The sequence below is a fragment of the Convolutriloba macropyga genome, chromosome 1, assembly GCF_964194025.1.
Source record: "Convolutriloba macropyga chromosome 1, txConMacr16.3, whole genome shotgun sequence".
NCBI lineage: Eukaryota > Metazoa > Xenacoelomorpha > Acoela > Convolutidae > Convolutriloba > Convolutriloba macropyga.
This window is the reverse complement of record NC_134468.1, coordinates 26,843,165-26,987,343: the sequence shown is the minus strand read 5'-3', so window position 1 is coordinate 26,987,343 and position 144,179 is coordinate 26,843,165. Positions and strand designations below refer to the sequence as shown.

At 33.9% G+C, this 144,179-nt stretch overlaps 3 protein-coding genes across 6 annotated transcripts; 2 read left to right on the top strand and 1 right to left on the bottom strand.

Annotated features, from left to right (window-relative positions):
- Positions 1–58,449: 58,449 nt before the first annotated feature.
- On the top strand, positions 58,450–60,253 carry LOC142337309 (U3 small nucleolar RNA-associated protein 14 homolog A-like). Its single transcript, XM_075386508.1, has one exon. The coding sequence runs from the start codon at positions 58,472–58,474 to the stop codon at positions 60,155–60,157; it is 1,686 nt and encodes a 561-aa protein (XP_075242623.1). The 5' UTR covers positions 58,450–58,471; the 3' UTR covers positions 60,158–60,253.
- Positions 60,254–74,697: 14,444 nt separating this feature from the next.
- On the bottom strand, positions 74,698–80,410 carry LOC142347861 (uncharacterized). Of its 3 annotated transcripts, none has more exons than XM_075399021.1 (3): positions 79,198–80,410; positions 75,183–75,962; positions 74,698–74,989 (listed from the first exon to the last, which is right to left on the bottom strand). In XM_075399021.1, exons 1-2 carry the CDS (start codon positions 79,517–79,519, stop codon positions 75,232–75,234), a joined length of 1,053 nt encoding a protein of 350 aa, XP_075255136.1. In that variant the 5' UTR covers positions 79,520–80,410; the 3' UTR covers positions 74,698–74,989; positions 75,183–75,231. The 3 variants fall into 3 exon arrangements, with proteins under 3 accessions (XP_075255136.1, XP_075255119.1, XP_075255128.1); XM_075399013.1 differs by having other exon boundaries at positions 74,699–74,992; XM_075399004.1 differs by having other exon boundaries at positions 74,698–75,962.
- A 21,209-nt stretch (positions 80,411–101,619) lies between these two features.
- Positions 101,620–123,349, top strand: LOC142337296 (eEF1A lysine and N-terminal methyltransferase-like). Of its 2 annotated transcripts, none has more exons than XM_075386495.1 (3): positions 101,620–102,746; positions 119,537–120,114; positions 122,623–123,349. In XM_075386495.1, exons 1-3 carry the CDS (start codon positions 101,652–101,654, stop codon positions 123,047–123,049), a joined length of 2,100 nt encoding a protein of 699 aa, XP_075242610.1. In that variant the 5' UTR covers positions 101,620–101,651; the 3' UTR covers positions 123,050–123,349. The 2 variants fall into 2 exon arrangements, with proteins under 2 accessions (XP_075242610.1, XP_075242601.1); XM_075386486.1 differs by having other exon boundaries at positions 122,620–123,349.
- The last annotated feature ends 20,830 nt before the right edge of the window (positions 123,350–144,179 follow it).

Below are 144,179 nucleotides of genomic sequence, written 5' to 3'. Positions count from 1 at the left end.
TCGTAGAGAATTGTGAGTGGTATCATTAAAAAGCCCGTCCAGCGTAGAATACGGAATTAAAAAGATATTTTTGATTTTTCGTGTTTTACAGGGAGTTATCGAGGTTTAAAGTTATGTGAACATTCGACTGTTTTTGTTCACATTTTCAGTAATTTTTGCTGAAATTTGGCACAATTTCGCTAATATAATTCAAAATAAGTTAAAATTTTTAACGGCAAAGTGTTGTTGTTACCGTTAGAGATAGAAGAGCGTTGCTGAATTGTTTGATTGAAGTTTTTTTTGGCTATAATTTTTAATAAAATTTTCGAAATTCAATTTTTCTTATCAAAAGTGGCACAAAATTTGCTTTTTTAGTCCACTTTGTTAAAGTTTGCCAGACTTAAGGACCTAGAAACCTTAACACGGACTCCCTAATCTCAAAAAGAGCGCTAGCTGCTATTAGGCGCCGTATGAAAGTCTTCCGAAATGAAAACTTTGCCGTTTTTTACAGATTTAATTCGATAATTATATAAAATGCATCTTTGTTTTTTAATATTTGAAGAATTCCATTCAAATATTGGTCTATTTTGCAAATAACTTAAACACTTGGTCGGCTTGCTGGGCGCGACTAAATCAGAGAGAGGTTTGATAATATCATGGGCTCTTAGAAGCAGAGACTTTTTGGTATTTATTTTGATGCTGCCTTTTTTCAAATTATTTTGCTTTTGTTTTTTTAATGTTAATTACTGACAATATTTTTTATTCACGGCTCCGTCAATGACAGCTCCAAATTACGTAAATTGGAGGCCAAATGTAGATACAGTTTGTTTTCAGAGAACCAAAGAATCTTTATGGCTTTGAGGAAGAGTTTTAGTAAAAATTTAACTGAATTCTTGTCTTCTGCCTTCAATTGTTATTCTTTTGGCAGTTTGATTTTTCAGTTTAACCATTTGAAGATCTAAATCTCTTTCTCAAGAGGTGCAAATGAACATTTTCTTTTCAGTCGGTTGTTACCTAATGTCTCTTATTTTATTGAATGTATTTGTTTTAAGGAAATTTCTGTGATTTTTTGATTTTGTCATTTTTTTATATTACTTTAGACAACATTTTGCTGATTCTCAGTAAGTACAGGTCAATGTTTCCTCCCTATAGAATAAAAACTAATTTTGTGAGCGATTGTTTTGACAGAAGGTCTTCTTACTTTTGTTACTACGAGTTTTCATACAAAATTTTCTGATTTTTGTGCAAAATTGCCCAATTTTGCTGTTGTTTCTGCATCTTTTGTAAAATGTCACATTATTCAACAATCTTACTGACAGAAGCTTGACAACAATTGAAACTGAAAATTGTTTTTGTTTTCATAACATATTGTCTGAAGGTCTGCAACACCGTTCTCTTGCAGAAATTGTTTTTTATTTTTGTCCTTTTTTTGTTGTTAATTTTTGTTGTCATATGCCAAATATTGTGTAATTAAAGATCTCAGTGAACAACTCTAGATAAACAAGTGAACTTAAATAACTGATATTGGTAAATTACTAATGGCTGTTTTGACTTTCGACATAAGTTTCTGAAAAAAATTTAAAAAAAAAGAGTAATAGTATTCTTCAACTTATACATTTTTGTTCTGGTTTGCGTTTTTTATCGTATTTTACGAGGTTGGATCATTTTTCGTAAATTAGCCTCATTATTTAGAGCTCTTTTGAATGTTTTGTTCAATCAAGCAAAATTATTTTTCGGTTGTTTAAACTCTTTAAATGATGTCTTCTGGGCATAGACAATTTGTTTCAGAAAAATTTTGTGAATTTTAGATTTTCGTGTTTCACAGGGAGTGATCCAGGTTTAAAGTTTTGTAAACATTCGACTGTTTTTGTTCACATTTTCAGTAATTTTTGCAGAAATTTGGCGAAATTTCGCTCATATAATTCAAAATAAGATAAAAATTTTTAACGGCAAAGTGTTGTTGTTACCGTTAGAGATAGAAGAGCGTTGCTGAATTGTTTGATTGAAGTTTTTTTTGGCTATAATTTTTAATAAAATTTTCGAAATTCAATTTTTCTTATCAAAAGTGGCACAAAATTTGCTTTTTTAGTCCACTTTATTAAAGTTTGCCAGACTTAGTGACCTAGAAACCTTAACACGGACTCCCTAATCTCAAAAAGAGCGCTAGTTGCAATTAGGCGCCAAATGAAAGTCTTCCGAAATTAAAACTTTGCCGTTTTTTACAGATTTAACTCGATAATTATACAAAATGCATCTTTGTTTTTCATTATTTGAAGAATTCCATTCAACAATTGGTCTAATTCGCAAATAACTTGAACACTTGGTCGGCTTGCTGGGAGCGCGAAAAAATCAGAGAGAGATTTGGTAATATCATGGGCACTTACAATCAGAGACTTTTTGGTTTTGATTTTGATGCTGCCTTTTTTCAAAATATTTTGCTTTTGTTTTTTTAATGTTAATTACTGACAATTTTTTTTATTCACGGCTCCGTAAATGACAGCTCCAAATTACGTAAATTAGAGGCAAAATGTAGATACAGTTTGTTTTCAGAGAACCAAAGAGTTTTTATGGATTTGAGGAAGAGTTTTAGTAAATTTTAATTGAATTCTTATCTTCTGCCTTCAATTGTTATTCTTTTGGCAGTCTGATTTTTCAGTTTAACCACTTGAAGATCTAAATCTCTTCCTCAAGAGGTGCAAATGAACCTTTTCTATTCATTCGGTTGTTACCTAATGTCTCTTATATTATTGAATGTATCTGGTTAACGAAATTTTTGTGATTTTTTGATTTTTGTCATTTTTTTATATTACTTTAGTCAACATTTTGCTTATTCTCAGTAAGTACAGGTCAATCTTTCCTCCTTATAGAATAAAAACTAATTTTGTGACCGATTGTTTTAACAGAAGTTCTTCCTGCTTTTGTTACTACAAATTTTTATACAAAATTTTCTGATTTTTGTGCAAAATTGCCCAATTTTGCTGTTGTTTATGTTTCTTTTGTAAAATGTCACATTATTTTACAATCTAACTGACAAAAGCTTGACAACATTTGAAACTGAAAATTGTATTTGTTTTCATAACATATGGTCTGAAGGGCTGCAACACCGTTCTCTTGCAAAATTTTTTTTATTTTTGTCCTTTATTTGTTGTCATATGCCAAATATTCTGTAATTAAAAATCTCAGTGGCCAACTCTAGATAAACAAGTGAACTTAAATAACAGATATTGGTAAATTACTAATGGCTGTTTTGACTTTCAATATAAGCTTCTGAAAAAAATTTAAAAAAAAAGAGTAATAGTATTCTTCAACTTATCCATTTTTATTCTGTTTGCGTTTTTTTTGTATTTTACAATGTTGTATCACTTTTCGTAGATTAGCCTCATTATTTAGAGCTCTTTTGAATGTTTTGTTGAATCAAACAAAATAATTTTTTTGTTGTTTAAACTATTTAAATGATGTTTTCAGGGCTTAGACAATTTGTTTCAGAAAAGTTTTGTGAATTTTAGATTTTTGTGTTTTACAGGGAGTTATCGAGGTTTAAAGTTTTGTGAACATTCGACTGTTTTTGTTCACATTTTCAGTTTTTTTTCTAAAATTTGACAAAATTTCGCTAATATAATTCAAAATATGTTAAAATTTTCAACGGCAAAGTGTTGCTGTTACCGTTAGAGATAGAAGAGCTTTGCTGAATTGTTTGATTAAAGTTTTTTTGGCTAAAATTTTTGATAAAAATTTCAAAATTCAAACTCTTTTCATCAAAAATGGCACAAATTTTGCTTTTGGTCCACTTTGTTAAAGTTTGCCAGACTTAGTGACCTAGAAACCTTAACACGGACTCCCTAATCTCAAAAAGATTGCTAGTTGCAATTAGGCGCCGTATGAAAGTCTTCCGAAATTAAAACTTTACCGTTTTTTACAGATTTAAATCAATAATTATACAAAATGCATCTTTGTTTTTCAATATTTGAAGAATTCCATTCAACAATTGGTCTAACTCGCAAATAACTTAAAGACTTGGTCGGCTTGCTGGGCGCGCAAAAAATCATAGAGAGATTTGATAATATCATGGGCTCTTAGAATCAGAGACTTTTTGGTTTTTATTTTGATGCTGCCTTTTTTCAAAATATTTTGCTTTCGTTTTTTTAATAATAATTACTGACAATATTTTTTTTTCACGGCTCCATCAATGACAACTCGAAAATATGTGAATTGGAGGCCAAAAATTAGATACAGTTTGTTTTCAGAAAATCAAAGAGTTTTATGGCTTTGAGGAAAAGTTTTAGTAAAATTTAAGTGAATTCTTGTCTGCTGCCTTCAATTGTTATTCTTTTGGCAGTTTGATTTTTCAGTTTAACCACTTGAAGATCTAAATCTCTTCTTCAAGGAGTGCAAACGAACATTTTCTATTCATTCAGTTGTTACCTAATGTCTCTTATATTATTGAATGTATTTGTTTTAAGGAAATTTCTGTGATTTTTTGATTTTGTCATTTTTTTCATATTACTTTAGTCAACATTTTGCCTATTCTCAGTAAGTACAGGTCAATCTTTCCTCCCTATAGAAAAAAAACTAGTTTTGAGACCAATTGTTTTAACAGAAGGTCTTCTTGCTTTTGTTACTACGAGTTTTCACACAAAATTTTCTCTGATTTTTGTGCAAAATTGCCCAATTTTGCTGTTGTTTTTGTTTCTTTTGTAAAATGTCACATTATTTAACAATCCAACTGACAGAAGTTTGACAACATTTGAAACTGAAGATTGTTTTTGTTTTCATAACGTATTGTCTGAAGGGCTGCGACACCGTTCTCTTGCAGAAATTGTTTTTTATTTTTGTCCTTTGTTTGTTGTTAATTTTTGTTGTCATATGCCAAATATTGTGTAATTAAAGATCTCAGTGGCCAACTCTAGATAAACAAGTGAACTAAAATAACTAATATTGGTAAATTACTAATGGCTGTTTTGACTTTCAATATAAGTTTCTAAAAAAATTTAAAAAAAAGAGTAATAATATTCCTCAACTTATCCATTTTTGTTCTGGTTTGCGTTTTTTTTGTATTTTACAATGTTGTATCATTTTTCGTAAATTAGCATTATTATTTAGAGCTCTTTTGAATGTTTTTTTGAATTAAGCAAAATAATTTTTTGGTTGTTTAAACTCTTTAAATGATGTCTTCAGGGCTTAGACAATTTGTTTCAGAAGAATTTTGTGAATTTTAGATTTTCGTGTTTTACAGGGAATTATCCAGGTTTAAAGTTTTGTAAACATTCGACTGTTTTTGTTCAAATTTTCAGTATTTTTTGCAGAAATTTGGCAAAATTTCGCTAATATAATTCAAAATAAGGTAAAAATTTTTAACGGCAAAGTGTTGTTGTTACCGTTAGAGATAGAAGAGCGTTGCTGAATTGTTTGATTGAAGTTTTTTTTTGGCTATAATTTTTAATAAAATTTTCGAAATTCAAACTTTCTCATCAAAAATGAAACAAAGTTTGCTTTTTTGGTCCACTTTATTAAAGTTTGCCAGACTTAGTGACCTAGAAACCTTAACACGGACTTCCTAATCTCAAAAAGAGCGCTAGTTGCAATTAGACGCCGTATGAAAGTCTTCCGAAGTTAAAACCTTGCCGTTTTTTACAGATTTAACTCGATAATTATACAAAATGCATCTTTGTTTTTCAATATTTGAAGAAATCCATTCAACAATTGGTCTAATTCGCAAATAACTTAAAGACTTGGTCGGCTTGCTAGGCGCGCAAAACAATCAGAGAGAGATTTGATAATATCATGGGCACTTAGAATCAGAGACTTTTTGGTTTTTATTTTGATGCCGCCTTTTTTTCAAAATATTTTGCTTTCGTTTTTTTAATGTTAATTACTGACAATGTTTTTTTTTATCACGGCTCCATCAATGACAGCTCCAAATTACGTAAATTGGAGACCAAATGTAGATACAGTTCGTTTGCAGAAAATCAAAGAGTTTTTATGGCCTTGAGGAAGAGTTTAAGTAAAATTTATATGAATTCTTGTCTTCTGCCTTCAATTGTTATTCTTTTGGCAGTTTGATTTTTCAGTTTAACCACTTGAAGATCTAAATCTCTTCCTCAAGAGGTGCAAATGAACATTTTCTATTCATTCGGTTGTTACCTAATGTCTCTTATATTATTGAATGTATTTGTTTTAAAGAAATTTCTGTGATTTTTTGATTTTGTCATTTTTTTACATTACTTTAGTCAACATTTTGCTTATTCTCAGTAAGTACAGGTCAATCTTTCCTGCTTATAGAATAAAAACTAATTTTGTGACTGATTGTTTTAACAGAAGGTCTTCCTGCTTTTGTTACTACAAATTTTTATACAAAATTTTCTGATTTTTGTGCAAAATTGCCCAATTTTGCTGTTGTTTATGTTTCTTTTGTAAAATGTCACATTATTTTACAATCCAACTGACAGAAGTTTGACAACATTTGAAACTGAAGATTGTTTTTGTTTTCATAACGTATTGTCTGAAGGGCTGCGACACCGTTCTCTTGCAGAAATTGTTTTTTATTTTTGTCCTTTGTTTGTTGTTAATTTTTGTTGTCATATGCCAAATATTGTGTAATTAAAGATCTCAGTGGCCAACTCTAGATAAACAAGTGAACTAAAATAACTAATATTGGTAAATTACTAATGGCTGTTTTGACTTTCAATATAAGTTTCTAAAAAAATTTAAAAAAAAGAGTAATAGTATTCTTCAACTTATCCATTTTTGTTCTGGTTTGCGTTTTTTTTCATATTTTACAATGTTGTATCATTTTTCGTAAATTAGCCTCATTATTTAGAGCTCTTTTGAATGTTTTGTTGAATCAAACAAAATAATTTTTTGGTTGTTTAAACTTTTTAAATGATGTCTTCAGGGCTTAGACAATTTGTTTCAGAAGAGTTTTGTGAATTTTAGATTTTCGTGTTTTACAGGGAGTTATCGAGGTTTAAAGTTTTGTGAACATTCGACTGTTTTTGTTCACATTTTCAGTTTTTTTTCTAAAATTTGGCAAAATTTCGCTAATATAATTCCAAATAAGTTAAAATTTTCAACGGCAAAGTGTTGTTGTTACCGTTAGAGATAGAAGAGCTTTGCTGAATTGTTTGATTGAAGTTTTTTTGGGTAAAATTTTTAATAAAATTTTCAAAATTCAAATTTTTTTCATCAAAAGTGGCGCAAAATTTGCTTTTTTGGTCCACTTTATTAAAGTTTGCCAGACTTAGTGACCTAGAAACCTTAACACGGACTCCCTAATCTCAAAAAGAGCGCTAGTTGCATTTAGGCGCCATATGAAAGTCTTCCGAAATTAAAACTTTGCCGTTTTTTACAGATTTAACTCGATAATTATACAAAATGCATCTTTGTTTTTATTATTTGAAGAATTCCATTCAACAATTGGTCTAATTCGCAAATAACTTGAACAATTGATCGGCTTGCTGGGAGCGCGAAAAAATCAGAGAGAGATTTGATAATATCATGGGCACTTACAATCAGAGACTTTTTGGTTTTGATTTTGATGCTGCCTTTTTTCAAATTATTTTGCTTTTGTTTTTTTAATGTTAATTACTGACAATATTTTTTATTCACGGCTCCGTAAATGACAGCTCCAAATTACGTAAATTGGAGGCAAAATGTAGATACAGTTTGTTTTCAGAGAACCAAAGAGTTTTTATGGATTTGAGGAAGAGTTTTAGTAAAATTTAACTGAATTCTTATCTTCTGCCTTCAATTGTTATTCTTTTGGCAGTTTGATTTTTCAGTTTAACCACTTGAAGATCTAAATCTCTTCCTCAAGAGGTGCAAATGAACATTTTCTATTCATTCGATTGTTACCTAATGTCTCTTATATTATTGAATGTATTTGTTTTAAGGAAATTTCTGTGATTTTTTGATTTTGTCATTTTTTTATATTTCTTTAGTCATTATTTTGCTTATTCTCAGTAAGTACAGGTCAATCTTTCCTCCTTATAGAATAAAAACTAATTTTTGTGACTGATTGTTTTAACAGAAGGTCTTCCAGCTTTTGTTACTACAAATTTTTATACAAAATTTTCTGATTTTTGTGCAAAATTGCCCAATTTTGCTGTTGTTTATGTTTCTTTTGTAAGATGTCACATTATTTTACAATCTAACTGACAAAAACATGACAACATTTGAAACTGAAAATTGTATTTGTTTTCATAACGTATGGTCTGAAGGGCTGCGATACCGTTCTCTTGCAAAAAGTGTGTCTTTTATTTTTGTTCTTTCTTTATTTGTTGTCATATGCCAAATATTCTGTAATTAAAAATCTTAGTGGCCAACTCTAGATAAACAAGTGAACTTAAATAACTGATATTGGTAAATTACTAATGGCTGTTTTGACTTTCGATAAAAGTGTCTAAAAAAAATTTAAAAAAAAAGAGTAATAGTATTCTTCAACTTATCCATTTTTGTTCTGGTTTGCGTTTTTTTCGTATTTTACAATGTTGTATCATTTTTCGTAAATTAGCCTCATTTTTTAGAGCTCTTTTGAATGTTTTGTTGAATCAAACAAAATAATTTTTTGGTTGTTTAAACTTTTTAAATGATGTCTTCAGGGCTTAGACAATTTGTTTCAGAAGAGTTTTTTGAATTTTAGATTTTCGTGTTTTACAGGGAGTTATCGAGGTTTAAAGTTTTGTGAACATTCGACTGTTTTTGATCACATTTTTAGTTTTTTTTTCTAAAATTTGGCAAAATTTCGCTAATATAATTCAAAATAAGTTAAAATTTTCAACGGCAAAGTGTTGTTGTTACCGTTAGAGATAGAAGAGCTTTGCTGAATTGTTTGATTGAAGTTTTTTTGGCTAAAATTTTTAATAAAATTTTCAAAATTCAAACATTTTTCATCAAAAGTGGCGCAAAATTTGCTTTTTCGGTCCACTTTGTTAAAGTTTGCCAGACTTAGTGACCTAGGAACCTTAACACGGACTCCCGAATCTCAAAAAGAGCGCTAGTTGCATTTAGGCGCCGTATGAAAGTCTTCCGAAGTTAAAACTTTGCCGTTTTTTACAGATTTAACTCGATAATTATACAAATTGCATCTTTGTTTTTCAATATTTGAAGAATTCCATTCAACAATTGGTCTACTTCGCATATAACTTAAAGACTTGGTCGGCTTGCTGGGCGCGCAAAACAATCAGAGAGAGATTTGATAATATCATGGGCTCTTAGAATCAGAGACTTTTTGGTTTTTATTTTGATGCTGCCTTTTTTCAAAATATTTTGCTATCGTTTTTTTAATGTTAATTACTGACCAAATTTTTTTTTCACGGCTCCATCAATGACAACTCCAAATTACGTAAATTGGAGACCAAATGTAGATACAGTTTGTTTTCAGAAAATCAAAGAGTTTTTATGGCTTTGAGGAAGAGTTTTAGTAAAATTTAAATGAATTCTTGTCTTCTGTCTTCAATTGTTATTCTTTTGGCAGTTTGATTTTTCAGTTTAACCATTTTAAGATCTAAATCTCTTCCTCATGAGGTGCAAATGAACATTTTCTATTCATTCGGTTGTTACCTAATGTCTCTTATATTATTGAAAGTATTTGTTTTAAGGAAATTTCTGTGATTTTTTGATTTTGTCATTTTTTTTATATTACTTTAGTCAACATTTTGCTTATTCTCAGTAAGTACAGGTCAATCTTTCCTCCCTATAGAAAAAAAGCTAATTTTGTGTCCAATTGTTTTAACAGAAGGTCTTCTTGTTTTTGTTACTACGAGTTTTCATACGAAATTTTCTGATTTTTGTGCAAAATTGCCCAATTTTGCTGTTGTTTTGGTTTCTTTTGTAAAATGTCACATTATTTAACAATCTGACTGACAGAAGTTTGACAACATTTGAAACTGAAGATTGTTTTTGTTTTCATAACATATTGTCTGAAGGGCTGCGACACCGTTCTCTTGCAAAATTTTTTTTTATTTTTGTCCTTTATTTGTTGTCATATGCCAAATATTGTGTAATTAAAGATCTCAGTGTCCAACTCTAGATAAACAACTGAACTTAAATAACTAATATTGGTAATTTACTAATGGCTGTTTTGACTTTCAATATAAGTTTCTAAAAAAAATTTAAAAAAAAAGATTAATAGTATTCTTCAACTTATCCATTTTTGTTCTGGTTTGCGTTTTTTTCGTATTTTACAATGTTGTATCATTTTTCGTAAATTAGCCTCATTTTTTAGAGCTCTTTTGAATGTTTTGTTGAATCAAACAAAATAATTTTTTGGTTGTTTAAACTTTTTAAATGATGTCTTCAGGGCTTAGACAATTTGTTTCAGAAGAGTTTTTTGAATTTTAGATTTTCGTGTTTTACAGGGAGTTATCGAGGTTTAAAGTTTTGTGAACATTCGACTGTTTTTGATCACATTTTTAGTTTTTTTTTCTAAAATTTGGCAAAATTTCGCTAATATAATTCAAAATAAGTTAAAATTTTCAACGGCAAAGTGTTGTTGTTACCGTTAGAGATAGAAGAGCTTTGCTGAATTGTTTGATTGAAGTTTTTTTGGCTAAAATTTTTAATAAAATTTTCAAAATTCAAACATTTTTCATCAAAAGTGGCGCAAAATTTGCTTTTTCGGTCCACTTTGTTAAAGTTTGCCAGACTTAGTGACCTAGGAACCTTAACACGGACTCCCGAATCTCAAAAAGAGCGCTAGTTGCATTTAGGCGCCGTATGAAAGTCTTCCGAAGTTAAAACTTTGCCGTTTTTTACAGATTTAACTCGATAATTATACAAATTGCATCTTTGTTTTTCAATATTTGAAGAATTCCATTCAACAATTGGTCTACTTCGCATATAACTTAAAGACTTGGTCGGCTTGCTGGGCGCGCAAAACAATCAGAGAGAGATTTGATAATATCATGGGCTCTTAGAATCAGAGACTTTTTGGTTTTTATTTTGATGCTGCCTTTTTTCAAAATATTTTGCTATCGTTTTTTTAATGTTAATTACTGACCAAATTTTTTTTTCACGGCTCCATCAATGACAACTCCAAATTACGTAAATTGGAGACCAAATGTAGATACAGTTTGTTTTCAGAAAATCAAAGAGTTTTTATGGCTTTGAGGAAGAGTTTTAGTAAAATTTAAATGAATTCTTGTCTTCTGTCTTCAATTGTTATTCTTTTGGCAGTTTGATTTTTCAGTTTAACCATTTTAAGATCTAAATCTCTTCCTCATGAGGTGCAAATGAACATTTTCTATTCATTCGGTTGTTACCTAATGTCTCTTATATTATTGAATGTATTTGTTTTAAGGAAATTTCTGTGATTTTTTGATTTTGTCATTTTTTTTATATTACTTTAGTCAACATTTTGCTTATTCTCAGTAAGTACAGGTCAATCTTTCCTCCCTATAGAAAAAAAGCTAATTTTGTGTCCAATTGTTTTAACAGAAGGTCTTCTTGTTTTTGTTACTACGAGTTTTCATACGAAATTTTCTGATTTTTGTGCAAAATTGCCCAATTTTGCTGTTGTTTTGGTTTCTTTTGTAAAATGTCACATTATTTAACAATCTGACTGACAGAAGTTTGACAACATTTGAAACTGAAGATTGTTTTTGTTTTCATAACATATTGTCTGAAGGGCTGCGACACCGTTCTCTTGCAGAAATTGTTTTTTTTTTATTTTTGTCCTTTGTTTGTTGTTAATTTTTGTTGTCATATGCCAAATATTGTGTAATTAAAGATCTCAGTGTCCAACTCTAGATAAACAACTGAACTTAAATAACTAATATTGGTAATTTACTAATGGCTGTTTTGACTTTCAATATAAGTTTCTAAAAAAAATTTAAAAAAAAAAGAGTAATAGTATTCCTCAACTTATCCATTTTTGTTCTGGTTTGCGTTTTTTTCGTGTTTTACAATGTTGTATCATTTTTCGTAAATTAGCATCATTATTTAGAGCTCTTTTGAATGTTTTGTTGAATCAAGCAAAATAATTTTTTGGTTGTTTAAACTCTTTGAATGATGTCTTCAGGGCTTAGACAATTTGTTTCAGAATAATTTTTTGAACTTTAGATTTTCGTGTCTTACAGGGAGTTATCGAGGTTTAAAGTTTTGTGAACATTCGACTGTTTTTGTTCACATTTTCAGTAATCGCGGTTAAATTTAATGGCTTCAAAAATGTGGCTTTGTAAAGTTGTTTGTGAAACTTATTATTTCAGATTGTATTTAATGTTATTTTATAGTCTTATGATTTAGTCTCATTAAAAACAGTCGCAATTGGTTTTCCAAGTGGTTGCAAGCAAAACTGCCTACTCTTTTAGTCGAAAGTTTTTGTTGGCTATGAATTTTGAAAATATTTGTTTTTCTAAAAAAAGAGATAGATTTTTTGAGATCTGCCAATTTTATTTCTGTTAAGTTGATGCTAAGCATCTCTATGTACAATTCACATCATTTATCTTTTGAAATATAATTTGCTCTCAATAACGGGTTTATTTTCCTTAAATGGTCTTTCTTCTTGGAACAACCAGTTTTCATAAAATCAGTTTTCCTGATTTTTGCAAAATTGACCCTTTTTTGTAGGTTTTTGTTTTCTTTTCACAGTATCACAATAATGAGCGTCATTTGACTTACAAATGTTGTCACCTTCAAAATGTGCAAACAGAGATTTTTATTGTTTTTGGTGGTCAGCTTAATATTAATTGATCCGAGGGACATCGTTTTCGTGCATAATTTTTCGTGCAAATTTTTTGCTTTTGGCTGTATTTGTCGTTCTTTTTGTAGTCGTATGACATATCCTGGATAATGAAAGGCCTCAGTCGCTCTCTATTGAGGTATAAAAGACTCTCTCAATGATTTCATTTGATGCGTAATGTTTCTAATCAGTTCGAATTTAATTCTTTTTTTTAAAAAAAGCTCAATGTTTTAATAAACTTTTGCCACTGTTGCCAAGTCGCATTGAGGAAAAATCACATATTTTGTTCCAAAAACTACCGGTTAGTCTTCTTAGTATAATTTTTATCTGATGCCATTTTGATTTGGTTATTACTGTTTTTCAAAAAATGGACAAGGAGTTTTGGTTGTAATTAATATTTGTAACAATTTGATTTTTATTGCCGTCCTTTCTGGTAGTCATATTATGGTAGCCACAGGTCTCATGGGCCCTCTAGAGTAGATTGTTTTTTTTAGTAGTTCGTTGAACGATATGTTGATATGTTAATTTGTTTATCTCTTCCTCATTTGGTAGACACTTAAGTGAAAAATGTAGATGAGCGGGGTCGGAACTTAATGTGCGAACGCACATTACCGAGCCTCCTTGCTGCATAAATATTAAAACACTTACTTAATAAAAACGAAAACATCTCACGTATTTTTCCAGCTTGGCATTTGTGAAACATTTGCTTTACAAGAACAAAATGGCCGTGGGAGTAACAAATTACTGTGCCAATCATTTGGGGTAATTTATTTGCACGCTTAAATGCTTTTTGCAAATATCTCGATATTTTAATACCAAATATAGTTGCAATCCTTAAATGATATTTCATACTTTAATATATCCCGTATCAACTGTTGTTTCACTCGTTCAATACAAAGGTTTACAAAGTTTTGAATTTTGTTTTGTTTTAACTCTCAAGCAGCAAAATGAAAACATGTTTTCAGTCTGAAAAATTTAATATTTTAAAGGTAAAAAAACTTCTTAAAATACAGTTTGCTTCCTAAATTGTCTCCTTAGATCATATGGGCGTCAAGTTGATGAACCCGATAGCTCTTTTGACGTCAATGAGGTGTAGTTCTTTGCAATTTTGTTTTATACTTACAGCTGTTCACTTGTTAACATTTAACAAGTGAACAGCACTTCTCGTTAACTAAATTAATTAACATTGGCTCAATCGGCAAAATTTTCTACTATAATTTGGATAACTATGTTTGTCTTGCAGGAAATTGCTAGAACTAGTAAAACTATTTCAAGATAAACCTCTTTTGCAGGAAAAATATAATAGGACATCTACCATGTGTTTAACTTGAACTCTAAGCGATGCCATACCTCAATTATATTATAAAAAAGCAGTTTTAACTATTGAAGTTTTTAGTAGTGGTCTTTAGCATCATATTTCCTATCAATGATCTGAAAAAAATGTGAAACAAAATTTGTAGGTTAAAATTTTAAATGCGAGCTGATTGAATCAAAAGCATAGTTATGTTACATTTGGTTTCAGATCAAAAATTCTCATAAACGAAACTTCCAAATTAGCAGTCATATATAATAACGTTGCTTTAGGGAAAAAAGTTATATTGCAATATACTTGCAATAGTGACTGTTATCTTGAAAGAGTTCAGCTAGAAAAACAATTATAATGCAAGAATCTTGCAAGGCTCTCTTGTGATTATGTATAATTCCAGAAGAGTTTTGCAGTATTCTTGCATGGACTTGCAAAATAAACAATTAAATGTCAAAAAAAGTCTTCGAAACTAATCGAAGCTTGATGGGTTTTCTATTCATATCCATAATGATTTACAACAAAACTGTTACGTGAATCTGGTTTCTCTGTTTTTTATATCAAAAGTGAGTGTGCTTTCAAGTCGCATACCTCCCCAGAAAACAACATTGCCCACTAAATGGCGATCGCTATATGATCGATATAATAATAGGTTCCCGGGCTGACCACCCAGAGTATTTCATTATTGAGACGATGTAATTCCACAAACTGTATATAGAAACTTTTACCCTTGTACTTTTTCTGTACATGTCAAAATATAAATTGATCAGTCTTTTTTCAGAGTTAAATTGAATTAGCCAGGTAAAATCACACCATACTACATCACGTGGTCTTTATGTGCTAGACCCACTAAACTGAGAAAGAACAGCTATGTAAAAAATCCGGTATAAGACAGCTTTAGGTATTCAAAGTTATTAAATAGCCTGTCACATTATTGGCCGCCGAAGAGAAAGTGCATATGCAAAGAAAAAAGAAACAACACAAAATAATGAGAACAAAATAGTTGTCATCCATCATGTCACATGTATGTTTCTCATCAAGAATCCCTTTCCTGTAATCACACAGTCCGCCAATTTACTACTTAAAACTATTCAAGCTCCGGTTTGTTTGTGAACAATCAAACATTGCAGCACAAATTTTTTTTAATGAAAAAAGATAACAGTTTTTGGATTATAATTTTTCAGAAAGATTAAACGGAAAATTTATCGGACGTTTATCGGAGTCCAAGGAGATGGATAAAAGTTATATACTGATATATCGAATATACTTCTTCTGGCACTTCAGTTCAAACTATTTGATTAAAGGTCAAAAATAGCTCTATGGCGATGGTAGATTTGAAAAAAAAAACAGGAAAAGACCAAAGAAATGAAAATACTGTTCCTCAAAACCGCTAAAAAATGTTCCTCTGACCCTTCAAAGAATGATTTTTTTGTGACAATACTCTGTCAAAAAATTGTGCAAAGAATTGCTTTTTGAATTGGAATATTTCAAATTATATGAAAATAAGAAAATTTAATTTTACGAAAAAAAATTGAACAAAATTGTGAAATTCTATTTTTTGAAAAGTCACGTTTAGAAAACACAAAAAATTAATTTTGCTTTCCCTAGAACAAAAGTTGTTTCAATTAAAAAGTATGAGATCATTTCTTCAACGGCATTAACTTTAAACCTAATGAAATAAATAATGGCTAAATCAACCAAATCAGTATTAAGTTTTTAGATATTAGCTGAAACTCATTAACCAGAAAGTTTTAAAAAAAATCCCATACTTGACTACCAAAAAATGTTTTATCCCGTATTTCACATAATCATTCTTTTTAAAATCATACAGTTATAAAGATGGCACCAAAAGATTACCATCAAAAGAACACACCATGTGTAAAAAAAGAAGCAATTTTTTAACCCTTCTCAAAAAAGTTCAAACATATGAATGGTCTTTATTAAGTTATAATTACGGTAATATTTGTAGAGGTGCAACAAGTTATATGATCAAAAGACTGGAGGCAGACTATGATGAGAGAGACCAAAAACTGTTTAGTCTTCAAACTATCTGAAGCGAAAATAGTGAACAATAGTAGTAAACAAAATTAGTAAACAAAATTAAACATACGAATAGCAAACAAAATTGAACATACAAATGCACAATCTCGGCCAATCACAGGAAAACCGAGAAAAGAAGCTAACCATAAGAAACCAATGTTTGTGGAATGTTGGTCTGCCAACCACCTAAATCTTGCAATCTAGACTGCCTGGATTGAAAACTGAAATAGAAGTCTTCTTCAAAAACAAATGGTAGTTAATAGTAAATAACAAAATACAGAACAAGATCAAAAAATGACTGGACAGAACAAAACTATAAAAAAGACAACTTTGGACAATCGAAACCAGTTAAACAAAGTTGCTCAAGTAAACCAAGCAGACGCCAGCATGAATGAATAACGACAAAGGCAACTAGACAAACATTTAATGAACTTTTTAGTACTAAAAAACCATGGACAACATTAAAAACAACATGATTGAAAAAAATCACCAAGTTATCCATAAAACATCAAAGCAATATCAGTACATTTACGGCACAAAGTAAGACCTAAATAGATAAACGAAAAAAGAATGCGCAGGTTATCCAAAAAAAGCGGGAGACGACAAACTTTTGGTCAACGTTGTCACAAGCTATTAAAACGATTATCTTTTACAGAAATTTTAACAGAAAAACAGCGGAAACACATTAGAAAAGGAAGCCGAAGTGCTAAACAGGGACTGTAAAACAGCACTCAATTGCGTCAGAGCTCTTGATATCAACGATCATTGCGTAAATCGTTTTTCTATCAATCTGAAATATGCCTTCCACCAATTAGAATTGCTTTCAGATAATGCAAACGACACCACCTCTTTATCTTGATAGGTGCAACTAGATGGGTTATTCCCAGTACGTTAGAATTTCATGTGTAGGTCTGACCGTCATCTTTTAAGACAAAACAAGTAGAGCACTGAACCTCGAAACACCCGCCTGATATACCAATTGTTGCCCAAGAGCAACACTTCCAATGTGGGAAACATCATAACATTCACTAAAATTCCGGATGGCGGAGGAGTCACCTCATCCTCCGCCAAAAAAAATTATATGGAACAAGAGGGTGGACAATCACCACGCGACGTACAACTCAACTAATTGGCAAAATTTTACACTATGACTCCGAACGCCAAACACATGTAAGACGATTTAGAACAAATTGAGTACCTAGTTGTCCATCTAGACCAGGAAAATGAACCAGAGCAAATGAAAAATGTCATGGAACAGCAGAACTTCCAAAAGAGAAAACAGAACTATCAACAAAATGAAAAAAGACCAAAGACTGGGTTCATTGTTATCAGCGGGTGTTAACCAACCCCAAAAATACCCACAACTCGAGATCCGTCTCCTGGTCCTCGGTCAGCTCTCTGAAAAAGATCGTCGCTCTGGAAAAAGCGGAATGAACCTGCTCCATTTCGGCTTTGAGCCAGAGCGTTGTGGAAAAGCCACCAACATTCCCCAGAGTGCAAGAGGGTGAACAAAATGTGAACCGCCAAAACTGGTGCCCCTCAGGGATTATCATGAGAGAATCTCAGCGGTCACATGGTCACCATACATGGTGACCATGTGACCGCTGAGACTCTCTCATGATATAACGGAGGGGCACCAGTTTTGGCGGTTCACATTTTGTCAAATGCACATCATTAGTGTGTACTGAGTTCAAACCGCGGAGTCCTTCAGTCTATGACCTTCAGTTTATGTCTCAAACTTTAGGTTGAAATATTATGAGACATAAACTGAAAGTCATAGACTGAAGGACTCAGTACACACTAATAATGTGCATTTGACATGGCTAATTGAAGCTTGTTTTGAATCACCTCTTTACCTAGATCTTCACTCTTAACAAATTAGCTCAAAAGACTAACAAACAAACAATTTCCTGCAGAGTATCATATTTCAGTAACTATAATTTGAGAGAATGATATCATGAAAAACCTTTTAAAGGGCGCGTCTATGGGCGCTTTTTTCATATATACCTTTACTGTTCAGGCTTTTCATTATATAAAACCTGTCGATGTAATCGTAACCAACATATTTTCCAATCTTCAATTCTTAATCTATAAATATGTAATTTATCAGTGGGATTAGGAAATTCTTGTTGCTTGTAAAATAAGTGACATCTTTTTCTTTAACTTTTTTCATGAACTTCAGTTCAGTCAAAAAGGATCAATGCCTATTGTAAAACAGAAATTTTAGGTTTTTTGTTGTTAACTGTTAGCCATTAGTAGCGCTACAGACAGCAACAGTGGATTAAGGAAACTCTTTTTAATTAACTTAATAATTAAGTAACTTTATAATTATTGTAATGTCTTTTGGTCCTACTTAATAATAGAAGGGCAAGTTTATGCGATTAGTCGTGCAACCTAACAATCCTTTAAGCTTCTGTTCTGTTCTTTAAAAAAATTCTTGTCATGTGACATCAGTGTATTTTCAAGTCTTATTCTATAAATAAAAAATCTTCGCGCAGATTTTGTGCCAGAAGGATAATTAAAAATTTTCATTAACTGATAGTAAATTTTAAGCGATGAATTCACATCAGTGGGGTAGGGTCGCCTGCTGATTGTTTTTTCTTACCAGTTTTTGGATCTAAGCTCTTGAATTCATGCTAAAAGCGTCAGAGCGATGTGTGCTTTGCACAGCATGTGTCGTATTCTGAATTTCTGCTAGGCTCAACAGTGAGGGGAGAAGATCGATCAAATAAAATAAACCAAAGCTCTTGAATTAGTGAAGCAAGCGTTCCTTTGTTACTCTGATAATTCCCCTCTTCCACTCTTGTATGCTGTTGCAAAATAGGTTGCATTGAAATAAGTAATTCACAATGGGCTCGTATTATCAACTCTAGTTATATGGACAACAAAGCCAAGAGAATTACTTGCACATCAATGGAAAGGACAAATTCAAGACAAATTATAATATTAATTAAATTAATAATACCAATATCCGTGGTTCACTTCCCAGGTGAACTAAGTCAAAAACGCTCTCAGTACCTCAACTGGTCTCGCAATTACAAACTTCCAGAAATCAGTCCCATTTTCAATCTCTTCCCTGCCTTTCACAATTCTTTTAAAGTTTGGTCCCACTAAACAAACTGCATTTTATCACTTGTGCAAAAATCTCTCCTGTGTCCAGACTTCTGAAGTTCTCCCAAAATTCTCCAAAGGCTGCCGAAATTTCTTTGTGTCACTTCAATTAATACTCAACCAATACTCTCTTATCTTAAACAAACAAACCTTACTCTCTTAAGTAAAAATTGCAACTTACACTTGAAATCTGTTAAATTCTGTAGGAGGGCTTTGTTTGCTATGCAAACAACTCAATATCAAATTATGCTCTGTCATTCAACTGCTACTAACCATTGTTCAATTTATTCTTTTTCCCAAGTAAACGACCTTTGGACTCTTATGTAAACAAATCTACTCCGCTTTATCTCATATAAGCACTTGACATGACTATCAGTGTTGGCTTAGTAAACATTGAAAGGTGCTCTGAATTGTTCTTGTTCTTCTAATTCCACTTCCAAATTAACTACCTGCCATCAATCCCTGTCAAAAATCATGTGTTGAATAAATAACTAAACTCAACCCCAAAGCTATGAGCAAATGTAATGTCCAATTTTGAAACAATTTCATACAAATCCCTGTAATTATACATGCCGATGAGACCAATTTTCCTGAAGATCTAACAATTTTACATCTAGGGTCATCCAAAGGTCACCCGCCCGTCCAAAATGAGGGGTCGTTGATAAAACTAATTGTTGTCATGGAAAGTACTCTTATAATTGCATCTACCCGCAAAATTTGGCTCTACTCCCAATAGAACACGAGCAATGACTGCACACTTTTTCAACCTCCCGGATGACCCCAAAATTCCAAACTTAAAAACTCGCGAAGTACTAGTCAAAATGTCTTCGGGTAAATTTTTTCAGTAAACACACACGGGGTGCCACCAACTTGCCTGCCAGTTTCATGACCAACGGATCAGCTGTTAAAAGTCGTTTGTAGTTTGAATACTTTTAACGAGTCGTGGGTGCCGGAACCCGAAACATCAGAGTTCGTCCAAATTGACCGGATTTTTGTCAAAAACTGTCTCAGGTTATAAAATTATTAACATTTCAAAGTCAATTGGGGAGCACAAATTCAGTTTTTTGGTTTTCGGCTCTCGGGTTATCCCGCACCACGGGCGTGCGGTAGTTCTGTGGGGATTGATCTGGGGTCAAATCTGACCCCAAAGTTGGATTCGTCCAACCCAAATTATTTTATTCCCCAATTTTCAGGCCAATCCGACGTCATATTTTTCAAAAAAATACTATTTCAATTTAGGTGCTAACTATCTACCAGTAAAAACAATCTTTTTACCGCAGATTACCCAAAGTTATCCTAACCCTTTTCCATGATCATATCAAACATTACTCTAGACCTATAACCCATTGCAACCCTTGATTAGCCTTATATCATACTCAAAGAGTCATTTTTCCATTCAAAATATCGAAAACCTCCAAATCAACCTATTTCCGGTGTTAATAGCTCGGGGTTGGTTGGTCGGATTGACCCAAAAAGTATACCAGCCTTTAAAGACCAGTGGGTGTACCTGACAGTAAAATTTGGTAAACGTCCGCTCAATATAATATCCATGGAGTGCGGTTAAGATCTGCTTGGTGGTATTTCGAAAAACTGTTAAATTGCCTATTCTTATTTCAAAATGCAAATATATTTCTCCCACAACTTTGTAAACAACTCCCACGATGACCTAATACAATACTGCACATGTACAAGCTAGTACGAATGGTTAATACCGTTATTTCATTCATAAACAATCAAATTTTTACTTCAAAAAAAAACCTTAGAATAACACCCTTTCCGGTGCTAATAAATCAGATCGAAAAAGTGTAACTGGCCGCGCATCCCTATTATATGTGGACAATCATTAGAAAAACATACCCGAAAATTTTCAGAGTCTAATGACGAAAATAACTTAAAGAGTTGAGTGTGCCAGGTTTTGGTGTGGCCAATTATTTTGCAAATTCGAAATTGTACTTTTAGTTACTTCAAATTGAAATTCCAATTGGGTTCAAAGTATCTAGTTCACTTCAAATGTTCGCTCTCTAGTTTAATTCTAAATTTAAATCACTCAATTCGACCTTGGCCAGATGCACAAATACAACTTTGCTAAGTTAACGAAGTATTTTGACAGCTCAATATGCTTTTGTTCATCAACTTTTTTGTTTAAGATATATCACTCAACTCCCCCCTCTGGCGCCTTCGCAACAATAACCCTTCAAGTAAGAACGCTTATTTCAAGCACCTTATTAATTTGTCTAAGTTGACCTTAATTTTCTAGCTTACTCGCAGTATCTAGTTATGAAAATTCCCTGCGTTCTACAGCATGAAATGATATCCGCCTCCTTAAATTTGACTACGTCTTAGGGTTTGATTTTCTTGCCTTGCAATTCGTCTGTAGTTAATTGGTTGTCTTGGTGTCATAAAATTTTATATAATCAACATTATAACAGGAAAACAAAGAAAAATGGTAAATTTGTTTTCGAATGAATCAGAAACAAACAATGCAAAGTAGTAAAACAAAAACTTTAATGCAGAGCAGTACCAAAAAGAGGGAAGTTATTTGATTAGTAAGTTTTTAAAATTGCCTTGTTTTTAAGGCTGCGAAAAGTTGCTCAATTATTTAGGGAGACCTTATAGCGTCATTCCCGTGGAATTTTCCCCTGAAATACAATCCTCCCGATTTGTTCACAGTGACACACAAGAACAAAGTCCATATTGAAATATTGAATACAAGCGAATGCTTTAGGGCAAAGGTGACGGCTAATTATGAAGGTAGACTATGTAATACTAGTTGAGCCGCATAATCTAATTTTGTGAAGAGCATCACATGATGTTTCGTGTTCAGTTGACCAAGCATGTAATAATTGGGAAATTGAATAAAATATGAAAGTGGCTGTTATAAAGGTACATGTTCAATTCAAGGTCGAAATAGCCTATGCGGGCAAATGCACAATCATACAACAGAGTATGATCAAACGATATTCTATTGCAAACGGATGAAGGAATGTTGAACAAGGCGGCGATAGATAAACTATGCCAAATAGGGTTAGCGCTGACCCTTCAAAAATAAAGCAATAATAAGCCATTAAAAAGGAAAAGGGTGTTTAGTAAAACGAATGCATGCTTTATCCTAACGCTCACTTCATCAAAAATTGATATAGGACAGACCTTGTTATATTTGAGAGTTATATATAAGAGATAGAAATTTGTCACTTCATATAAATATTTTTTTTAAAATCATTTATTTTTGCCCAGAGCAATTATTCTAAATTATTTCCCTCGAAAGTTATTTCTAGGATTTAAATTTTGGTAGTTAATCCATTGACAATGTTTATATGCAATACAGACAGAACGGAAAATTGTTTCTGCCTTCTGAAATTACTTTTTTATTTCACAAATTTTGAGAAAAAAAAACATTATTTTTTCCTAATTTACAAATAATATAAACGATCAACTATTATTCAACAATTTACATATGTATGAAATTATGATTTTTAGTTTGTAGTTTGATGTAAATTTGATGTAAAGTTGATCTTAAATCAATTTATCTATTTATTTAATATTATTTGTAATCTATTTATCTAATCTATAACCTTTTTAAAGAAATAAAACGTTTTAATTATCATAAATTTGTTGAAAAAAAAATAAAATATATTCAGAAGAGTGCAGTGTTTCGACATAGTATCACAGTTCAGTTAATACAAATATCAAATGATAGGCTTCTACGGAGTAAATCTAAATATAAGTTAGAAGCTTTTAGCCAAGGTCTATTAACTTCATCAAGTTCTGATAACATGCAGCGATAATCCGTCGGTGAGAGATGAAACAGCATTACTAGAAGAGCTCATTTTAGAGGTGAACATGGAGGCATGATGCTCTGACTTGCTTGCCAGCAACTCTAGTTCAGTCACTTCAGCTAAAAACTTAAACCTAGACAATAGAGATCAGAGCAACACTTTAAAAATCCCTACTTTTAAAAATCTGAAATGATAAATATCTGTTAATTTAAAATATTGAAATGCTCAATTCAGTCCTAGATGAATTACGACGCTTATTCAAATTGCTTTTTTGTTGCATTGAAATTGTTGAACAAAAATCATTAACCGAAAACCTGGAACAGACAATCGTGCAAAAATATTTGTTCAGAAACATTGTATTATTCAGTCTGAAAAACAAGAGACAACATGAAAACGCAGACTAAAAATAGCCCGTCAAAATTCAATGTTGGTTTTTGAATTACTTAATAAAAGCGTAAAAAAAAAACATTTTTCTTTATCCTGAGCAGCAAAAACTTGGACGAGGAAAATTTTTTGAATAAGAATTGAAACTGAACTGATGAGATCATGACAATAGATCTTTTGCTAAAATAGATCAAAAGTTGAAAGCATCGTTAAATTGCACGACTATTTTCATAAACTTACTCTGTTACTAAATAGGACCGAACGAAATAAGAAGAACCCTTGTCAAATTGGGACGGTTATCTGCTAAGACGCAAGATTACGATGGCTACCTGTTGAGAGACTTACAAGAATTTTACTAGATAAACGTCTCACTTATTTATCCAAAAACTCAAAAAGTAAGCACTTTTCACTGGAAAACACAACAGAAAGAAAACTATCAGTGGAGGAAATCATGAAATGCATTAAGAGTCCCAGTTTTTTCTCAACCAATCAAACAAAAATTTGTGATCTGAAGTTCCTATTTACACATATTACAACATGTCTCTTCGTCGTACGGACAATTTTCATATTATACTCACCATAAAAGTATCGGAACCGCTTTATAGGTATCTAATTGGTACAAATAGTTACTGAGGTGTTGTCCGTATGGCGAACAGCCATGTTGTAATATGTTTTAATAGGAACTTTAGATTACAAAATTTTTGTTTGATTGATTGAAAAACAACTGGGACTCTTATTGTGTCTCGGGTGAAAATTGCTTATTTTTTGAGTTTTCCATTAATAAAAGTGCAACGCTTATCTTTCAAAATTCTTGTAAGTCTCTTACCAGGTAACCGTCGTAATCTTGCGTCTTAACAGATAACCATTATTAGCAAGATCTTAGCAAAGGATTGTTCCAGTCCATCTAGGGAACTTAAAAAGCATCCATTCGTTTTTTCTGTATCGCTACTAATGGCTAACAGTTAACAGCAGAAACCTAGATTACTTGAATCTGTAATTAAAATTTTTAAAAAAAAAATAGACGTTGAAACTATTTGACTCCCCTGATGTTCATTAAAACAAAATTGATGAAGACGTCATTTATTTTACAAGAAACAGCAATCTAATTTTAAATGATATAGACTTGGGAGAAGGATTTTTTCAAAAAAGAAAATGTAACTTTTATTATGTGCTTTTTCATGTAATTTTTCTTTTCAAGATACATTGGTTTATCGTTATTGCAATTTTATAAATTTTTCATGCGCACTTCAGTAAAGTTTGTATTTTCTGACAGCGTATATTTAAGCTATTCAGGTTGTCAACAAATTGTTAAGTAATTTCAAATAAGCTGAACAAAACCTGTTCCTAGCGTCAGTTCATACAAAAATTGCAAATTGGTTTCTGAAGCGTTTTTGTCTGTTTGAGGCTACTGTCACTTAAAAGTAAAAGCAGAGGTAGGAATGACATAAAAAAAATCTTTCCCTTTCATTCTCAAATATTACATCGCAAATGAAAACTTGAAAACCGTTGCGCCAAATTATCGAGCAGCAAAAAGTGTGACTGAATAAAAAGAGAACAAGTGAATCGTGCAATTTTTTGCATATCTCAACAAGCAAGAAGAAAAGTTGTTGAATCCTACAAATATTGGTTAGAAATTGAAAACGCCTCCCCGGTTTTAAATCATATTTTGGCGTCCACTGGAAATCTCATGATGTCTGTAAAAATTAAAAAAGGTGTCCAAACTTCAATGTTGGGAAAACACGTTGACATGTCAGCATGGGGATAATACATAAGATATATATTCAAATCGAAACTCATGCCTAGTAAAATGGACTGGAGACGATGAATGACATTGATGCGTGCTATTTGTATTTGATCTTCCAGCAACTAAGTGAATGAGACGCATAGAATTTGTGGCAGCTGTTAATTTTTACCATAAATCCCATGTCTTTATCTCTTCCAATAGAAATAAAAGCTGAACAAAAACTAAAAAGTCTAAAAAGCTGAGTTATCGAGTGAACAAGATAAGAGTAACGGCTACTCTAAACACTATTGAAAAGTTCCACGACCACAGCAAACAATGATTTAATTCGGGTTTTTCTTATAAGTTATGCAGCTGCATTGAAAGTTACAGTGCATGGTTGACATCAAGCTAGGAAAATCTTGTGATTGAAGGTATGAAATCACGTTGAAGGGCATTTTGGCCAAACACAGACAAACAGTTGAAACAACTTCGTGCACAGATGCATTTGATCAAAGACAGATTGAAGCGTAGCACTGTCTGATCAGGAGGCTTGGGATTTTTTACTGAGAAGTGCAGTTTCACCACAACCGTGTATAATCAGATATCGCTTCCATCTGAGGCCGAATGGTCGGAAACATTTTGACTTGGACTTCAAACAGGATAGAGCAGCGCGCTCTGTTGTAGAAATATGATTGGAAACGTTGATTAGTGGCATCATTCGGGGTCGCCCAATGGACTATCTTGCAAAGAACTCTTGTCACAATTTTTACAGACAGATGTTTCTCTGTCAGTCAGATCGGTAGCCTGGTAATTTAAATTCAAATGACCGACACTTTATATCATTAAATCCGATAAAATTAAAAATTTAAAGCCACTATTTGCAAAGAATGATTCATATTTTGACACTCAAAGAAACATATTTTATATAATGAACGCAACTTTACAACATGTCTGTTCGTCGTACGGACAATTTTCATATTATACTTACCATAAAAGTATCGGAACCGCTTTATAGGTATCTAATTGGTACAAATATTTACTGAGGTGTTGTCCGTATGGCGAACAGCCATGTTGTAATATGTTTTAATAGGAACTTTAGATTACAAAATTTTTGTTTGATTGATTGAAAAACAACTGGGACTCTTATTGTGTCTCGGGTGAAAATTGCTTATTTTTTTGAGTTTTCCATTAATAAAAGTGCAACGCTTATCTTTCAAAATTCTTGTAAGTCTGTTACCAGGTAACCGTTGTAATCTTGCGTCTTAACAGATAACCATTATTTGCAAAACTCTTGCAAGATCTTAGCAAATGATTTTTCCAGTCCATTTAGGGAACATAAAAAGCATCCACTCGTCTTTTCTGTAACGCTACTAATGGCTAACAGTTAACAGCAGAAACCTAGATTACTTGAATCTATAGTTCAAATTTTTTAAAAAATAGACGTTGAAACTATTTGACTCCCCTGATGTTCATTAAAACAAAATTGATGATGACGTAATTTATTTTACAAGAAACAGCAATCTAATTTTAAATGACATAGACTTGGGAGAAGAATTTTTTTCAAAAAGAAAATGTAATTTTTATAATGTGCTTTTTCGTGTAATTTTTTTTTCAAGATACATTGGTTTATCGTTATTGCAATTTTATAAATTTTTCATGCGCACTTCAGTAAAGTTTGTTTTTTCTGACAGCGTATATTTAAGCTATTCAGGTTGTCAACAAATTGTTAAGTAATTCCAAATAAGCTGAACCAAAACTGTTCCTAGCGTCAGTTCGTACAAAAATTGCAAATTGGTCTCTGAAGCGTTTTTGTCTGTTTGAGGCTACTGTCACTTAAAAGTAAAAGCAGAGGTAGGAATGACATCAAAAAAATCTTTCCCTTTCATTCTCAAATATTACATCGCAAATGAAAACTTGAAAACCGTTGCGCCAAATTATCGAGCAGCAAAAATTGTGACTGAATAAAAAAGAGAACAAGTGAATCGTGCAATTTTTTGCATATCTCTACAAGCAAGAAGAAAAGTTGTTGAATCCTACAAATTTTGGTTAGAAATTGAAAACGCCTCCCCTCTTTAAATCATATTTTGGCGTCCACTGGAAATCTCATGATGTCTGTAAAAATTAAAAAAGGTTTCCAAAATTCAATGTTGGGAAAACACGTTGACATGTCAGCATGGGGATAATACATAAGATATATATTCAGAGCGAAACTCATGCCTAGTAAAGTGGACTGGAGCCGATGAATGACGTTGATGCGCGCTATTTGTATTTGATCTTCCAGCAACTACGTGAATGAGACGCATAGAATTTGTGGCAGCTGTTAATTCTTACCATATATCCCATGTCTTTATCTCTTCCACTAGAAACAAAACTCTAAACACTATTGAAAAGTTCCAAGACCACAGCAAACCATGATTTAATTCGGGTTTTTCTTATAAGTTATGCGGCTGCATTGAAAGTTACAGAGCATGGTTGACATCAAGAAAGGAAAATCTTCTGATTGAAGGTGAAATCACTTTGAAGGGCATTTTGGACTAACACAGACAGACAGTTGAAACAACTTCGTGCACAGATGCATTTGATCAAAGACAGATTGAAGCGTAGCACTGTCTGATCAGGAGGCTTGGGATTTTTTACTGAGAAGTGCAGTTTCACCACAACCGTGTATAATCAGATATCGCTTCCATCTGAGGCCGAATGGTCGGAAACATTTTGACTTGGACTTCAAACAGGATAGAGCAGCGGGCTCTGTTGTAGAAATATGATTGGAAACGTTGATTAGTAGCATCATTCGGGGTCGCCCAATGGACTATCTTGCAAAGAACTCTTGTCACAATTTTTACAGACAGATGTTTCTCTGTCAGTCAGATCGGTAGCCTGGTAATTTAAATTCAAATGACCGACACTTTATATCATTAAATCCGATACAATTAAAAATTTAAAGCCACTATTTGCAAAGAATGATTCATATTTTGACACTCAAAGATACATGTGTTATATAATGAACGCAACTTTCTGATAACTCATTTTATTAAATGTTGCTTTCATCTGAAATCAAACTTTGAAATTAGCTGTAAAAATTTATTACGAAAGATTGAAAACTGTTCTTAGAAGAGATTCAATCGATAGAGAACAATAGATGAAGAACAATGGGTAAACAATGGGTGAATAAATATTTTATAAGCCATCGACCAAATGAAATGTAGATGTATTGCACTTAGTCAAAATTTCAACGAATACACAACGAATTTTGTAACGGCTGCTATCGCAATCGGTTGCGACGAATAAAGCTTTACACCAAAAGTTCGTTTCAGCAGTTCAAAACCTATCTTGATATTCTTTTTTTGCAGTTCGCTTTTGTAACTGTATATCCGCTATATTCTTAAACTTGCATTTCAATTCGTTTGACTATTTGCTAATTTTAATTATCCTGAGTATCGATTCGGACTGCAGTTATGCAGAAAACCAGAGGTTTGGGTTCGTAATATTTGAATTGCAGCTGCAATAATTCGTTGACTTAGAATACAAAAACAAATAAAATATTACTCAGGAAGAAGTTTGAGTACAAGAAACATTTTTCTGTTGATTATTATCTTCAACGCAAGACACAGAAACGTGTTATTCACTGCTCAAGACATTTTATTTCAGCAATACTTTGCTAAGTTGTATGAAGAAAGCCGTCTGCTCAGGCTAAAACTGTTGAGTATGTTTGTGTTGCTGCTGTTATTTCCCCCGTTTTTCCACATCACGTAACTATAACTGTACTAGTAACTATTACTAAAACTGGGACAATTAGTAATGTTGCCAACGTTTCTGTTGCCAAGCAAGAAGTGTTTTGGGGTGATAGCTTCACGGTCGCTAGCATGAGAGTCAACAGGTGTCAGCAGTCTTGCATGCAATGTCTGCTTAATGAGAAAATCCTCCGTAATTGCTCGGCTCCCTAACACCGCAAACGCTGCTCTCTTTCAAAAACTCAGTAGTCGCTCCCAAACTCCTACAAAGTGAGGTGCTGCTGGTGTGTTGGACTTCCATCTGTGCTGAATGAAATATTCCTGAAACCTTTCTTGTGCCATGCTGCAACATACTTTTTCTCTCGATCTGCTCCAGAAAGTTTGGCCAGTTGTCACTGATCAGTGTTACCGGTTTGCCTCTGCAAGCTATCAACCGCATAATTGCGTTCAAACAACTGTCGGTATCCGACTTTGAGACTATCTTGACGTGAACGACTCGTACTGTTAGGCATTTGAACAAACAACCTCATCGTTTTCCATTTCTGCGCCCACATTTTACTGCAAAAGGGCAATAGTAGTCTAGCCCCAACGAATGCAGAAGGTATTGAAGCAATCAGTTTTTCTGTTGGAGGCTCTGCAATGACTGGAGCCATTGTCCGTGCTCTGCCTACAGTACGTGTTGTTTTTTTTATTGAGCGTAAGGCATTTCCAACGCCAAGAAGTCAAAATCGTCCGAAAATTTTTTTTGTCATTTTGAGAGCCCTCATTCTTGTTTTCGTTGTGCTCGTTACGAAACAAATAATTTGACAACGCGATATTTCCAAAATAACAATATTGCATGCATTGCGTTAAAGTCACATTGACTTTTACCTATTCTTCGTTTACACAAACAAGCCCCCTTTTTTCAAAGGCGGTTGAAAAACCGCATAATCTTGATGTATTTTGGAATTTCCTTGAGAAATTTCATCTTTCTGGCAAACTGTTCTTTCTGTTGTAACTTGAAAATGGATCCTTTGGCGTTTTTTTCTCAATTAATTTTGCTTTGGGTTTCGATTTGTTCATTGCGCGCTACACTTATGCTATTGTATATACCAGTCGGTTGACATTGCTGAATCGTTTTCAACGAAGGTATGGTTTCTTTTCTTTGGTTGTGGATATGAAGGACGGTTGTTTTTTTTGCTCGTCGGAAGCGAATGTAATTTTTAACTGCTCAGGCCATTTGTTATTAGGTTGTTTTATCCAAGCCGGCCCAGTGAGCCTTCACTTCTGAGTTCATTAAAGACTCTTGTCTTGATGTCAGCTGGATTGTTGATGCCACTCACATGATTCCACTGTTAAACGTTAGTTGTAGTCAATATCTCTGAGACTCGATTCGCTGCAAATGTTTGGTTGTTGTCTGTGCTGAGAGCTGTGTATCCGATGCAGAAAAATTGTATGTCTGTCCAAAAATTGTATTTTTTAATTTTTGATTCATGTACTTTAACTATTTGTTCACTCAGTCTCCTTGCCATGACTGCGCTGGTAGTTCCAAAAATGGAATCGAAAAGTTTCACATCCATGCGACACAGCATTTTCCAACGACCAATGCTAAGTCTGAATCGTGTTCTTTGGACTGCGAACGTTGATATGCCACTGCACAAATTGTGTCTTCCGATGCCTCAGCCAAGATCCACTTTATTCTGGGTTTTGCTGAAGTATCTTCTCCCTATGTTGTTTTTGGTCACTTATCAAAAGCTGATCTTCCCATTTCAGAAAACTTCTTCTTCGTTAGTTCCACTGAGTTTACCAACGTTGCCCATTTTCGGTGAAGAATCTCTTCAAGATTTGTCTCATGTGAACCGTGAATCATGCAAATAGTCCAATAGGATCAAATGCTGAAAACAATGGAGAGAAGACCTTCATCTGAGTGATTGATATTTCATTTTTTTTGCTGGTACCTCTGCAAACATGCAGTCTGTCTTCAGCAACAGTCCATTGAAGTCCGAGCGCGGACCAACCCCGCTTATTGGTTTCTACTTCCACTTGTTTTGTATTGTTCATTCACCTCACGACCACTGGTGCTTCTTCATCACTGTACTGCTTTTTGTCACTGAACTGCTGTACTGTACACTTTACACCACTTTTTTTAAGATCAAACACATGTTGTTATGCAAGAGTTTGCAGTTGCTTGAAAACAGCGGTTGCTTATTCAGGAGTTTTGACTGACTTGTTGAAATAGTCCATATAAAAGCTGGTTTAGATTGCCTTTGCTGCAAATAGAGATTCCTCCTCGTTGTAATTCGCCATCGCGTCATAGCGTAGTTTGCATATATTGATGATCTCCGAAGACATGATTTGCACCGAAGACATGACGTTGATATTCGTAAGTTTTCACAGGTTCCTTCATTGTTAGTTGCCAAAGGAATCTGAGGAATTTTTATTTTTTTCAAGAACAAGTGATCTCTGAAGACATGATTTGCACCGAAGACGTGACGTTGATATTCGTAAGTTTTCACAGGTTCCTTCATTGTTAATTGCCAAAAGAATCTGTGGAATATTTTTTTTCAAGAACATGTACCTGCAAAAACATAGATTCAAGAACCACGTTTATGGCTAAAAGTTTCGATCAACCCGTGTACTAGATCTGGTTCGGCTAACAACTTGTCATTTAGGCACACATCTTTGTAATTGGGTGCATCGTTGCAAACACTGCGCACGCATCTACTAGTTTTGTTTGGTTTTATTACTGGATGGTGTGGCAATTACCATTTTTTTCCCGAAATTTCTTTTGACTTCCAATTTCACGAGGAGGTTCCATTGAGTAGCACAGACCTAGGGCTGAGCCGTAGTTTTTGGGATGATTAGGTTCTGTTTCACTGGAGAGCATGCCCACTTTGTTCCGCTTGCCAGTAAACTGTGTCGTGCTCACTAAAAACCTCTGATTTTGTCGCTTTATCTTTGATTGATTTACAACATTTATTTTTAAAGCGTAGGATCCTATGTACCACAAATAGTGAACAATTGCCGTCATTTTAACATCCTCTGTGCAGTCGAGGTGACAAGTATTTTCTCTTCTCTTGCCCTTCATGCGCCCACTGATTAACCATCCTAAATACCGCGGGAAACGAATTGTTTACTTTGTGTAACTACCTTGTAATCTAAAGGTTTGTGTATTTCATAAGCATCCTGACCCAAAATGATGCCAGCTTCCATCAAATTCATGTAACTGTACGAGACAATACTCAAGCGTTTGAATCTTTGCTTCAGTTTTTGTTTTAATAGTTTCTACTCCCAGTGAAGGTGACGGGTGTACAAACACCTCAAGCAAGTGCACTTTTGATTTCATTCTCCTTATTGTCAGAGCAATTTTTTCGTTCTCCAGATCCTCTGTTTCGTGTATGCCCGCAATGTCAAGAGTAATATGGATGCCTTGGGCTTTCAATTTCCTTTTAAAACTATGATCAATGAATGATAACGTTGATCCATTTTTGAGAAAAGCATATCTACTCATTCGGTGGCATCTCCATTGGATTGGGACAAAAATATCTGAAGAAAGCTTGTAACTTCGTTACTTTGATGTATTATTGCAGCGCTTACAATGATTGGGTTATTTCTCTCGTTCATTTGGTTTTCTGAGTGTAGCAATCGGTTGTGCTTTTTTGTACATTCAATTATACCGCTTACAATTTGCACTACTTCATCTCGTTGCTTCCTCACTGCTACGTATCGATCGTTGATATACAATGGGTGACATCAGAAAGTGGACATTGATCGCTTTGCGTCGGCTTCATCTCTTTTATGTTTTTGCGTCGAAATTTGATGTCTTTGAGAATCGTCTTTCTTCTTTTGCATTGCGCTTGTCTTGCTCTTAGCGTTCACCTTCAATCGCGAAGAAATCTTTGTTCTGGTCATGAATACAGAACCACCAAATCTCTTTGAGTATCTGTGGTAGTTTATCGACTGCCATATAAAATGTTGAACTTGGATGCAGATCATCAATTTGTTTGTATTCTCTAAAAATTTTCACAAAAATTGACACAACAACCGAAAATTGAATCAGGCTTGCTGAGTCATGAGGCTTCAGCTAATTTGCTTTTCGCACGCTCCCAAGTTGTGTATCTATAAATACATGAGATCTTCCATTTTTTTCGAGAGCTCCAGGCAGCGCTTTAAAACTGTCCAGAAACTTCATTCAGAGATTGCAGATTTTATTTGGCCTGCTAGTACGTCTTCAAGTGACTCATTTCTCTGAATCGGGAATCATGCTTTTTTCTAGTGTTGCGGCAAACATGCTACACCATTCAAGCCACTTTAACGGTTCCCCTCGAAGCTGTTCAGTTTCAAATTTAGGAGTTGATTGATGCTGGTAATCCCATAAGCTTATCTGGATCCAATTTCCGTTCGCGCATCAAAAAGAACGATCACGTGCTGTCTTAATCGTGCGTCAGATCTCTGTGGATTCAATGCTGAGCTGCCGTTAAACCATATGGAGTGGCAGTGTTGTTAATTTTCTCGGCACAGTCCGAGACACTTTCCATTTTGGCAACCATTTGAGGGGTGACTTGTCACGCAAACCGGCGCTCTGAGATCCTTGCTCATTTTTCTCTACTTCTGCTCTTTTTATTGTTCTCTCTAGCTCTCGTTCCTCTTCGAGACGGTTGCATTTAAAGTTCTTTCGAGTTTAGATTGAACTCTAAACCTTACCGATTGAATCATGCTTGCTCGAGTTGCAGATTTCTTTGACGTCTACGTAAAAATTATTCCAGTTTTCTTCTCGTCTTTGTTTAGCGCTGATGAAGTCGCAGAGGCCTTCTCGGTATCTCGTTGGTTCGTTATTTCGTTGTTTTGGTCAGTTTGTGAGAATGATCTTCCAGTTGGGTGAGTGTTGTTACCCTCGATGTTGTTAGTTTCTGGATTTGGGGTGAGTGAATTCTTAAACAATTTTTAAAGCGTAGCTTTACTGATATACTCGAGCCAATCTTTCTCAATAGTTTCTCTGATATCTAAGTGTATATTCTTTTCCGAAAATTTTTTGTAGATAAAGTTCGACTTTGTTAGTGCGCTGTAATTGTTAGGGCACTTCCTCCTCTATGAGATGAAAAATATGTTCGTATACAATTATAAGTTTGCTTGGCCAATATGAATCGTCAATTGTTTTTTAGCCAAGTCTCTGCTTAGCTTTAGATTCTTCTATCGAGGCATTTTTTTCATGTCAAGTCTTCTTCTATCAAATTTTATTTTATTTGTCTAGTGACAATCGAACTGGATCTTGTGGTATGGTTGCTTGAGTCGCGTTTGCACCTCAGCTTCTTTTTGAACTGCAGTTTTCGAGTTGAATTGTCGGTGTTCTGTTGCTGATTTTCTCAACTGATATTTGTAGTGCCTATGACGATCCGGTAAAACGCTTGGACAGCAGTTTTCTTTTCACTCTTCAGGTAGGCAGACCAAAAGTATATGTATCGGGTGTTATCCCAAATGCTTGTGGCGCGTAAAATTTTTCAATGCCACGGTTGTTTCAGCGGTTCAAAATCTGTCCAGGTATTCTGATTTTGAACTTTGCATTTGTAACTGTATATACGCTATATTTCTGCCGTTGCATTACAATTCGTCAGTATTGAATTAGATCATTCAATCAGACAGAAGTTCCAAGCGAAGAAAAAGATGTATGTCTACTATACATGTTTATGCCAAATTTTTAACATTAAACTTAACTTGGTTGGGCTTTTTGTACTCACAAGCTGAAAAACCAGTAGTTGGGATTCGTAAAAATTGAATTCAAGTTCCGATAAAACGCAGCACATAGTAACAAACAGTAGTTTGCTCAATATTAATTTTCAAAGCAAGACACAGTAACAGTTTTCTGCTAAAAAAATTTTTAAAGGCAAGATACTGTAACACGGTATTTACTGCTCAAGAGTTTAATTTTGCGTTATACGAAAGGAGCCGTTTACTGAAAATTCCCAATCACTTTAAATGAGAAGCAAAACAATCAATCCAAAAGTGATTTCTAAAAATTCCAAAAAAAAACAAACGAAAATCATTTGCATGAGAGGCTCCTTACATTTATTTGCTAAAATTACAACTTTAAAAAACTCATTTATAATCTGATAACTTTCACACCTAAACCGGAGCAAGTACATCTCTTCTCACAATGGGCACATCTGATTGAGAGTCATTATCTTTTCAAAACACTAAAGTGGGTTATATGCTCTTTGCTATACGGAAATTGAATCGAAACAAGCTTCTATGGCCATGAACAGTTTTTTCGTGGGCATTTAAAGATGCAATGTGCGTAATTGCTGCCCAATTGACTGACATATTGAACAAATATTTACCACAAAACAGTTTTTCCCAGCCAGTTGAAAGATTCTAATGTTACCCTTCTATTGATCCGCTATAAGTCAGTAACTAAAAATCCATATCATTCACTAACGCCTTTCAAATAATTTTTGCAAATATGGATAAACAAAAATCAGATTAGCTTTTGGTGCATAATGTAATGAATGAGGATTAGTTCGGGTTTAGAACAAAAACCCCAGACTGCGTTGCCTCGTTTTACTTAGCCGTTATTTTGTAATGAAATTGACTATAGAAAGACAATAGATGTGGCTCTTTTGGCATTATTAACAGCATTTGATTCTACTTTTCATTTAAAGCTCCTAGAAAACTGATGGAAGGGGAGTTAATTTTTCGGCATTAAAATTAGTTGAAACTTATCTGACCAATAAGTATCAACGAGGACGTGTCAGTTATATTTTCTCTTGTTGTACCAGGTGAAACAAGAAGTGCCACGAAGAACTATGCTTGGTCAAATCTCTCTTTTAATTTATACGTTATCGACATCAAAAACTCAATAAATTCTAATACGAAAACTATACTTTATGCAGCTGGTTGTGTGTTATTATCACAGAGAAAGTTATTCACTTGGCTGATAAAGAAATATCGGAAAGTCTAAACAAAGATAGTTGATATTTGATAAATCAATAAAGAATTTTGAACACAGAGAAAACAAGCTATATCAAATTTAGGCCAACGTTTAGAACTAAAATTTTGAAGACTTTATAAGTTGACAATAAAACTGAGTTTGAAAAAAGCAAATGCAAGTACCTTGGCATAATATTTGACTTTAAAAAAACTTCATTTTGTGTCTGGTGTAAAAAAATTCCAAAAAACATGGCTGTTTCAAACGAAACCATATAATGAATGAGAATTCAACTCTCAACGGAAAATTATGAAAGCGTTCTCGACTCGATTGTGCTATCACATATAAATTACTCGATTCTGTTAATTATCAATGTTATAAAAAAATTAATTTGGTTGCTTTAACGGCAATTAAACGGTGGATTAAAGACAACTTTTGTCAAATTTAAACATAAAAATTCGCAAAATCTGAGAATCAACAAACTGTTTTATTTATTAAACAACGATAAATTGACATACGCTAAGTTTTGTGTTTTAACGACTACAACAGCAGCCGAAAGCTAGCATTCAAAATTAAATTGAAGCTTCAGAGTGCAAGTCATCTGATACATAGCCAAATATACAAAGCGAAATTCAAATACCACAGGTCAAAAAATTACCTCAAGAATTCTGTTTTCCACACAACAGCTAGAAAAAGGAGCAACCTATCAAATTCTCTGCAAATATTGGGGAATAGCAGAACAAAGGTGAAAGATACTTTAGATATTTTCTTGACTGTAATTTCTCATGTTTTACCCGAGTCTAGCCATTCAGTTTTGAAAATCTTTGTTTTTAGAGGTAATAAAAATTGACAGAGCACATTAATCATTCAATCTCTTTTCCGCATTTAAAATATGCAATTGTTTTTTTTACGCCATTTGAAATAATATGCCACTTGCACTTACAAATTTAGTCAAACCAAAGCGTCTCTAATTCTTTTCCTCCATTGCCCTGAAATGAGGGAACAAATTTTGCAATTTTAAAGCATATTTTGTTAAATATCGTAGCGAATCCGCCTAATAAGTGTGTATAGCAGTTGAAGAGCTCTGATCAATTTCAACCTTACACAAACTTTATCATAATCCTCATCTACTCCTGCTGTATTTCAATAGTCATATTCCGTAAAAATATAGTGTGCATTATAGTGCGCTGTTGTAAACACTTTTTAAACTGTTTTAAGGGAAGATGAATTCTTTTTGGGATAATCTTATATATTTCTGCAAATGTGTCTGGATGGGGATTTTCAATTACTGATGTTTTTGTCTGGATAACACAAAAACAACTGCTAGATGTTTTGACAAAATTTTTTGCCAACTGTTAGGTTCCAGACGCCGAAAGGAGATTGAGCAACAATATTTCAGCTAAACAGCGCAAAATACCTTAAAAGGAGATAATACTCTCTCCCTGAAAATTTTCGAATTTGATCTCATTAGAAACACCAAAACTGGTAATATTAGATTTTTGCCACAACAGTTTCTGTAGCACGTCCTGATAAGCAGAATTCGACTGCCAACTAACCTCAACTCCTAATGTTAAATCACCTGGAACCAAATTTTGTCGTCATTAAAGTTCTTTATCATCTGCATTGTTGTCATATCTGCCCGAGTATAATGAAAGTGTTGCGAAACACTGCAATTCTTGAACGAAAGAAGTGTAGTTTTTTATGTTCTCAAATTGAAAATTTTTTAGACTGATGGAATAGTTTTTCAAATCATTGTCAGTGATTGCCTTCAAAACACTTTTTATAAACACGCTCATGTAAATTCAAATCACAAAAAGTGATCAACAAACATTCGCTAACATTCTAATACTTGTCGCCATATTTAAGCATACCCTTTTTAGCAAAATTTTCAGTGAGTACTTTCATCGAAATTTTTCATCAAAATTTTTATTTTGAAGTAATGGGAACCATGAGAAAACTTCAGTTGAGGTCATCAACTGCTCTCTTATTTTTTTGTCTGGCCGACTGATTGACTGAATTGCATTTCCTGTCAAGCCCTTCGCAAAGTCTTAGGACCTCTAATTTTTAGGGGAGACCAAGAAACGACTTTGATTGCGTCCAAATTATGGATGGTGCTCTTAAAATTGTATCAATTATTCAAAACTATAGAAAGATATCCTTAAGATCTAAAAGAGCTGATCTCAAAAGTTTCAATTTGAATTGAGAAGAACATTCGGTACTCTATTTCCTACTGAATTTGAAACCAGTTTTCTAATCTTTTACCGTTTTCAGATCTCAATTCACTGCAGTACAGTTAAAACAATCCAAATTTTTTTTCTACACTTTTTGTGGTGGACTCGTTTCTAAAAGTGCTGACTAATCATTACAACGCATGAATCAACAGGGGAATACTCGTGTGGCTAAATGATCATTATCCAAGATTACTATCTGAAAGTTTTTTGAATTTGAGATTGCAAATTTTTTTTTGTTTTTGCCACAACATTTTCTTTAGCACGTACTGATAAGCAGAGTTCGTTTGCTAACTGAGCTCGACGCCTAATGTTGAATCACCTGGAACCATATTTTGTTGTCATTAAATGTACTTGTCATCTGCATTGTCGTCATATCTCCACTATTAGGAAGAAAATGTTGCAAGTCGCAGTATTTCTTGAACGAAAGAAATCGAGTTTTTTACGTTCTCAACTTGAAAAATTTTTTTGACTGTTGGAATATTATCTCTAAAGTAGGTCAGTGGTTGCCTTCAAAATATCTTTTATAAACATTATCATGTAAATCTAAATCACAAAATTGGACCAATAAACTTTCGGACTATTTTTTGCCATATTTCAGCATACCCTAATTTGAGGCAGTTTTTTAGGGATGCCTTTGGATTTTTCACCAAAATTGTTTTTTTGAAGTCATTGGAACCATGAGAAACTTTTTGTTGAAATCATCAATTGCTGTCGTAGTACTGTGTCTGGCCGACTGATTGACGGGTTCGAATTTCCCGAGAAAAATTATTGTGAAACTTTACCTTTTGCACAGTCTTAGGAACTCTATTTTTAGGGGAGGGCAAGAACCGACCTTGATTGCGACCAAAATATGGGAGGTGCTATTAAATTTGTATGAATTATTCAATACTATACAAAAATAGCCCTAAAATCTAGAAGAATTGATCTCATTGGTTTCATTTTGACTCGGGATGAACATTGGTCACAGAGCAGTTAGAACAATTTCACACTAATTTTTCTACAGTTTTTTTGGTATACTCCTCAGTAAAAAAGTTGACTAATCATTACAACGCATGAAAAATATAGATTTTGAAGTTCTCAACTTTAATATCCTTTGGATTTTTCATCAAAATTTTTATTTTGAAGTCATTGGAACCATGAGAAAACATGGTTGAATTTAGTTGAAGTCATTGGTTGCTGTCTTAGTATTGTGTCTGGCCGAATGATCAAAGGGTTTGAATTTTCGTCAGACACTATTGCGCAACATTACCTTTCGCACAATATTAGGATTTCTAGTTTTTAGGGGAGACCAAAAAACAACTTTGATTGCGTCCAAAATATGGACGGTGCTATTAAATTTGTATCAGTTATTCAATACCACAATAGCCCAAAGATCTAAAAAAAAACTGATCTCCTGGGTTTCATTTTGACTCAAGAAGAACATTTGAGACTCAATTTTCTGCTGAATTTGTCAATATTTTACCACTTTCAGATCTCAAATCACAGCAGACCAGTTTTTGTGATGGATTCCTCGGTAACAGCGCTGACTAATCATTACAACACACGAATGGACAGAGGACGTTGAGTAGGCTTGTGCCTAAATGATTAATATCCAAGATTACTATCTGAATGTTTTTTGATTTTGATTTTTTTTGAAGCAAACTAACTGGTAATGTTAGATTCTACAAAATCTATCTTTAACTTTTTTACGGGATGCAGAGATTGCAAAAGATTGCAAAGTTTTTGATTTTTTGCCACGTCAGTTTCTTTAGCACCTCCTGATAACCAGAGTTCGACTGCTAACTCAGCTCAGGGCCTAATGTTAAATCAACTGGAACCATATTTTGTTGTCATTAAAGGTATTTGTCATCCGCATTGTCGTCATATCTAAACTACTAGAAAGAAAGCGTTGCAGGTTGCAGTAATTCTTGAACAAAAGAAATATAGTTTTTTATGTTCTCAACTTGAAAAAATTTAAAAGGCTCTTGGAATACTTTTTGAAATCCTGGTCAGTGACTGTTGGATTATTTTATCTAAACTCGCAAAATCTGACCAACAGACTTTCGGCTTATTTTTTGCCATACTTCAGCATACCTTTAATTGCTACGGTTTTTTAGGGGTCTGATAAACCTTTGGAATTTTCACCAAAATTTTTATTTTGAAGTGATTGGAACCATGAGAAAACTTTTGTTGAATTCTTTAACTGCTGTCTTAGTATTGTATCTGGCCGACTGATGGACGGGTTAGAATTTCCCGTTAAACATTTTTGTGAAACTTTACCTTTTGCACACTCTGAGGACCACTAATTTTTAGATGAGACCAAGAAACGATTTTGGTTGCAACCAAAATAGTGACGTTGCTATTATATTTGTTTGAATTAATCAAAATTATACAAACATAGCACTAAGATCTGAAGGAGCTGATTTTAAGGGCTTCGTTTTGACTCGAGTACAACAGTTTGGACTCAATTTTTTGGGGAATTTGAATCAGTTTGTCAATATTTTACCATTTTCAGATCTCAAATCACAGCAGACGAGTTAGAACAATTTCATTCCATCTTTTCTCTTACAATTTTTGTGATGGACTCCTCGGTAACAGTGCTGACTAATCATTATAACGCACGAATTGACAGAGGACGTTGAGTAGGCGTGTGGCTAAATGATTAATATCCAAGATTACTATCTGAAAATTTTTCGATGTTGATTTTTTTGAAGCAAACTAACTTGTAGTGTTAGATTCTACAAAATCGACCTTTAATTTTTCTCACGGGATGCAAAGAATGAAAACAAATTGCAAAGTTTTTGCTTTTTGCCACGTCAGTTTCTTTAGCACCTCCTGATAACCAGAGTTCGACTGCTAACTCACCTCAAGGCCTAATGTTAAATCAACTGGAACCATATTTTGTCGTCAATAATTGTATTTGTCATCTGCATTGTCCTCATATCTAAACGACTAGAAAGAAAGCGTTGCAAGTTGCAGTAATTTTTGAACGAAAGAAATATAGATTTTTATGTTCTCAATTTGAAAAAATTGATAAGGCTGCTGGAAAATTTTTTTCAAATCCTGGTCAGTGACTGTTGGAATATTTTCTCTAAACTTGGTCAGTGGTTGCCTTCAAAATATCTTTTATAAACAAGATCATGAAAATTTAAATTGCAAAATCTGACCAACCGACTTTCGGACTATTTGTTGCCATATTTCAGCCTACTTTTTTTTGCGACCGTTTTTTTTGTGGTCTGATAAACCTTTGGAATTTTCTCCAAAATTTTTATTTTGAAGTCAATGGAACCATGTGAAAACTTTAGTTGAAGTCATCAACTGCTGTCTTAGTATCGTGTCTGGACGATTGATTGACGGGTTTGACTTTTCGTCAAACACAATTGTAAAACTCTACCTTTTGCAGTCTTATGACCTTTAATTTTTAGGGGAGACCAAGAAGCGACTTTGATTGCGTCCAAAATATGGACGGTGCCAATAAACTTGTATCAATTACTCAACATTATACAAAAAAAGCTCTAAGATCTAAAAGAGCTGATTCCAAGGGTTTCATTTTGACTCAAGAAGAACATTTGGGACTCAATTTTCTGCTGAAACTGAAACTAGTTTGTCATTCTTTTCCCCTTTTCAGATCCCAAATCAAGGCAGACCAGTTACAGCAATTTCATTCCAAATTTTCTCCTACAGTTTTTGTGTAGGACTCCTCAGCAACAGTGCTGACTAATCATTACAACGCACGAATGGACAGAGGACGTTGAATACGCGTGTGGCTAAATGACTTATACCCAGGAGTACTATCTGAATATTCTAGTATTTTGATTTTTTTGAAGCACAATAACTGGTGATATTAGCTTCCGCAACATTTATCTTTAACGTTTCTTGTGGGATGCGGAGATTGCAAAGTGTTTGCTTTTTACCACGACAGTTTTTTTAGCATCATCTGATAAGCAAATTTCGACTGCTAACTGAGCTCAACGCCTCGCTTTAAACCACTTGAAACCACATTTTGCCGCCAATAAAGGTCGTTGTTATCTGCATAGTTGTCATAATTGCAAGGCTAGAACGAAAGTGTTCCAAGTCGCAGTGATTCTTGGACGAAAGAAATATAGTTTTTTATGTTCTCAACTGGAGGAAGACTTTTTCAAATCCTGGTCAGTGATTGCCTTCAAAATATCTTTTATAAACATGATCATGTAAATCTAAATCACAAAATCTGACCAACAAACTTTTGGACTATTTCTCGAACTATTTCAGCAGACCTTAACTTGCGACGGTTTTTAGGGGTCTGAAAAACCTTTGCATTTTTTACCAAATTTTTGTTTTGAAATCATTGGAAACTTGGGAAAACTTTTGTTGAAGTCATTAACTGCTGTCTTAGTATTGTGTCGGGACGATTGATTGACGGGTTTGAAGTTTCCGTCAAACATAATGGTATAACTTTACTTTTTGCACAGTTATAAGACCTGTAATTTTTAGGGTAGAACAAGAAACGACTTTGATTGCGTCCAAAATATGGACTGTGCCAATAAACTTGTATCAATTATTCAAAATTATTCAAAAAAAGCTCTAAGATCTAAAAGACCTGATCTCAATGGTTTCATTTTGACTTAAGAAGAACATTTGGTACTCAATTTTCTGCTGAATTTGAAACTAGTTTGTCATTCTTTTACCGTTTTCAGATCTCAAATCAAGGCAGACCAGTTAGAACAAATTCATTCCAATTTTTCTCCTACAGTTTTCGTGTAGAACTCCTCAGTAGCAGTGCTGACTAATTATTACAACGCACGAATGGACAGAGGACGTTGAATACGCGTGTGGCTAATTGATTTATATCCAGGAGTACTATCTGAATATTTTAGTATTTTGATTTTTTTGAAGCACAATAACTGGTGATATTAGCTTCCGCAACATTTATCTTTAACGTTTCTTGTGGGATGCGGAGATTGCAAAGTGTTTGCTTTTTGCCACCACAGTTTTTTTAGCATCTCGTGATAAGCAAATTTCGACTGCTAACTGAGCTCAACGCCTCGCTTTAAACCACTTGGAACCACATTTTGCCGACATTAAAGTCCTTTGTTATCTGCATAGTTGTCGTAATTGCACGGCTAGAACGAAAGTCTTGCAAGTCGCAGTGATTCTTGGACGAAAGAAATATAGTTTTTTATGTTCTCAAGTGGAAAAAAATTATTAGACTGTTGGAAGACTTTTTCAAATCCTGGTCAGTGATTGCCTTCAAAATATCTTTTAAAAACATGATCAAGTAAATCTAAATCACAAAATCTGACCAACAAACTTTTGGACTATTTGTCGCCCTATTTCAGCAGAGCTTAACTTGCGACGGTTTTTTAGGGGTCTGAAAAACCTTTGGATTTTTCACCAAATTTTTGTTTTGAAATCATTGGAAACTTGGGAAAACTTTTGTTGGAGTCATCAACTGCTGTCTTAGTATTGTGTCTGGACGATTAATTGACGGGTTTGAAGTTTCCGTCAAACATAATTGTATAACTTTACTTTTTGCACAGTTATAAGACCTGTAGTTTTTAGGGTAGATCAAGAAACGACTTTGATTGCGTCCAAAATATGGCCTGTGCCAATAAACTTGTATCAATTATTCAAAATTATTCAAAATTAGCTCTAATATCTAAAAGATCTGATCTCAATGGTTTCATTTTGACTTGAGAAGAACATTTGGGACTCAATTTTCTGCTGAAATTGAAACTAGTTTGTCATTCTTTTACCGTTTTCAGATCTCAAATCAAGGCAGACCAGTTAGAACAAATTCATTCCAATTTTTCTCCTACAGTTTTTGTGTAGGACTCCTCAGCAACAGTGCTGACTAATCATTACAACGCACGAATGGACAGAGGACGTTGAATACGCGTGTGGCTAAATGATTTATATCCAGGAGTACTATCTGAATATTTTAGTATTCTGATTTTTTTGAAGCACAATAACTGGTGATATTAGCTTCCGCAACATTTATCTTTAACGTTTCTTGTGGGATGCGGAGATTGCAAAGTGTTTGCTTTTTGCCACGACAGTTTTTTTAGCATCTCGTGATAAGCAAATTTCGACTGCTAACTGAGCTCACCGCCTCGCTTTAAACCACTTGGAACCACATTTTGCCGACATTAAAGTCCTTTGTTATCTGCATAGTTGTCGTAATTGCACGGCTAGAACGAAAGTCTTGCAAGTCGCAGTGATTCTTGGACGGAAGAAATATATTTTTTTATGTTCTCAACTGGAAAAAAATTATTAGACTGTTGGAAGACTTTTTCAAATCCTGGTCAGTGATTGCCTTCAAAATATCTTTTATAAACATGATCATGTAAATCTAAATCACAAAAGCTGACCAACAAACTTTTGGACTATTTCTCGCCCTATTTCAGCAGACCTTAACATGCGACGGTTTTTAGGGGTCTGAAAAATCTTTGCATTTTTTACCAAATTTTTGTTTTGAAATCATTGGAAACTTGGGAAAACTTTTGTTGAAGTCATCAACTGCTGTCTTAGTATTGTGTCTGGAAGATTGATTGACGGGTTTGAAGTTTCCGTCAAACATAATTGTATAACTTTACTTTTTGCACAGTTATAAGACCTGTAATTTTTAGGGTAGATCAAGAAACGACTTTGATTGCGTCCAAAATATGGACTGTGCCAATAAACTTGTATCAATTATTCAAAATTATTCAAAAAAAGCTCTAAGATCTAAAAGATCTGATCTCAATGGTTTCATTTTGACTTAAGAAGAACATTTGGTACTCAATTTTCTGCTGAATTTGAAACTAGTTTGTCATTCTTTTACCGTTTTCAGATCTCAAATCAAGGCAGACCAGTTAGAACAAATTCATTCCAATTTTTCTCCTACAGTTTTCGTGTAGAACTCCTCAGTAGCAGTGCTGACTAATTATTACAACGCACGAATGGACAGAGGACGTTGAATACGCGTGTGGCTAAATGATTTATATCCAGGAGTACTATCTGAATATTTTTGTATTTTGATTTTTTTGAAGCACAATAACTGGTGATATTAGCTTCCGCAACATTTATATTTAACGTTTCTTGTGGGATGCGGAGATTGCAAAGTGTTTGCTTTTTGCCACGACAGTTTTTTTAGCATCTCGTGATAAGCAAATTTCGACTGCTAACTGAGCTCAACGCCTCGCTTTAAACCACTTGGAACCACATTTTGCCGACATTAAAGTCCTTTGTTATCTGCATAGTTGTCGTAATTGCACGGCTAGAACGAAAGTCTTGCAAGTCGCAGTGAATCTTGGACGAAAGAAATATAGTTTTTTATGTTCTCAACTGGAAAAAAATTATTAGACTGTTGGAAGACTTTTTCAAATCCTGGTCAGTGATTGCCTTCAAAATATCTTTTATAAACATGATCAAGTGAATCTAAATCACAAAATCTGACCAACAAACTTTTGGACTATTTGTCGCCCTATTTCAGCAGAGCTTAACTTGCGACGGTTTTTTAGGGGTCTGAAAAACCTTTGGATTTTTCACCAAATTTTTGTTTTGAAATCATTGGAAACTTGGGAAAACTTTTGTTGAAGTCATCAACTGCTCTCTTAGTATTGTGTCTGGACAATTAATTGACGGGTTTGAAGTTTCCGTCAAACATAATTGTTTAACTTTACTTTTTGCACAGTTAAAAGACCTGCAATTTTTAGGGTAGATCAAGAAACGACTTTGATTGCGTCCAAAATATGGACTGTGCCAATAAACTTGTATCAATTATTCAAAATTATTCAAAATTAGCTCTAAGATCTAAAAGATCTGATCTCAATGGTTTCATTTTGACTTAAGAAGAACATTTGGGACTCAATTTTCTGCTGAAATTGAAACTAGTTTGTCATTCTTTTACCGTTTTCAGATCTCAAATCAAGGCAGACCAGTTAGAACAAATTCATTCCAATTTTTCTCCTACAGTTTTTGTGTAGGACTCCTCAGCAACAGTGCTGACTAATCATTACAACGCACGAATGGACAGAGGACGTTGAATACGCGTGTGGCTAAATGATTTATATCCAGGAGTACTATCTGAATATTTTAGTATTCTGATTTTTTTGAAGCACAATAACTGGTGATATTAGCTTCCGCAACATTTATCTTTAACGTTTCTTGTGGGATGCGGAGATTGCAAAGTGGTTGCTTTTTGCCACGACAGTTTTTTTAGCATCTCGTGATAAGCAAATTTCGACTGCTAACTGAGCTCAACGCCTCGCTTTAAACCACTTGGAACCACATTTTGCCGACATTAAAGTCCTTTGTTATCTGCATAGTTGTCGTAATTGCACGGCTAGAACGAAAGTCTTGCAAGTCGCAGTGATTCTTGGACGAAAGAAATATAGTTTTTTATGTTCTCAACTGGAAAAAAATTATTAGACTGTTGGAAGACTTTTTCAAATCCTGGTCAGTGATTGCCTTCAAAATATCTTTTGTAAACATGATCATGTAAATCTAAATCACAAAATCTGACCAACAAACTTTCGGACTATTTCTCGCCCTATTTCATCAGATCTTAACTTGCGACGGTTTTTTAGGGGTCTGAAAAACCTTTGCATTTTTTACCAAATTTTTGTTTTGAAATCATTGGAAACTTGGGAAAACTTTTGTTGAAGTCATCAACTGCTGTCTTAGTATTGTGTCTGGAAGATTGATTGACGGGTTTGAAGTTTCCGTCAAACATAATTGTATAACTTTACTTTTTGCACAGTTATAAGACCTGTAATTTTTAGGGTAGATCAAGAAACGACTTTGATTGCGTCCAAAATATGGACTGTGCCAATAAACTTGTATCAATTATTCAAAATTATTCAAAAAAAGCTCTAAGATCTAAAAGATCTGATCTCAATGGTTTCATTTTGACTTAAGAAGAACATTTGGTACTCAATTTTCTGCTGAATTTGAAACTAGTTTGTCATTCTTTTACCGTTTTCAGATCTCAAATCAAGGCAGACCAGTTAGAACAAATTCATTCCAATTTTTCTCCTACAGTTTTCGTGTAGAACTCCTCAGTAGCAGTGCTGACTAATTATTACAACGCACGAATGGACAGAGGACGTTGAATACGCGTGTGGCTAAATGATTTATATCCAGGAGTACTATCTGAATATTTTAGTATTTTGAGTTTTTGAAGCACAATAACTGGTAAAATTAGCTTCCACAAAATCTATCTTTAACTTTTCCTGTGGGATGCTGAGATTGCAAAGTGTTTGGTTTTTGCCTCGTGATAAGCAGAGTTCGACTGCTAACTGAGCTCAACGCCTAATTTTTAGCCACTTGGAACCAAATTTTGTCGTCATTTAAAGTATTTGTCATATGCATTGTTGTCATATCTGCACAACTAGAAGGAAAGTGTTGCAAGTCGCAGTAATTCTTGAACGAAAGAAATATAGCTTTTTTATGCTCTCAACCTGAAAAAATTTGTTAGACTTTTGGAATACGTTTTCATATCCTGGTCAGTTATTGCATTCAAAATATCTTTTATAAACACGATCATGTAAATTTGAATCACCAAATCTGACCAAAAAACTTTCGGAATATTTGTCGCCATACTTCAGCATAACTTAATTTCCACAGGTTTTTAGGGATACTTTTAGAGTTTTCACCAAAGTATATAATTTGAAGTAATTGGAACCATGAGAAAACTTCAGTTGAAGTCATCAACTGCTGTCCTAGTACTATGTCTGGCCGTCTAATTGACGGGTTTGAATTTCCTGTCCAACATTATTTTGCAACTTTACCTTTCGCACAATATTAGGATTTCTAGTTTTTAGGGGAGACCAAGAAACAACTTTGATGGCGTCCAAAATATGGACGGTGCTTTTAAATTTGTATCAATTATTCAAAATTATACCAAAATTGACCTAAGATCTAAAAGAGCTGATCTCATGGTTTCATTATGACTCGAGAAGAACAATTGGGACTTAATTTTTTGCTGAAATTGAAACTAGCTTGTCATTCTTTTACCGTTTTCAGATCTCAAATCAGAGGAGACCAGTTGGAGCAATTTCATTCCGATTTTTCTCTTAAAGTCTTTGTTGTGGACTCCTCAGTATTAGTGCTGACTAATCATGACAACGCACGAATCGACAGAGGGCGTTGATTACGCGTGTGACTAAATGATTAATATTCAGGACTACTCTCTGAAAGTTTTTTGTTTTGATTTTTTGAAGCGCATTAACTGGTAATTTTAGGTTCTTCAACCTCTCTCTTCAAATTTTATCGTGGGATGAAGAGATTGCAAAATTTTTGCTTTTTGCTACGACAGTCTCTTTAGCATCTCCTCATAAGTAGAGTTTGACTGCTAACTGAGCTGAACGCCTAACTTTAAATCAGTGGGAACCACATTTTGCCGCATTAGAGCTCTTTGTTATCTGAGTAGTCGTCATATCTGCACGACAAGAAAAAAAATGTTGCGTGTCGCAGTAGTTCTTGAGGAAAGAAATCTATATTTTTAAGTTGTCAACTTGAAAATTTCATCAGACTGTTGGATTACTTTTTCAAACCCTGGTCAGCTATTGCCTTCAAAATATCTTTTATAAACACGATCAAGTAAAATTAAACCACAGTATCTGACCAACAAACTCTCGGACTATTTGTCGCCATACTTCAGCATATCTTAATTTTCACGGGTTATTAGGGATACGTTTGGATTTTTCACCAAAATCTATAATTTGAAGTAATTGCAACCATGAGAAAACTTCAGTTGAAGTCATCAAATGCTGTCTTAGTATTATGACTGGCCTTCTAATTGACGGGTCTGAATTTCCTCTCCAACATTATTGTGCAACTTTACCTTTCGCACAATATTAAGATTTCTAGTTTTTAGGAGAGACCAAGAAACAACTTTGATTGCGTCCAAAATATGGACGGCGCCAATGAACTTGTATCAGTTGTTCAGAATTATACCAAAATAGACCTAAGATCTAAAACAGCTGATTTCATGGTTTCATTTAGACTTGAGAAGAACAATTGGGACTTAATTTTTTGCTGAAATTGAAACTAGCTTGTCATTCTTTTACCGTTTTCAGATCTCAAATCAGAGGAGACTAGTTGGAGCAATTTCATTCCGATTTTTCTCTTAAAGTCTTTGTTGTGGACTCCTCAGTATTAGTGCTGACTAATCATTACAACGCACGAAACGACAGAGGACGTTGATTACGCGTGTGGCTAAATGATTAATATCCAGGATTACTCTCTGAAAGGTTTTTGTTTTGATTGTATGAAGCACACTAGCTGGTAATTTTAGGTTCAGCAACCTCTCTCTTCAAATTTTATTGTGGGATGCAGAGATTGCAAAATTTTTGCTTTTCTGCTACGACAATTTCCTTGGCATCTCCTCATAAGCACAACGCTCAACGCTCAACGCCTAGCTTTAAATCACTGGGAACCACATTCTGCCGCCATTAGAGGTCTTTGTTATCTGCGTAGTCGTCATATCTGAACGACTAGAAAGAAAACGTTGCGAGTCGCAGTAATTCTTGAAGGAAAGAAATCTATTTTTCTAAGTTCTCAACTTGAAAAAATTCATCAGAATGTTGGATTACTTTTTCAAACCCTGGTCAGCTATTGCCTTTAAAATATCTTTTATAAACACGATCATGTAAAATTAAACCACAGTATCTGACCAACAAACTCTCGGACTGTTTGTCGCCATACTTCAGCATATCTTAATTTTCACGGGTTATTAGGGATACGTTTGGATTTTTCACCAATATCTATAATTTGAAATAATTGCAACCATGAGAAAACTTCAGTTGAAGTCATCAAATGCTGTCTTAGTATTATGACTGGCCGTCTAATTGACGGGTCTGAATTTCCTCTCCAACATTATTGTGCAACTTTACCTTTCGCACAATATTAAGATTTCTAGTTTTTAGGAGAGACCAAGAAACAACTTTGATTGCGTCCAAAATATGGACGGCGCCAATGAACTTGTATCAGTTGTTCAGAATTCTACCAAAATAGAATTAAGATCTAAAACAGCTGATCTCATGGTTTCATTTAGACTTGAGAAGAACAATTGGGACTTAATTTTTTGCTGAAATTGAAACTAGCTTGTCATTCTTTTACCGTTTTCAGATCTCAAATCAGAGGAGACCAGTTGGAGCAATTTCATTCCGATTTTGCTCTTAAAATCTTTGTTGTGGACTCCTCAGTATTAGTGCTGACTAATCATTACAACGCACGAAACGACAGAGGACGTTGATTACGCGTGTGGCTAAATGATTAATATCCAGGATTACTCTCTGAAAGGTTTTTGTTTTGATTGTATGAAGCACACTAGCTGTTAATTTTAGGTTTAGCAACCTCTCTCTTCAAATTTTATTGTGGGATGCAGAGATTGCAAAATTTTTGCGTTTCTGCTACGACAGTTTCCTTGGCATCTCCTCATAAGCACAACGCTCAACGCCTAGCTTTAAATCACTGGGAACCACATTCTGCCGCCATTAGAGGTCTTTGTTATCTGCGTAGTCGTCATATCTGAACGACTAGAAAGAAAACGTTGCGAGTCGCAGTAATTCTTGAAGGAAAGAAATCTATTTTTCTAAGTTCTCAACTTGAAAAATTTCATCAGAATGTTGGATTACTTTTTCAAACCCTGGTCAGCTATTGCCTTCAAAATATTTTTTTGTAACCACGATCATGTAATTTTAAACCACAGTATCTGATCAACAAACTTTCGGACATTTTGTCGCCATACTTCACCATACCTTAATTTTCACACTTTTTTAGGGATCCATTTGAATTTTTCACCAAAAATTGTAGTTTGAAGTAATTGGCACCATGCAAAAACTTCAGTTGAAGTCATCAACTGCTGTCTTAGTATTATGTCTGGCCGTCTAATTGACGGGTTTGAATTTCTCTTCTAACAATATTGTGCAACTTTACTTTTCGCCAAATCTTAGTATTTCTAATTTTCAGTGGAGACCATGAAACAACTTTGATTGCGTCCACAATATGGACGGTGGTATCAAATTTGTATCAATTATTCAAAATTATACCAAAATAGCCCAAAGATCTAAATAAACTGATCTCTTGGGTTTCTCGCAGAAAGAAAATGTTGTAAGTCGCAATAATTTTTGAACGAAAAAATATAGTTTCTTATGTTCTCAACTTGAAAAATTTTATTAGAAGGTTGCTATACTTTATCAGATCATGGTCAGCGATTGCATTCAAAATATCTTTTATAAACACGATCATGTAAATTTGAATCACAAAATCTGACCAACAACTTTCGTCTATTTGTCGCCATAATTCAGCATACCTTAATTTGCGACATTACTGTAGGGGTAGCTTTGGATTTATATCAAAATTTTTATTTTGAAGTCATTGGAACCATGAGAAAACTTCAGTTTAAGTCAACAACTGCTCTCCTAGTGTTTTTTGTCTGGCCGACGTTCTGGCGGGTTTGAAATTTCTCATACATTAAACATTTATTTAAAACTTTAAACTTTGCACAGTCTCAGCAGGTACTTCCACTTACATCAAGACCCCGACATTGAGCTTAAATCACTGGGGTTAGAGTTGAAATATCAATCTAATCTACGGAAACTACTGAAAAAGATCAGGGGGAAAAGGAAACTGTGCAAAAATCAACGGGAGGCTAAGAAAAAGCGAATGTTCAGTGGTAAGTGATAGCATCTCTTGGTGTTTGCTCAACGGAGGTCTTTCACAAACCTTTAGCTATGCTTGAACTGCCAAGATGTTGATTGAGAAAAATTTTGCAAGAAAGGGACTGCTGGAAACCATACTTGGACTATGAAAACAAGGAGTCTAAATATGAAAGTAGCAGATGCAGAATAAATTTTCTTAAAAATTGCCTTAACGCAGATATAATACCGGATTTTTTGAAATTTCGTGTTCCGAAAACAGATGTTTTTTTGGATCGTGTGGTGCATAATTTTCAACTAAAATTGCTGAGGTCGGAAATTTCCACAGCAGCTGACACTCATCATAAATGTGACAAAAAGCGAGCTGCTAGTCGAAAAATTCTCCTTAAGAATTTAGATAATCACCTTATGCCCTCCCTAATCTTTGTTTTGCGCAACCGAGTTCACAACCATGTAGTTCATTCTGCACGAAGACTACAGGGAAAACTTCCAAACTTTCTTAAAGGCAAGACAAGCCGCTAAGAGCATCTAATGAGAAGACTGTAGCGGTTCTAGATAATATTATTTTGCCGGGATTCGTCAAGGGTTGCTCGTTTTTGGTCCAAAGCATCCAATAAGGGACAAGTTTAAAGAGTTGCATTTCTTGGCGGTTTGATAAGAAATCTGCGTGAGAACAATGTACCAGGTGAAAAACTGTTCAAAATTGAAGCGGCAGCAAAGTGGTACTCAAAAAAGATCAGAGAAACACCTTTAGATAGAACATAAGCAAGAGTGCAAAAATATCTGCGTGACAACGCCCTGTTTGCTGTTCCTTTTGATAAGGGTGTAGGGTTTTGTGTTATGAAAAAGAGCACGTTGGCAGAAAAACTGAAAAAAGTTTTAGGTTGCGATCAGTTCAGAAAACTTGAAAAGGGTTGTGATAGTATCGTAATGAAAAATGAAAAAGAACCAAACAAACATCTTTTGGATATGAGGAAAAAGGGGAAGATACCGGTTAAGGTTTACGAAGCTTTAAGGTACACTGGAGTGCAAACACCAAGGTTGTATGGATTAGCTAAAGTACACAAAAAAGAAACCCCTCTGAGACCTGTTTTCTCTATCCCGGGAAATTGTTACCATAAACTTAACAAATTTCTAACACCATTTTTCCAACAAATTGAAGGAGCAAAACACAGAAACTAACACCAATGACGCACGAAAGACTCTGGAGCAAATAAAACCTGAAAAAGACGAATAAATCCTGTCATTAGATGTAAAAAGTTTATACACCAACGTTCCCGTAAAAGAAGCCATTAACGTTGCCCTGCAATCACTTTATGCTAGGGACGATAAACTAGACATACCTAGAACAACAATGAAACGTCTGCTTGAGTTAGCCGTCACCAACGTCCATTTCAAATGCAATGAAAATTGGTACTGTCAGAACGACGGGTTGGCAATGGGTGCGTCCTTGGAGGTGATTTTGGCAAACCTTTGGATGAAAACGTCAGAGCCACAACTGAAATTAGAGACACCTAAATGTAAAACCAACACACAATCTAGCACTTGTCACAATTGCGAACACCTTGTGACAGCACGTGCCAGGGTTGTTGAATGTGAAGTTTGTAATAGACGGTTCCACGCAAAATGTCAGCAAATCAGTAACACAGAATATGATAGCATGGAAAACCAGTGTGGAGGTGCTCATTCTGTCAAGAAAATGATCTGACTGACATTAATCATTCGTCCGAAACTAAAGTTTGCCTAAGATATGTAGACGATATTGTGAGAACAGTTAGAGATGACACAAAAAAGCTGTTAGATGCGGTCAATAACCTCCATCCAAATCATCAATTTACATTAGAAACAACAGATGACAAAAACAGTTTGCCGTTTTTGGACAAGTCAATTAACGTACAACCGGAGAAAAACATTTTTTGCACATGGTATCAAAAACCATCAGATACTGGAACAATTATGGACTATCGTAGCTGTGCACCCCTACAACATAAGAAAAGCATAATACGGGGAACAATACACCGCTTGTTTCGAGCCACCGACAATTGCGAAGCGTTCCACCATGAAGAATTGACAAAAAAAGAAAAAGTTTGGGAATGTAATCAATATCCTAGGCATTGGGTAGGGAATATCGTTAAGGATACAATTAACCAGCTGCGAATGAAAAAACAAAGAAAAGGACAGATATAACGCGGGTATAGCCGTAAAACAACAGAGAAATACTGAGAACTAACAATTTGTATTACAGTACAGAGGCAACATCTCTAATGATTTTCTAAATAAAATGAGCAAATTTCATCCTGTACAGACAATTTTCACCACTCAGAAACTTAAGAGGTTTACCTAGCCTCAAGTCTAGCTTTGATAAGGATCTCAAATCCAACGTGATTTATGAACTCACTTGTAATGGCTGCAAATCCAACTATATAGGGCAAACATGCCGACATATTACCACAAGTGTTGCAAAGCATGCCAAGGTGGACTCACCGATGGGAGTACATGCAATCGAATGCAACGGTGATAAAACAGCTTTCAAATAGAAAATATAAGACCAATGCTGCAACCAATCTAAGTTAATGACACAAGAGGCGCTCTATATAAGAACATTGAAACCAGCCGTCTACACGCTCGACGAATACCGTACACGAGAATTGACACTGAAAGCTTAGTTTGGAGATAAAAATCCAAATTGAAAGACACGATAAGAAAGGAAAATTTCAATTTTACACTTGAACAAAACCAAAGTAAGTTTAAGGCAATATTTGTAGGTTTTTAAATAAAAAACATGTCGATATGCATCAGCTACATCAAATCGAAAATGTATTTTTACTCAGATGTAAAAATTTTGTAGATACGTTTGTAGATATGTAAAAACTCGTTTTAAATTTCCTTGAATGATTGATTTTAGTGATTTGCATTTTATTCTCTGGCTTTTCATTTTAGCTTTTCAGAGTTCGAAAACGTTCGTAAGAAAGTTTTAAATTGACAATCCTTTTTTAAATCTCTCTCTCTCTCTCTCAGGACCTCTAATTTATAAGAGAGAGCAAGAAACGACTTCGATTGCGTCCAAAATATGGACGGTGCAATTAAATTTGCATCAATTATTCGAAATTTAACAAAAGAGCCCCGATATCTGATGGGTTTCATTTTGACTCGAGAAAAACATCCGGAACTCAAAATTTTGCTGAAATTGACACTAGTTTTTTTAAATCGTTTACCGTTTCAGTTCTCAAATCACTGGAGACGAATTAGATCAATTGCATTACGATTTTTTTGCTACAGTTTTTGTGGTGAACTTCTTACTAAAATTGATGACTAATCATTACAACGCATGAATCGACAAGGGACGTTGAATACGCGTGTGGCTAAATGCATAATAACCAGGATTATTATCTGTGAGGTTGCGGGCTCAAACCTCTGCCTAGCCAGAGGGTTTAGCATCAAAAGTTGTTTTTCTATGCTATGCCCTATTTTAACTTGCTTGCATCGCCAGTTGTGAGCAATCTCACATCGTTCTTCGGTTTTTGTTCATTTTCAAAAGTATGCCTTTTAACAAAATTAAGCGTTCAATTAGCTACGCTATTTTTTTTTCAATTAACTACGTTACGTTTATGTTACAGTAGTAGTAGTAGTAGTAGTAGTAGTAGTAGTAGTAGTAGTAGTAGTAGTAGTAGTAGTAGTAGTAGTAGTAGTAGTAGTAGTAGTAGTAGTAGTAGTAGTAAAAGACTCAATTCACATTTCGGGAAGTACAAAGGAGTATATAAAACCAAATGATATGAAACAAAAAGTATTTGGGATTATCTATTCAACGACAGAAGTTACAGTAGCATTTTATGAAGAATGCACATGACACAGTAGAATTAAAGTTTGAAATGGATGACTTTAGGAAGTTGTGAATTGCATTTTTGTAAGATGTAAACGGCATTTCAAAAGAAATGATGTTTCGTCGCAGAAGTTCGTTTGCTGCGCGTGTTGACCTTACGTAGAAATTCGCATCACTGTTGAATTTTTGAGTGGCTCGAACTTCGAATAGGCAGCGAGCTTAAGAGCGAGTCTGTTGTTGGGAGAATGACAATTTGTGATGTATGTCTATTTGATTGTGTTGGATTTTCCACAAGAGTATGAGATCTATTTTGATGAGCTGGAAACAGATCGGTAGCATATCAAGCGACTGAAGAGCTGAAACATAGTCTAATGACGGAAGAATCCAGTGTAAAACCTTTTTCTGGAAACTTTTAAGTGATTTTAGAGAGGATATTGATGCATTCCAGGCAGGATACCCATATAGTATAACGGAAAGCAAGAGACTTTGATAAAGCATCTTTTTTCTATGTACATGAGTGGAAAAAGGAATATGCCTTTTTAGAAAGTAGAATTTTTTGTTGCATTTCGCTAGCTTATCTTGAATATGATTATTCCAAGACAGAATTCTGCAAACAAGCAGACCCAGAACTTGAACGGAGTCAACAGTAGGTAAGACCACTTCACCCAGAATTAATTCATCTGATAAAGAATAATTGAATGGCAGAATCTTGAATTTTGCAGGATGAAATTTAAGACCATTTGATAAACTCCATGAGTTGATACTGTCCAGATCATCTTGAATAAGTTCAGGAGAAGCGACGGTGAAAATCTTTAAGTCTTCAGCAAATAAAAAATATGAGCCATGGAGTATTTTGAGGGGTAAGTCATTCATAAAAAGAATGAAGAAGAGGGGGCCAAGTACACTCCCCTGGGGAACACCAGAAGTAACAGGAATAGTGTTCGAATATGTTTGATTAGTTTTGACACACTGCTTCCGATTGGAAAGGTAAGAACAAATTAGTGTGAGAAAATTCAGATCGAGCCCAACATTTGCCAATTTGTTCAGAAGAACATCATGAGGAACGGTATCGAAAGCCTTCTGTATATCAAAATATATGGCAAGGCTTGGTATGTTTTGATCACGAGCCGTGTAAACAAGATCCAGATATTCGATGAGTTGGCTAACCGTACTGCGTTTTGAAATGAAACCATGTTGACCACGAACAATGAGAGGCCGAACAATTGGGAAAAGATAATCCAAAATAGCACGTTCGAGGACTAGTGACAGCACTGGTAATATGCTGATTGGTCGGTAATTGGATATAAGTGCTGTAGATCCGGATTTATGAAGTGGAGTAACCATGGACGTTTTCCAAATAGTTGGCCATTTCTGGTTTTTCAAAATCCAGTAGAATAGTACTGCAACGAGAGGAGCTAGCTGAGAGGCACAATCTCGGGCAATGAAGGATGGGAATAAATCATTGCCCATTAAAGTAGAATCTGCACATGATGCCAAATATTTTTCAATAGACAGGACTGATATATTTACATTATCCAATAAAGCTATTTCTGCCTCCACGGAGCTAGGTAGAGCGGTGATTGGGCTTTCGCGATAAACCGAACCAAAATACGAGTTAAATCCTTCCGCTTTTTCCAAATCAGTTTAGAGGACTGATTTTTCATTTCGCAAGGCTGTTGGAATCAATGACGAAAATCCAAAACTTCGCAAAAGCTTAAAGCAGTTTCGTGTGTCGTGAAGGTTAAACTGATTAATAAGCACTTCTTTATCCAGATCAATGGATTCGGAGACAGCCCTACTCAGCTCCAACAGTTCTTTGGGCCCTACTCAGTTCTCAACAGTCCTATAAAGTAAACAGTATCTCTATGGGCGTTCTAATTCAAATCTCGATTTTCGTCTGCCTGAATTGCGTGTTATTCGCTCTTCTTCGATAATCAGACAAAAGCACTTAAAAAGAGAAGAGAGTCGAAATTGATTGCCTTTTTATCGAAAAACTGGAAACAAAACCTTTGAGGAGAACCATGTAAAACTTCAAAGAACTGTTATAGCAATCACCTTTTGATTTTTTTTACCAGTCTTCTAAAAAAGTTTTATCAAAACTTCTGCAGTACACTCGTTTATAAAAGTAAACGCATTTTACACGGTAAACTGCCTGTTTTTGAAGCCAATTTTTGGCGACTTAATATTGATAGTTTTGTTTGATTTTTATATCAATCCACGAATAGTCATCAAATTTTAGTAGATCTTAAGTCAGAAAAAGGACTTGGTACGCAACATTTCTTCTGAGCATGTAGAACACTCAGTTTGCTTTGTTTAGTCTCTCTTCAGTTTGAGTGCGACATGCTATTCCCAAGTTCAACGGGTTTAAAGATCGATTGCTAACTTTTATGGGGAAATTTAATGAAAGATTCAGATCTATTCTCTCCCCCAGCTTAGGCTTAGTGGGCTTATATTTTTTAACGCCCCTAGGCGCATGTCCTATTTTTCACATAGTAGCGTGCTATATAACAACATGTAATTTGTAACTGGGGGCGTAAAAAACACGGGGAGGGGGGGAGAAACAGAATAGATCCAAAGATTCGATGAACAAAATCTCTTCACGTGGCAATTGTTCTGCGATTGTCATTTGTGCAGAAACACGAGCAAAAGTTTTTAAATAAAGACGACTGGGACTTACTTATCCCTGCAGGCAACTGCGAAACCCCGACAACAACAAAAGCTGACATGTCTAATTACAGGAAAAATCCAGATAGAAGGTGGCCGGTTTTCTGCAAGCAGCATTGAGTTGAGTTCCACGTGAAATCTGTTAATTAAGTTGTTGATTTCACTATTTTTCTTGAACTGATTGAGGCATGATCACTTTGAACAGGTTTCCCGTGGAACTCAACTCACTGCTGTTACAGAAAACTGACCAACTTCTATCTGGATTTTTTTCTCCAAGTAGTCAGTTTTTGGGAATTAAGATCTATCTACTTCTGATGAACGTGTCGATTGATTAAAAAAATCAAAAGAAACCACCACTTTTATGTTGACTAAAGTGGACTTCATTCGATTTACGTTACTGTAATAACATACCTCTAATAACATGCTCCTTGCACGACAAAGGAGCCCATATTAGCTTGTACACTTAAGCAAACAACCGGAAAGGTAACTTTTTGATTGAAATTTTATAGATCAGATGCTATAAGTGTGATGGATGAAGATGAAATCGATCAGTCAGCTCATGAGAAACTCCTTAATATCTTTGGACAAGGAGCAAAAGGAGAAGTTCGTCGTGAACTTGGGATCTCCGGAGACGCTTCTGCTGCAGGATTGAACAAAAATGAAGACCTTTCCCTCTCAAAACTTATCAATCAGTCCTCCGAAACTTCTAAGAAAAAGTCTTTGGCGTCCAAGCTATCCAAATCTGGCGCAGATAAAACCCTGAAAGTTGAAGCTACTACTATTGCCGCTCGAGCAGCTGAAAGAAGTGTTGATTACACTGCCGTTAGTGCACAAGTATCAGACTGGGAGCCGATAGTTAAAGCAAACCGTCAGGCAGAAAAGCTGCTGTTTCCATTAGACAAAGAACCTCTTACTCATTTCGCCTCGGCTGCAGATATCACTAAGCGCTCAGCACAGAATCCAACTTCTTTAGAGCAGCAAGTATATGCCACTTTAAAATCAGCAGGTGCTGAGATACCCTCCAAGATGTCAGGTCTAACTGATAGCGAAACTAATTTATTAGACAAATTAGACTATGACGAAGCTTTAGCTCGGTTAAAGGAGCTCCGAAGACACAGAGTTCTGACTTCCAATCAGCTCGCCAGATTCAAAAGAGAAAAATCTATCAAAAGTAAGAAATTTAAGCGGCTTAAGACGAGATATAAAATGGAGCGATTAAAAGAAGAGCTCGAATCTAAAGGCCTAAATACAGTTATGCGTGATCGTCGTATACAGGAGCGTACAACTCTCAGGCACCGAGTCACGAGTAAATGGGACCGAAAGTTGTCACATTATGCGAAGCATGAAAAGAGTACACGCGACGAGTTGGAAAGCAAGCGAGAACTGAATAAGAAGTTGACTGCCAAGAAAGATGAAGTAATGGCCATTGATGACGATGTTAACGAAGATTCGGAAGACGATGAAGAATGGCAGGTAGTTACAAATAAACGTGGTCCGAATTTAGAAATATCTTTGAATAACGGTGATGGTTATTCATCAGGAAGTGATAGTGAGAAATTAGTCGATGATGTTGAGCCTGAAAAAGTTATTGAGTACAGGAAAAATCTGGAAGACATTGGTGAGTCAACTTTGCAAATCGGAGGCGGTTTTAAACGTAAATTTGGTTCCAAAGAGAGTCAGCTGCATATCAACCCAACGAATTTTTTAAAGTCCCTACCTAGGGAAGATGACATTTATTTGAGGACTTCCGCAAATACTTCTGCAATTCAGGAAGCATTTGAGAACGACGAAGACTTAATAGAAGAAATGGAGGAGGATAAGCCTGACAATGCAATGGAAACAGCGGTTGATATTACCCAATTTGGCTGGGGTACTTGGACGGGTCCTGGTATGAAAGCTTCTCAATCCAAATCAATGATACAAAAACCCGCTGCAATTGAAAATCCGAAATTATACAAGATGGGTTACGTAGTGTTCAACAACGTGAAAAACGAAAAATTAGCAGAGCATCAGTTGAAAGTCAGTGATGTGCCATTTGCATACAAGAAGCCAGAAGCTCTAGAAAGCAGTTTGAGGCAGCCAATAGGACCCGATTTTAATACAGCTGCTTCCTTTAAATCATTAATTGAGCCTAGAATCCGAAAAAAGGTAGGCGTTGCCATAGAATCTATTTCCAGAGAAGATGAGCCGAAGTCGTCAAAACTTGGTCTGTAGTTTATTTGATGCTGAGATGATTGAGATCTAAAATATCGTTGAATGGCTCCATTTGTTTTCTGCTGATATTGAATCGAATTTACCGTTCAGCTATCCTCTGCTTTTTAATATTCGTGTATTGCATTATGTAATGCGCTAAATCAATCGCAAAGAAAGGTTAATGGGAATATATGCGCTTATGAGGCTGTCTTTGTTATGCATGGGAAAGAAGTTGAAGCTTTTACTTCCCTTCGAATTGAAAACCGAATTAAGAATATAAATAGTTAGTTGTTCGCCCAGTGATAAAAGAGCGATGTTTCGTGAAAAGTATTTTAATATTGTTCATGTACGAGTTATCGAGTCATGGACTCAACTTTTTTGGAGTGGCAACTACTGATTTTAAATAGAAACAGGAGGGCTCGCCTAATACTGCATGGTTCAGGAGGTTACTGGAGCCTATATTGAAATAATCAGCCAAGAAGCTAGAACCAACTGTCAATGAATGGCTCCATGAAGACTGGCAAATAATTTTATTTTTTTTTGCTGAAAGCTTTCTCTTGGTTTTGTACTCGAAATTATCACTTCCTATTCGCTATAATGCTCTATAAAAAAGACAATGAGAGAACATTTTTCAATGCACTAAATTACAGAAAACGAAACAATTAAAATGTAGATACTTCTGTAGAAAAAAATATATTTTAATAACCAACCCTCATCTTCGCAGCGAACTATTTGTGCGGTGCGTTCTTTACTCCATTTAACAGAAATTGATTGTTTTAAAACCTTTTACGTTTTGTGCAAAATCTCTATCTATTCTCTTGGTGACTTTCATTCTTTGCTCATTCTGCTCCAAATTCAGTGTCCGTTGTCATTTTCTGTTCTTGTTTCAATCCAAATTGGGGTTGTAGGGCTGAAGAGCACGAAAATAGGTAATTTTTGATTGTTCTTGAACGAAGTTCATAGCAATTATTGTGAACGTGTTGTTTTTTTGCAAATTTTTGGCTTGACCATTTTGCGCTTTTCTTCTAGAACATTCTTTGACTTCTCAAGTGACTTTTTCACGCTTTCGTTCTTCATTTTGAGTGATTTCATTTGTTCTAACTCCGAAGTAAAGCTTGTTGCTAAAATAAAATCGATTGCAGCATAGCAAGATGAAGGGCCTGATAGGCGAGTGGGCAGTGCGTCTGGTCAGGGAGCGGGAGGTCAGTTTATTTCTGCGTTTTTCTGTTTCAAAACAACGACTTAAAAAGTTAACAATCATTAGTTGATGAACACTGAGGAATTTAATTGTCAATGAATAATGCTAATGAAACGATTAAATAAGATTTGGATTTTTTTGTTATTCTGCACCTTAGTTTTAAACTTCAGTCTTCCTAATTTGATTTTTTTTCGAATGACCCAATTCTCAACAACAGAAATGTGTTTAATAAACATTTTGTAGAGTAATTTTGATACCGGATAAGAGCACATTGAGTGGGTAAAAAATTCAGCAGACTCTTTAATTTAAAATAAATTTATTTCTCCAACTATGTTACCTTCTTCTGTCTTACGTAATTTAGCGACAACGTTTTTCGATTATTAGCCGCCAGATAGCGAAAATGGATGCTGTATCGAATGACCGGGAATATATCACAGATAGAAATGTGCATAATTTGAGTGAGTCAAAATTTCCGAAGAGATAATTCAGACAAATGAAGGAAATTGTAAAAAAAATACAATTAATGTTTGGGATATTTTGATTTTTGAAATTTGGGTCTTTAAAACAAATTATCTCTTGTCAAAATCTATAAGAGATGTTTTAGTTGGCTAGCAGAAATTGGTTTGGACCTACTAAAGAGAAATAAACCCAAAAACAACAATGAAAGTTGAATAAGAAGATAAATTTACTTAAAAGTTGCTGAAGTATCTTAAAGCTGAAGCTGAGGCTCCCAAAACCTGTTTTGAACAACTCAATTTTTAACTGACCCTTAGTTTTGGAAGTTCAAATAACGACCTTTTTTAAAAATCATAAAAAAATGCAAAAATTAGTAACATTTTTTTTGTGTTAAATTTGCCTTACCATACATGTACCTCAAAAATCAGAATTCAAAAATAGTTTTAGCTTGCTCAAGAATTTTATGAACTGGGATTAAGGTCATTTGTAGTTCCATTCATGAACCGACCAAGCCTTTTCACATTGACTATAAGCCATGCTGCTAATTGCAGCACAATAAGCACTTAAAGCGACTTACTAGTTCAGGGACTACAATGCAGTTTAATGCACGCTGGATTTTACCTGTTTTATTCGTCTTGAATCGTCAAACCAATAGAAAAAATGGCAATAGAAACAATCTTACAAAAAAGACAGCACCAATGCAGGCCAAATTCTTTGGATTGTATTAACCATAGTAATCGGATAGTAGCTACGCTCATCTGACAGGGTCGCAACTATATATAGAAAAGTTTGCTGAATTAATAAAGTTTTCTCAGCCTTCACTATAATTTTTCAACACGTACCCTTAATCATAGAAACATTTTTCATTATTTTATCTATTTTTCGACAGTATTGTAGCAATTGCCAAAAAAAAACAGACGACCTAAAGGACAACATGGCAACAAAAGTTGTTAAATTAATTTGAAATATCCCCCAACTCACTTCCCAGCGCCTAGTATCCGGGGTTTCACGGTCTCATTAAGAGAACTGTTGATGTAATTGAGAAAAGTAAGATTAAAGTTATGTTGTTGAAATCTACGTTTCAAGAGCTTTCATATGGTACCTTATATTTTTTTCCAAGGATGCTTAGAATGTTTTCCGAATTGGCCTGGAGAAAAAGGCAGCCTCGCATAAATTTACCTGATGGAAATGTTGGAACAATTAAAGTTTTAGAGCGTCACCGCTAAATGTGCTAATGTGCCTGAGTAATTATTGGCTGAATTGAGTGTAGAAAGTATTATTGTTGACGGAATTTGGTTGACATTCTCAAAGTCTTCAGTCTGAGCTTCAAGCGTTCTTTTGCTGTTCGCACGTGAATATTGTATTGATGTTTCCATTTTGTGCTTTCATTAGATTCTTCAAATATATTTATGCGATCTCTTATTTTCGGACACCTGGATATCCGAATGATTGTTTTTTTTCTCCAACATCTAAATCGGAAAAAATTCATACGCATCCTAGAGAAATGTACCATGTATAACCTGAAAATAGTACGATATGAAATCTTTTGAATAATAAATTTCAACGATTTAAATATTAATTTTTAAATTGAGGAAGGGGGTTGTTGAATGTCTGCGATCAATTCCATATTATAAAACATATTGCATGATTTTCATTTTCTCGTCAAAGTTTTTCTGTAGATTTTAGGCTACACATTTTCTCTGGTAATTGCTTATAGAAACTTTTAAGACTCTTTGAAAAGACTAAAAATGATGGATGAAAACTGTATCAAAATTTTTTGTGCCTAAAAGAACTTTCTCAGCCTTCGTATCTTAATTTAAGATACGAAGGCTGAGAAAGTTTTTTAAGGTTAAGATAATGTACTTTTTCAAGAAACACCTATTGAAGAAATAAGGAGGGTCAACAAAAGAGAACAGTGAAAGAAAGATGAAAATATGAAGACTTTATGTAGTTTTTAAGAATTTTAAAAAGTTCTGGGAAACTCTTTGATTTTGTTTTTGGAAAACCATTTTTGCAATCACAGGAAGATGGAAAAGAAGCATTGCAAGAAGATGCAGAATAGCAATCGACTGTTTTCATTTTTAGGCAATTATTGAAAATGTGTGTATCTTTTTTCTGCAAAATTGCGTGACCGTGTTCTTGTTGAACACTCGATTTCACTTCTCGAGTGACTTTTGTAAGCTTGCATTCCTGAATTTCTGCGCGACCTAAATTGCTCTTATTCAGAAATTATGTCTGTATCTAAAACAAAGTTGATTGCAAGATCAGTCGTCGCAAGATCTGGATAGCATAATGGGTAATGCTGCCGTCTTCTCCGGAGGTCGAGGGTTCGAACCTCTTCTTGATCGGAGGTTTCCGCGCGCATCAAGATTATCTAGGTCACTGCCCCTCTAAATTAGGTTGCCCCGCCTGTCGCTGGGGAGCAATTTGTCCCACTTTAGTTGGTTTCATTTTATTATTGATGATTAAAGTGAATTTTGTAGTTTTTTTAATCAAAAGACAATGCAGTCCAAAAAGAACCTGTTCATGGAAAGCAGATATTTCACAATTTTTGTTTTGGTTTTCACTTTGAATACTGGCTGTTGGAAAAGGAACTTAAATTTAAACTACCAATTACCAGAAGTTTTGATCTGATATTTTTTTCCAGATAGCTTTGTAAGGGAAATCAAAACAAATCAAAAAATTTTATTGAAAACTCTTAATCCACACTTCTCCAGTTAAAGACTTTTTTGAGCTGGTTTTATCTATTCCAAATGCTCGTTTTGGCCGCCAATGCTATATGCAGTTGGTCTCTGTTTGTTTGTTTTTTTGCACCGGCTCATGATTTCTATAGGTTTTGATGTTGTAAAACTAATAATAGCTGACTTCAGCCTCTCAACGGGTATTATTGAGGCCTTCTCCTTTTTAATTCGTTTTACCTTTCAATTACGTTTTTCGTTTTACAAATGTGACGAGTTTTACGTTTGACTCGTGATTTACCTAACTAACTGTTTCAAATGAAAAGATTTTAGTTTTTCTGTCACTGAGTTACGCAATGTACTGAATTCGGTGAAGGTCAAAAAAGCAAAATCAAAGGAAACGAAATAAACAGACAAAGCCTGGTCAATAAGTCATCGCGCACTAGGTTATCAAAGTTTATAAGAGAGATTGTTAGCTGGCATTTGCTTTAAGCTGAATAGCCCTCAGTTTAGAAGCCGAATCAAGTATAATTTTAGAATCTAACTTAAGTTGCACACCCAATTTGAAAAATTCGGACTTTGTCAGTTTTTGTCTCGTCTGTTGTCTTTTTCTGTTTCAGTGCCGTTCTGCGTCATCGGCGGCTCTTTTTTCAGCATTGTTTGAGTGTTTTTTTATGGTTTATATCAAAGTGAAAGTTTGTTGTCTGGAAGTTTTGTTATGCAATAAATGTTTTAAAATTAGCAAGTCCACGAGAAACAGCAACGATCAATTTGTGTACTAATTTTGCTCTGCCTCTAAAGAAATCAAAAGGTACATGTTTCAGTTAGTTTATATTAAAATTTGTTACCGCTTGCTTTAAAATTTCAAAAAAGAGTTGAACTTAAGCTTAATTAGTAAACCGCCGAAAATTCTACTATCGGTTGAGACTTTATTTCTGCAAAACACAAAGTGTCCAAAAGTGGTTCGCATTGTTTATAAACCTTACTACAAAGAGTAGTTTTGCTTCAAAATTTTATTAATCTGTTCTGCTCTCTAAAGGCGTTGTCACCTAGCTGTCTAAGCTTGCTGAGTTAAGAATGAATGTTTGTATCTCAGTCGAAAAATTATGTATCTCAGTCACAAACGCACATCTACTGGAAGGGTTTTTTGTAGGAACAAAAAATGAGAATTGAAATTGCAGTTTCCTGTTGTTTACGTTAGTTTAAGAGTTCTATTCCGCTCCTGTTCCTCGCTTGCTGTTTTGTTTTTTAAAAATAATGGAAACAGATAATTGAAGCTATTTTAAAAGATGAATTGTTTAACTTTATTAAAATGCAATGAATTTTGATTGTTTCTCCCTGCCTATTGCGATGTGTTGAGCATACAAATTGCTGTGTTATCAATTATATTCTATGGTTATCTTATCTGAAATTCAAAGGAGATGCAAGCTTTAAAAGACAAAATTGTAGTAACGGTTTTTTACTAATTATCGTTTTCATTACCTTGGGAATTGCAAAGCAAGATATTCAAAAGATATCCGCGTTTATATTACAAAACTTTTCCAGCTTCTTGGCTGATGGTTACACTATTTCCTCCGAGGTGAATGTTTGATTGTTGGAACTTTCTGTGTCATGTACATTTTTAGGCCAGGCATCTTGTTTTCTTTGTTGACCTTTTTGAGTTCCCGATTTTCATTCGAGAATAACTAGTCGCATTATTCATTATACATGAATATAAAAAGGAATCGCTGATTTATGCTGAACAGTAATTCATCTCGTTTTCGTTCAATTTGGATTTTATTTCCTATTTTGAGAGAATTCTTGCTTTTCAGTTTTTTTTTTAGAAAATAAAATTTTTGCTGATTTTTTAACCGCTGTAAATAATTAAATAATTAATTGCTCTGGAACGAAGTTTGAAGCAATTATTGTAAACGGGTTGGTCTTTTTAATGCTATATTTTTGCTTGACCGTTTTGACTTTTCAAGTGACTAATACGCCCCTGAAGATATTAGTCCGCCAAAGTTGACGTAGCAAAAGAAGCCAGGCTCTTGTAAAGTTGGTGGCGGCCATTTCATGGAGGGTTGGAACGGCAATTGATATTATCATTTTTATGCTACATTTCTAATACATTAACCGAAGAATTGTCTATTTTGGAAGGTGAGTTTACGTTTATTAATTTAGAGGTTGAGTTGATGTGCTGAGCTCTGCAACTTGCATTTGCGTTCCGTATCTCATCCGCCTTTTCAGTTCTCGGACAGGTCGCTTCAGTTTTAATCTGAAATCCGAGTTGATTGCGTAGAATATGAACGGGTTTATGACAAAAAGCAAACAAATGAGCAGTTCTATAACCAGATTGGCTGTATAGGAGGCATTGTTGTCGATATCGCCGTCATCATCAGGGTCAAATAGTTTGTAGTCGACTGAGTATAAAATTGTGAGAACCTTGAGAGAGAAATCGGCCATGAGTAAGGGTATGGTAATGATACTTGATATGAGAATAGCTATGAGGTAAGACTTTTCATTGCGAATGTCTTCACTGAGAGCCCCGTCCGAGAGGTAATTGAAAAACTCGTGTTGGTGTATTTCTTTGTGCATTTTCATTCGTATTTTGATGTACAACACTATTGTTGTGATTATTACAGGCAAGTGAACTGCAACATAAATGAACAAAGAAATGTAATCAAATATCTTGGACGCTCTTGAAAGGGAATCGTTGGCTTGTATAAAACAGTAGTTCGCTTGGTTTCCCAATGCTGCTATCAGTCCTCCGACAAGTATACATAATGCATATATTTTTATCCTGAGATTTGAGAAGTAGTAAGCATAGTACCTTGGCCGGCAAATGGCAAAGAATCGGTTTGTCGCCAGAAGCAACGTGACCCAAACAAGCGAGTTTTGGTAGAAAGTTGTAATAGTAAAGTGAACGGGGCATTCCAATTCAAATATGTATCGTTTTTGGCCTTCTATTATCCATAGAATAACTAGCCCAAAGCAGTAGAAAAAATCGTAGCAGGAACATATCAAGATCAACGTTTCGATTGGTAGTCGACGCTCATACTGTCTGAATGTATAGCTAAATATTACATAACCGTGGATTATAGAGCCCAAGATACCAAAAATGCCCCGACTGATGTCCGAAACCTCCGCAGCTAAGCACTGAACGTCGTTTAAGTGAAGATATACATTTTCATCTGTGGCGTTTACATCAGCGCATCCTATTAATCGGTTGTAACTAGACTCGTGCATTGTAAAAGGAATTCGAATGATTACGGATTGAAGTGTTCACATTGAAATATTTCATAATCATTTCAATTCAGCTTTACTGTTCGGATGTGTCAACAACGCAAATGTTACAAGCATGAGAAGTATTTGTTGTTTTGTGACCCAGCGTGCAGTCCAAACTTGTAATCCAGACATTTGACAAACGTTTAATATTAATAAAGAACGATTAACTCGATCTGTATGTTTCAACTGGGAGCTGGTAAATTGGTTTGTCTTTTATATGGCTCTGTCCTAATTGATCCCTCTCTACCTTTTGGAGAAGGAATCTAATGCTTGTTCTCACTTGGGAAGCCATTTTTCATCGTTTATCTTTGCATGTGTCTAAGTATACACAAGTTAAGAGATCTTGAGTATCACTAGAAAGCGCGACAAGCGTAGAGTATAAAACTAAGTTGTTTTTTCTTTAAAAAATGTTTTTTACGAGGAATTATGGAGGTTGACATTTATTGTGAAAAATTATGCATTGGGTTTACATTTATGGTAATTTTTTCTAAATTTTGGCGCAATTATGTTACGGTTTTTAATATTTTGGTGCTTTAGTAGCCGTGAAGCCATAAATAGATGGTGTCATAGTTGGTATCATCGTGGCTGTTTAGAATAAAAGTAGTTGTATGTTATATTTGGATTTGAATAAAGAGTTTTCGGCATTTAGATTCATTATTTTTTCATGTGCGATCATTTGACTTATGTTTGGGCTCTTGTTACATTCCGGCAAAGTATAGAAATAAGATGCTCGTGTTTTAACGGTGCCTAGATACTGTAGCCTGATTGGTCTGTGGGCAAGAAATGACCTTTTGACCTTAAAACCGTTTTAGTTAAAATTTTGAGAATTGCCATCTTTTGTCCTCTGTTGTATTGCTTCTGAGCATATGCCCGAAAGTCTCATTTAATTTGTAACAAGGTCTTAGTAAAACTATCTGTTTGTTATAGTTAACAGTTTATGGCATTGATGATTGTAAAACTATTTTTTTCGTAAAAAAGTGCATTTTTGAGTTTTCGACTACAATTGTTTTTTTTCTGTAGTATGGGTAGTTTATTACATTATGGGTAACGAAAATTCCATTGACTGCTATAGTGTCACAAAATGAGCCTTAATACTGGTTTGATTTATTTTAGTTTTTGTGCTTTGAAACTAAATGATTTCAAAGAAATGTATGTGAATTTTGAGTTCTGATAGTTTCTATTGATATTTCTTTTTTTGGCCCTTTAGTTTCATTGGTAAAGGTCGTCCTAATTATATAGGGTAGCAGACGTGATTCTACATTCTGTTCTCATTTGATACTTTGATGGCGCTTTCGGCATGTTGCTGCGTTCAAATTTAATTGACGCTTAATTAGTTTTCGTTAAGTGTAGAAAAATTTCAGAATTTAACAATATTTGTTTTTTTTACGGTCTTATATCTTAGGCTGATTGTTGACCAGTCTAATTGGTGGTTTGAGGAAAAAAGGTAGACTTTTTGAATGTGTCCATTTGAGAACCCATGATTTTCAACTAGGTTTCAGAAATTTTTGAAAAAAAATGCCTGTCTTTATTGTTTTTTGTCGTTGAAAATTGATCTAAGTAACAAGAAATCTTAGTTGAGTCCTACTGAAACACACGTGCAAAGAATCAGTTGCTTTAATTCTAAATGCTCTGATAATTCAGATAAATCAAAATATTTGTCGGTTCCAATTTTGGAGCGTCTTATACTAACCGAAACTCCTCTCGCCTAACATTGTCGTTATTCACATGCATTGGTGTTAGTTTTGTTCACTTTCCTGCTCAGTGGAAATCTGAACTGATGTGTGCCGTTTTCTGAAATTAATGGGTAGTAATTGGTTAACGATTTCAACAAATCATTTTGGGTTTTTAAAGAAATTTGAGGCCGTTATTTTACAAAAGATTTTGATTTTGGTCAATTCTTTAATTGTTTTTTCTTACTTGTCCTGTTTCCCAAGAAATTTTTTTGAATTTTTATGTTAAGTTGTAATTCGTTTTTACAAATTTTGTCACCAATTTTTTGCAGAAATTTGAGTTCTCGTTTTTCGGAATTTTACTGTTTTTTCTAATTAGTCGGTTTAAAATATTTGATAACCTATTTTATGTATCAATCATTTGATTAATTTCATAGGTCTAACATGACTTAAGTCAATAAATACTTACCTCGTGATTATTTATCTAGCTTGGGTGACTGGCGACCTCTGTTTTTGATCTGATTTTGCATTTAGTTTTATAAGTGAGAACCGAGGTCATTTTATTGACTTCTGCCTTCGTATAATTCTAAATTGAGAAAATTTAATCTAATGCAAATTAAATAAATGCAACGCAAGTTCGTTGATAATGAAGTTTTTACCTAATGTTGATTACTTTTTGGTATTTTTTGATTTCATGTCTGTCGTTTCTTCTGTTTTGGCGTTCATTCTATTGAAGTAAAGAAAATATGACTTACTTTTTTTCATATCCACGTCTCTCCTCAACAATCTGTCAAAATTTAAAACAATTGTTACCACTTTCTCAACTTTTGGAACAGAGTCTTTCTTTGCTTTAATTGTTAGAAAGTTAAGCCAAGAGTTTGGATGAGCGGGGTCAGAACATCATGTGCCAACGGACATTAGTGAGCCTCCTTTTTACGCACGCTTACTAATTTTTAACTGATAATGTTAACGGATTGAATCTCAATAGAGGCTATCCAACAATCTTTTTGGCTTTGACCTAATTTAAGAAACTTTGTTAATATAGGGATTTTCTTATGAAGAATTGAAGATTTTTCCACCGGTTTATTCTTATTACTAATTTTTTAAGCGAAGTTAATGAGAATTGAGATTTAAGACAAGCTAATTGTTGAAATTTAAGTATGAGGTAACTATAATAAGAGTAAAATGGTGGAGTTATTTTATTTACTTTGAAACAAATCACTAAGTTAGAAAAGATTAGTCTGTTTTTTAAAACAGTCCCTACTTTTAAAGAAAAAATTCAGAAAGAATTCTTGTTTGTTTTTGGTTGATTGTTTTAGCAAATTGTTTAAGAAAACATTTCAATTAACTTACAAACCGAAGGAGTAATATTCACTCGCTGGCAAATCAGTAAATTCAGACAAGGTAATGGGTAAGTTGGTCGGAACAGTTTTCAAAACAGTTTTGCAGTAATTTTCTAATTCGATTTTCAACAAGTTTTTAGAGAAATGGATAGTAAAATATGATTGATTGACTTTTTGCATGGTCAGTTATGGTTTTAAATAGTTTCGAAAATGAATTCTGTTGCTGCTCGTTGTTTCAAACACGCAACAGTCGACCCCAAATTTAATTGTTAATTGAGTTTATAACTGTGGAGCGTGGTTATTGGTAGGGTCCGTCAGCGTGTTTAATTCGCCATCTGTGCCATTTTAGTTGCGAGTTTTTGGTCATGCCTCAAAATATTAAAAAGTGATTTTCGCCATTGTCTCGCCGTAACTTTTTTTTTACTTTGCCTGAGTTTTCATTTCAATTGTATGGTAAAATTTTTTATCGTAAATAATTTACTTCACTCTACCTAGATAATTATAGCTCACCTATTATAGTGTGCAAAATTATGGGACCTTTGTTTGAAAATGGATGAAATTGAAATAAGTGAGAATATCATTTTTCTCTGTACATATTTTTTGTTCGTGTTCTCTTGTAATACGTTCTGATTGGCAAACACGTTTTATTTTATTCGATTCATTTTTTTATTCTATATTTTTGAGGCATTTCGTATTCGTTATAAGGTGCCATGTTTGCAGAATATGTGGATTTCCAAAATAACTTAGTCGTTGTGGTATATCCGAGTATTGGGAGTTGTTGGCGCGTAATGTTTTAAACCTCACATTTTAGTTCTCTTGTGTAGTTTGATCGCCTTTCATTGTATTCATCAGATTGTCAGAGCGGTGGAAGGTTTTCTTTTCCATGTGAACTTCTTTTATATAAGGATATGGTTGATTTTTTTCTGATTTTTGTAGCTGTGGTGGTTGCTGGGGCTAAATATTTCAATAATTAACTTGAACTTGCTTTTTTCTTGAGTAATGTCAATAAGTAATGGTTTTCCTTGACACACATTTCTCCAAAACGTTTCCTCGGAAATTCAGAGAAAAGGCTGGTTTGACGATCAAATTTGAAGAGCGGAGAGAAGAGATTGGATATTTTGTTCGTTGCTTCTTTTGAATCAGAGAAAAATGTAGGCGTGAAAATCGGGTTTTATGATTTTTATGGCCTGTAAGATTTTGTAATAATACTCAAGTTGATTTTATTGCGTTTTCAACTTTTTGGTAAATAAATGGTGCTTGGCGCTAATTTGAAGGTTTTGAACTATTTCACTGTTTTTGATTTTTGGCCCATTGTACAATTTTTTGAATTTATTGGTTACTGAATTGAAGTGTAATGTAGTTGTTTTTTTTCGCTGAACGGTGGCCTTCTGCCAGCAGATACTAGAAATTGTAAAAGCTTCTTTTTTGTCGAAGACCTCTTCGAGTTGTTTCCGGAATTCCTCGGCTGTTTTTTTAAAGATGTTTTTACACTGATGACTCGTAGCTTTCGAAACATGATAAACAGGTGAAGCTCGGCGGGCATTAAGTTACAATAGACGCCCTCAGCTGGCGTTAGTAGGCTTTGAGATGCTTAGTATACTGAAATTGCTTGTAACGGAAAATTCAAGGTGAAAAGGTTAATTTTTGAATTTTTCGACCACAAAATTGTGCTTTTGTTTTCAACCATTTTGTTAAGAGTTTTCATTTGACATTAGTTGAAGCTCTTGTTAGTCTAGTGAAAGCCAGAAATATTTTTCATACATGTTTTCTGAGGTATGTGTTATCGTAATGCAAACCTAATTACAAAAATTTTGTTATTTTCGCTAGTTTTTTCAAGTTTTTAAAATATTTGTGACTTTTCGATATTTTTGACGGTTAAGGACCATTTCGAGATTTTTTAGTGTTAAGGGTCAGTGATTCTTTTTAGTGCTTGCTAGTTGATTATAGGATGCTGTTTAATTTTTTTTCGAGTGATCGATCTTAAGGAGCCCTTGAGTTGTTTTTGGCTTTGGGGATGGGTTACTGGATATTTTTGCGGCAATGAAATAGTTTTGAAGATATTTTTATCATAATTTTTTTTACTTTCCAATCCAATTTGCCCATTTTTCAAGCTTCTGTGAATCAGTCATTTTTCAAGTTAATCGATCTGTGGGGGGTCAATGCATCTCTTTAAGGGCTGGAAGATCTTTAACGGATTTTTCTAAAGATCATAACAGGAATTTCAGCAATTTTTTAAAACTAAAATTTTTCTTTATGGAAAATGAAGCTTCTTCTAAGCTTTTGTTTGTGTTATTCAGTACATTTTTATTGCATAAATTTGATTGGTTTCAATTAATTTTGCAAACTTTTTGTAACTTTGGCTTGTTTATACAATTTTAGCACTTTTTGACTCTGTACTTTTTATGTGCAAATAGATTTCAACTATTCTTTTATTTTGTCTTTTTCAGTGAGAATGAATTGGTTTTGATGACGTAAGTACGAATAAAATAGACAAATATGCATTTCTCAAACTTTTTTTTCAAGCTTTCAGAACTTTTTTGCAGGTCATTTTCAAGTTTCCTAAACTCAAGAGGACTGATTTTGGTGCAGATTTCCTTCATGGTTATTAGCAGTGCAACTTTGGTTTCGAAGACATTGACATCAAAAAGCTATAGCGGTTGCTTAGTATTTTTTTTGTCACGTTTTCAACTGAACTTCTGAACTTTTTGCTTGAAAAAAAGGTTGTTCAACTTGTTTTGGAAGCTTATTCATTTCGAAAGCCGTTATATTTCTCGTAAAAAATATGCAAGTCTTGGTTTTTAATAATCATTTGTTTTCATCGTCAGTGGAGTGATTACTTCTTCATTCAATTCTTTGGATTGTTTTTCAGGACTTGTCCTGCTATGTTTTTTTTTGTCCTGTTATGTTATTTAGCTGAAGCAAGTTTGTTCGCGGCTTGAATTTTGACTTGTTTTCTATTCGAAAATTTACCTGCCTTTTTGATAGTTTACCTCTATTTTCTAACATTGGACTTGGTTTGTAACAGTAGCTTGGTTTGTAATATTTAGTTATTGGGAGCTGCTGGTAGTATTCAAGGTGGAAGGTTCATTTTGAGAATTTCTAATCCTACAAGTCTATCCCGTATTTGAAGTAAGACCAACCACCTACCCCCCCCCCCCACATCCACCCCCGCGCACCTTCCCCCTCTAACTATCTACCCGCTCTCATACCCCCACTGGGCATCGATCTTGCTCCTACCTACACCCTCCCCCACCTGCCTTGCCACACCCAAAGCCGATACTCCTGCGTATCCCACCTACATACCCCCCGCCTAACTACGCCCCTTCTACCTACCTATCCCCACCAACATACCTACCCCCCCCCGCCAAACTACCCCTATATCTGATTAAGCCGCCACCTCCTACCTACCGCCCCACTATCCTACTATATCACCCAGACCCCCCCCCCCCCCCCCCCCCACCACCACCACCACCACACACACAGAACACACATTTCTGACTAAAAATTGTTTGGTTATTAGTAATGTTCCTTTTTTCGTTTTGAACTTTGTCAACTGGATAGAATTATTTAGATTTTTATTGCGGGACTCTTCGAGTCGTTTCCGGTATTCTACTGGCCATATTTTTTGCAAAATTTTCGCTTGACTGTTTTGACTTTTCGGGTGCTTTTTGACTTTTGCGCACTTTACTTTTTACGTCTAGCGTTTTCACTTTCTATTGTTTTGCTGTTCGTAGGGGTATATGATGACATCTAATGACGTCATTTGAATCCCCCTTTATTGAATTTATATTCCCAACCCGACTGAAGAACGCTGTGATAGAAATTGAGCTCCCACTAGTTGTTTTAGATATTGTTTTGACTGTTTGGCGTTTTGTTTTGCTTTGCATCGCTTGAGTTCACTATGTTTTTCGTTCTGCTGTGAAGTTTCAAATTATATGAGCCTTGTGGACTTCTTCGGATATGTTACCGAGACCTGTTTTTCCGAGTGACATTTTCTTGCGATCATTTCGTCGCAATTTGAGTATGACTTAATTTCATTCTCTCCATTCAATCTCTATCTGATGGTGATTTATGTGGACTCATGGGAGCCGTATACTTATACTAAAGCTGTGTTACTTGAAAAACTGTTTTTTGATATTTCAGTAAGAGTTAAATTTTTGTTATTTTTTATCATTCTCGTCGTTGTTCCCATCGGTCTCTTACTAGCCAGTCAGTCTTCCAATCTTCCGGCGAAGTTGCTGCTGCTTCTAAAAAGTTTGAAAGTATGGAGTGAATGTTTTTACCGGCCTATCGTTGAGGGATACTACTAGATTGGTATAAATTCTCTTTTGGTTGCCCATCTCATCCAGTGGTATAAAAAGTCTGATAAACAATTCGATAGTTAGACTCCTTTTATCTTTTTAAAATTAAATTGAGAGAAAAGGTGTCTTGATTAACCTCAATTTAATCTTTGCAGTGCTGCTAGTTGATAAATATTTGTACAGTGTCAGTCCACGGGTTGATCTGATGTATTAAGGTCCACAGTTCTCATTTGAGGGCCAATGCCCAATCGCTTCTTAAACTCTCTGATGGGCCTTTTCAACTTGATCTTGAAGTCTTCGTTGGTAAAGTAGAAAATAAACGGATTTATCACAAACAATAAACCCACAAGCGAAGCTAATAACACCCTGCCATCAAAAATGAAGCTGTTGCTGTAGCGCTCAGTAAAGAAATCATCTGGTGTTAAGGAGAATATGATTGTGAACAAATTCATCAAGAAGTCTAAAATAAGTAATGGAACTGTGATTATTGTTGATATCATAACTGCTCTAAGGTAACTTTTCTCTGTCTGGATATCCTCGGCGAGGGCACCCCTGCTTGCTGCATTGTAATATTCGTCCATACATATTTGACGTTTCATCCGAGATCTGATCTTGATATAAAGTTTAACAGTAATTGCGACCATCGGGAGGTTAAACGATACGTACCAGAAGAGTGATATATACTCGTAAATATCTGCTAATCTAGAATACTGTAGAACGAAGAAACAGTAGTTGGTTTGATTAGCCACAACTGCGATTAAAGAGGCTATGAAGATCCCAAAAGCGTACTTTTTTATTCGATGGTTTGAGAAGTGTAGATCATATGCGCGCACTCGGCAAACTGCAAAGTATCGGTTAGCTGCTAGCAGCAACACCACCATAAAAAGAGAGTTTCGATAAAATGATATTATGATAACTTAATCAACTGTTTCCTTCCACCTACCTATTTTGACTATTGTAATTATTTCGATTGATAATTGATAGGTTTTTTGATAGCACCAGATTATGAATAACCTAGTACAACCTATCACGTTATATTTAATTTGAGATTTTAGAATCAGATTTTTTAAAACTTTTTATACGACTCGGTTATGGTAGCTGTGTAATTCTTATTTGAGGATAGAACCATTTCAGAAATTTTCAATGCTTTTAATTCTTTACATTTGAAAAAAGTTGCCGATCTGAGGCATTTTTGTAAGTGCCTAATATTTTTGATTTGTATGAGCAAGTTTGTTGTAAACAACAGTTAAACTAAAAGATTTGAGTAGGTTAAGTAAGTTAAGGAGACAATTTAAAGAAATGCTAGAAGGCCTTAGAGGAAAAATTTTTTTCTGCAAAGGATTCAATGTAATTAAGTTTTATAAAACTAAGAATGAACCACTCAAAGACAAGCCCACTTTTGAAACCTCATACTTTTGCCTGAGGTTGTAATAGGTTTCAAATAACGGAGTATAACTTTCCAAGGAATTCTACAGAATCCTCCAAAAGTAAATCGTGCAATAATTTTCATGAAAATTCATTGTTTGTTATGTGAATTGCATCTAAAATGGCATTGAAAGGTTTCAAAATATGATGGGCATATTTTTGGAATTGTTTGAGATAGAACCTATGATTTAGTTCAACTAGTGTCCTATTCAGTAACTAAAACATCGCTTTTTCAACTTAGCGGTACCTGAGTTTTCCTCCTTAGCTAAAAACTTTACAATCAGTTCATTCCGCATTGAACCCATCTAAGCCGAAAATCATAGAAAAAAAAACGAATTAGTTACTTTATCAATGATGTCGTCGAAATTAGACACAGACATTTTCGAGCCGAGTTTGAAGAATGTATCAGCTTGAACATCAGAAGTAGAAATAAAAGCTCTGTCGGACTCAGAGCTTGTTCAAAATTATAGTCGCGGAGATGACGTCAAGATTTTGATACTGCCAGAGCAGCGTCACTCCGAGGACAAAGCAACCCAAGAAGAAACAAGGCGGCAATAAACTTAGCATCAGAAATTGGAGTAAACGTTGAGAAAAGAGTTATAGCAGGCAGCCCTTCCGTATCGAAAACATCATTTGAAACATATAAATCTAATCAAGATGATTCAAATAAGAAAACAGACAAAATATTTGAGTTAAAAATATTTGACTCTATATGCTATGCCTGACTCAAACCTGGATATCAGATAATGACATTTTTAATTGATTTGTGATTGACTGTTGTACCTAGTAAGCTGTTAAGAATAGGTTGAATAATAGGGGAAGAGTTGTGATGATTCAACTGGAAGATTCATTTAGCCTTATTAGGATCCAAGACACTCCATTCTATGCTGAGGTTAAAGGCTATGGCCAAATACTAAGCTTAACTATTGCGGACCAAGAGCCAAGAAAAAAGGGTTCCTAGATGTCCTAGATATTTATCATCTGTAATCGATATGCCACTGCTTTGCAAAAAAAGTTAGCAGTTCTCCTATTTGCAGATGATACCAACCTAAAAGCTATTGTATTACAAATTGATGATTTCGGATTTGGGAAATGTTCTTAAACAAGTAAATGACTGGCTAAACAATTGAATTAGTAATCAGTGTATCCAGAAAAATTAAACTCCGAACTCAGAAAAATTTTTTCTCCGAACTCTACCGTCATCTGAGATAAATCAGTATCCAAATGTTTGGACCTAAACATCGACTCTAAACTATCTTTCCTGAGGTATCCTGAAGAAAACTCAGCAACCAATTGGGTCTCTATAAAAATGACTACGGCTTTACGTACCAAAATCTCATCTTATTAACTACAGAACATCTAGGAATCCGATCATTTAATATGGTGTTCTTGTGTTTGGTTGCTGCAGTTACTCAACGTTTCTACCAATTTTCACTTTGCAGACCAAAATTTCAATATTCATTTACTTTAGAGGGAATACTGATAAATGTGAACATTGAGAAAGAATTTTTACTTAACTAGATTTGAAAATTATTTACGAAAAAATTCTCAATTGTAAACGCTTTGGCGCCACCGTCAATGGTAAATGAGTTGTAGGGTTCTTATTCAACTTGAGACGTTGCTGGAAGCCTGCTTTTGTGATTTTCCGAGAGCATACAAACGGTGCCTGGAGCCCAAAGCAGCCCATACATATTCTCTCCCGGCACATTGTCTGTTGCGGCTGGTCTTGAATAGGATTAACTGCCATTGTACTTAGCTGGTAGCTTCTGATAAATTATTAGCTTGGAGACTGTAATTGCTAAAAAGAGCTGTTGCCCTTTTATCTCTGATTTTCATTTATCTCATACTTTACATCCGGAGAGCTCTCTCGCTCTGACTTAATGCTTATTCGTTTCAGTTGCAAAGTACGCGGGCAAACTGAAAAGAAGATCCATTGATCTCGTTATTTGTCTTTTCCATCTGTAAACTAGAATTTTTTATAATAAAATTGTTGTAATAATTGATGGATAAATTCATTGTTCTTTCTTTCTTTCTTTTCTTTTTTTCTTCCCTCAGAGTTTTGAAAGCAGAAGAAATGACATTGAAATTCTTCAGGATGTACAGGCTTTTCAATTCATACTTACAAGTATGGTAAAGACATTCATTTAGGTCTCAGATGTACACAAATTGCCTGGCCTGGCTTGAGTTTTGCTAATGCTTTTGCCTAATTTTCATCATTGAGTAGGTGAGGTCAAAACAGTTTTTTGTTTTAATTAGTCCACGTAAAAATGAACACTGTTAAGAGCGATAAGTAGATTGTAGGTTGGCAATGAGAGAAACGAACGGAGAAAACAGATTGTGAAGCGGAAAGTTTTGAGTTTGAGAGATTACTTTGTTTGTTAGCTGGCAAGATAGTTTGATTTGAAGTTGCGTATTAATTCTCTGATTTTTGTTTCTGACGAAAATATTATTGCTATCATTTGTTGTTAGTTAGTTCAGATATCTGAAATAGTTCTGACGCCGTGGAAAGATCTTTTAGTACACAATTCAACCGGTTCAATAAGTGGACAAACCACCAAACAATTGTTGGTGAATTTTGATAGCATTTTGATGGCTAACCTGCTCGGAAAAAGAACCATTCTAACAGCTAAAATGCAAAGTTATCAGAAAGTATTAGATGCTGCTGCTGTTAAATTTTAGTTTTTATTCCCAACAGAAGGATGTTCGGTTTTTAAGGAAACAGATGCCGATAATTGGGCATTCGACATTTTCGATGTACTCGGGTAGCCGAGTTATAACACTCAATACAACTAATCCGAAACAGTAGAACAAGTCGTAGCATGAAAGACAAACTATGAGAGTCTGAATTGGAATTCTCTGCTCGTACTGTTTGAAGTTATAGCTGAATATAATATAAGTGTGAATGATACATCCCACCAATCCGAATAACCCTCCGCTGATTTCCATGAATTCGGCAAATATGCATTGGCTCTCGTTCAGGTCGACAGGGATTTCTGAATTGTTTGAATTGCCGCACCCTATTATGTTATCATATGCCGAATGATACATTATTACTACTAAATTGTTATTAACCTACAAGTGGAAAGTTAAGGAAATTGAATAAAAGTGACAGCTTTGTTTTATTTATAAATGAACTTTTGAGTTTAGCATATAATTTTGGCATGTTTTATGGAATGGAGCCTGTGATCAAACAATGGATAATGTTTGTCAAGATTGTGCGATATGGGGTCGTATTAATAGTAAACAGTTTGGATAATTTGCAAACAAGTGGCATGCTCCAGGGGTCGAAATTGGACGAATTCAAAGATCGCATTTGTTTATCGTAAATTTAGCAATTCGTTATGATGAGCTAGAAATCAGTTTTTCCTAGTCAAAAATTATTCTCTAGGATTCTCTCATATACCAAACAAAACGTAACAGCGGGTGACTTTTCTTTTCTATTGATTTATAGAATATGTATTGCCTCTGCCCGTCAAGTTGAAATGCCTGTTTTAGTTTTGTGCGCGATGAAAGCAGAGAAGGAACTATTCCTATCATTTGATTCATTTGGTCATTTGATCAATGTAGAGGAACTATACCATAGGTGTAATTGTTTTTTATCAAACTTCGCCGAATCTGATACAGTAGTGCACTGCTGTGATAGATTGGAATTATTCATTCAGCCTGTAGATGTAAGAATTTAAAAGCACGTTCAAACTCCAAGGATTTTACGTCAAGATATTGACTTAATATAAAAAATTTGTTACAAACGTATGTGCATAAATTGCCCTTCAGTTTGCAAAATATCTTCTGGCAACCTAGGCATTTGTCTTATAAAATCTTACAAGACATTCGCCGTCTCCATGAATTTTGCAAGATATAGTTACGCTGTCTCGGTAACGGTTTTCACTATTTGACTCTTACGCCCATATTCCTCTCAACAGATAAATGTGTTCTATCGAAAATAATGACTACGGAGAAATTAGTAGATAAAACAAGGGAATCAACCACCAATAAAATTTGTCCCTTTCTCCTAACGCTAATCGCGCATGTCGAATCGGGCCAAATTTTACTGTTTGTTGATTCCCTTGTTTTATCTACTACTATATATTAGCTCTAAATTCACTTCTTTTATATTTAAAATCTATCATTTCTTGTCTCACTTAGTGCAAACCACTAGTACAGAGTTAAGCTGGTAATTAACTGTTATCAGACGGATCCGTGAAGCGGTTTCACCGATAGTTCGGGTTCTATCCCCACTGTCTCCAGTGGACGTCCCCAGATACTAGTATAAAACTAATCAGTGAAACTGCTTCGCAGATGAGACCGTGTAACAAGCACGTAAACAAACTTGCGAAAAAACTTGAACAAAAAAGAAAACTTGAACAAAAATTGAAAAAATTATTAAAATTAAAATTTTCATATATCCCCTAATCAATATTTAATCAATCTAAAACTAAAACTTTCTGTCTCACTTGGTGTAGTGGTTAAATCATCGAGTCTAAATAAGTTGCTTTAGCAAACGGAAGGTTTGGGGTTCCTTCCTCACTGACTCCAGTGAACGTCCCCCGACTTTGATGAAATACTATAAAACTAAGTGAGATAAAAAAAACCAAATTCACAGTAAGGTTGATCAGTGAATTTGCAAAACAACTTCGTTTAACTGCTTCACGGATCCCTACAGTGAGACTGTATATGGGACACACTGTGATGGGTATACAGTCAAAAACGCTGAGATCGGTGGAAACACAGTGATTAGTGTTTTTCAGTATAACTAGTGAGATCGTGTAACGAGCACGTAAAACCAAACTTGCAAAAATCTGTGAAGCCACTTTGTGGATTGATGAAGCCACTTCGTGGATAACTTGAACAAAAAGAGTACAGTCAAAAAAACACTGAGATCGGTGGAAACACAGTGATTAGTGTTTTTCAGTGTAACTTGAATAAAAAACCAGCTTATTATTTATTCTAAATCTGGTATTAATTAAGAAAAGGTTTAAATCTAAAATATCAGGGAACCTGCTTGGTTTACCACAAGCAGAGCTCGTTCGCAGATATGTCAATAAAAAACCAAAAACTACATCACAGATAAATTAAAGAAGAAGAAGAAGAATTAGCTTCTTGAATATTATACTTATAAACATGCTCTCTGAATTGATTTCCAGTATGACCATATCTATATCTATAAAGATAAATACATAATCTACATTTCCTATTTCTAAATCTATATAATGATATATGTTTATAAACATTACACATACTACATGTTAGATATTGATCAGGATCAGAATAATGATATCCCAAATGTTCTATATAATCTTTCACTTTAACCATATTTTTACATACATAACAAGAATATTCTAATTCTTTACAATTATTACAACATTCTTTCCAAGGTTTATTTATACACTTATTGCATTTCATCTTCATTTTTCGAAAAAAATTTTTTGATTTTCCTAAATAAATACATCATGTCTCAATCAACAAATACTAGTGTCATAAACTTCTGCGATGTCTGTAATCTATCCTTTGAATTAAAGAAGGGTTTATACAGGCATCAATCCTACGATCTCAAACATAAGGAACTATTGGAGAAAATGTTTGAGTCTGAGGAAGAAAAAAATCTCGGAGAGGGTGTATAATTCGGATGAAGATGATTATATTATTAAAACTAAAGCCAAAACCGAAGACAGCATTACTCTAAAATTAAGTATGAATGTAAAGAATGTCATGAAGAATTTAGGAATAAAATAGCTCTAACTACTCACTCATATAGTCATAATCGTAAGTATCTAGAAAACACAGAAGACTTCGATATAAACTCCAGTCAGAAAATGAGAGTTTTATATTACTGATAAAGGTGGGAATTACATTGAAGACATAGACGAAGCAACTAATTACTCTTTAGAAGAAATTAAAAACTGTTACCAGTTTCGTAGAGTTAAGAGTTTTAAATATAAGATCACGGCTGAATGTGATTATAAGAAGAGAACTAAAGATGAAGCTAAAACTACTAAAATATTTTTCAATACTGGTTATTTTAATAATAATGCAATATATGAATATGGTGACTTCAATCGGTGGCTAGATTTCGAAAAGGAAATATATGAAGGTTATGGTTATGATTTCGAGTTTCTTGGAATAAGAAGTATTCAGTTAAACATTGAACCAACTAAAGCATCTATTGGTAGTTATATAGATTTACCTCCCGATTTCAAAAACTCTAAATCGATATTAAATATACGTAGTTATAAATATAATTGCTTACAACTAATTATTACTGCTTGGCTATATCCTGCCATGCACCATGCAACACGTGAAAGTAAATATGTAAATAATCTAATTGAACCAAGACAACAACATGAAGATGATTTTGCTTATATAATAAGAATACAGAAATTGTATAATATTAATATTTGGGTATACACACCTTGTGATGCGGGCAAAGTAGAATTGTTTAAACAAGTGGATGATTTTAATAAAGATAGAAAAGATGTAAGAATACTAATTTGGAGTAATGGTCAAATAGAACACTGCGCCCTAATAAAAAATATAGAAACCCTGTTCGATCGCCCAAATAAAAATAACATTTAATATTATTGTGATAGGTGTACCTATTGGTTTAACTCACAAATTAAATATGATAAACACGAATGCAACAACTCTTTCAAACCAGAGATTGTTTGTCCTAAGATAAGAAAAAAATATTACTTTTATAAATGAACACAAACGTCAGAATATAAAAAATATTATAACTGCCGATATAGAATGTTGCATTCTTGAAGTCTCAACTAATGATTGTAAATATGTAATATCTGAACATATTCCAATAGTTGTGGGTTGCAGCTGGCAAGGTAACTTCAAGCACTACTTCGGTCTAGGCTGCATAAAAAGATTTGCTAGAGATCTATTAGAAATAGAAACAGAGAATAATTTCAAACATAATGAAAAGATGATATTCACAGAAGATAAATTATATCATGAAACTAATAACACTTGTCATATCTGCAGCAAAACATGTATTAATAAAGTAAGAGATCATTGTCATGAAACTGGTAAATATAGAGGACCAGCATGTAAAATATGTAATCTAAGATACCAACAACAAAACTTCATTCCCATAATATTCCACAATGGCTCTGGCTATGACTTCAACCTACTATACAGTGAACCCTTCAAACAGAATAATGATAAAAGAAAAGTAGCTACCATAACTCTAGCTGCTGGTAAGTCTAAGATGTTTAGCATTGGTTGTGTCAAATTCTTAGATAGTTATAACTTCTTAGCTATGCCTCTAGATCAAATGGCAAAGATATACGGATGTAAAACTAAAACATTATATCCATATGAAAACTTTGGTTTGTATAAGTTGGGCACCACGACGAAGTCGTATGACAGCGAAGCTACCAGTGGTTGCAAAGCTACCTATGATGAAGTTATAGGTAATCTAAAAATAGAAGACTTCAAATCCTCACTACATTATAAATTACCAACACAAGACGAAGTAGATAACTTTAATAATGAAAACAGTAATAAAACTGGTAAAGATCTAACTATAGAGTATTTACAGAATGATGTGGAAATATTAGACTACTGCGTGAATGATTATTTTAAACTAAGCATGAAAGAATTTAAGCTCAACCCACTACATTACGTTAGTCTCCCGGGTTACAGTTTTGATTGTTGGTTAATGTCAAGCGGTGTAACATTAGATACATTACAAGATGAACAAATGCTAGATGATTTTGTTGGAGCAAAGAGAGGTGGTATATGTGGAATAATGGGTGATAGATATATAGATAACAGTGATGGTAAGACCATATGGTACACAGACGCAAACAACCTATATGGTTATGCAATGATGCAAAAGTTACCTTATAAGGACTTCCAATTTACTACTACTACTACTCTAGATGTAATATTGATTACTCCAGATGATAGTGATCATGGTTACTATATAGTTTGTGATATTGATTATACTAATGAATGTAAAGAGAACAGAACAGTTAGCACTAATGCATAATAAGAGAAAGATAAATGATAATGAATTAGGTTACAGAGAACGAGATGGAGGCAAGGCAACATCAGAGAAATTAATCTTAGAGCAAAACAACAAAACAGAATATATGGTTCATTATAGGATGTTAAAGTTCTATGTTAAGATGGGAGTAAAAGTAACAAAAATACATAGAGTAATTAAATTTAAACAAGGTTATATATATAGAGGTTATATACAAAACAATACAAATAAAAGAGCAACAGCTAAAACTGAAGCAGAAAAGGATGTAAGGAAATTAATGAATAACTCATTATATGGAAGAATGTGCATGAATCCTCTACATTTCTTTCAAAGCAAGTTCCTGCATGATGAAAAGATAATGAAAAGTGTAAGTAAACCAACATTTAAGAATATAACTAGATATAGAGATTATAGCCAAATAGAATATATAAAGAAAAAAATAGAATATAGCTCACCTGTATATGTAGGAGTAACAATACTCGAACTTAGCAAATTACATATGTTTCATGTATTCTATAATATTCTACAACCATCCCTCAAAGATCTAACACTTCACTATATGGATACGGACAGTTTCGTATTAAGTTATAGTGAAGGTAAAGTTAGTGATGAGCATATGGACTTGAGTAATCTAGACATGCCTATTAAAACTAATAATTAAGTCCCTGGCAAGTTTAAGCACGAGCTGGGGAGTAGGGTTATAGTGGAATTTATAGCATTGTCCCCCAAAACATATAGCTTCAAAAATTATCCTAAAAAATGAAGAAAAAGGAATAAAGAAGCATAATAATGCTAGGCACATAGATTATTATGATGCATTAATGAATAGTACACAGAGAACAGTAGATGAATGCAGAATACAAAAAGTTGGCGATAACATGACAACAACAAAAACAAGTAAGATTAGTTTAAATATATTTGATGATAAAAGGCTTTATGTAAACAATATAAAAAGTTATCATCATGATGAGAATCTATATCTATTCAAAAAAGATTTAATAAAAAAGATCTGCGAAGCAGGTTCCCTGATTAATACTACTCCAATAGAGCTATTAATAAAATTAGGGTTAGATGTAAGTAAAGAATCAATAGAATCGTTCATAAATTATTTTAAAGAATTAACCATCGATGATGATAAAGTTAATCCTTGCCGCCATTACACTATATAATGATTTATTATAATTATAAAAAATGACTAAACTAGAAACACTTATAGAATTAAATAATCTAGAAAAACAAAGCAGAAGAAATAGATTAGAAGATAAATTAAAACAACAGGAATATTATGGTGAAATAGAAGAGTTATTTGATCCTCTAACTAAAACACTAAATGCAAACAATGAACACAATCTAGCATCAAGTGAACAAACATTAAGAGCAATTGATTGGCAGAATGAAGAGTTAGATAAACAAACTAAGATGATCCAGCAAGCTGGCTCCCAGTTTAATGAAGCATTAATGAAGTCCAATGGCAAAGCTGTAGAGGAAGCTCGAGATAAACCAGGACTTTTAGTAGATAAAGACACAGCTCAAATTATTAATTTAATGTCAGTTCAATCTAACCCTCAATTGAAGTTAAATTTCGGAAATTTAGATATTGGTGAATTTGAAATGAACGGTGTTAAACTAATTTACCAAGAAAATGCATTTATAGTTAAGGATAATATATATGAATTGACAGATGAGTTTATAAGCTTTCTTACTAACCCTAATATAAAACATGGTGAAATCGAGGAAGATGAAAACAAAATTAAAAGGTCTTTAAAGGATATTAGATATGATTTAGGAAAAGGGGATAAGAAAAGCGCTAGATATAGAACAATAAAACGTATAATAGGGGTAAAAGATTATGTATTTGGCAGGGGTTTAAATAGCAACTCTAACCCAAATTATCAGGGAACCTGCTTCGCAGATCAATGAAGTTGCCATGTAAATCAGCGTAGCTGTGACTTCGTCAATGGTTTAGTAGAAGGACTAGAATTATTATCAATGAATATTATTAACCAAGAGCAACTAGATAATTTTGTTTATAACTATGGTAAATAGATGAAACCATGACTACGTCCATCAGGGAACCTGCTTCGCAGATGAGCAAGCTCACAACTTCATTGTTCAGGGAACCTGCTTTGCAGATAGGGGAAACCATCAGGGAACCTGCTTCGCAGATGACTACATCCATAAAAAATGTGGAAAAACAACAACAACACTTATTAGCTAAAGAAGTATTCAGTCCTCAAATAACAAAGTTTTGAAGAGAAAGAATAATACCATTATATAAAGATGAAACATGGTCAGCTGATTTAATTGATAAGTCATCTCTAAGTAAATACAATAATAATTATAAGTTTATATTAACTGTTATAGATATATTCACAAAATATGCATGGGCTATTCCATTGAAGAATAAATCTGGTTTATCTATAACTAATGGTTTTAAAATAGTATTAAGTGAAAGTCCACAGGGTGGCTCTGAAAGTAGAAAACCAGAAAAGTTATGGGTAGATAGAGGTGGTGAGTTTTACAATAAAACATTTAAATCTTCACTTAAAGAATATGAAACAAAACTATATTCTACTTATAGTGATTTAAAGGCTGTATTCTTAGAGAGATTTAATAGAACCTTATTACACATAATGAATAAACCTATGTTCATCAATGGCGATGGTAATTGGGTAAATATATTAAATGATGCGGTTGTAACATATAACAATAACATTCATTCAACAATTAATATGACACCAGTTGATGCTTCTAAAAATCCCGATATAGTTAAATACACTTTTAGTTTTAAAAATATTAAACCTAAACTTAAAGTTGGTGATTACGTTAGAAATGCAGATAAACGTAATATCTTCTAAAGGTTACACTTCTAATTGGAATAGAGAATTGTTTAAAGTTAATGAAGTTCTAAAAACACATCCACCAACATATAAAATAGAAGATATTATAGGAGAGATAATAGAAGGTAAATTTTACGAACAGGAATTATTAAAATCCGAGTTTGACTTTGAATCTAATAATAAAGTTTTAGAATCATTAGACATAGACCTCCGGTCATAAGCCAGCAAGCTGGATCAATTCTTACTGTAAATAATTACAAAGATGACAAGAAATAGATTCAATCAAGCTAAACATCAATCGGGGAACCCGCTTCTCGGATCAACATCAACAAACAACTTAACACTAAGTAATGCTCGTGGGTTTTTCCTAGAAGATAATGATAATATTAATATGAAGGATACCTATAAAATTACGAATGTACATCCTCTGATAGATGAAAAAGATGTTAATAATGAGTATTGTGACAATAACTTATTATCCTCTTCTAATAAAATAGACATTTTAAGTAGAAACATAACTGAACTAAGAAAGGGTGACTTTGATAAAGTTACAACTAAAACATTACAACTAAATGAAACACAAGTTAATGAAGAACTAATTAAAGAATTTATAAAATCAGCAAATGAAGTCACAAATACTGTTAAGTTTTGTAATAAAGTTGCTGCTGATACTATCTCTAAATATAATCAATTAAAACAAGAATTTGATAATAAGTTTAATCAGAATATCACTAACATACAACTAGATGAAATGACTAGAAGTTAATAAAAAGACTAATTCTTTTATAGATGAAGCCCTTTTAAAGAATAAAAGGACAATAGTACAATATATAATTGCTATAATTTTACGAAGTACGTTACTTGATAATAAAGAACAAGAAAGTCTAGAGAAGCATTATGGTTTTAAACACGATATAACGAAAGAAAAAGAAAGAATTTTTACTAATTAAAATAACCGAAACTATGAATAACCTAACAGCACCGAGTGAGAGATTACTATATCCCAACTTGTCAACCGTTAATGAACAATACATAAACGAAAAGATTCAAGCTAATAACAAATTTAACAACAATATTAACATTATAAAAGATATTAGAAATTATTATGAAACTGAAACTAATAACTAATAAGAAGTTAAGTAGATATAAAAATTATATTAACATAGCTGAGATAACAGAAATAGTATTATCATCTATAGCAACAACTGCAACAACAACATCAGTTGCATGAACAGGTATAGGATGACCTTATTCTATACCAACAGCTTTTGCTACAGCAACTGTTTGTGGTCATTATCAAAAACAATTAATACTAAAATAAGAAATAAAATTATAAACTTGTCAGTAAACTGTTTACTTGAAATATACATTTGTGAAAAGTTTAATAGACTATATACTAAATCAATGAATGATAATAAAATAGATAATGATGAGTATAATGGATTAGTTAAGGTATATGAGGATTATAAGAAGAACAAGAAAAACAAGCTGAGTGTTTTTTTAAACTAAAGTTGTTAGTGTTTAGTTATAATAATATATTTAGTAATAATAATATTAGTATTAATATTTATCAATAATCATAAACATAATATAATCATAATCATAGTCATAAATAGAATATAATCATAATCATAAATATAATATAATCATAAACTTAAATATAAACATAATATAATCAAAATCATAATCAAATAATTATCTCTTCTTAGTACCTAAATATAACCCTCTTCCTTTTTGTACTACCTTTATACCTTCACCAGTAGTTGCAAATTTAATTAAATCAGGTGTGGCTGATAAAGCAGCTCTAGGGTTTCTAGATGCAGATGCACTTCCTATTTTACTTGCTATTTTTAATGCTCTTACTGGATTATTGGCAACCTTCTTTCCAAAGTTAACTGTAGCCCTACCAACACTTTTAAAGAAATCTTTCAATCCCTCTGCTTCTATTGTTGCATCACTAACAGTCATTGACTTATTTCTCTTACACTTAACACAATTACCCCTTAACATTTTAGTACCTTTTGAAGTAATAGCTCCACTTGTATTATTGGTACCACTGTAACGTCTGCCACCAACACAATATGGATTAGTTTTAAATTTATGTAAAAGACTCATTTCTATATATAAAAAATAATGGAAGTTAAAAAGTATAATCCTTTTGTTGTTATTAAGCCTAAGTCTAAGGGTTCTACCCGCGAGCGAAGCTCGAAACCTAAGGTTAGGCCCAAGGCTAAGATTAAGCTTGAAGCTGGAGGCTTATGGCATAGCATCGGTGAAACCGGTTCCCGGGTTGACGGAGTCCTATCTCTAGAGAATAAAAAGAAACTAGACATTATTTATGCTAGGGGTTTTGTTAAGACAAGTAAGAAATAGTTATCAGGAAGTGCTTCGCAGATAATTATAATTATCTACGAAGTAGCTTTGCTATCAGGAACTGCTTCGCACATGTTTCACTATAACTATGACTATGGGGCTTCGCCCATGTTTCACCATAACAATGACTAAAACTATAATTATGATATAATATCAACCATCTTATTACCATCACTATTCACACTAATAACCTTTCTAGTTAATACTAATGCATGGCATATAACATCTGCAACTGCAGAACTAAATTTAAAATTAAGTTGTATTGGTTGTGGACCTATATGATCACTTTGATATCTAGTATCGAATACATATATTCTATAACTACTTTTGAATGTTCTATGATTTATATATGGTTTTATATTATGTGGTAACCCATTATAATCTTTTTTAAAGCTAACAATCTTTAAACGCCTCATTATAATTATTGGTACCATAATATTCATTCTATCCTCAGAATAAAACTCGCTACCAATCTTACAATAACATTCAGTAACATTCATTACATCAAATGTACTTGCATCATTAGTTTGTTCATTAACATTTTTATTTTCAAAACCAACTATGATATATTGTGGTCTTTCCATCCCACTTTCCATACCTATATCAAACAAGAAGTTAGTAGCATTGGGTACATTCTTATAAAATGTCTTTCTTTCATAATAGCTAAAGTCTACATTCTTCTTTTTACTTAAACCCTTTTGCACAATAATTCTATTATCATTACTAGGATCAATACTGGGCACACACCGTGATATATCTCTAATTTCTATATTACCATCATTAGCAGCTGCACCAGGATTAGCATTAACTCTATATAGAGCTCTATCATTATTATTTCTTTTTAATATTAGTTTAAATCCTAAACCATATATAATCTTTTCTAAATCATTTACGAAACCAAATAGATCACTCATCTTAATCATCATATACATATGACATCGTTGTGCAGCAATATGGTCACCTTTAAGTTGACTATCTCTGTTACCTTGACTTCTAACAAAACCACTCTCATATTCATCGCCAATACTAGTTAATAACTTATACATCAATAGATTAGGATGACGATGATCTATATATTCAATAGTCCTACCACCACTAGTTTCAAGCTTAATTGAACTAAACAATGCCATCATACCATAATTAACGAATCTGATATTAGCATCATTAGCAAATACACCACCAGCATCATCTGATACAACAAACTCTATCTCTAGATATGAATCATGCAAATTTAAATGATTCTCTTCTCTATTGAGAATGATATTAATGTTAATATTGATTGTATTCATTGTTGCTAGATTATTAGGTTTATATTTTATAATCTTACTTTTGTGTATATCATTATTATAACCATAAGTTGTATCCAAATTAAAATCCATTTTTATAAGATAAAAAATGTATAACTAAAAATGTATAACTAACTATAGATATAACCATATATATAATCTAATATTTGAATATAAAAAATTACTGATAGTTTAATCTTAAGAGAACTACAAAATATACATGAAGCTTTAACTAAAACTAAAGAAGAGCATACACTTAACTTTAGAATGACAAAGCCAACAGAAAAGTTTAAATTTAGTGAACCTATACTTAACTCATCAAAATTAGGTTTAATTAGATTATCTGTTTATAATTCAGTGTTTAATGTGAATAGAAGGAACAATCAATTTATATATGATATCAAGGGTGAAACATGGTCAGATACCCGTATTTTAGCTATTATACCAGGAGCATATGAATTATTCGAATTAGCAGAATTAATAAAAGAAGAAACTAATGGTAATGTTATAATAGAATCTGATAAGAATACAATGAAAAGTTTAATGGAAGTAAAACAAGGTGCAATTAACTTTGACATAGAAAATTCAATAGCCCCATTACTGGGCTTTAGAAAAATAGTATATGAACAAGGTAAATATACATCTCAGAACATTGTTTATATTATGGGTTTTAGTACTGTGATATCTGGTGTTAAAGATAATGGGAATAACACAGACATACTATATACTTTTACTCTAACAGAACCACCAGGCTGTCTAATAAATATACCAACTAATATCTTATATCAAAATATAACTAAAGATAGAATAGAATATATAGAGTTTCATATTAAAGATGAGCATGGAAGACCTATTGACTTTAATGGTGATGTATCGGGTTTTACTTTGCATATAGTGTAGATATAAACATAAATATAAACATAAACTAAACTACAAAACTCTCCGATACCAATTAATTCTTAGTTCACCATTAATATTTTTATTTTTAGTTATATCAATGACAATATAGTTATACGGCTCTTTCCATACCTTATTACCTATATTAGCAAAATCATTATAACTAAGTTTAACATTATTAAAGAAATCTTGATATATCGATGCTAGGACTTTACCTCTCTGTTCAAATAAAATAAATAGATTACAGTTCTCTCTAACACTCTGCCTATCCAGAGAGAACAGGTTTTGATTAAGATATATCATATTGCTATTATTATGTCTACCTCTACAAAAGTATTCATTAATAACTGGTTCTTTCGCTCTAACATCAACGAATATCATTAGTTTCTTAAAGTCTTTGGGTAGCTTATGAGGAGATGGTAAATCTTTTATATCTTTAATAAATTCTATAATTGCTTTCGGGTTTATTCTTTCTAATCCATTGTATTGATCACCAGTAGGTCCAATGATGTATAGCTTATCAAAATATATACTAGCTAGAATTAGTTTTTTTTAATAAGAATGTCTTGCCGCATTCACTAGGACCAGATATTATACATCTAAAGTTATCTGGGAATGCGGCTTCAGTAATTATATCATCATCATTTAGCCATGATTGTACATCATTATTTATGTTTATAGAGATAGTGTTAGTAAGACTATTGTTATTAGGTTTACCCTTTTGATGTTTTTCACCAAATAGATCTGCGAAGCAGGTTCCCTGATATATAAAATTATCAATATCACTAACATTATCGTTATCATTGTCATTAACATTATCATTAACATTACAACCTAAACAAAAACACTCATTATACATTCATGGATATTTACATTGATTAACTAGAATATTCAAAGCACTTTTAATTCTAAATACTCTATCAATAAGATAGATCATATATAAACAATAAGCCCCACAATAAGATTCATCATATTGTTGTATTCTTTCATTAGAGCCTAGATCAACTTATTCTTCTAAAAATAATGGTGGGGTTTCTACACCAAAACTATCAAAGCAATACACAGGACCACCTTCTCTTCTTATAATCAAAACCCAATGTGTACCTTCAGTTGGGTGTAGATTGACAATAATGTTGAAGTTGGGTTCACGGATCGGTGAAACCGTTTCACGGATACTATCTGGAGTCTCATCTCTCATTACTATTTCAATTGGTGTTAGACTTATATCTTTACCTATATCTTTTATCCTGATATCGCTCATAGCACTATTATCAATATTAAATTTATTTTTGAATTCCTAAAAAGTTAGGATAATCATTTTTATATAATAAATTTTATATATAAAAATGGATAAAGGCGGTATTTTTTCTTTTTCTTTCCTTTTTTTCTTATTTTTATAATTGGAATTTGTTTTTTACTATATGATTCAATACCAAGTAAATATACAAAACTAGAAGAAAGCTTTGGTGGATTTTATGAATAGGAATCTAGTTAGATTTGAATATGAAAAGTCACCATTACATACTATTGTTTATGGTGGAACTGGTACAGGGAAAACATATTTTTTTAGACAATACTTAAAATTATATTCAGTCCAAAACCAAGACCAAAACCAAGACCAAGCTAAAAATATAGTTATAGTGTGTAAAGATGACAGAGACTGGATAGATCCTGAGTCTAATAAGTTTTATTTTGGGTTTAATAAATGTGATATAAATATGATCACAAAAAATAATATGCATAAATTTCAAAATTGTGTAATAGTACTTGATGATATGGGTGATAGGTTAAATAAAGATATAGCTCATTATTTTACTGAATGTAGAAATTATATTATTGATTGTAATGTGTCATAAACCAGCTCAAATAATTAATACAGCAAGAATCAGTTGTGATACTATTTATTTAACAACTTTTAATGGACCTGATCTATTTAAAAATTTTAATGAGACATATAAATGTGAACATGACTTTAGTAAAATAATCAGTGAGTTAAATAGTAACCATTATAATCGTACAGATGGAATGTCAGATGAACTTCGCTATGGTATAATTAAATATAATGAGAAGGAAAATACTTTTATTATTATTAATAGTAATAGAACAATGATATATGATTCAAGAGTTGGTTTCCTTGATTTAAAAGCTCTTAGTTTAAAAGATGAATTAGAAAGAGAAGATATAATTAAACTTATAGTATATATGAAACCACTCATGATAAATGCAACAGATAGAAATGTTATTAATCATGATAACTTTAAATTCTATTTTAATAAACTTCTTAAATTAAATAATGTTAAAATACAGAATGATGTTTTAACTAAAGAAATGATTATGGGAAAGGGTATAAAAAGTTTATAAGCTATTGGTGGAATTATAACTAGTTATATTTATAATATAATTATTTATATTTAGTTATATTTATCCTGATATAATATCAAGAAATGCTGGGAGTGTAGCAATGGGAGCAAACACAATGTTGAGTAGAGTAAATACATTGGTTAATGTTGGATATGGAGAAGAGTTGGATAATGATCTGCGAACAGACTCCGTCTGTGGTTATCCAACGGACGAAGTCCGTGGCAAGCAAAGTTCGTTGGAGAACCACGAGCAAAGCTCGTTGGAGAACCACGAACAAAATTCGTTCACTGATCTACGAAAAGCAATACAAGAAAAATATATAAATCATTGTAGCTGTGACTTCGTCAATGAAGAGATGGGAATTTTGAATAGAAAGGGAGGAAAGTTTTTAACCAGACTATATGGAAATAATGAAGAATTTAGAGAAGAGATTATAACTTTTGTTAGAGATAAAAAAGAATTAGACCTTGAATCGATTTTGGATAAGAGATGTAAAACTAATACACTCAATACGTTAGGAAATAAATATTTAGCAGAGTGTATCGCATCTAAAGATAATACTAAAGATTTAATTGAAATCATGGCTAAATATTACCCCGCGAAATGATTAGGTAAATATTATAGTTTACCCTATTATAAATGCTTTTAAAATGTTTAGAGTGTAACTATAAATATGGAAATATTGCTGTTTTAAAATATCTTTATGAATCATCTCATAAAAATAAAACTGATAAATGTATGTGTGGTAATATAATACTGAGTGGTATTTGTGCTAATAATTTTCCCCATTGGGTTGTTCTTTAAAAAATGAATCTAGTTCTAGCTCTAGTTCTAGTTCTGGTTCTAGTTCTGGTTCTATCTATGACTCTAACTCAGATCCTAACCTTAACCCTAGTCCTAACGCTAACTTTAACCCAGAAGTCTTAATTAGAAGTTGTAATAAATGTAATTATGTAAAACCACTAACTGATATTGATGAGAGTAAGTATACATGTAGAAGTTGTACTTCAGCTAAAGTTAATTGTCCATATTGTACCTCTGTTGTGAGATATGATGGAATACGGGCTCATGTAAAGAAACAACATCCAGATGTAGAATTAACTAGAGGATTTAGTAGAAGCTTTTTAGATAAAAGACAAAGTCCTAGAGCTGTAATTCCTTTAGTTATTGTCCAAACAGAGGAAAGTTGTTCATGTAAATACTATAATTTTGTATCATTTCTTTTTAATAATGGAATAAATATAGAAAAAGTAAAATAAAATGTAAATTTATTGAAGATTATAGATAATTTGAAATAAAAAGTAAAAAAAAAATTAAAAAATATCAAAAAAGAGGGAATCACTCTTTAAGAGCGAAAAAGTGCAATCTTTCTACTGGGGGATCACTCCGAATAAGAGTGAGTCGCTCTTAAAGAGTGAAATGTAGATTTTGCTTTGATTTTTTGATTTTTTGTTTTATTTTTGATTTTCATTGATTTTTTATTGAATTTAGAGCTAATATATAGTAGTAGATAAAACAAGGGAATCAACAAACAGTAAAATTTGGCCCGATTCGTCATGCGCGATTAGCGTTAGGAGAAAGGGACAAATTTTACTGGTGGTTGATTCCCTTGTTTTATCTACTACTGGAGAAAACTTTTACATAGTATTTTCCTTCAATACTTCAAATTTATTTGGTGGTTGGAATTGCCATCCTGACTCTTTTGCAAGCTTAGCCAATCGATGTATCCCTCACGGAAACACATTGTGTATTAAAATTTTTCTGTTCCTGGCTTTGCACGTCGTCAGGTTGCTTAAATTTGTTCACGTAAGAATCCTAGTTTGTTCGCACTTCTTTTTGAGAAAAATATCAAGCTTAAAATTATACCATTTTTAACATAAATTAACATAACTTTGCTGCTAAGATTCTGAAAAAAATTCATCTGTTCTTCGACTACCCTCAGACCTTCAGTTGATATGCAGGGGATAAACAGCTTGCACGATCTTTACTAGAGTTTTTTTGATACAATTGTGTCTCTTTTTCTGAAAGCACTTGAAGCTTTAAACACTTATTTAATCTCACTAAATCGTGCCATCCTTCTATGGGTTCTGCTATGCACTGCAGAGTGCTATAAAGAATGAATATAAATGTTTCGAATGTTTTCTATTCAGTGAACTCAGTTATTTAACGTTTGCAATTTTTTCAAAATTGATTACTTACTATTCAAATCTGGATGTTGAGATAAAGAAAGCCAGGGTTGAAGCATTTTTGAACTGATGCTTTATCTTTACTAGATTTTCTTTCGCATGTTTGGCGCCTCGTTTTGCGATTGAAATCTATAAATGGTATATTGTGGCCGTATAGGTTCCAGCGGTTCAAATTCATTTGGACAAGAGGGTTTAGCTTCATGGAAATAGCTAGCAGATTTTCCTCTGTTTAAGTTGTGGTTTCTTTTCTACTGATTTTTTAAAGGGACGAGTATATTTAGTGGTTCCGATTGTATTAACGGTTTAGATTAAAATAATTATTCTGACCAACTTTACCGGGGGGGTGGGACTTTTTTTGTTCATTATATTTTGGACAATCGGTATATTCATCGTCGCGGTTTATGAGTGGTATCATTAGAAAGCGCGTGCAGCGTAGAATATATAACTAAAAAGAATTTTTCGAATCGTTTTTTCCACGCGCGGTTTAAAGAGTTGTGAACATTTGGCTGATTGTCATTGTTATTGTTCAAATTTTTCTTATTTTTACGCTTTTTTGTCAATTTTGCTGAAAAGGTTAAAATTTGTCATAATAGCGTTGTTGGTTTAGCGTTGTTAGTTAAATAGAACAATGTTGTTGAACAGTATGATCCAATTTTTTGGCTGAAATGTTGCCGGTTTTTTGCTAATTTAACTCTGTAATTATGCAAAACATCATTTATTTTAATTATGTTTGTTCAAATTATTCATATCCTTAGTGTTTGGAACAGTTACACGTTCCTAATGGATGACCGGCAATAGCGAGGCTATTTTTCCTATAATCATTGCTTTTTAAGCCCCCCCCCAAAAAAAAACACGATTGTAATCAGTCGATTTCTTCGGTCTTTTTTTGGTCAACTTGCAGCTTAAGGTTGGTAAAGACTGGTCGTATCGTCCTATTAAAGAAGTAGGATTTAATATTTATTGCTGTTTTACGTTTTAAGTAATGATTTTTCTGCTTTGATAATACGAGTTTACGTAAAAAATTTGTGAATTTGCCGTCATGAGGTTCTTTTTTCTTGTCTTGTCACATTATTTACAGGTCATACATCACATTACTGACCTTGAAAAGGAAGGGACTTTAGAAAACATAAGTTTTTCGTTGAATGGATTATGATATTAATTTCTTCGACACCGTCTTCTAGCAGAGTTTAATGGAATTGTTTTATCTATTTGTCGTTCTTTTTGTAGTCGTAAGACCCATTCTGGATAATTGAAGGTCTTAGAAACTTCTTACGGATGAAAAAGGAATCTGTTCACTGACTTCAGTTCGTAGCTTACGATATTTTCATGATTTTGGAATCAAATATCAAGATGTTTTTTTTTAAATTTGCAATTTGCTGTTCTTTTTTGATCTACTTGTTACCCAGTCTCATTCATTGCAGCTCGAATATCAAATAAAGGCGTTTAAGAAAGGAACAATTGCAATATCGAAAGCTTTTAGTGCACTGCTTTTTGTTATAAGGGTTTTGATGCCGGTTTTTGAAGAAGAATATTAAAAATTTTTTGACTTTTCATAGATCGTTTTTTTTGTAGACGTATGACATAAGCTGAAGGAGGAATATAATCTGAGCAGATCTCAATGCCTTTCATTTGTGAAATGAAGGTGTTTAATGAGTTCAGCTGAAAGTGAAAGTTTTTATGTCTTTAAAATTATTTGTTTTCGAAAAATACAACTTTTTCCCTTTGCGTTCTTGTTATTATAACTTGTTACCTGGTCTATTTTTTCAGAGGTCAGATGTTTCAATATTGTTGTTCAATGAAAGCTCAATTGTTTATGTCTGATTTTCTATGGAATATTATGACTTTAACGGCTTCAACAACGTTTTTAAAGGTTAATCGAATTTTTGTGTTTTCGGCTAGAATTGCAAAGTTGTTTTTGTAGAAGTACATATTCTGGATAATGTCAGGTCTCTATGTCTTCATATTGAGGAATGAATGGATATAAAATTATTTAAAGATTGCAATTGACTTCTAATGGATTTCATTATTTGAAATTAATTGTTTCCAAAAAACAAATATATTTTTTCAACCTTGCCGTCTTTGTTCTTTTTTTGTCCACTTATAACCGAATCTCATGAAGGACTGGTCCCTTGTTTTTTCCAGTGAAGTACAAACTAATTTGTTCAGTTCAGATTTTATTTGACGCTATTTTGACTTGTAATTATGTTATGTTTTTTAAAAAAATGTTGGTGGTTTTATTTGATTTTTTCGTTTGTTTTGTTACATATTTTAAGTTGCAGTGTGTTTTTTTCAGTTAAAAGCGATTGTTTTTCTTAAATTAACAAATTAACATAAATTTGCTGCTAAGTTTCTGAAAAAAATTCATCTGTTCTTCGACTACCCTCAGACCTTCAGTTGATATGCAGGGGATAAACAGCTTGCACGATCTTTACTAGAGTTTTTTTGATACAATTGTGTCTCTTTTTCTGAAAGCACTTGAAGCTTTAAACACTTATTTAATCTCACTAAATCGTGCCATCCTTCTATGGGTTCTGCTATGCACTGCAGAGTGCTATAAAGAATGAATATAAATGTTTCGAATGTTTTCTATTCAGTGAACTCAGTTATTTAACGTTTGCAATTTTTTCAAAATTGATTACTTACTATTCAAATCTGGATGTTGAGATAAAGAAAGCCAGGGTTGAAGCATTTTTGAACTGATGCTTTATCTTTACTAGATTTTCTTTCGCATGTTTGGCGCCTCGTTTTGCGATTGAAATCTATAAATGGTATATTGTGGCCGTATAGGTTCCAGCGGTTCAAATTCATTTGGACAAGAGGGTTTAGCTTCATGGAAATAGGTAGCAGATTTTCCTCTGTTTAAGTTGTGGTTTCTTTTCTACTGATTTTTTAAAGGGACGAGTATATTTAGTGGTTCCGATTGTATTAACGGTTTAGATTAAAATAATTATTCTGACCAACTTTACCGGGGGGGGTGGGACTTTTTTGTTCATTATATTTTGGACAATCGGTATATTCATCGTCGCGGTTTATGAGTGGTATCATTAGAAAGCGCGTGCAGCGTAGAATATATAACTAAAAAGAATTTTTCGAATCGTTTTTTCCAGGCGCGGTTTAAAGAGTTGTGAACATTTGGCTGATTGTCATTGTTATTGTTCAAATTTTCCATATTTTTACGCTTTTTTGTCAATTTTGCTGAAAAGGTTAAAATTTGTCATAATAGCGTTGTTGGTTTAGCATTGTTAGTTAAATAGAACAATGTTGTTGAACAGTATGATCCAATTTTTTGGCTGAAATGTTGCCGGTTTTTTGCTAATTTAACTCTGTAATTATGCAAAACATCATTTATTTTAATTATGTTTGTTCAAATTATTCATATCCTTAGTGTTTGGAACAGTTACACGTTCCTAATGGATGACCGGCAATAGCGAGGCTATTTTTCCTATAATCATTGCTTTTTAAGCCCCCCCCCCCAAAAAAAAACACGATTGTAATCAGTCGATTTCTTCGGTCTTTTTTTGGTCAACTTGCAGCTTAAGGTTGGTAAAGACTTGTCGTATCGTCCTATTAAAGAAGTAGGATTTAATATTTATTGCTGTTTTACGTTTTAAGTAATGATTTTTCTGCTTTGATAATACGAGTTTACGTAAAAAATTTGTGAATTTGCCGTCATGAGGTTCTTTTTTCTTGTCTTGTCACATTATTTACAGGTCATACATCACATTACTGACGTTGAAAAGGAAGGGACTTTAGAAAACATCAGTTTTTCGTTGAATGGATTATGATATTAATTTCTTCGACACCGTCTTCTAGCAGAGTTTAATGGAATTGTTTTATCTATTTGTCGTTCTTTTTGTAGTCGTAAGACCCATTCTGGATATTTGAAGGTCTTAGAAACTTCTTACGGATGAAAAAGGAATCTGTTCACTGACTTCAGTTCGTAGCTTACGATCTTTTCATGATTTTGGAATCAAATATCAAGATGTTTTTTTTAAATTTGCAATTTGCTGTTCTTTTTTGATCTACTTGTTACCCAGTCTCATTCATTGCAGCTCGAATATCAAATAAAGGCGTTTAAGAAAGGAACAATTTCAATATCGAAAGCTTTTAGTGCACTGCTTATTGTTATAAGGGTTTTGATGCCGGTTTTTGAAAAAGAATATTAAAAATTTTTTGACTTTTCATAGATCGTTTTTTTTGTAGACGTATGACATAAGCTGAAGGAGGAATATAATCTGAGCAGATCTCAATGCCTTTCATTTGTGAAATGAAGGTGTTTAATGAGTTCAGCTGAAAGTGAAAGTTTTTATGTCTTTAAAATTATTTGTTTTCGAAAAATACAACTTTTTCCCTTTGCGTTCTTGTTATTATAACTTGTTACCTGGTCTATTTTTTCAGAGGTCAGATGTTTCAATATTGTTGTTCAATGAAAGCTCAATTGTTTATGTCTGATTTTCTATGGAATATTATGACTTTAACGGCTTCAACAACGTTTTTAAAGGTTAATCGAATTTTTCTGTTTTCGGCTAGAATTGTAAGTTGTTTTTGTAGAAGTACATATTCTGGATAATGTCAGGTCTCTATGTCTTCATATTGAGGAATGAATGGATATAAAATTATTTAAAGATTGCAATTGACTTCTAATGGATTTCATTATTTGAAATTAATTGTTTCCAAAAAACAAATATATTTTTTCAACTTTGCCGTCTTTGTTCTTTTTTTGTCCACTTATAACCGAATCTCATGAAGGACTGGTCCCTTGTTTTTTCCAGTGAAGTACAAACTAATTTGTTCAGTTCAGATTTTATTTGACGCTATTTTGACTTGTAATTATGTTATGTTTTTTAAAAAAATGTTGGTGGTTTTATTTGATTTTTTCGTTTGTTTTGTTACATATTTTAAGTTGCAGTGTGTTTTTTTTTCAGTTAAAAGCGATTGTTTTTCTGTTCTCTCCTAAAAGCAGAGTTAACCCAGTAATCGGAAGCTAAGAAGCCTTCAGCTGTTGATAGAATTGTACCGAGAACTACTAATTTCTTAATTTCATTATCTTTCAATGGTCAACCCGCTCTTTTAGAATCATTAAAATGTATCTCAGGGCTCTGGAAATTGATTTCAAATTGGACACTGGGAATTTTTTTCTTGGTATTTAAAGATTTTATCCCGAATTAGGAGTTTTTGACATATGATGGTTTGACATATGATTCCTCCTTGTTAACATTTATTTCAGGTTTATGCACCATGAGCGTTTTACTGCCAAAGGATTCTTCTGACTTTTCAGCGGGAGAGTACTGGGACAACTTTTTCAGGAAGCGCCAGTCGGTACCCTTTGAATGGTATGGCAGCTACGAGAGTCTGAGTGAACTTCTGGAAAAGTACATGAAGCCTAAGGATTGTGTTCTCCAAATTGGTTGTGGTAATTCAAATTTAGCTGAACAGTTGTACGACTCTGCATTTCGCAACATGTTCAACATTGACTTAAACGCTTCTGTTATTAAACAGATGAAAAAGAAAAACACAAAAACGAGACCAGGGCTGCATTTTGAAATAATGGACGCGACAAATTTGAGCTATCCGGAAGATAAATTCAATGTTGTTCTAGATAAAGGAACAGTTGACGCTTTATTTTCTTCCTACAATTCAAACTCAGCTGAGCTTTGCAAACTAGATTTTGAGAATTTTTCCTCTCAAATAAATGTGCATGAAGATTCGAATGTTTTCAAATTGTTTTCGGAGGCAGAGCGAGTTTTGATGCCTGCAGGACGACTTGTTTGTGTTACTTTGGCACAGCCTATTGTTTTGCGAAGGTTGCTTACCTATTATCTAATGAAATCTGAGTTCTCATATATCATACGAATGCACCACGTGAAATTAGAGAAGTCATTTGATATGCCGACATTCTGCCTAGTTTTGTTCAAAATGAAGAAAGGTTTCAAAATGCCAACTGTTTTTGAAACGGATTTCGGATCTGGCAGCAGCTCAAAGTGTAAAAACGTTGACCAGTTTCTATTGGAAATTGAAGCTTTCCAGAAGTTATACTATCTGTCCAGAAAAGTTACATCTTTGAAAGGCGAAAGCGCGGCTTCTGCTTACACTGATATGCTGGACATTGAGGGAACAATCAAGTACAGGTGCTTTGTAGTAAACAATCCACACGTAAAGAAACCCTCGTATGCAGTTTTTGTTTGTCCTCAATTTTGTGAGGATGATGCTTGGCTGTATAAGACTGTGAAAGGGCGATCAGAACTGGTTTGTAAGCATATCAAAGAGTTCAGTCGAGTGTTGATTGTGTTGCTGAATCCACTTGTCAATTATGGGGGATTGGAGAGCATTAAAGTTAGTTGTGAGTATTAATAATTCAAAGGTCTTGGTTTATGGTAAGTATAAAGAGCTGTACGAGCCCTGATATTGGACCGGGTTTTGTTATTACTGAGAGTGTTTAGTCTTGCCCACATTTTTGATCGGACCTGAGCAAGTGATGTTTTTTCCATTGACCAGATCACCGTTATCAGCATGTGGAATATTCACAGATCAATTAACTGGTAATTCAAAGTTGCTAACAATTACCAATTTTTCAATAGTTTTTGTTATGCGATGAACACTAACTTAAGTTTCCTATGAATAGTGCAAATTTCACCGATGGGAGGAGTGAATGGAATAATTTTACCGAAAATGCAACACCGTTGTTTCCGATTTCTACCTTCTGTTTTTTATTTCGTTTCAAAATTATTTGCCTACCGGCCACTCCCAAAAATAGCAAAGCAGTTATTTATACCATCTTTCAATGATCACGTGAAGACAAAAAATGATAGGTCACAAATTAGTGGCCTCAATCTCGGAATGACTTTTGCTTATTTTTATTTCACCTTCGTATTTCACATTATTTATAATTGAAGCAAACTGATGTAGTTTGATTAAAATGATCGCAAAATTGCAGCTCGTTTTGTTTGATAATTGACTTGTGAAACTGCAAATGTCCAAAACAGTCCCGCCTTTTTCAATTAGTTTGATCGTTACCTCTCAAACTCCTATCGGGCTGTGGACTCATTCAATAATTTTAACAGGACATCGTTTGTGAACTTTTTCAGCATTCTGTCATTGGTCAAGTCGTATTTTTTCATTGAACTAGAGGCTCACCAGAGTTACAGTAGCTTAGAATAGTATAGGATAAAGTTGAATTTGTAATATAATCATCTCGATGCATAGTGGCGATGGCGTTTGACTTTAAAAAGCCATTATCATAATCCGCAACGATTCATGAAGAAATTTGTTCCCTTCAAATGGCTTGTCTTTCGGATGAAGCGATAGAAGTTTAATTGAAGTAAATACACTTAAATTTGCGGAACAGAAAACTTGTTTTATACGATTTTACCCGTTGCTCAAAACGTCAATACAGCTGCAGCTTAAATGCCAGTTCTTAAAATGTATTTCTTTTTCTGAATGAGTTTTTTTTGCTCTCAAACCACATTTTTTAGCAATTGTTTTTGTCCTTGCCTTTTTAATGCCATTTTTGTTTGATCCACTGTTTCTCTGACGAACTTGGGGTTTTCAATTTTTTTTGCATTGGCTGTTTTTTTTTCTCTGAATTTGTTTGCCTTTGACTGAATTTTTTGATGAACTGAATCGCTGACAATCAGAATTTCAAGCAGCTAAACTCATCGGCGGAAGTCTGCTGCTGAAATTGAAAGAAAATGCGTTTTATAGTATGAATAATTGTATTGGTCTATATTGAGGTCTGTTACATATTTCATTTACATTGTAAAGCTATTCTTTCGCTTAAGCAGGAGGCATCAAATTTTTCTCATTTTAGTCACAATTCCTGAAAATTCAATTCGTTTTTTGTCAGATGTTTGACGTTCAACCACTTTAAAGGTCACCGATATGAGTTGTTATAAACAGTGCGAACAGCTCCATCGGCTCTTTGTAAGCTTCTAACATTAGTCTTCATAGAATTTTTATCATATTTGTGCGTCGTCTGTTATAAGGATCTGCCCACAATAGTTGACTATGCTGTGGTTCATTCTGGTTAAATTTCGATTCTAATTTGACACACGCTGTAGCAGTACTATTATCAAAAATGTTAGGGTTTCCAAAAAACATTAAGGGTTTCAAACGCTACATTAACGTGTGAGTGGAAACGTGTTTTCTAGAGTATTTTTGTTTTTGGGCTATTTTTTAATTAGTGTTGATGCAATCTTTTTTCTCATTTTTGATATCATCTAGACTGCTTGTGAAATTTGATCGAAAATCTGGCTTTCTCTATTCACAAAAAGGCACGTCTGTTCGTTTTGATTCTAATATTTTGTGTTGCCGTTTGTTAACTCAGACAAAATTTGCGTCCGATGCATTGATTTGTTCGGTTCTGTACTTCTCTAATCGTTTAATTGCATTCTTGAAAGATCCTTTGGTTTTTTAAGGCTACTTATTTGAATCAATTATTTAAAATTAGTCTGTTCAGTCTGCCCGTGTGTTCGTAAGTTTTTTAGTATCCTGCTTTCGTGTTTTTTGTTTTATCTCAAAGCCGATTAACTGGAAGACCTCTTGTGCTCTTTTTTAAATATTCTATATTTTCTTCCAACAGTTACTTATAAGCCAACGATTCTGATGACTTTCAAACTTATTTTTTTATAATTGACTGTTTAATTTAATTTATACTCCAAACTCTCTTGTTTTTTGTCGCTTTTCGCTAATTAGTTAAATTAATTTGTATGCTTTCAAACTATAGTTAAGTTATTCACTAGAATGAGCGTAAAGTGCAGTTGTGTCAGAGAGCGTGTGATTCCATTTTACGGAATCTTAAATTTATTTTTCTAGTTTTTTCCCCTCCTCTGATGTCCCATAGTTATTTTAGTTTGTAGCTCTTAATAATTTTATATGTACGTTTTCCTAGGGTGAGCGCTGTGATCGCATAAGTTTTTTCATATGTTTGACACAATCAGATCTCTGGAATAGGAATTGCTTTGTTAGATCCTGTGGGATTTTAAATAGTTTTTTTTCCGAAATGGAATTTCTGATCAAATCAGCCAGAAAATTAAATCTACGGTATTTGTTTTATAAAATACAAATTTCGTTTCTGTTCTTTTTTTATGCAGTTCAATTTTTACTTCAACTTTTACTCCTCAATTTTTACATCTATAGGACGGTTTTGCCATCATTCTTTAATATGCTTGTAAAAAGAAATTGGTCAGCAAATAATGGGAAAGCAGTTTTCTTGTTTCGTTGTCAGGATGTGTGTTTACGCCATTCTGAAATGTCTAAACAAAGTACGAAAGGAAGTGCCTAGTGCACAGTAATCATGTAAATTTGAAAAAATGCTATTTATTCAACTAAATTAGGAATAATTGAATAAAGCTCGGGACTCTGTGAATAATTTGAACAGGACATCGTTTATAAACTTTCAGCCTTCTGTTATTCGTAAGTTTTTTTTCATTGAACTAGAGGCCCACCAGAGTTACAGTAGCTTAGAATAGTATAGGATAAAGTGGCATTTGTAATCTAATCATCTCGATACATAGTGGCGATGGCGTTTGCCTTAAAAAAGCCATTATCATAATCAGCAACAATTCATGAGGAAATGTGTTCCCCTCAAAGGGCTTTTCTTTCGGATGAAGCGATAGCAGTTTGAAGTAAATATGCTTAATTTTGCGGAACAGAAAACTTGTTTTATACCACTTCAGCCGTTGTTCAAAACGTCAAAACAGCTGCAGCTGAAATGCCAGTTCTTAAAATGTTTCTTTTTTTCTTTTCTTTTGCTCCTAAACCTCATTTTATAGCCATTATTTTAGTCCTTGCCTTTTTTAATGCCAGGTTTCGTCTGAGCTACTGCTTCTCTGACGAGTTTGGGGTTTTCCATTTTTTTGCATTGGCTTTTATTCCTTTTTTTTGATTCTCTGAATTTGTTTGCCTGTCTGAATTTTTTGACGAACTGAATTGCTGGCATTGAGAATTTCAAGCAGCTGAACTAATCGGCGGACGTTTGCTGCTGAAATTGAAAAGGAGTGCGTTCCATAGGTCGAATAATTGTATTGGTCTATATTGAGGTCTATAACATTATTTCATTTAAATTGTAAAGATATTCCTTCGCTTAGGCAGGAGGCATCAAGTTTTGTTCTCAACTCGGTCAATATGGAAGATAGGAAAATCAAAATCGCGAGATTCCCATCTGGCCCCCCATCCATGAAACTATACTCTTTACCATTATGGTATGTTGAGCATAATGTGAAAGACTACATTTTTTTGTCACGTCAAAGGGTAGTGGATAAGAAACATAATACAGCTGTTAAATTCGCCCAATTTTACACTTTCCTATCGAATCGATTACAGGTAGCTGTCTAAAATATACCAAGATCCAACGGTTGGGGTCCAAAAATTTTCCTTTATTGCAACTTGTTTTCAAAACACGTTGCTTGGAACCTATTTTGAAAACACGTTCTTTGGACCAAAAAATTAGGTAGTCACCGTACTCTTCTAGGAGAAAAAAACGTAAGAAGCCCAATGTTTGCGGTTTCTACCAGCCCCTCTCACATCGGCAACATTAGCTGGATGAACCTTAATGGATGGATAAAGATAATCAACCTATTAGCTAGTTTGAATGATTCGACGCCTCACAAAATGCGAGGTTTAAAATTTCTTCGGTTTTCAAAAATTTCAAAAAGAATTTCACTTGTAAAAGCAACAATCTGTGTGCTTCTTTTTAAAAGCAATTAAGCTGTTAAAATAGCAACTATTAAACTTTGAAAATTTTGAACTTCTATGAAACCAATCCCAAATGAGGATGACTAATTTTTTGATCGAACCATAGACCAAACCTATCCTGATTTTTAGCAATCTCCCTACAAACTGATTTCTGGTCACTGTTTCAACTGTATCTTTGAACTCAGTAGTCTTGGGCTGTTTTTTGTCATTCAAAACTTCAAAAGTGAACTCGTAGAGCTAAAAAATGGCTAAAAGATCAATAATTTTCAAGTATTTAATCTAATCTGCTCAATGTAAAACATTGTTTTTATTGGCTTTCAAATTTTTGTTTCCGCATTAAGATCGTTTTACAAATTTTTTTATGGCGTTCCCGAATATCAATTGTGTTACTTTCTTCAAATTGTCTGTTCAATGTCAAAATTCACTAATTACGCAAACTGCAAAATTTGTTGGCACTTATGAGAAATTAACGAAGTTTAACTGGTTTTCAGATGGTTTAAGACAAGTTACAGTTTAGGAGAAGAGTTTTATAGTTTGAGACAGGACCTCCCAGAACAACAATTGAGCTACTTTCATGAAGTTGTCTTCAACTATATTACAATTACATCGAAGCTGCAAAAAATTACCATCATTTCATGGCAATTAAGATGAATTAGTTTTTTGTAGTGTTTCTCTAAATAGTTTTTATTTCAATTGTTATGGATCACTAACAATGTTTTTGTGATTCCCTGAGGTCTTCAGTTGTTTTATCCCTCTAAAGATTCCATAATTCAACATTTTAACTGGCATTACCCATTTCTCTGATTGTTTCGTAAATATTTCGAGCTGTTGAAATCTAGCAAGACAAGGGTCTTTCTATCTATTTTTAATCGGCGGTTTTTATATTTTTCTGTGAAAGGTAACCCACATCGAATTAAGACTAATAGGTCTTAGACATAGCTTGGTCCAAAAGCAAAATTGACTTGCACTGACCAGACATTAGGGTTTTATGGTGCAACCTTGAGATTTGGAAAAAGACATTTGCCTTTACACTGACCAGATATTTTTTCTGGTGCAACCTTGGCTTTTGGAAAGTATTGCGATAAATTAAGTTTTTCTCAATGCAGTCACAATTTCCTCAAAATTGAATTTGTTTTTTTTCTCAGATTTTTGTCGTTCAAGCAGTTTAAAGGTCACCCATTATGAGTTGTTATAAACCTTGCGAACAGCTCTATCGGCTCCTTCTAAGCTTCTAGCTTTAGGCTTCATAGATTTTCTATCATATTTGTGCGTCGTCTGTTACAAGGATCTGCCCACAATAGTTGACTATGCTGTGGCTCATTCTGGTCAAATATCGATTCTAATTTGACGCACGCTGTAGGAGTACAATTATCAAAAGTGTTAGGGTTTCCAAAAACATTTAGGGTTTCAAACGCTACATTCATTCAGACCAAATTTGCGTCCGATGCATTCTGATTTGTTCAGTTCTGTTGTTCGCAAATCGTTTCATTGCATTCTTGAAAGCTGCTTTGGTTTTTAAGGCTACTTATTTGAATCAATTTAAAATTAGTCTGTTCAGTCTGCCCGTGTGTTCTTAATTTTTTTAGTATCCTGCTTTCGTGTTTTTTGTTTTATCTCAAAGCCGATTAACTGGAAGACCTCTTGTGCTCTTTTTTAAATATTCTTTATTTTCTTCCAACAGTTACCGATTCTACAGGACGGTTTTCCTATCACTTTAATATGCATGTAGAAAGAAATTGGCCAGCAAATAATTGGAAAGCATTTTTCTAGCTTCGTTGTCAGGATGTGCCTTTAAGCCATTCTGAAGTGTCTAAACAAAGTACGAAAGGAAGTGCCTAGTGCAGTAATGATGCAAATTTGAGAAAATTTTTTCTCAATTTTGTCACAATTTCCTCAAAATTGAATTCATTTTTTTGTCAGATGTTTGGCGTTCAAGCAGTTTAAAGGTCACCCATATGAGTTGTTATAAACATTGCGAACAGCTCTATCGGCTCCCTCTAAGCTTCTAGTTTTAGGCTTCATAGATTTTCTCTCATATTTGTCTGTCGTCTGTTATAAGGATCTGCCCACAATAAATGACCATGGTGTGGCTCATTCTGGTCAAATATTTGTTCTAATTTGACGCACGGTGTAGGAGTAAATTATCAAAAGTGTTAGGGTTTCCAAAAACATTTAGGGTTTCAAACGCTACATTACGTGTGAGTGGAAACGTTTTTTCGTGAGTATTTCTGTTTTCTTGCTATCTTTTATTAGTGTTGTTGCAATTTTTTCCAGTTTTTGATTTCATCTAGACTGCTTTTGAAAATTAATCGAAAATCTGACATTCTCTATTCACAAATACGCAAGTCTGTTCGTTTTGATTCTAATATTTTTTGCTGCCGTTTGTTAACTCGGGCCAAATTTGCGTCCGATACATTCTGATTTGTTCAGTTCTGTTGTTCACAAATCGTTTCATTGCATTCTTGAAAGCTGCTTTGGTTTTTAAGGCTTCTTATTTGAATCAATTTAAAATTAGTCTGTTTAGTCTGCCTGTGTACTCTTAATTTTTTTTAGTATCCTGCTTTCGTTTTTTTGTTTTATCTCAAAGCCGATTAACTGGAAGACCTCTTGTGCTCTTTTCAAATATTTCATAATTTTTTCCAACAGTTACTTATGAGCCACCGATTCTACAGGACGGTTTTCCTATCATTCTTTAATATGCATGTAAAAAGAAATTGGCCAGCAAATAATTGGAAAGCATTTTTCTGGCTACGTTGTCAGGATGTGCCTTTAAGCCATTCTGAAGTGTCTAAGCAAAGTACGAAAGGAAGTGCCTAGTGCACAGTAATGATGTAATTTTGAAAATTTTTTTTCTAAATTTAGTCACAATTGCCTCAAAATTGAATTCATTTTTTGTCAGATGTTTGGCGTTCAAGCGGTTTAAAGGTCACCCATATGAGTTGTTATAAACATTGCGAACAGCTCTATCGGCTCCCTCTAAGCTTCTAGCTTTAGGCTTCATAGATTTTGTCTCATATTTGTCTGTCGTCTGTTATAAGGATCTGCCCACAATAAATGACCATGGTGTGGCTCATTCTGGTCAAATATTGGTTCTAATTTGATGCACGCTGTAGGAGTACAATTATCAAAATTGTTAGGGTTTCCAAAAACATTTAGTGTTTCAAACGCTACATTAACGTGTGAGTTGAAACGTGTTTTCTTGAGTATTTTTGTTTTTGTGATATCTTTTATTAGTGTTGTTTCAATTTTTTCCAGGTTTGGATTTCATCTAGACCGCTTTTGAAAGTTGATCGAAAATGTGGCTTTATCTATTCAAAAATAGTCAAGTCTGTTCGTTTTGATCTTAATATTTCTTGCTGCCGTTTGTTCACTCAGACCAAATTTGCGTCCGATGCATTCTGATTTGTTCAGTTCTGTTGTTCGCAAATCGTTTCATTGCTTTCTTGAAAGCTGCTTTGGTTTTTAAGGCTACTTATTTGAATCAATTTAAAATTATTCTGTTCAGTCTGCCTGTGTATTCTTAAATTTTTTGGTATCCTGCATTGTTTTTTTTATCTCAAAGCCGATTAACTGGAAGACCTCTTGTGCTCTTTTTAAATATTCTATATTTTCTTCCAACAGTTACTTATAAGCCACCGATTCTACAGGACGGTTTTCCTATCATTCTTTAATATGCATGTAAAAAGAGATTGGCCAGCAAATAATTGGAAAGCATTTTTCAAATTTAAAATTAGTCTGTTCAGTCTGCCTGTGTACTCTTAATTTTTTTTAGTATCCTGCTTTCATTTTTTTGTTTTATCTCAAAGCGGATTAACTGGAAGACCTCTTGTGCTCTTTTCAAATATTCTATATTTTCTTCCAACAGTTACTTATAAGCCACCGATTCTACAGGACGGTTTTCCTATCATTCTTTAATATGCATGTAAAAAGAGATTGGCCAGCAAATAATTGGAAAGCATTTTTCTAGCTTCATTGTCAGGATATGCCTTTAATCATTCTGAGGTTTCTAAACAAAGTACGAAAGGAAGTGCCTAGTGCACAGTAATATAATTTTGAGAAAATTTTTTTCTCAATTTAGTCACAATTTCCTCAAAATTGAATTCATTTTTTTGTCAGATGTTTGTCGTTCAAGCAGTTTAAAGGTCATACATATGAGTTGTTATAAACATTGCGAACAGCTCTATCGGCTCCCTCTAAGCTTCTAGCTTAAGGCATCATAGATTTTCTATCATATTTGTGCGTCGTCTGTTATAAGGATCTGCCCACAATAGGTGACCGTGCTGTGGCTCATTCTGGTCGATTTTCGATTCTAATTTGACGCACGCTGTAGGAGTACAATTATCAAAATTGTTACGGTTTCCAAAAACATAAAGGGTTTCAAACGCTACATTAACGTGTGAGTGGAAACGTGTTTTCTTGAGTGTTTGTTTTTGTGCTATCTTTTATTGGTGTTATTGCAATTTTTTCAGGTTTTGATTTCATCTAGACTGCTTTTGAAAGTTGATCGAAAATCTGACATTCTCTATTCCCAAATACGCAAGTCTGTTCGTTTTGATTCTAATATTTTTTGCTGCCGTTTGTTAACTTGGACCAAATTTGCGTCCGATACATTCTGATTTTTTAAGTTCTGTTGTTCACAAATAGTTTCATTGCATTCTTGAAAGCTGCTTTGGTTTTTAAGGCTTCTCATTTGAATCAATTTAAAAGTAGTCTGTTCAGTCTGCCTGTGTACTCTTAATTTTTTTTTGGTATCCTGCTTTCATTTTTTTGTTTTAACTCAAAGCGGATTAACTGGAAGACCTCTTGTGCTCTTTTCAAATATTCTATATTTTTTTCCAACAGTTACTTATGAGCCACCGATTCTACAGGACGGTTTTCCTATCATTCTTTAATATGCATGTAAAAAGAGATTGGCCAGCAAATAATTGGAAAGCATTTTTCTAGCTTCATTATCAGGATATGCCTTTAATCATTCTGAGGTTTCTAAACAAAGTACGAAAGGAAATGCCTAGTGCACAGTAATGTAATTTTGAGAAAATTTTTTTCTCAGTTTAGTCACAATTTCCTCAAAATTGAATTCATTTTTTTGTCAGATGTTTGTCGTTCAAGCGGTTTAAAGGTCATACATATGAGTTGTTATAAACATTGCGAACAGCTCTATCGGCTCCCTCTAAGCTTCTAGCTTAAGGCCTCATAGATTTTCTATCATATTTGTGCGTCGTCTGTTATAAGGATCTGCCCACAATAGGTGACCGTGCTGTGGCTCATTCTGGTCGAATTTCGATTCTAATTTGACGCACGCTGTAGGAGTACCATTATCAAAATTGTTACCGTTTCCAAAAGCATTAAGGGTTTCAAACGCTACATTAACGTGTGAGTGGAAACGTGTTTTCTTGAGTGTTTGTTTTTGTGCTATCTTTTATTGGTGTTATTGCAATTTTTCCAGGTTTTGATTTCATCTAGACTGCTTTTGAAAGTTGATCGAAAATCTGACATTCTCTATTCCCAAATACGCAAGTCTGTTCGTTTTGATTCTAATATTTTTTGCTGCCGTTTGTTAACTCGGACCAAATTTGCGTCCGATACATTCTGATTTGTCAAGTTCTGTTGTTCACAAATAGTTTCATTGCATTCTTGAAAGCTGCTTTGGTTTTTAAGGCTTCTCATTTGAATCCATTTAAAATTAGTCTGTTCAGTCTGCCTATGTACTCTTATTTTGTTTTTGGTATCCTGCTTTCGTGTTTTTTGTTTTATCTCGAAACTGATTAACTGGAAGGCCTCTTGTGCTCTTTTCAAATATTCTGTATTTTCTTCCAACAGTTACTTATGAGGCACCGATTCTACAGGACGGTTTTCCTATCATTCTTTAATATGCTTGTAAAAACAAATTAGTCAGCAAATAATTGGAAAGCATTTTTCTGGCTACGTTGTCAGGATGTGCCTTTAAGCCATTCTGAAGTGTCTAAACAAAGTACGAAAGGAAGTGGCTAGTGCACAGTAATGATGTAGATTTGAGAAAAAGGCTATGGTTTCAACTAAAGTAGTAATAATTGAATAAAGCTCGTTACTCATTAAATAATTTTAACAGGACATCGTTTGTGAACTTTTTCAGCCCTCTGTTATTGGCCAGGTTGTATTTTTTCATCGAACTGGAGGCTCACCAGAGTTGCAGTAGCTTAGAATAGTATAGGATAAAATTGCATTTCTAATCATCTCGATACATATTGGCGATGGCGTTCACCTTAAAAAAGCCATTATCATAATCTGCAACAATTCATGAGGAAATGTGTTACCTTCAAATGGCTTGTCTTTCACATGAAGTGATAGAAGTTTATTTGAAGTAAATATGCTTAAATTTGCGGAACAGAAAACTTGTTTTATACGATTTCATCCGTTGCTCAAAACGTCAATACAGCTGCAGCTTAAAAGCCAGTTCTTAAAATGTATTTCTTTTTCTGAATGAGTTTTCTTTTGCTCTCAAACCACAATTTTTAGCAATTGTTTTAGTCCTTGTCTTTTTAAAGCCAGTTTTTACCTGAGCCGCTGCTTCTCTGACGAATTTGGGGTTTTCAATTTTTTGCATTGGCTGTTTTTTTCTCTGAATTTGTTTTCATTTGACTGAATTTTTTGATGAACTGAATTGCTGACAATCAGAATTTCAAGCAGCTGAAATCATCGGCGGAAGTATGCTGGTGAAATTGAAAGAAAATGCGTTTCATAGTATGATTAATTGTATTGGTCTATGTTGAGGCCTGTTACATATTCATTTACATTGTAAAGCTATTCTTTCGCTTAAGCAGGAGGCATCAAATTTTGTTCCAAACTTGGTCAATAATAAAGCTATCAAAACCAAAATTTCGGGTTTCCCATTTTGCCCCACACCCACGAAACTACATCCTTGACCATTATGGTATGTTGAGCATAATGTGAAAGACTACAGTTGTTTTGGTCACGTCAAAGGGTAGTGGATAAGAAATACAATACAGCTGTTAAGGTGGCCCAATATTTCAGCAATTTTGCAATTTCCTATCGAATCGATTACAGGTAGCTGTCCCCAAGACCACCCCAAATATCTCAGACCCAACGGTTGGGGTTAAAAATGATTCCTTTATGGCAACCTCTTTTTTAAAAGACATTGCTTGGAACCTATTTTCAAAACAAGTTTTTTGGACCAAAAAATAAGCTAGTCACCGTACTCTTCTAGGAGAAAAAAACAGAGAACCAATGTTTGCTATTTATACCAGCCTCTTTCACATCGGCAAGATTTGTTAGATGAACCTTTAATAGATGGACACAGATAATCACCCTAGCAGTTAGTTTGAATAATTCGGCGCCTCACAAAATGCGAGGTTTAAAATGTCTTGTTTTCAAAAAATTTCAAAAAGAATTTCACTTGTAAAAGCAACAATCTGTGTGCTTCGTTTTTAAAGCAACAATTAAAATAGCAACTATTAAACTTTTAAAATTTTGAACTTCTATGAGACCAATCCCAAATGAGGATGACTAATTTTTTGATCGAACCATAGACTAGTGCAATAGAAGAAGAATTGCACTACCAAACTTATCCTGATTTTTAGCAATGTCCCAACAAACTGATTTCTGGTCACTGTTTTAACTGTATCTTTGAACTCAATAGTCTTGGGCTATTTTTTTTGTCATTCAAAACTTCAAAAGTGAACTCGTAGAGCTAATAAAAATGGCGGTATTTGTATATAAAATAAGGGGACAGCAAACAAGACTTTTGAGAATTTCTCACGCAATGAATATCATCGTTACCAAATATCAAACTGCTCGACCTTTTGCAACTTCCGAAAGAACTTTTAAAATAGAAAGCGTTTTGATTTTTCCTTGTTTCGAGAACCCGTGAACAAACATTAATTTTTTTAAAGGATAGCGCTATTTCTCAGAGATCAATAATTTTCAAGTATTTAATCTAATCTGCTCAATGTTAAATATTGTTTTTATTAGCCTTCAAATTTTTGTTCCCGCATTTGAAACGTTTTACAAATTTTTCGATGGCATCCCAGAATATCAATTGTGTTGCTTTCTTCAAATTGTCTGTCCAATGTCAAAATTCACTAAATATGCAAAAAGCAAAATTTGTTGGCACTTAATGAGAAATTAACAAAATTTAACTGGTTTTTGAACCATAGACTAGTGCAATAGAAGAAGAATTGCAGTACCAGACTTATCCTGATTTTTAGCAATGTCCCGACAAACTGATTTCTGGTCACTGTTTTTACTGTATCTTTGAACTCAATAGTCTTGGGCCATTTTTTGACATTCAAAATTTCAAAAGTGAACTCGTGGAGCTAAAAAATGGCGGTATTTGTTTATAAAATAAGGGGACAACAAACAAGACTTTTGAAAATTTCTCACGCAATGGTTATCATCGTTACCAAATATCAAACTGCTCGACCCTTTGCAACTTCCGAAAGCAATTTTAAAATAGAAAGCGTTTTGATTTTTCTTTGTTTCGAGATCTCGTGAACAAACATTAAGTTTTTTAAGGATAGCGCCCTTTCTCAGAGATCAGTTATTTTCAAGTATTTAATCTAATCTGCTCAATGTTAAATATTCTTTTTGTCAGCCTTCAAATTTTTGTTTCCGCATTTAAAACGTTTTACAAATTTTTCGGTGGCATCCCAGAATATCAATTGTGTTACTTTCTTTAAATTGTCTGTCCAATGTCAAAATTCACTAAATATGCAAAAAGCAAAATTTGTTGGCACTTAATGAGAAATTTACAAAATTTAACTGGTTTTCGAAGCTGCAAAAAATTGCCATCATTTGATGACAATTAAGATGACTTAGTTTTTTGTAGTCTTCTATTAAGTTTTGTTTCAATTGTTTCAGATCACTAACGTTTTTTTGAGGTCCTCTTGAGGGCTTCAGTTGTTTTATCCCTCTAAAGATTCCATAATTCAACATTTTTAACTGGCATTACCCATTTCTCTAATTGTTTCGTAATTATTTCGAGCTCTTGAAATCTAGGAAGAAAAGGGTCTTTTTATCTATTTTTAATCGGCGGTTTTTATATTTTTCTGTGAAAGTTAACCCACATCGAATTAAGACTAATAGGTCTTAGACATAGCTCCGTCCAAAAGCAAAATTGACGTGGCACTGACCAGAGTTTAGTGGTTTTATGGTGCAACCTTGAGATTTGGAAAAAGACATTTGCCTTTACACTGACCAGACATTTGCCTTTATGGTGCAACCTTGAGATTTGGCAAAAGTGCTGCGATAAACTGTTTTTCTCAATTTAGTCACAATTTCCTCAAAATTGAATTTGTTTTTTTTCTCAGATGTTTGGCGTTCAAGCAGTTTAAAGGTCACCCATATGAGTTGTTATAAACATTGCGAACAGCTCTATCGGCTCCCTCTAAGCTTCTAGCTTTAGGCTTCATAGATTTTCTATCATATTTGTACGGCGTCTGTTATAAGGATCTCCCCACAATAGTTGACCATGCTGTGACTCATTCTGGTCAAATCTCGATTCTAATTTGACGCACGCTGTAGGAGTACAATTATCAAAAGTGTTAGGGTTTCCAAAAACATTTAGGGTTTCAAACGCTACATTAACGTGTGAGTGGAAACGTGTTTTCTTAAGTATTTCTGTTTTCGTGCTATTTTTTATTAGTGTTGTTGGTTTTTTCCAGGTTTTGATTTCATCTGGACTGCTTTTGAAAGTTTATCGAAAATCTGGCATTCTCTATTCACAGATAGTCAAGTCTGTTCGTTTTGATTCTATTTTTTTTTGCTGCCGTTTGTTAAATCAGACAAAATTTGCGTCTGATGCATTCTGATTTGTTCGGTTCTGTTGTTCTCAAATTTTTTCATTGCATTCTTGAAAGCTCCTTTGATTTTTTAAGGCTAATTTGAATCAATTTAAAATTGGTCTGTTCAGTCTGCCTGTGTATTTTTAAATTTTTTAGTAATCTGTTTTTTGTTTTATAAGCCGAATAACTGGAAGACCTCCTGTGGTCTTTTATAATTATTCTATATATTGTTCCAAGAGTTACCTATAAGCCAACGATTCTGATGACTTTCAAAATTATTTGTTTAGTATTGATTGTTTTACTAAATTTATACTCCAATGTCTCGTATTATTTGTCGCTTTTCGCAAATTAGTTAAATTAATTTGTATGCTTTCAAACTATAGTTAAGTTATTCACTAGAACGAGCGTAAAGTGAAGTTGTGTCAGAGAACGTGTGATTCCATTTTACGGAATCTTAAATTGATTTTTCTAGTTTTTCCCCTCCTCTGATGTCCCATAGTTATTTTAGTTTGTCGCTCTTTTAATAATTTTATATGTACGTTTTCCTAGGGCGAGTGCTGTGATCGCATAAGTTTTTTCATATGTTTGACACCATCAGATCTCTGGAATAGGAATTGCTTTTTTAGATCCTTTGGGATTTCTAAATTGTTTTTTGTCCGAAATGGCATTTCTAATCAAATCAGCCAGAAAATTAAATCTACGGTATTTGATTTATAAAATACAAATTTCTTTTCGTTTCATTTTTTGTGCAGTTCTTTACCTCATTTTTTTCTTTAGGACGGTTTTGCCATCATTCTTTAATATGCCTGTAAAAAGAAATTGGTCAGCAAATAATGGGAAAGCAGTTTTCTTGCTTCGTTGCCAGGATGTGCGTTCACGCCATTCTGAAATGTCTAAACAAAGTACGAAAGGAAGTGCCTAGTGCACAGTAATGATGCAAATTTGAAAAAAAAACGCTATTGTTTTAACTAAAGTAGGAATAAATTGGAAGAGATTCACTGAAGGCATTGCAGGATGAAAATTTTGTTTTGGCATTTTCTTTTAGTTTTTTTTTGTTTCTCATCCAGTTAAAGCAACAATATATTTCTTCTTACTAATTTAATAAAAATTTTGCTAATGCTCTAAGCCAAAAAAACGCGGCTTTTTGACAACGTAGATTGTCTAATATCAACTTTCGATTGCCCTTTTTTGTAAATTTTTGTTAAGTTTTGTAATTTTTCGCGTTAACCATCGAATGCTGTCATTTTTTTTTACTTTGTAGTAAGTTACTTACATGGATAATTCTGTACTTCTAATTTTGTTGGTGTTTTCTTCTATTGAGCGATTTCGAAATATAGTTGAATTTTAATAAATTGTCGCCAAACATCGAAATCCAGGTATTTTGATCCTTGCTCTCATTTCATGCCTGCATTGTAAATTAATCGTTACTTATTTTAAAACCATGTAATCTGCAAAAAGTTTGATTAATAACAGTTTGAAACAACTCGGCCTCTGAAATTTGAGCCGCAATTAAAACAGTAAGGACATGATCCGAAATCAGTTTGCTTCAATTTTCAACAATGGTTCATTTATGAATCAAAATCTCATTGCTACTAATAAACCGCTCTGAGAATGGTTCACCGAAAACAGGGCGAGGTGAATAATTTGCGCATGCAGTTTTCTTTCTCGTTTTTGGGTTTGTTATGATTATCAGTAGGTAGCATGAAAGCCATATAGTTGCACTAAACTAATCAAGATTTCTTCACTCATAATTGCTCATATTTTTGACCGCAATGAAACTTCTTGTGAAGAGCATGAGTGTCAAACACAGTTAACTGTGAATCGTTTGTGTTTGTGAGTCATTGAGGGGGGACCTCAAAATGGTCTCAAAGTCTCAAAGGGTATTATTTAAAAGGTGTAAACCAGATCAATTGATGAAGCAATTCCATCAATTACAAAAAATTAGGACGTAACTGATTTTTGTTGGTATCAAAGCAACATTTTTGTTATTATTTGTCGGAGTAGTTAAAGATATTCTTCCTATTTGAAAGTTACTCACCAATTTTGGTTGCTCGGATTATTCAAAAACTTAGTTTTCGTTTCCTTTTGCAAGTTTGATATAAAGTAGTTGCCATTTTCGTAGAAGATTGCTAAAACGCAAAAATTGTTCCTTTTGCAAACGTTTCTGCAATGTTTTTCAGATAATCGAATTTTATTTATGCATTGTATGCTTTCAAATGCGAATGTGGGAACATTCTGTGCCACGCACAGAATCAAGCGAGCCTTCTTGTTTATGACTTTATGTTGGTTGGCTTTATTTCAGTTTCTGGAATCTATATGTTTGGCATATTTTCTGAGTTCTGGCTTGTTTTCAGAAATTTTCGATTGTTGATTTGCTGCTCCTGAGTTTGTTTGAGACGTGGAAAAATGCAGAATCTCGTTCAATCTTATGTTTGCAAATTAATTGAAACACAGATAATCGTAAATTAATTGGAACACAGATAATTTGAAAAATAATTTGAAAGTTTGTTCTGTCTCGAAACTATTTAAAATTGTCGTAGCTTTTTGGATAAAATTTCAAAATATTGTTCTTGTTAAAAGTTGTACTGTTTTTATAGCGTTTTGTGAAAAAGGATTTGAAGTAGAAACATTCCAATGTAATTTTTGCTTCAGGCCGAGCTGAATTCTAGCGTGATGGCGTTTGCACCAGAAAGTCTTCCAGTGGCGTTCAAAACTCCTTTTCTCTCTACGGGAACAACTGTGGGATCGAATGAGGTCTCCATGGAATTCATGAAACCAAATGCAAATGATGGGGCATCGATCATTAAACATGCAACCGAAAATGTTTCCTCTTTTTACTCCAAGCTGATGATTCTCAATCGAAATCCGTTTTTGGGATTGTTTTCGCTAACATTCAATAGTGAAGATGACAAGATAGCCCCGATTAACTCAAGTAGCCTCGGAGACATGGACTTTCTAATTGCGCTGGTTATCTGCAACATTAATGTGAAACTCTCAATGAACAGTCATCAGTTTTCGGTTTCGTTGTTGGGAATTCGTTCATACTCTCTGGTTGCCTTTTTCACTCAGGTCTTGTCATCGAGTATCAAGGCTGTCTGTTATGATTATGGTGAAGAATTGGTGCAATTTGTGAAATGTAGCTTGAAGATTGATGAAAAAGAAGATGTTGACCATTTGATGCCATTTGATAGTTGCCCAGTTGTGAATGGAATTTTGGGAAATGACAGCAAGTACGTATCTTGTTTCATAGCTTATTGTATCGATGTTGCCTAATCTTTGAGTTAGAGCCGACATGTTAATATTTTAAGCTGAAGATTCCCGTAATTTTGTAAACTCATATAAATTAAATACCCCGAAAATAAATTAACCATACATACGCTTTGAATGATAGTTTGAAATATCGGATTTTTTAATTGCTCTTGAACGAAGTTCATAGCAATTATTGTATACGTGTTAGTCTTTTTTATGCAAATTTTTTGCTTGACATTTTTGCGCTTTTCTTCTGGAACATTCTTTGACTTCTCAAGTGACTTTTTTACGCTTTCGTTCTTCATTTTTGAATGATCTCTAGTGCTCTCACTCCGAAGTAAAGCTTGTTGCTAATATATAATCGGTTGCAGCATAGCAAAAATAAGTGACTCATAGCGCAGTAGTTAGTGGTGGTGGCTGAGGAGCGGGAGGTCAATGGTTCGAATCGTTTGGGGCAAGAATTGCACCCATAAAGAAAAATTGATTTAGGCTACAGACCCTGAATTAAATTGCCTCGCCTCTCGTTCAATGGCAATTCCGACATTTGTCGGTTTATGTTTATTAATAGCTGTATAGCGATAGCTGGGGCGGGGCTATTATTGGCCTTCTTGGCTAGTATTGGAGAAGTCCTTATTTTAATCAATTTTATTGGAGTGAATTTTGAAGCTGGAAATGAAACACGCAGTGATTTTTTTGGTGAACAACCTGAGAGTGGAGCGAAAAGAGAGTGGTTTTTTCTTCATATCGCTGTTTTGTAGAGAGCGAGAAATTGAGGTATGACAAAAATTCTGTAAGCGAGCAAAATTTTTTGCTCACGTGCTGCATTTTAAAGCATTTTTTTCATTTTTTTTGTAGGGAGGTTTGGTTATGATTTTTGTTTTAAATTTAGGCTGGGTTTTGGTAGTGTATTGAAGGTTTCTGGAAATTCATTTGAATTTTGTGCTAAATCGGAGGTTTTTCATGTATTTTGCTGTTTTTGGGGCTGATTTTTGCGTTTTTTTTTTACGATTGTTTTGTTTTACTGGCTCAAATGGGTTTTGAAAAGACCCCTTCTAATTGAGTAAGTTCTGGATAACAAAAGGTTACAATTTTGTGGATGTGAGTTTTTTTTGTTGAGAAATATGACAAAAAATGGCGAAAATTGGAACTATTCTTATTTTTTTTTGCAGTTTTTCGTTTTCTGTTTTTAGACAAGTTTCTTAGCCTATTATGACTTGCCTATTGTTTTGCGAGCATCTGGTTACCCATTGACTGAAAGGAAATTTTCATTGGATTTTTACGCTTTTGTAATATTGAGAAATTAATTAACTTGTTCTAGTTTTTTAGTGCAAGTTGTTTTAAAAGCTTTTTTTCATAATTTGGCCTCAAGTATTTATAACAATTCACATAATTGGTTTTAGTAAGTACTAGTTGTTCCGCTGAAGCAATTTTGGCAGAGATTTTTTTTCGGGATTTCAATTTATAACCAAATTCGATCAGATTTTTTCATCTTTTAACAGATTTGATTTTATTGTTTTTAACTTTTGTTTTATGGTTTTGTTTCAAGATAATCATAAATTAGTGGAGGCACATTTTGTCTGATGAGTAGTTGAATGTCGTTTAAATGGATTTCCACCTCGAGTCGTTTCCGGAATTATTCCGGCTGTTTTTTATATCTGTTCACCCATTTTCATGATTTTTGAAGTCAAATTGGAGTAGTGATTTTGATCATGCCGAAACAGGAAGTGGAGCGGAAAAGCCAGTGGTTTTGCGGCGTGAAATTATTTCGCTCTAATTTTAAAGTAGAGTGAGAAAACGGTGTTTGAACAAAAATTCACTTTCTCGCTAGTGGTTTTTTGTTCACATGCGGCAATTTCACTTTGATTTTTACTGTTTTTTTTTTCGATTTTTTGGATCGGATTTTCTAAATAGTTTTCACAATCCATTCATAGTCCGTTCTAGGTCTAGTTTTCTGTTTAGTCAATGAAAATTATTTGAATTGTACGTCAGGACTTGTCCTGTTATGTTTTTTCATTCTCGTGATTAAATTTTTGGGTACACGTGACTTACCTCACTCTCCAATATGACTTCCACACTTTGAAATTGACTTTTATTTGCTTTAATTCAAAGAGATAAAGTCAAGTGAATGTGTGTCACTCTAAATGAAGGTTATTTGAGAGCAGCTAATAGAGGCAGCAATAACTTATACAGATTCTTAATCAAAATATAACATTTCAGCTTTTAATGAAAAGAAAAATTTTTTTGGTCTGTCTTTTCTGTTTTTTTTGAGACTGCAGATCTACAAAGCTCTTGCGGCTATTTTCTGGCAATCTGCTAGCTATGTTTTTTTACTTACAAATATTTAGGTCTCTGATTTCAGTATCATCATAAATATCTTCAGTGGCTGGATGCGCAAGTATTAAGGAAGCTTTATTTAAACTATGACAATGTAACGCTTCTGTCGCCGGACGCACAATCAAGAATGACTTAGTAGATTTTTTTTTCAGCAGGATGAAACAGGATGCAATAGTGTTGGATGCTGATTGGCTAATTTTTACTCAACAGAAACCAAATGACATCATCGGTTCAGTTCAACCTAAAACTTCAAGTCTTCTGGAACAAATCGCAGACGCAATTCTTCCAACTGGCTGCGTTTTAATTAGATATGAAAGTGTAGAATCAATGGACAAATCTGAAAATGGATTAGAGATGAATTTAGAAGAATCGTTTGAGAAATTGATCAGAAAGTGTAAGTCAGTGTTTGCACATGTGACTGTTGTGAAGTTGAAACGGTGGGACTATAAATTGTTGATTCTTTCTCAAAGTTCGGTTCAGAGCTTGAATCTGTTCGAATGTGGTATCAAGTTCCTCAAATCCAACTTCTCTTTTGATCCAGAGCAGCTGCATGACATAATGGGATGCCTGAAAATCGCCTAAGTGAATTAGAGAAGAAATGATAAGTGTCAATTGTGACAAAATTTTTTTAATGATGTTCCATTGTTGCGTCTCGATAACTTTGCAGGACTTGTGTTTGGCATTCAATTAGTTTTACGAAAAGAAATGTAGAAAATTCTAAAATCCTCCGGAATTTGATTTAGCTTGGAATTTTTTCTGTGAACATGCTCACTCCTCCCTCTATCTGACACCTTAGTTTATCTTACGGGTGGCAAAGTTGATTTATTTTACAGATCCATTGTTTAAATTTGTTCATTTTGAATTAAAAGTACATTCAATAAATTTCATTTCTAAAGAGAACAAGGAGGCTCGTTAATGTGCGTTTGCATATGATGTTCCGACCCGAGCTCATCTACAGTTTTGACTTAATTGTCAACCAAATGAAGAGATAATCGAAAATAGATCTTTGAGTTTGAAAAAGTCGTTACACAAACTACTAAATGAATTAAATATTGCCATTCCCCATTACAGCGCTCACGAGATCTGCCATTAATAAGACTACAAGAGAAAAAACAAAATCAGCAAAAAAAGACATTTTTTCATCTAGTAACAACGTTCAAATACAATCAGATGAAGTCTTAACTGCACAAATTTTGTTTTTCTTTACTACCAAGCAAATGGGACCTTATCTCATTGAGACTAGGTAACAAGTCGACAAAAAGAAAAAATAAAGAAGCGAAATTCAAAAATCAACCAATATTTTTTAAACCAAAAATTTTCAAACGTCTTAAAAATCATTAGCTTTTAACGGAAAAATTCTTGATAAATTTACTAAAAAGTCAAAGAAAACAATAGGACCTGTCTTTGGTTAGCCATAGAAACAAACTAAAGATGGAGAAAAATTCAAAACAATATGAACTATTTCTGAAAACACATTATATTGAATCTATAAAATCATTCGCTGTTATCTAAAGCAAATTTAGAAAAACGAAGCCAATAAAAATGAACTTTTCAGTAATTTTTTTTTCAAATAATTTTTTAACTGCATTGGGGGTCTTTTTGTTTTAATATGTACAAATATATTAAAACCACGAAATTTTTTTTAGAAAACCCGTAGTATCAAAGCCATTAAATTCAATAGCTTTCAACGGAAATCAATAACGTTATAAGTTATGCCTTGGTTGAATGGCAATAATTTGTGTCATTCTTAAGTCATCACAATAAGTCTTTTAACCATGAAAACGACAAAAACAGGCAAGAACCAAAAATTTAGTACAAAATTGCTAGAAGAGTCGAAACCATTAAAACCATAAGTTTTTCTCTGAAGGTTTAACTATGATCAATTGAACTATGATCAAGTATAATTTTCTAAGCCAATGGGAACTGTCCATAATAGGACAATTTGATAAAATATTAAAGGAACCAAATTTATGAAAAATTAATCGAAATTAAAAAATATATAAACAATTCAATTAAAAATAATTATTTCTTAATAAAAAACTTTAAACCTCGATAACTTTCCGGAAAAAAACGAAATTAAGAAAAACTTTTTTTAATTCCAAACTTTAAGCTGGACGAGTTTTTTATTGAAACCACTCACATTTCTCTACCATGAATATATCGTTCGGCCAAAGATAACGGAACAAAAACCCATTTGAGTATATAGTTCCTCCCGCCCACAAGTGGTGTCTGAACAATTAACAGTGACCTTACTTTCCCTCTAACATTCATCTTTAAGATCAGCTCGTAAATTTTAAGGAGCGGTCTTTGGCCGACGCCGACCAATTTTAAGCAAAATCTTTTTTGTGCAGCGATTTGTGAATGGCAGATATTTTTGCAATGAAAAATGTTATTTGAAGTGATAGCTAACACTTCAAAGTTCAGTTGACTGTTATTCTGATTCTTCTCATAATTAGTTTTACAAAGATTTAATCATTTGAGTACCAAATGCAAAAACTTAACAAGATGAATTATAGCAATATATTTGGCAAAGAATGATCCAACATTCAGAAACAAAAGGTGCAATAAGAAAATGAGAAGTGTAGACTTTGTACAAAGGAAAAAAGTTAGTTCAAGTGACCACCTCTAAAAAACTGGCTATAAGTTTTGTTTCTGACTTTATTTTTAAGATAACTATTTTGTTCATCTTCATACGTGTTTTCCTAAATAAATTCTATCATTTTTTTCACAGTGACGTCATACAGAAAATTTCGAATAATTTGAAACTTCTTGAAGCATAATTGCTGCTCTTTGCTTAGAGCATTCGTTTAGCAAATATCAGTCTCATCTTAATTTAAACCAAAACTTATCAACAGACAATTGTTATTAATTGCTCCCGTGCAAAACTTGAAGCAAGTATTGTAAACCTGCCTTTTTCGCATAAAATTCTTGTTGGGCTGTTTTCTTCTAGAACGTTTTTTTTTCGATTTCACTTCGCCTGACTTTTTCACGCCTGACTTTTTCTGATTTTTCTGATTGATTTAATTTGCATGCATTCAGAAATTAGGTCTTTTGCTAAAATGAAATCGATTGTGAGCGATGATTGTACATAGACCGTGTAGCGTGAAGGTTAATATCCACTACTCTCATCCGGGATGTTGCGGTTCCGAACCCGCCATAATCACGTGATTGCACCTTGAAAGTTTCCCTAGCCTTTGCCTCATTTCGAACTGTTTGCCTCAGCAGTCCTTCGAGAGCATCTGGTCCGACGTTAGTTCGTTCGTTTATGTTGTTCAACTGGATAGTTCCTTGATACATTTTTGATATTTTTTCTCTTTTGTTAATTTAGTGAATTTTACCCAATCATGCTTTTCCAGCTTAAATTTTGGAAAGAACTTCCAAATTGAATACAAACTCAAAGTCGACTTTGCATGCTAGAGAAAATGTGAACTGCGCTGCCATCCTCTGGGTTGTAGAGATCCTGAGATAAAATTGAGTACGTGAACCCAACACAAAAACAAGCAAACATTTTGATTTTTTTTAACCACAGCAATTTTTTTGCTATACTCTTGCTATATCATTTGGTGGGAGGAAGGAAAACAAATTCATCTATGCTACTCTTTCTATTTTTTTTCTCGTTACTATGGTGCAATAAAATGATAGGGCTTTTGTTACAGCCTGACGAACTCGCTGCAACCATAGCCGGTTGTTATCAACCAACCTTATCAGTTGTTTTAGGGGTGATTTAGCAGTGAAGTATCATGAAGTGTAATGATACAAACATTATACGACGACGCTGTGGCGTCTTAGCTTACTGGACTTAGGCTACTTACTGGTTGTTTGCTTAAGTCAACTAAGCTAAGACGCCAGAGCGTCGTCTTATAATTTTTGTATCGTTACACTTGTAAGCTCATAAACTACACACTTTTCCTCTGAGAAAGTTTTCTCTTCAACTCATTAAAAATGTGCACTGTAGACATTTGAGGACATTTTTGCTCAAACAAATTTTTCCAAGAGTTTTCATTTAATCCAGCGCCAACACAAGCATCATCTTTTTGAAGCACAGATCAACTTGAGCATAGCATGTGAGGTGGTCAAAAATATGTACAAGTTATACCTCTAGAGCAAAGCTGTAGTTACATTTCTACCACTGTGTACTTTCGAAAAAGTAATATGAAAAATAAGCAACGAGAACGTACGAAAAAATAGTTTACAATAAGAAGTCATTGAATACGTTAGGAACACATCGAAGCTCAGACTAAAATGGTGACGACAGATTACGTTCGAAGCATATAGTGGATTAGATAAAGAGAAAGAGATTGGTCGAGAACAGGAACGATTTTGAGACTTATAACAGAAATAACTGCAATTGCAGGAGCTTTACAGTTAAACTTTTTACTTCATTCAAAGGATTCATCGCTTCGCCCATTTTTAATCTTTGAAACCTTCCTAAGACCGACAGAAGTTATTTGGAGTTGACTTTTCTTCAAATCGAGCCTTCATGCATTGACAGACAGTCAGAAATTTTAGCGAACGCGTTGTAGCAATTTTAGAGAAGAAACACAAGACTGAAGAGGTAGAAACGGCTATGCCAATAGCCATTATCGATGTTGAGGACATTTTTGCTCAAACAAATTTTTCCAAGAGTTTTCATTTAATCCAGCGCCAATACAAGCATCATCTTTTTGAAGCACAGATCAACTTGAGCATAGCATGTGAGGTGGTCAAAAATATGTACAAGTTATACCTCTAGAGCAAAGCTGTAGTTACATTTCTACCACACAAGATTCAATATGCAAAAATCGTATGTTTCAAATGCGAAAAACTACATTTGGCTAATCAATGCGCTCGAAGTCTCAAAAGAGTCCGAAAACCAATCATTTTCTCTTAAACCTGAACAGAATTTTGATAACTACATAACTAATTCGGAAAGAGCTTTGCGCGACCATTCCATCAGATCGAGATTATTCGTCTTAAGGGCATGATCATTTTGATGGCAAGTTTGCGTGTCCTCAATTCTTATTGCAAAATCTTCAAACGAATTTGTTGAACATGTCTTGAAAAATGTTAAATTAGCGCCTGGTTCACTCGTATCAGTTTTATGTGCTGTTAGAACTCCCTTTCCGATAGCCAAGCATAAATTTTTGATGGTTTTTTCCCTTCAACTAGTAATACTGTAATGATTGGCGATCGTTTTAGGAAAGATTTTTACCTGGATTTGTTCATCAAATAATTTCCTTAAATTACCGGACGTAACTTTCGAATAAAACAACGTAGAGCATAAAAATTGGAAAGTACATTTTTGAAAAATAAAGGAATTTCCAATTGTGCTGAGTAGAAAAACTATTCCGCTGAATCCTCATGATATCTCAGATTGCTTATTAGGAGAAATTTTTTTTATCATTTTCAAGATGCAGTTTTGTAGTAATTCCTGGTGCAGTTTTCGAAAAAAATAACATAAGCTGAATTTACGTATGACTCAGAGCAATTGATGGAAAAAGACAAAAATTTTAATTTTCGCGATCAACATGTCATTAAAGCCTATTCTCTGGTGGCGTCTTTCAAAATGTTAAATGAGTTCTAAGCTGATAGGCTGGTTAACATTGACCCGCAGCAAACTATCTTGCAAAAATGAGAGCCAGTTGGTCTAGATAGTGGACTGAATCATTTAGGGTAAATTGAACGCTCAAGTAAAAAAAAATGGCCCTCCCGGCCCTTGTAAAGAAAATGTGGGGTTTCAAACACACGAAGCATTAGTAGCCCAGAAATTCTACCACGTTTGTACAGTGAATTTTTTTGATCAGATAAAACTTTCGCAAGTTCTTGAAAAAATGGAACCAAAAAAGACTACAAAACCTGCAAAATTTTAAGTGCGAAATCAGTTCTCACGCCAGAGCAAAAGCAAAAGTTCGAAGTTGATCCAATTAGTGAAATTTTCCTTCATAATTGCTAAACACCTAGCATGCGTCTTTACGTTCGAAGTCCAAATTTGCCCGTAAGTTTGAGGGGCAAACATATAGTTGAATTAGCTTTTATGAACTATTTCAATCTTGTAACAACCTTCAAATCCCAAATTTGGTAGTCCTATGTGTGCTCAACGAACGTCTCAAGGTAAAATCGAATAGTGGTTGACCTGAGATTAATTATTCAACTGCTAAAGATTGATCATATGAGCGCACTTTCCCATATTAAATTGAGTGTGATGACTCAAACCAACCTCACACTGATTGACTTGCCCAATTCATCGAAAATTTCCGGTTGAAAACAACTGCTGCATAATTCTAACAATAGTTGAATTTTCGACGGTCATTCGACAGAAGCAGCTGCTATCCTGTCATATCTCACGCAATTGGCGTGAGTGTTCTCAGCTATTTTTCTCTGTTTGTTTCCTACTTCAATCAATCATTTGGCGTGAAGGAGCGTCTCAAGTGTTTAATTGATTTTGTTGATTTTCAGTTTTACCAACATAACGAACCCTCTTGCGCGGAATGTCACGAGTTCAATTAGGAATGACGCATCAAATGTTTCAGTTGTTTATGGTACTAAAAGTAGTCCCGGTCTTACCCAGTACTGGTTCCAGCAGGCTTCATCAGCTACAAATTGTTTCTTTTTATCGGCAAGTGATGAAAAAGATCAGCCGGAAAAGTACGCATCTGCAGACTTTGAAGAAGAAACAGAGTACTCGAGCTGCGCTGTAGTCTGATTTCGAGTTTGATCAAAGTTGTAATTAATCTAAGAGGTTCAATGTTGTAGTGAGAAGTAATAAGTTATATGCCCGGATGCCGATGTCATACCAAACCTCGCCAAGTCAATAAAAATAAGCAAATTTAACGAAGTCACGGGACCTCAGCTACTGCGTCTGAAGCTTAGAGACATCACGAAAAAGTTTCTTCGCAATTCTTGAAATTTTGAGGCGCGAGCAGATTCGAGAACCTTTTTCTTTCTCCAGATTTGATACTGCCAGAACGGACACAAAAAATGACCTGCGGATTCAATAACGTGAAGCCGAAACCAGAGATCCAGATTGTATTTATAAGATTAACCGAGGAGGATTGACTAACTGGCAGGTTTTCCTCATCAAACTTATCTTTATTTTTTTAAAATCAATTATCCAGTTTTTTTGTCGTGTTAATGACGCCTGTTTGTTCCACGGCAATAGTTCTATTTCAGATTCAGCAGTGTTTTACTATTCTGTTTTGGATTCAGCACTATTTATGCGAGCGCAGTACACTATTCAGTGCAAGATCTGATCGGGTTTGTTGACAGTACGGAGCGTTATTAATTGCATAGGGTAGTCATTTTTTAAAAGCTGTTGATATCAGTTCAATTCATCATTTGACCGCAATGTTCTCAGTACAAAGTTCGCATCCGTTTGTGTTGTGTTTTTTATTGGCCGCGGATATGTTCTTACTATCACTTTAATCCGCCTTCTAGCATCGGTTTCGAACCATTGTTAATGAATTCATTGAGAGTTATTGTTATGCAGTGGGTTATACTTGGTGATTTGAACTTCCCAATGTTTCATGGGAAAGTTGTTTTTCGCATTATGATGGACTAATGTTTCTTAATTATCACTCTGGTTCTCTGAAAGTATTGATTGTCACGCAAACTTCTGGATCATTTAGTAAAATTTTATGAATCAGTTAGACATGAAACTTTGAAACATGCTGAGAGTGTATTAGTTAAACCCGCTTGTGATGTTTTTAACTGAATCTTAATGGCTTCCTTTCTAATTATGTATCTAATGCGCGGAAGAAGAGATTCCTCATATATATGAAAGACCATCAATTTAAAGACCAAATTAAAGACCATCAACTGAAAGACCATCTTGTGCTTGTTTCATTCGCTTTGACGTTCTTGTTGTTCAGCCTGGTTATTTTTTTCGCTTAGTACATTGGTTTCTTCCTCGGAATTTGTAATACCCTTAAAAAGGCTATTGAATTCTTTTACTTGAGTAGAACAAACAAAAGATGTTGTAAAATGCGTTGTTCGGGCGGGAACGAAGTTGTTTGATTTCAATATTCATTCTTTAATCTTAACAACAGTTTGATTAATAGCCGCACAGCGATAGCTGGGGCTATTATTGGCCTTCTCTTGGTTTTTTTTTACGACTCGAAGAGGAGTATTGGTTTTCTCTCGGTTTTTTTCACAGGAAGTAGATTTGTTCACGCGGCATTTTGACCTAAAAGCGAAAGTGAGAAAAGCTGTCTTGGTGAACAGATTTTCGCTAAGCGAGAGAACTTTTTTCATCATGCGCTGCGTTTAGTGAATGACTTTTTGACTTTGAAAACTAGTTTTGACTGAATGGCACATATAGATAACCGTTTTTAGACGTTTTTTCGTCTAAGTTGCCCAGTTTTTTTGCTTGTAATTTGGTTTTTTGTTGAAATAGTTTTTATTCGATGCTATATTGAAATGTCAGTGTTTTGCAGAGTCTGGAAATGCCTTTCAATTTCAAAATTGTCACATATCTTTATTTTTTAGTTATTTTTTGGCCTTTTTTCTATGAATATATTCATTTTTGGATCTTTCAGCCGTCTTTTTGTCAAAAATCAGTTAATGTGGCAACTCCCTTTTATAATTCATTTACTCAACGCCTCTTTCTACCTCGATGTAAATTTGTTTTATAAAATTGTACATATGCTAATCCGATTTCTGTAGTATTTTCAATTTTTGTCAGTTTTTTGTTCATTTTTTGTTTTTAATTACTAGAAATAGTATTTTTATTCAATATTAGGGACTTTAATTTTGTTTCAATAAAAATTCATTCATTTTTTGGCGTTAATTTCTTTAAAATCAGTTAAGATTATTTTCATAAATGCAGTTTTTGACCTTTTTTTGCAAAATTCTCCAATTTTTCGTATGTTTGAATTCTGCTTTTTTAAAAAAATTCTGTTCAGGAGGATGGATTTTTTCTCGGATGACTCGTTGTCTTTTCGATGTCTCGAATGCTGAACAATGAAAGGTATTCATTTTTCTGGAATTTTTAATTTGATTTTTAGCTTTCAAAAATCAAGAAAGTCTTTGTTACGGTGTTTCTTACATTGTGTCCATATTCTTCACATTCTAGTTAGTATCATGCTAGCTTTGTCCTGGAATCTACATTTATTTTCGGTATATTGATTTTTCAGTTTTAAAAATGAATGATTTCAGCTTTTTCTTAGGTGTTCGTCATTTCTTTGGTTTTGCAATTGATTTCATTCAACATATAGCAGTACTGAGAGTTTGATGCTATGATGTTTCCAAGATTTCCAGTTATGACTATTCACTGCAGCTTTCTTCTGGCCTTGGTACTAATTTAAACGATTTTTTGCCGTTGAATATTCTTCTGCTGCTTATGTCTTTTCTATGATCAATTTTATTTTTGATTTAGTATGAAATCATGTTGTCTATCATATGTACCACACGTAACAGATGTGTGTTGTTTTTTTGTCTTAATCGCAGTGATTAGAAATGTAATTATAGGTGTTTTCTGATTCTTAAATTTGAGGGTTTCTTTTTTGAAAAGATTTAGCTTAGTTTCTAAGATTGTTATCTGCCCTTTGCTTTCGCGATCTTTTTCAGACTAGAATCATGAATTGTTTGAGGGCTATTGATATCCTTGTCAGCTTTTTCAGACTATCAGGTTTTTGACCACATTAATTATTTTGTATTTTTTAAACGTTATCAAACGTTTTCAATAATATAAAATTTTGCTGCATTTTGTTTCTCTTGTTGACAGTGGTTTAAGTTTCACCAAATTTTAGAGCAGACCTGGAGAAGTAGTTAATGGTTTAATACAAAAGGTAGTGGCTTTCGCTGCAATTGCGGTTTTGTTAGTGAAGTTTTGACGCTTCGAGTCGCTTCCGGAATTCTTCCGGCTATGTTTTTTATTTCGTCGTCATGATTTTTGTTACGGCCATATGACGTCACAGCCACTTTTTGTTCATTCGTTCATGCAATTTCAACTGAATTGCATGTGTGCTGTTATTTTTCGCTCTTAGTGGAGTGAGTTTTTTTGTTCATGCGCGTGATTAAATTTTTGGTCACACTTGACTTACCTCACTCTCAAAAATGACTTCCTCAATTTGAAATTGACTTTTATTTACTGTAATTCAAAGAGATAAGGTCAAATGGGTGTGTGTCACTCTAAATGAAGGTTATTTGAGATCAGCTAATAGAGGCAGCAATAACTTAATCAAAATATAACAGATCAGCCTTCAATGAAAAGAACGATTTTTTTGGTCTGTCTTTTTTACTGTTTTTTTAGACTACCGATTTACGAATCTATTGCGGCTATTTTCTGGCAATCTGCCAGCTATGTTTGTTTAGTACTCATAGAAAGTATTTTGTATAGCCAAATTTTTAAGCAGTGCATAAATAAAACATTTGCAGTATTGTCTACAAAAGCCTCCTTGGAAACAAGTTATTTGTCGAATGCATATTTTTACAGCAGATTTATGTTCCAACAGTTAGAATAGCGCAAACGTTCAGTAACAATTTTCTTTTCACGGGTTTGTGGAACCTTTTTATCAACTGACCAACATTTTTTGAACACGCATACAACAGAAAGCGATTTCTAACGAAGCACTGCGGATATTTCTACAGCCTATATCTTTATAGTATTCTTTTCCGGACCATTATTATGAAGATAGAAGCCATCAACCCTCTAAAAATCCTAGTTTACAAGGCATTGATCTATTTTCCAAGTACGTATTTGTCAGTCCGCTGACTCGAGTAACATCGGCAAAAATTGGGCCTAACATTGGTTATTGTTCAACGTAGCTGCAACTTTTAAACTTGCCGATGATATAGGAGCAGTAGAACACGCTTTTTCTTGTTGAGCACAAAAGAACAATGGTCAAATTATCACAAACATTTTCGAATAGTAACTTTCGTTCGCAACACTTTCACACCATTTCCTACTACTCTTCAATGAGATGTACGCCAACAACTATTTTTTAACAGTAGAGAACCATTCAAATCTCGAAATACCAGGTACAACAATAAAGCAATTATTTAACTAGATCCGAGAGCTGACTGTCATTTAGCTCTGGAACTTTTTGCAGCATGCTTTACATGATGACAAGACAAAATTTTTTTCTATTGATCTTTTTTTGCGATTGGAGAACCCCTGATAGATCAACTAGTGCACCTGTTCTTCATTTGCAAGCATAACTGGAAGGATCCTGAACTTCATGCTTTTACGAAAACCAAAAAAGTTTTAAAATCAGTGACAGAAACCTCGAAAATTCAAAAGAACTATTCTAGTCTCGGAAACTGCTTAGCTAACTTTTGTAAGCACATTGCTTACCATAATATGTGTAAGCTAACTTTACTGCAGGTAGAATGAATGTTGAGGTGAAGGCTCAGAATGGTCACAAGCAACTGAACTTCCTTTTGATAATACAGAAAAAACTTCAATGAATTGTACGAATCACAATGCATGGCATACATCTCTTTGCAACTGAGCTTCACCCTTTCTTATGCCTACTTTTCGAAAAAGTCTAAAATTGTGGGAAGATGCTTCAATTTTTTCTGGAAACTACGTTCCTAACTTTTTAAAATAAAACTGACAGGCTTGGGAAAAAATCACTTGCCTCTAACTACATATTTCATTTCTTCTCTTACTATTAAAAGCCTAGTTATCGATTAAACTGAAGTCATGTTTAAAAGAAAAAATTGGATACATCTATAGTCAAATTGAATAAAAGTCAAAACTGAAGGAAAAAGGCTCAACTAAATAGTCTGCAGGCACATCACTGTTAGCGGTGCACAATGGCATAATCATAAGGTACCAGAACGCTGATTCTCTGCTCGAAATACCAAGGCAGCTTCTTGAATTCTCTATCTATGAGTTATAACACATAACGCAAACTCTGCTGCTTTTTTCGTGATACTCGTAAAACAAACAAGTAGATTCTTAGCAATTATGCTACCCCCCAAGAACTTTTAAACAAAGCTAACAGAAGTGGGAAACCTTAAATGAGACGAGAAATCCGACCTCACGCAGTGGTCTGCAACGGAATTTCTGGATTCATACCACTGCACGAGTGGGAAAGGTGGACAGATGTAATTAAGTTTTCCTTTGCAAAGTGTTGCCAAGTCTATATCTAAAACTTTATTCCCACAAGTTTTTTTGGGCATCTGTTCTTATTTTCCATTGTCGCGTGTTTGTTCGAAAAAGCGTTTTAGGAAATTGAAAGTCAGTAAAAAATAATGTTCCACTGAATTTTTTCCCAGTCAGTAAGTGAGAGAAGTAAACGCCAGAGGACAGAAATTAAATACTTTTTACGTTGCTCTGGCAATCCCAGTTTTTTTACAAGAATAAATTCCCACGGGTTTTTTTGCAAAAGGCAATCCCAACTTTTCACTCAAACTTTTATGGATTTTTGACTCTTTTCACAGAGTATTGGTCATTTTTTATGGAGATTGAAGCAGTCAGGTCATCAACGTAAAGGAAATTATATATTTTTTCCAAACATGTAAATTAATAATATAACCGAAAGGTTAAATTTTACATGCCTTCAGAATAATCACGAATATTTATTGAAATAATCAAAATTATACATCAAACTTCTGGTTATCAATTGATGTTACCCATTAAGCTGTTCGTTCTACTATATAAAAAAATAAGACACGAATGATCCTAACTGTCTATCTATTGGAAAACTTTCATGCTGACGTTGCAATAACTCTGTTAAATTTCTTTTGAAAAGAATTTTGTTCTCCGTCGCTCTTACGTTAGAGGGTAACTTATTCTATTTTTGCATGCTCTTCAAAATCAAAGATCTTTTACTCTGCTTAGTATACTTTTGCGTTCTTATTATCAGCTGTTTTGTCCGTTTGTTCTGTTCTAACTGTAGGCGGTTTGCACATTTTTTAAATGTTTCTGATACTATCCTCTGATTCAAGTCTGTGTGGAGTTTCAATATACTAAACTTTGTAATAATTAATTCAGCTGGTAGGACATGCGATTTGAGAAGGATATCACGACAATGATCGAATTTACGACGCATATAACACACTTTTATGCCCCAATTAATCTGTCGATTTATACGCTGTACTTTTTTTGCTGACAATGTTTAAAGTAGACTGTGATGATTTAATTTATTACTCTGTCCGGCGAGACTTACTCTTTTACTATTCAATTCTGAATGCACATCTTGCAAACACTCCTCAATTCGCCATCTGCGAAACTCTGAACTTTTCCTTCCGGGGAGATACTGGTCCAGCCTTATCAGTTGCTAGCTTCCAATATCCTTTTCCGTACTTTTGCCTTCCACTAGCATCATGACAGACGACCGTTTTGATCGAACGATGTGTATTACTTTGTTTCGGACCGGATTGGCTGTTTAGAGAAAAGTATTAATGTTTCAATTTGTCTCAGATTGTTCAGAGCTTTCACCAAAGAAAATTTCAGAAAAAAATAAAAGAGTGTAAGTTAACGTTTTCCAGCACCAATTACAAATTTATTAAACAACCAGATACAACTTTAAAGTACAATAAAATCCGATTCTAGCAGTCAACATCATTAATTTATGATGTTATTAATTAATTCTAGATGTATTAATTCTAGAATGAATTGGTTATGGAACAAAGACAATGTAGTGGTAGTTGGATACAATAAAATGACAGCAGCAAAGTGCTGACACATAGGAACATCAGAATTACATTCTTGGCGGTTTGTTCCCAGTAGTTGCACCACAAGCAAATGGCCCTCAACGAAATCGACACTTTTTCGTAGTCCTTCACAGCGAAATCTTTTGTGGTGGCAGTTTATTGTATGGGTACGCTAATCAACATCAGCACACAGGAAGCTGACTGCTATTATAGCAGCAGCAATGAAAAATTGAAGCACCCGAGTCGAGGCCGAATGATTAACTTGTAAGAACTTGCAAGTTTCTTGCGAGTTCTTACAAGGCAATGCATCGCCTTGCAAGTTTTTCTTCCAAAAACTCGCAAGTTCTTACAGGTTAACCATTCGACTTACAAGTTACTTACAAGTTAACCATTCGCACAGACACACACCACCACAAACACGACGCACACAGGCGCGCGCACACACATACACGCACACACACATGCACGCACATACACACTAAACCGTAAAAAAAAAACGTTGCAAGACATGAATGTAAACGGTTGTTTGGAAAATATAGACTCTGGAAAAATGTGAATTAAAATTGTAAAGAAGAATATAACAATGAAGGGCCACTAAATTACTTCGAGAAAATGCTGACATACGGATTTGAAAATTCAATCAAAGTCAACATTTTGGGAACATTTTTAAAAAAGCAATCGCGAAGAAGCTAATTGAGATCTACTGTCTTTTAATGGAACTGCAAAAAGATCTCTCTTGAATTGATAATATTCAAAAAGCAACCGTTCTGTCTACTTCGGTCGAATTGTATTATGTTATCCAAACAGAGCAACAAACTCCCACGCGCTTTCTAAGGTAAATGACTGAATATTAAATTGAATTAACCAATAAGAGTTGTGCTCGACCGGAACGAAATTGAAAGAAACTTATAAGTTAGCCATTCGTCTTTCAAGTTCTTAGAAGTTAACCATTCGAATTGCAAGTTCTTACAAGTTAACCATCTTTTGCAAGAAACTTGCAAAATCTTATATTTTAACCATCTTTTGCAAGAAACTTGCAAGTTCTTACAAGTTAACCATTCGGTCTCGACCCGGGCATTACGAGATAATGAAAACAGCTTGATCACTTATGCAAGAAAACACGCCTACTTTTAACTGCACTCAAAAAATTCCAAACAAGAGTGAAGTTTTAAATCTGAAACAAAAAGAAACGATAAATTTTAAATGAAAAGAATATGTTCTAGGCTTTCTGACACCAAAACCGTACTGACTCCAGCCGTTTCCCTCTAACCCAACCACTACTTCGTACAATTTCCACAGACTAAGAACTCGATTTTGGACGACGTTTTTCAAAAGAAGTGAAACCTTTTTACTTAAGAGTCGAATACTTTGTCCGGAGAAATTCAAGGTTCCTTTCCCTCATACATTTTTTGTTGAAACCTGAACTAGTCAAGATGCTTTTTAAATTCCCACTTTGCTGTGGTCCTCTGTTTTAAATTTAATTAAACCCCTCAGCATTCACTTCAATTGAATGTCTCACGAAATTTGAACATGAAGTGAACCAATCCAAACTGAGTGTTTGTCTTTGGAAACAATCATCAACTTTCCTGCAGACTGACGACAATTGGCAGTAAGATGGAATTGCATAACGAGGAGCGTAGTAGCATTCGCAGTAGAAGGAATTGGCCTGTTTGGAACTGGTTTCATATGTCATCAGCCATTTGTGGACTCAGTGGAGTTTTTGGCTCATGCCAAGATCAATCGCAGACAAATGCAGCACATACGATCGGAACAATGAAAATACTTCATCAGGCAATCGTCGAAATGAAAACCAATACATGAATAGTACTTCCTTCCTGGAAACGTAAAGAAGATGAGCAAGCGGGCGCACTAACAAATGGTTGAGAAACGCAACTTCATTGGAAATTTATCGGAGAACATTTAATGCATCCTCGTTCCCTCATGGATTACGCTCAAGTGCCCTTTAACGCTCGCAACTGAACTTTTTTTGAAACTATGGCCTCCATCTTTTGTCTCTTCACTCTGATGAGAAAAGTTATCAGTCTGCAATTAATACTTATTGAATGAACGTCTTGAATGCTCTTCCAAAGCTACTCCAACAACCACCACAATTGGTGACGCTGGTATCTAAAGAATCACTCATGGCAATTTAATCGGACGGAGACAAATTTGTACTCTTATGCAGCAGTAAGTTATTTGCAATACCACCAAAGCCTGACATGCTATAATGCTGCAAGACTGTTGAGTGATATTGAATTATGCTAGACTGCTGACAGTCGAAGAAATATCATCACTTTCGGATTTGTTTGAGCCTCGCCCAACAGTATTTCCTACATAGTGCTCGAGTGGTGCCACAATCAGAACTCGGTTGGCAATCGAATAGGTTATAGAGAACCATATTTTGCCACTTAAGAAGAGCACATAGAATCAGTAAAGATCTCCAAAGAACAATACCAAAGCTGTCCAGAATAATTTTGGTACAAAGTTTGCTGCGATCTTCTTGCTTATGAATCAAATTATCTTTATCGCGAATTTATTTGTGGGTTCACCATTAAAAGCTGCTGAAACTTGCGATAGTGACGAATTTTAATTCACGACTCGTTTATAATCCGTATATGGCATATGCCTCCTCAGCAACATTCACTTACGAAAGCGAGAGTACGAACTCCGAGAACAACACAAATGATGGGACCACCTATTTCCCGGTTACAAAATTTCTATAAAACTGTTGCTTTGATTCCCAGGTGATGGTGGGAGATAGTATCAAATTACCATACGAATAGGCGCGGTGATAAAAATTCCTGCAAATTTAATAGATAGGTGAAATTATTAGACACTTTCTAAAATCTATTGGGGACTGTTTCCGGTAAACACTTGCCTTATTTCGAGTCAAGCACTGATGCATGTGTCATGCCTTTGAGGAAACTGAGCACAACTTTTGAGAAATCCCAAGATGAAAACAACTGAAATGATAGTAAGAATGGCGCAATTTTCAACAAAAATATCTAATCTGGGACCAGCCTTCTGATCTGAGTCGATGCATTACGTCTCATTAAGATCAGCTATCAGTAACTATTCTTGTTTTTGCTCCGAACTTGCTCTCACATTGGTTTCATTTGGGCATACCATTGATTAAACTCTTCTAATAAAATGTATGCCTTTCTTTTTTGAAATAGGATGTTTGCCAGTATCGCCTAGTAGTCCAGTCTGATAACAACAATGAAATTCTTTCTCTTTTGTCAGCAATGGAGATATCAGTATCAAATTTTTATTTTCGGAGACAAGTACATAAAATTGTATAGATCTTCAATTTCCCGCCGTCTTAGTGTTAACAAAGCATCCTCTATAGCCAGTACTTTCCTGTCGCGCTCATTTATTGACCATAAGGCTCAATTCGAGCAGTGTGCTTCCGTTTAAGGTTATGCTTAGTTGTAAAAACTTAGGCCTTTTCGACAGCCGATTATCGACTGACGCCTCATACGAAATATCATTGGGCAAATAGGAGGACAAATACTCAATAAATTTACGCCTCGGAACTGATAATGATTACAATTTGTCAATTTTCTACCAATTTTTTGTCAAAAGACAAATCATATATACAACACTATTTATCGTTTTTTTCTAGCGGTCGTCCTTTTCCATTTCTATACCACGGACCAATCAATTTTAATTGGACTGCATTCTTGTGGCCTAGAATTCAAATTAAATGACAAAATTTTTTGAATTACGGAAATTTTCCTGAAGGGAGAGCGACGTCCTGAAGAAATTTTCGAAAGTGAAACTTACTAAAGGATGATTGCTACTGTTTGTTTAGAACATTCCTTACGCGGATATCAGCCGTATCTTAATATTAAACAAAACTTTACACCCAAAAATTGTAATTATTTATTTCAGTTGGATGTTTCTTAGATGTTTTTCTCCAGTTGTTATTGTTAAGTTTTTTGATCTTTTACCGAATTTGTCAACTTGCTTTTCTTAATTGTTGCAATGAACATTATGATTGAATGCGAATTCAAATTAGACTGCATCCTATCATTTAGGCTCGGAATTATGCGTTTGCCCATAATCTTACGGCACGGCTCATCCACACTTTTTTTATTCAAGTGTACCAAATGAGGAAGAGAAGGATAGCTTTCAGAAATATTGTTCGAAAACAATAGGTGAATGACTAAAATATGTTTCAGACGCAAATCACTAAATGCATAAAATGGTGAAGCGTCGGAAGAAACTTGTCATAAATCAGACTTCAAAAAAAGAAAACTTCAAACTCTAAATCTCCAGAATAATTTTGGTACAAAGTTTGCTGCGATCTTCTTGCTTATGAATCAAATTATCTTTATCGCGAATTTATTTGTGGGTTCACCATTAAAAGCTGCTGAAACTTGCGATAGTGACGAATTTTAATTCACGACTCGTTTATAATCCGTATATGGCATATGCCTCCTCAGCAACATTCACTTACGAAAGCGAGAGTACGAACTCCGAGAACAACACAAATGATGGGACCACCTATTTCCCGGTTACAAAATTTCTATAAAACTGTTGCTTTGATTCCCAGGTGATGGTGGGAGATAGTATCAAATTACCATACGAATAGGCGCGGTGATAAAAATTCCTGCAAATTTAATAGATAGGTGAAATTATTAGACACTTTCTAAAATCTATTGGGGACTGTTTCCGGTAAACACTTGCCTTATTTCGAGTCAAGCACTGATGCATGTGTCATGCCTTTGAGGAAACTGAGCACAACTTTTGAGAAATCCCAAGATGAAAACAACTGAAATGATAGTAAGAATGGCGCAATTTTCAACAAAAATATCTAATCTGGGACCAGCCTAATCTGTTTCTTAGATGTTTTTCTCCAGTTGTTATTGTTAAGTTTTTTGATCTTTTACCGAATTTGTCAACTTGCTTTTCTTAATTGTTGCAATGAACATTATGATTGAATGCGAATTCAAATTAGACTGCATCCTATCATTTAGGCTCGGAATTATGCGTTTGCCCATAATCTTACGGCACGGCTCATCCACACTTTTTTTATTCAAGTGTACCAAATGAGGAAGAGAAGGATAGCTTTCAGAAATATTGTTCGAAAACAATAGGTGAATGACTAAAATATGTTTCAGACGCAAATCACTAAATGCATAAAATGGTGAAGCGTCGGAAGAAACTTGTCATAAATCAGACTTCAAAAAAAGAAAACTTCAAACTCTAAATCTCCGTTAAAAAATGGCATGAAAAAAAGCTAAGCAGATCAAGTTGTTCATCCCTTCAAAGCAGATTTGAGCTGTGGTTAAATAAATTCGATGATCAATCAACAAAACATCAATAAACTGGAAAGCATAACCATCAGCTTTCAACTATATATACTAGTTAGATTCTTATGTAACTCTTTTGGAGCCATTGGGACCGGTCATTAAACAGACAATGAAATAAATAATAGCAATATGGGAAGCCGATGAGATTTGCAATTGATTAGACTAGCAGAGGACTTGAAGAAAACTCAATTAACAATAACAAACGTGAATTACGACCAAATTTATTATATTTGTTAAAACACTATAACAAGGTTAAAATTGTATCAGATAAATTCAGGCAGAAGTCTACATAGCATGAGATAAAAATTTAAACGAACGAAAAAAATTTTATGTCTCCAGAAAGCATATGGGACTTGCCTTTTTTGAGACTAGGTAGCTGGTCGACAAAAAAAGAACAAAAGCGCAAAGGTTAAAAGTACAATTATTTTTTTGAAATCAATTAAGCTTTTAATGTCATAAAGACCTTTAGCTCTGCACTGATATAATAAAATATGTTCTTCTATAACTCCATGGGAAGCCTTTGAAACCTGTCATTTTCTAGAATATGTTATACGACTACAAATGGTTTTGTGGTTTATACTTCCGGCAAACTTGAACAAAATGCTCTAAGGTAGCATTTTTGGTGCCATTTTGAAAGAAAAGGGGCTACATTCGGAAAACTTCAGCAGATTTTAGCTAAAGTTGTTTATAGGTAACGATTATTGTTAGTAGATTTAACAAATTTTGGTAATATTTACAAAAATTGACGAAAATTCCGGAAAACGTGAACAGAAACAACGAATGTCCCCGAAATTTTAAACCCCGATAACTGCCTGCAAAGAACGAAATTCAATAAAATCTTTTTAATTTTATATTCTGCGCTGTACGGGATTTTTAATGTTACCCCCACAACTCTCTACAATCAATATGTCGATCGGCCAAAATGGACTGAACAAAAAAATCCAGTTGAGCTTTTTTTTCCTCCCAACCAAAACGGGTCTAAACAATAAAATTGAGTGCGTTCACACAAGACAAAAGGAAGCAGTCATTCGGATTTAAATTTTTTTTTGTTATAGACGAGCAATTTGTTACTACCCAACTGGTATATCAGTTTGTTTCGGTCAATTTTCAATTTCATTTAAACGATGTTTTGTTTTCATTTTTGGGAAAAGAAGATGGTTTAAAAAAGAGGCAAAAGTTTTGAGTGAAGCTGGAATTTTTTTAGTAAATCTGTCATAATTCTTCTTAGATTTTTCTAAATTATTCTGCTAGAACTTTTCTGTTCGCAACTCGGTATTGTATGTCCTTACTCCTCGTTTTTCTCAAAAGCTAATTGTTCATAAAGAAAACTTGTTTTCTGTATTTGCTCTTTAATTTCTCATTGCATTTTTTTTAATACATGGCATTTAAACAACTCATATAGACTGCTGATGCTCATAGCAAACTACTGATGCCTCTGAAAAAGCAGTAAGCGGAGTTCTTTCACAAGAGACGCGGCTACCTCCTTGCATTGGCAAGAGAGCGCTCAGTATAGAGAGGCTTACAAGTCTCTTCACTTACTTCCCATTTAGTCATTACCCTGACCTCTATTGCTTTCAGTGATAAGGACAATAGCGAAACTAGCACCAGTAGCCACAAGTCTTTGCTAGAGTTTTACTTCTCAATAGCCTCGGTAAGCATGTACGACACCTTCGATTCTCCGGAAAGCAGTACTTCAATGCCTCAAAGTAATAATCCAACTGAACAAAGATCTGAAACTGAAGATGGCAGCAGCTGGCCTGAAATAACCTCCTCTCGATATCACACAAACGTTTTGGCCGCAGTTAACCCTCAAGACTCTAACGAGGAAGAGCTGTCTGACTATCCGGTATCATACATAGCAGAAGCGGACCCGAACTTCATCTGCCCAGGTCACCGGCACTCATCGCCTTTAAGGCATCGGGTATCTCCTTGGGAATTAATAGACCTAGGCCCAATTTTCACAAAAAGGCGGGTCATTCCAGTTACTTTCCATAGACAACAAATTGATGGTAATCCTCACCACACTCTGGACTATGCAACAGCCAAAGAATTCATTATTATGAGGTCAATGGCGTACTGCTGCTTTCTTTTTGGTTATGCTCTCGTCCAATGACAATGAAAAATTGTATTCAATAGGCTTAAACTTCAAAAATTACCCAAAATTCATTCTTCAACTTACTTCGAAATCAGCATTATTCTCGACTTGAAAAATAAACCTCTTCATTGACCAACAATGTTCAGCTTTCCAAACAAGCCACTGCCTGCTTGCTATCTTACTTATTGGCAAATATTCAAACTTTCTCAAGTAACCAACCACCAGTGGCAAGTAAAGACGGTGTAATTTTCAACTTAAATTAGAAAATTCATTTAACTGAAGAATTTTAAGAACGAAATCCTAGTCCCATACCAGTCTTCAAAGCTGTAGAGTCAAAACCTAAAATCTAAACCGAGATTTAACGATAATTTGGACTTCAAAAAATTATGCTTGTCCGCTCGATTATACTAACGCGACCGAATCCACATCGAATACAGTCTTACAATAGATAGCAAAACAAGCTAATATGGAAAACTAACTTGCCGAACAAGATACCGAATCAGTAAAAAACCCCAACCCTGGATAGAATATGGTGCTGTAACATGGTTAGTCATTGTCATATAATATATCTCATTGACTAAAATACATGGTAAAGGTATAAAATTGTTCTATTCAATTAAAAAATTTTGAAAAAGTTGCTCAATCACAGTAAAATATGGTACTACATAGTATTATAATGGCAAAAAAAACATGGTAATGGTATCAATTTGCTCAAATA

Coding starts and splice junctions, on each gene's coding strand:
- LOC142337309 (XM_075386508.1), top strand. CDS start 58,472: ATGGATGAAGATGAAATCGATCAGTCAGCTCATGAGAAACTCCTTAAT.
- LOC142347861 (XM_075399004.1), bottom strand. CDS start 79,519: ATGTATCATTCGGCATATGATAACATAATAGGGTGCGGCAATTCAAAC. Junction 75,963..79,197: donor TGTCGAATGCCCAATTATCG/GCATCTGTTTCC, acceptor CAGTTGATTAAG/TTATCATAATATCATTTTAT.
- LOC142337296 (XM_075386486.1), top strand. CDS start 101,652: ATGAGCGTTTTACTGCCAAAGGATTCTTCTGACTTTTCAGCGGGAGAG. Junction 102,747..119,536: donor GGGGATTGGAGAGCATTAAA/GTTAGTTGTGAG, acceptor TTTTTGCTTCAG/GCCGAGCTGAATTCTAGCGT. Junction 120,115..122,619: donor ATTTTGGGAAATGACAGCAA/GTACGTATCTTG, acceptor TTTTTTTTTCAG/CAGGATGAAACAGGATGCAA.